The 121027-nt window shown below is 44.4% G+C and overlaps 11 protein-coding genes and 10 non-coding genes across 22 annotated transcripts; 12 read left to right on the top strand and 9 right to left on the bottom strand.

Moving 5' to 3' along the window:
- Nucleotides 1–519: 519 nt before the first annotated feature.
- Nucleotides 520–605, top strand: Trnar-ucu (transfer RNA arginine (anticodon UCU)). The gene is given in 2 exon segments: nt 520–556; nt 570–605. It is a non-coding gene; the product is annotated as a tRNA-Arg (tRNA).
- Nucleotides 606–11021: 10416 nt separating this feature from the next.
- Nucleotides 11022–11127, bottom strand: Trnal-caa (transfer RNA leucine (anticodon CAA)). Its single transcript has 2 exons — nt 11090–11127; nt 11022–11067 (listed from the first exon to the last, which is right to left on the bottom strand). It is a non-coding gene; the product is annotated as a tRNA-Leu (tRNA).
- A 6667-nt stretch (nt 11128–17794) lies between these two features.
- On the bottom strand, nt 17795–17866 carry Trnad-guc (transfer RNA aspartic acid (anticodon GUC)). The gene has a single exon. It is a non-coding gene; the product is annotated as a tRNA-Asp (tRNA).
- A 2936-nt stretch (nt 17867–20802) lies between these two features.
- Nucleotides 20803–20875, bottom strand: Trnak-uuu (transfer RNA lysine (anticodon UUU)). The gene has a single exon. It is a non-coding gene; the product is annotated as a tRNA-Lys (tRNA).
- Nucleotides 20876–21580: 705 nt separating this feature from the next.
- Trnam-cau (transfer RNA methionine (anticodon CAU)) lies at nt 21581–21652 on the bottom strand. Its single transcript has one exon. It is a non-coding gene; the product is annotated as a tRNA-Met (tRNA).
- An 11865-nt stretch (nt 21653–33517) lies between these two features.
- On the top strand, nt 33518–33611 carry Trnai-uau (transfer RNA isoleucine (anticodon UAU)). Its single transcript has 2 exons — nt 33518–33555; nt 33576–33611. It is a non-coding gene; the product is annotated as a tRNA-Ile (tRNA).
- Nucleotides 33612–46923: 13312 nt separating this feature from the next.
- Nucleotides 46924–46996, top strand: Trnaf-gaa (transfer RNA phenylalanine (anticodon GAA)). Its single transcript has one exon. It is a non-coding gene; the product is annotated as a tRNA-Phe (tRNA).
- A 792-nt stretch (nt 46997–47788) lies between these two features.
- Trnai-aau (transfer RNA isoleucine (anticodon AAU)) lies at nt 47789–47862 on the top strand. The gene has a single exon. It is a non-coding gene; the product is annotated as a tRNA-Ile (tRNA).
- Nucleotides 47863–63776: 15914 nt separating this feature from the next.
- Trnat-agu (transfer RNA threonine (anticodon AGU)) lies at nt 63777–63850 on the bottom strand. The gene has a single exon. It is a non-coding gene; the product is annotated as a tRNA-Thr (tRNA).
- Nucleotides 63851–64366: 516 nt separating this feature from the next.
- On the top strand, nt 64367–64440 carry Trnai-aau (transfer RNA isoleucine (anticodon AAU)). The gene has a single exon. It is a non-coding gene; the product is annotated as a tRNA-Ile (tRNA).
- Nucleotides 64441–67530: 3090 nt separating this feature from the next.
- LOC102903136 (histone H2B type 1-C/E/F/G/I-like) lies at nt 67531–76312 on the bottom strand. 2 transcript variants are annotated; one of them, XR_013051510.1, is made up of 2 exons: nt 73261–74276; nt 67531–69313 (listed from the first exon to the last, which is right to left on the bottom strand). XR_013051510.1 is itself a non-coding variant. In XM_042278732.2 (2 exons), the coding sequence occupies exon 1, from the start codon at nt 76255–76257 to the stop codon at nt 75877–75879; it is 381 nt and encodes a 126-aa protein (XP_042134666.1). In that variant the 5' UTR covers nt 76258–76312; the 3' UTR covers nt 67531–69313; nt 75753–75876. The 2 variants fall into 2 exon arrangements, 1 of the variants encoding a protein (XP_042134666.1); XM_042278732.2 differs by lacking the exon at nt 73261–74276 and adding an exon at nt 75753–76312.
- A 229-nt stretch (nt 76313–76541) lies between these two features.
- On the top strand, nt 76542–76995 carry LOC102903639 (histone H2A type 1-B). Its single transcript, XM_006988859.4, has one exon. It carries the CDS (start codon nt 76559–76561, stop codon nt 76949–76951), a length of 393 nt encoding a protein of 130 aa, XP_006988921.1. The 5' UTR covers nt 76542–76558; the 3' UTR covers nt 76952–76995.
- Nucleotides 76996–78137: 1142 nt separating this feature from the next.
- Nucleotides 78138–78476, top strand: LOC143273419 (histone H4). The gene has a single exon (XM_076573007.1). The coding sequence runs from the start codon at nt 78154–78156 to the stop codon at nt 78463–78465; it is 312 nt and encodes a 103-aa protein (XP_076429122.1). The 5' UTR covers nt 78138–78153; the 3' UTR covers nt 78466–78476.
- A 16673-nt stretch (nt 78477–95149) lies between these two features.
- Nucleotides 95150–95487, bottom strand: LOC102920653 (histone H4). Its single transcript, XM_076573006.1, has one exon. It carries the CDS (start codon nt 95470–95472, stop codon nt 95161–95163), a length of 312 nt encoding a protein of 103 aa, XP_076429121.1. The 5' UTR covers nt 95473–95487; the 3' UTR covers nt 95150–95160.
- A 998-nt stretch (nt 95488–96485) lies between these two features.
- On the bottom strand, nt 96486–96949 carry LOC143273417 (histone H2A type 1-B). The gene has a single exon (XM_076573004.1). The coding sequence runs from the start codon at nt 96928–96930 to the stop codon at nt 96538–96540; it is 393 nt and encodes a 130-aa protein (XP_076429119.1). The 5' UTR covers nt 96931–96949; the 3' UTR covers nt 96486–96537.
- Nucleotides 96950–97215: 266 nt separating this feature from the next.
- LOC143273418 (histone H2B type 1-C/E/F/G/I-like) lies at nt 97216–97650 on the top strand. The gene has a single exon (XM_076573005.1). The coding sequence runs from the start codon at nt 97225–97227 to the stop codon at nt 97603–97605; it is 381 nt and encodes a 126-aa protein (XP_076429120.1). The 5' UTR covers nt 97216–97224; the 3' UTR covers nt 97606–97650.
- An 8118-nt stretch (nt 97651–105768) lies between these two features.
- Nucleotides 105769–107568, bottom strand: LOC102904887 (histone H2B type 1-C/E/F/G/I). Its single transcript, XM_006988863.4, has one exon. The coding sequence runs from the start codon at nt 107566–107568 to the stop codon at nt 107188–107190; it is 381 nt and encodes a 126-aa protein (XP_006988925.1). The 3' UTR covers nt 105769–107187.
- A 299-nt stretch (nt 107569–107867) lies between these two features.
- Nucleotides 107868–108260, top strand: LOC121829666 (histone H2A type 1-B). Its single transcript, XM_042278655.2, has one exon. The coding sequence runs from the start codon at nt 107868–107870 to the stop codon at nt 108258–108260; it is 393 nt and encodes a 130-aa protein (XP_042134589.2).
- Nucleotides 108261–109400: 1140 nt separating this feature from the next.
- On the top strand, nt 109401–110948 carry LOC143273415 (histone H3). Its single transcript, XM_076573002.1, has one exon. It carries the CDS (start codon nt 109416–109418, stop codon nt 109824–109826), a length of 411 nt encoding a protein of 136 aa, XP_076429117.1. The 5' UTR covers nt 109401–109415; the 3' UTR covers nt 109827–110948.
- Nucleotides 110949–112941: 1993 nt separating this feature from the next.
- On the top strand, nt 112942–113419 carry LOC143273416 (histone H3.1). The gene has a single exon (XM_076573003.1). It carries the CDS (start codon nt 112960–112962, stop codon nt 113368–113370), a length of 411 nt encoding a protein of 136 aa, XP_076429118.1. The 5' UTR covers nt 112942–112959; the 3' UTR covers nt 113371–113419.
- A 2172-nt stretch (nt 113420–115591) lies between these two features.
- Nucleotides 115592–116597, top strand: H1-5 (H1.5 linker histone, cluster member). Its single transcript, XM_006988862.4, has one exon. It carries the CDS (start codon nt 115815–115817, stop codon nt 116484–116486), a length of 672 nt encoding a protein of 223 aa, XP_006988924.1. The 5' UTR covers nt 115592–115814; the 3' UTR covers nt 116487–116597.
- Nucleotides 116598–121027: the final 4430 nt, after the last annotated feature.

The following is a 121027-nucleotide window of genomic DNA, read 5'->3' as shown; positions in this document are numbered from 1 at the left end:
ACTCGGTGAGCCCGTGCACTAAACCCAGTAAACCGCCCTCTGTAAAAGAACTCAGACGCAACATGAGAAAATCTCGAAGGGCGCCGGCGTGAGTTAAACTACTGTGTATCTCTCTGTAGCAAAACAGATGATCGCAGCTTGGAACTAGAGCGGCCAGACTAAATGAGATAAGTGTTTTGTCTTTTAGGTGATTTTCTTTGCTTTACTTTGAGACAAGGTCTCACTAGTACAGCCCAGGATGGTCCGGAACACGAGGCCATCTTTCTGCCTCAGCCTCTCAAGTGCTGTGGTTACAAGCGTGCGCCATCAAGTCCAGAAAGTTGAGGTGGATCCCTGGTCAAACTTTTCCGGTGTTTGGGAAAGAGCAAAAAGTTGCGTCGAGGATCCTGTGTCCTTCTGTTTCTTGCCCTTTTCCGTGTGAGGTACTACAGAAATGGGAACAATGTTCTTCATAAGAAACAGTGCATTAATAACCAAGTAAATACTCAGAAGTGTTAGGAAGGGATCACAAACTATGTAGGCTCTGTGGCGCAATGGATAGCGCATTGGACTTCTAGCGTGCATGAGAGATTCAAAGGTTGCGGGTTCGAGTCCCGCCAGAGTCGGTGGTGTTTTGCCTGTGTGGCGTGTGACCATATCCGTCTGCACATGGACTGCCCTGCATTGTGTACCTGTCTCAGGAGCATTTCTCCCAAACACCTCCACTGAGTGGGAAAAATATATATAGGGCTCAAAAGGTCAAAAGTATCCCCTTGGAAAGCTGTGTGTCTGATTTTATTATGTTTTATACTTACAATTTTTCTTCTCATTTTCTTTTATTATTTGTTTACAATATCTGCTGTCTACCTGCTCAAATTCCAGACCTCCACCCCTTCAACTGTAGGAAGTGTTCCTTGGCAGCACAAAGATTTCATCTCAAAAACTTAATCAAAATTCGATTTGCTTTTATGCCTGTAATATTCTGTGATTTAAAACAAGAGTCTATGAAAGTTCTCGCATCACCCCGACTGAATAATACTTCTCTTTTCATTCTAAAACACCATTTCCTTAATTCCCTTGGCTGGTGCCCTGTTTGAAGTATTCTGTGCATCTTCCCTGAAAATTTAATAAATATGTAACATAGACTATGTTAGATAATATTTCTAGGAATATGCATTATTATATAGATATTAAGTAGACCCATACATAAACACATTGTCATCTTTTGTGTTGTGATACGGTTTGACATGTGGTCACATCTCATTCTTTATATAAATCATATAATATCCCATAGATTGGTTATACTATCCTATTATAAACACCTCGCATTTGGTTTTATGAAACAAAATTGAAATGTATTATGAAAAGATTTTGATATAGATTTAAGCACAGACATTTACGGAGAAAGGTGCTCAGAAAAAGGACAATACATTTAAGTTGGGGGGCGCTTCTTAAGAGAGTAGAATCTAAAAGTCTTAAAGAAAACTGTATATACGGTTTTGAACACATTACATTTTAAGGACAGACAGCCTGGCATTGAGGGATAATGGCCCGTCCTTTCTAAAGGATCCTCTGAAGGGACAGAAACAGGAGAAGAGTCATTTTCAGGGCTCTCCTCTCACTGGGGTTCTAGCAAGCCTCTGTGCTGCTGTGTGGCAGGAAGGGAAAACTGGCCAGTCTCCACCTTTGCTGAGCAAAAAACACCTTTCAAGACCCCTGCCCTGAGAATATTACTGCTCATTACACACTTTTCATATCCTAATCAAAATCATATGTAGTCAGAAATAGAACGTGATGGCTTCACAGGTGCTGACTATGTGTGGGAAATAAGAAAATAATGTTTGAGAGTGAAAAGAGACTTTTCAGCTCTCTGTACAATTGGGGATAGGGGACTATTTATAAATGTCTTAGTAAATAAATCATAATGTAGCCAGATGGTGGTGGCACACACCTTTAATCCCAGCACTTGGGAGGCAGAGGTGGCAGATCTCAGTGAGTTCAAGACAGCCTGGTCTACAAAGCGAGTTCCAGGACAGCCAGGACTGTTACACAGAAAAACCCTGTCTCAAAAAACAAACAAACAAACAAACAATCATAAATGTATGCATTTACATATATGTTTGGACCATTCTGAGCTTTGAATTTCATAATGTTTTGCTATCTTCGCACCAACAATGACCTCTTAATGTCTTAAGAAGGCTAATGTCACAAAAGCTGGTGTTGTAAACAGTTTGCCTTTTCCTGAGTCAAAATTCTCTTTGCTGATAAAAATCAATGTGATCCTTTTTTTGTTTCCCACTTCTGAAAGGACACAATCTTGCTTTGTCCATTTCCCAAAGTCTGTTTTTTAAGCATTATTTCATGTTTTTATCTTGTTTGTTTTTTGAGACAACATCTCACTATGCAGTGATGTTTGACTTGGGATTCACTATATAGCCCAGGTTGGCCTCAAACTTGTGATGATCTTTCTGCCTCTGCCTCCTGAGTGCTGCATTAAAAGTGTGAGTCCCAAGCAGAATTTTCATTATTAAAAAAGGGGTGGTGGTGGAGAGATTGCTCAGCTGTTAAGAACATCAGCTGCTCTCCCAAAGGACCTGTGTTCTATTTCCAGCACCCACATGGCTACTCACAACCATTTGTAACTCTAGTTCCAGAGGATCCAAAGCCCTCTCTGGGTCTCTTTGGGCACCAGGCACACGTGGTGTGCAGATACACATTCAGGCAAAACACCCAAACACATAAGAACAAAATTTCAAAAATGTACTACAGAGATTAGCAATTATTTTGGTGATTTCATAGTGCATTCATTTTTAGCTTAGCTCCAGAGATGGACTGTGTAAGGTTCTTAATTAGCCCACTTTCTTTTCTTCCTTCCTTCCTTCCTTTCTTTCTTTCTTTCTTTCTCTCTCTCTCTCTTTCTCTCTCTCTCTCTCTCTTTCTCCCTCCCTCCCTCCCTTCTTCCCTCCCTCCCTCCCTCCCTTCCTTTCTTTCTTAGTGAAGATTTAATTCTTTTATTTAATGTTTTAATTTTTTATATTTATTGGTTTAATTTATATGCATGCATGCCATAGGGGCATGTGGAGATCAAAGGACAACTTTCAGAAACCATTTCTCTCTAATGTGTGGAACTTGGAGATGGAGCTCAGATGATCAGACTCAGCAGAGTCACCCTTACCAGCTAAGCCATCTCACTGGCCTCAAGATCTCAATTCTTTTTATTTTATTTTCTATTATCAGCTTGATACAGTACAGATTCTTTTCTTAATAGTGAAATGTTTCACTGAAGCTTGCCCAGTGATTGAGTAAAACCGAAACTTATAAGCCATAGTCATCCTAGGGTCCCCCCTGCTATGTAGCCTCCCTGGATCTGTGGGTTTCAGTCTGATTGTTCTTTGCTTTATATCTAGTATCCACTTATGAGTGAGTACATACCATGTTTGTCTTTCAGGATGATTTTTTCTAGTTCCATCCATTTGCCTGCAAACCTCATGATGCCATTGTTTTTCTGTGCTGAGTAGTACTCCATTGTGTATATGTACCACATTTTCTTAATCCATTTCAGTTGACAGGCATCTAGGTTGTTTCCATGTTCTGGCTATTATGAATAATGCTGCTATGAACATAGTTGAGCATGTATCTTTGTGGTATAATTGAGCATTCCTTGGGTATATGCCCAAGAGTGGTATGGCTGGGTCTTGAAGTAGATTGATTCCCAATTTTCTGAGAAACCACCATACTGATTTCCACAGTGGTTGTACAAGTTTGCATCCCCACCAACAGTGGAGGAGTGTTCCCTTTGCTCCACATCCTCTCCAACATTGACTGTCATTAGTGTTTTTGATCATAGCCAATCTGACAGGAATAAGGTGGTATCTCAGAGTTGTTTGATTTGCATTTCTCTGATGACTAAGGATGTTGAACATTTCCTTAAATGTCTTTCAGCCATTTGAGATTCTTCTTTTGAGAATTCCCTGTTTAGCTCTTTAGCCCATTTTTTAATTGGGTTGTTCAGTATTTTGATGTCTAATTTCTTGAGTTCTTTATATACTTTGGAAGTCAGTCCTCTGTCAGATGTGGGGTTGGTGAAGGTCTTTTCCCATTCTGTAGGCTGTTTTGTCTTATTGACCGTGTCTTTTGTCCTGCAAACCTCAGTTTCAAGAGGTCTCATTTATTAATTGTTGCTCTCAGTGTCTGTGCTACTGGTGTTATATTTAGGAAGTGATCTCTGGTGCCAATGCAGTCAAGACTATTTCCTACTTTCTCTTTTATCAGGTTCAGAGTAACTGAATTTATGTTGAGGTCTTTGATCCACTTGGACTTAAGTTTTGTGCATGGTGACAGATATGGATCTATTTGTAATCTTTTACATGTTGACATCCAGTTATGCCAGCAACTTTGTTAAAGATACTTTCTTTTTTTCCAAAGTATAGTTTTGGCTTCTTTGTCAAAAATTAGGTGTTCATATGAGTGCAGATTAATGTCAGGGTCTTCAGTTCGATTCCATTGGTCCGTATGTCGGTATTTATACCAGTACCAAGCTGTTTTTATTACTATAGCTCTATAGTAGAGTTTGAGGTCAGGGATGGTGATGCCTCCAAGGGTTGCTTTATTGTATAGGATTCTTTTAGCTATCCTGGGTCTTTTGTTTTTCCATATAAGGTTGAGTATTTTTCTTTCCAAGTCTGTGAAGAATTGTGTTGGGATTTTGATGGGGATTGCATTGAATCTGTAGATTGCTTTTGGTAAGATTGCCATTTTTACTATGTTAATCCTACCTATCCATGAGCATGGGAGATCCTTCTATTTTCTGATATCTTCTTCAATTTCTTTCTTTAGAGATTTAAAGTTCTTATCAAACAGGTCCTTCACTTGTTTAGTTAGTATTATCCCAAGGTAGTTTATATTATATGTGGTATTGTAGAGGGTGATGTTTCTCTGATTTCTTTCTCAGCCCTTTTATCATTTGTGTATAGGAGGGCTACTGATTTTTTTGAGTTGATCTTGTATCCTGCCACTTTACTGAAGGAGTTTATCAGCTGTAGGTGTTCCCTGGTAGAATTTTTGGGGTCACTTATGTATACTATCATATCATCTGCAAATAGTAAAAGTTTGACTTCTTCCTTTTCATTTTGTATCTCCTTAATCTCCTTTTGTTGTCTTTTTGCTCTAGCTAGAACTTCAAGTACTATATTGAATAAATATCAAGAGAGTGGACAGCCTTGTCTTATTCCTGATTTTAGTGGAATCGCTTTGAGTTTCTCTCCATTTAATTTGATTGTGGCTGTTGGCTCGCTGTAAATTGCCTTTATTATATTTAGGAATGTTCCTTGTATTCCTGATCTCTCTAAGACCTTTATCATGAAGGGGTGTGGGATTTTGTCAAAGGCTTTTTCAGCATCTAGTGAGATGATCATGTGTTTTTTTTTTTCTTTCAGTTTGTTTATATGGTGTATTACATTGACAGATTTTCGTATGTTGAACCATCCTTGCATCCCTGGGATGAAACCTACTTGGTCATGGTAGATAATTTTTTTGATGTGTTCTTGGATTAGGTTTACCAGTATTTTATTGAGTATTTTTGCATCGATGTTCATGAGGGAGATTGGTCTGTAATTATCTTTCCTTGTTGCATCTTTGTGTGGGTTGGGTATCAGGGTAACTGTAGCCTCATAGAAAGAGTTTGGTAATCTTCCTTCTGTTTCTATTGTGTGGAACAATTTGAAGAGTATTGGAATTAGCTCTTCTTTGAAAATCTGGTAGAATTGTGCACTGTAACCACCTGGTCCTAGGCTTTTTTGTTGTTGTTGTTGTTGGGATACTTTTAATGACTGTTTCTATTTCTTTAGGGGTTATTGGTTTATTTAAACAGTTTATCTAGTCTTGATTTAACTTTGGTATGTGCTATCTATCCAGAAAATTGTCCATTTCTTTCAGATTTTCCTATTTTGTGGAGTACAGTTTTTTGAAATATGACCTGATGATTCTCTGGATTTACTCATTGTCTGTTGTTATGCCTCCCTTTTCATTTCTGATTTTGTTACTTTGGATTCTCTCTCTTTGCCTTTTGGTTAATTTGGCTAGGGGTTTGTCTATCTTGGTGATTTTTTCAAAGAACCAACTCTTTGTTTCATTGATTCTTTGTATTGTTCTCTTGGTTTCCATTTCATTGATTTCAGCCCTTAATTTGATTATTTCCTGGTGTCTATTCCTCCTGAGTGAGTTTGTTTCTTTTTGTTCTAGAGCTTTCAGTCATGCTATTAAGTCATTAGTATGAGATTTCTCCATCTTCTTTATTTGTGCATTTAGTGCTATGAATTTTCCTCTTAGCACTGCTTTCATAGTGTCCCATAAGTTTGGGTATGTTGTACTTTCATTTTCATTGAATTCTAGGAAATCTTTAATTTCTTTATTTCTTCCTTGACCCATTTGTGTTTCAGGTTGGCATTATTCAGGTTCCATGAGATTGTAGGTTTTCTGTAATTTTTGTTGTTGTTCAAATCTAACTTTAAACTATGTTGAAATCTAACTTTAAACTATGGTGGTTTGATAAGATACAGGAGGTTATTCCAATTTTTTTTTGTATTTGTTGAGATTTGCTTTGTGACCGAGTATGTGATCGATTTTGGAGAAGGTTCCATTGGGTGCTGGGAAGAAGGTATATTCTTTTGTGTTAGGGTGGAATGTTCTGTAGATACCTATTAAGTCCATTTGAGTCATAACATCTGTTAAGTCTTTTATTTCTTTGTTAAATTTCAGTCTGGTAGATCTGTCTTTTGGTGAGAGTGGTGTGTTGAAATCTCCCATTACTAGTGTGTGGGGTTTGATGTGAGATTTAAGCTTTAGTAACTTTTCTTTTATAAATGTGGGCGCCTTTGTATTTGGGGCATAAATGTTCAGAATCGAGACTTCATCTTGGTGGATTTTTCCTGTGATAAATATGTAATGTCCATTCCAATCTCTTTCAATTGATTTTAGTTTGAAGTCTATTTTATTAGATATTAGGATAGCTACACCAGCTTGCTTCTTAAGTCCATTTGATTAGAAAGTCTTTTCCCAGCCCTTTACTCTGAGGTAGTGTCTGTCTTTGAAGTTTAGCTGTGTTTCTTGTATACAGCAGAAGGATGGATCCTGTTTTTGTATCCATTCTGTTAGCCTGTGTCTTTTTACAGGTGAGTTGAGACCATTGATATTGATGGATATTAATGACCAGTGATTATTAATTCCTGTTATTTTTTGTGTGTGTGTGGTAGTGTGGTGTTTCCCTTCTTTGGTATTTGTTGGTGTGGGATTATCTATTTCCTGAGTTTTCATGGGTATGTTTAACTTCCTTAGGTTGGATTTTTCCTTCTAGTGCTTTCTGTAGGGCTGGTTTTGTGGATAGGTATTGTTTAAATCTGGTTTATCATGGAATATTTTGTTTACTCCATCTATGGTGATTGAGAGTTTTGCTGGGTATAATAGTCTGGGTTGGCATCCATGGTCTTTTAGTGTTTGCATAACATTTGACCAGAACCTTCTAGCTTTCATAGTCTCTATTGAGAAGTCTGGTGTAATTCTGATGGGTCTGCCTTTATATGTTACTTGGTCTTTTTCCTTTGTGGCTCTTAATATTTTTTTCTTTGTTCTGTATGTTTAGTGTTGTGATTATTATGTGGTGAGGGGACTTTTTTTTTTTTTTTTTGATCCATCCAGTCTATTCGATGTTCTGTAAGCTTCTTGTATCTTCATGGGTATTTCTTTCTTTAGGTTAGGAAAGTTTTCTTCTATGTTTTTGTTGACTATATTTTCTGTGCCTTTGAGTTGGTATTCTTCTCTTTTTTCTATCTCCATTATTCTTAGGTTTGGTCTTTTCATGGTGTCCCAAATTTCTTGGACATTTTGTGTTACGACTTTTTTGTCTTTAGTGTTTTCTTTGACTGACGAATCTATTTCCTCTATTGTGTCTTCAGTGTCAGAGATTCTCTGTTCCATCTCTTGCATTTGGTTGGCTATGCTTGTTTCTGTAGTTCCTGTTTGTTTAGTCAGAATTTCTATTTCCAGCATTCCCTCAGTTTATGTTTTCTTTATTGTCTCAATTTCAGTTTTCAAATTTTGAACTGTTTTCTTCATCTGTTTAATTACCTTTTCTTGGCTTTCTTTGATTTCTTCCAATTTTTTGTTTGTTTTTTCTTCCATTTCTTTAAAGGAATTTTTTATTTCCTCTTTAATGGAGTTTTTCATTTCCTCTTTAAGGGCCTCTATCATCTTCTTAAAGTCATTTTTATGATTGATTTCTTCTGCTTCTTCTGCCTTGGTATGTTCAGGTCTTGCAGGTATAGAATCGCTAGGTTCTGATGTCATATAGGTCTTTATGTTGTGGCCTGTATTTTTGCACTGGCGTCTACTCATCTCTTCCTCTGCTCCGTGCAGGCGGTGTCTGTGTCTGAGAGTGCCTCTCGTGTTCTAATTGATAGTCTTGGTCCACTAGGGGTTCTTGGTTGAGTTGGTGCTGTTGCTCTGTTTCTCCAGGAGCAGCTTAGTCCAATCAGTGTTAGTGGGTTCTGTCTCAGGGAGCAGTTGTTTGCAACTGGTGCAGGGGTGGGCTTATGGCTCCAGTGGTTGTTGGGTTCCTTTTTGGGGGGGGGGGCGGGGGAAGCAGGGGAAGGTAGCTGTCTGGTCTCTGGGGCTCCGATGGCTGCGGCCTAGGGCCTAGAGACCTGGTCTGCCGGTCTGGAGATGGGGGCTTACCTGTTCCCAGTCAGTGTAGGGTGGGCTTATGATTCTGGTGATCTGGTTGGGTGGCTGGGCAGCGCCTTCTTTTGTGTTCTCATTCATCAACTCCTCAGCTGATCTTGTTTCCTCAGACTGCAGACTGTAGGATTCTGAATCCTCTCCCGAATGGATCTCAGCTGAGCAGGTTGTTTAGTAGGGTAATCTCACCAACACCTCCAAGCTGTTGGATTTCGCAGAATCGGCAGCTGGGCCCTGGGTTGGCCTCAGGCAGAATCAAGATCTCAGTTCCGTTGTGGTGTAGTCCTTGATACAGCCTCTGCTCTCCTCAGTTCCGTATGTCTGCCTTCCTCTGTGTCTGGCTGGTAATACTCCCAGCCCATTTCTTATCTACATATTTTCCCCAGTATCATTCTTCCTCAGAAGGAATCATTATAATGTACTAAATCTTCACACACACACACACACACACACACACACACACACACACACACACCGTCTCAAACAAACTCTACCCCACCCCACCCCACCCCCAAAAAAAGGAGAAGAGGAAAGAGAAAACGTGTTCTTTCCACCTTAATTATTGACTCTTTTTTATTTTAATTAATTAATTAATTAATTAATTTGGTTTTTCAAGACAAGGTTTCTCTGTGTAACAGTCCTGGCTGTCCTGAAACTTACTTTGTAGACCAGGCTGGCCTCAAACTCACTAAGATCCGCCTAACTCTGCCTCCTAAGTGCTGGAATTAAAAAGCTTGCACCACCATGGCCCGGCTTGACTCCACTTTTAATATTTTCTCATTAATCTTGGTTTAGAGTGGTTCTCAACCTTCCTAATGCTGTGACCCTTTAATACAATTCCTCATGTTGTGGTGACCCCCAACCATAAAATTATTTTCATTGCTACTTCATAACTGTAATTTTGCTACTGTTATGAATAATAATGTAAATATTTTTGGAGGTAGAGGTTAGCCAAAGGGGTTTCGACCCATAGGTTGAGAAGCAATGGTTTATGCCATTACTTCGGTTTGTGCCATAGTAACAAGACCACAGCTCTACCTCATACATTCTGTTTGTCCACAGTGCCTCAGTACTGGCAAAAACAAAGGATGGGCCATCAACCGTTGTGCGGTACCCATTTGTAAGGTACAGTCAAGGACTGCATGCACATAACTAATGAACAATAGGACTAGGTAATGGATTTTGTAGAACTCACCTGATTTATACCAAAGAATCTTAAGAAGGCACAGGTACAAGATCAAAATGTACTGGGAGCTGAAGAAAACCATGAACTAAAGCAGATGACTTGAAGCTCAGGAAGAGTTAGACTCCTAAGTTCTCTGCAGATGTATACCGAGAGGTGCTTCTCTCCCTGCCCACTCACCCCTGCTCCCAAGAAAGAGTCTTGCAGCACAGTGTCCCAAAGGACCACAGCAGAGGTCAGCTGGAGGAGGACTGGCCCAATGGAAGACAGAATTGTGCAAGGGAAACAGAAGCGTAGCATCCAAATGATACTGTGTGGGAGGCTCTTCTCCCTCAGCTACCTCAGACCTTTGTCAGGTACTCAAGGGGCAAACTCCTGGGATTCTGACTGGCCCAAAATACAGACATAAAATTCTCAGAGTGTTCTGTGTGCAGAAATCCATGCAAATCAGGAGAAAGCCACTAGCAAAGGAGTCTGCTGAAGATCACCCACCACCCCATCAAGATTTGTTTTTTGTCCTGGGCATGGAACCCAGAGCCTCATGTATGCTAGGCAAGTGTTGTGCCCCTGAGTTACAGCCTAAACCCAGAATTTATTATAATCTAAAGGAACTCTAGAACAATCTTCACCGAAACGACACAACAACAGGAAATAAATGAGACTTAAGAAGAATAAACAGAGAGGTGGACCAATTATAAACAAGAGAACAAAACCTCAGAAAACAGCTGGGCAGCAGCCAGCCCCACCCTTCAGCCAGCCCTGCCTAAAATCAAATGGAGGTCAGCTGGAAAAATAAGACCTCCCTCCCCCAAACAAAAACAAAATGAGAGATGATGCGTTCTGTGATTGGATCGATCACGTGCAAAACAAATTGCCACTAGGAATAATCAAAGATAAACACTAGGAAACCTAAGCATAGGGGTGTAGTGGCAGAGGCAGGATCAGTTTGTGTTCAAGGGCGCGCAACATAGAATAACAAAAGAATGAGCCAAAATATCAGGGTAAAAGAAGAAAACGCAGGGTGCAAAACAGCGTGATGCTTGCTATCAAAGGAAGTCCTTCTTGCCAAGTTCAACCAACAAACTGCACGTTATGAACGTCATGGATGCTGCAAGAAACAAAAGAACTGTGTCAGAAGTGGGATTCGAACCCACGCCTCCATTCGGAGACCAGAAACCTCATCAGAGGAAGTGAACACTTGAGTCTGGCGCCTTAGACCACTCGGCCATCCTGACACACGTCCCGCCGCTGTAGAATAATCAATTGTTAACAAAACCAGCCAGCTCCTGGCTACATCCCGAGTACCGCAATGAAAGTTCTGACTTTGCTGAAAGGATTAAGCGAAAAGAAAGGAACCAGGAAGCTCCGCCCCAGGAGGCGATGGCTGTGACTCAAAGTTCGGATGCCCCTGGACCGTAGTGCCCCGCGCTAAGCCCCGCCCCACCGACCAGCTAGCTCCTCCTCAGAGTCGGCTCTACGGTGTAAGGATACTTGAATCCCAGGCAGGGGTTCTAAGGGATGGGTACTGCTGGTTGAGACCTGGGCCAGCTCCTGCAGCGCTCTCTCTGGCAATAAAATTGGCAACGCTAGTGCACCTTCTGGTTGGCGTTTCCCACCCTGACCCCGAGACTCCTTCCATTTTCTTCTACGGGTTTTGATAGCCCTCACTTTTTAATTTTTATTTTATTTTTTATTATCTGGGAAAGGGGATGTGAAGTGAAGGCCTGTGCTATATGATTTGAATGAACTAGTGAACTGAGTGAGGCGTAGTTCACAGTGTAGTAACAGTGCCCGTTTCGGTCTCCTCCCTACCCTCACCCACCTGGTCCCCGCTCCCCACTTCCTTTGCTCTCTAAGACGTTTGATCCGATGTTCCTGCTTGCTCTTCACACCAGGAGCATTGCAAAAACCAAGGGTAAATCGGCTACTGCTCTGCTCGCTACAGGCTTCTCTGAGGGCGGACAGAGGCCAAAGGAGTCTCAGTTGCTGCTCTTCTGTGTAAGTCCTGATCTAACCCTAACTTAATTGTCATTACAGCTCAAAGCAGGTTAGTATAAAGACTGAATTAAAGTCAGAGCAAGTAGGACGTGATTCACAGCTCACCCTCTTCACAGTGCCATACTCTGGGCAGGGGTGGCGAGGGTGGCTTGGACAAAGTACTGGTATGAGGAACACCAGAAGGGAAGGGGAGCCAACAGCTTAATCTGTAAAGGTGAAAGGATGTCATCCAAGGGCGGACACCGAGTGTAGTTATTTACACACAGCTGACTTGGTTCTCCTCCCGACAAGGGCTATCATATGATACTGGATCACAGTGTGTCACCCACTGTGTTCACCACGGCACAAGATAAACGGGTTAGAAACATGAAACAAAGTGGAAATCCTCACCAATGAAACAACTTTTGAGATTTTTTTAAAGTAGCATTTCCTCCCCAGCACAGGAAGCAGGCTTCCTTAAAAGATCTTTCAATGTTAACTCACGTGTGTGTGCGTGTGTGTGTGTGTGCGTGTGTGTGTGTGTGTGTGTGTGTGTGTGTGTGTGTGTGTACACGAGTGCAACAGCACACACGTGGGGATTGGAGGACTTTTGCAGGGACTGGTTTTTCCCTCCACCGTGTGAGTCCCAGAGACGGAACTCATGTTTTCAAGCTCGGTGGTAAGTACCTTTACCTACTAAGCCATCTCGAAAGTACTGAAAAAACTTCTGACAAGGTCTAACTACTAGAAGGTAGGAGACGCATAGAATGGTTCGAGCAAAATGATTTTTAAAAAGTTACATCTAGATTAATTGAAAGCGATGGTTCTTAATCTGTGGGCTGCGATCCTTTGGGTGTTGAATGACCCTTTCAAAGCGTCGCCTATCAGATAGTTATATTACGATTCATCACAGTAGACCAATTACAGTTATGAAGTAGCAACAAAAGTAATTTTATGCTTGGAGTTACCACAACATGAGGAACTGTATTAAAGAGTCGCAGCTTTAGGAGCTTCAGGAAGGTTGAGAACCACTGATTTAAAGGATATTGTTCCTTTAAGTAAGAATGTCCATAATCTATAACAAGACTTGTTGACACTTGTGAAGACCAGAGGAAGGTGAATGGATCCTATCTCAAATGCAGCCAATCAAATGAACACCAAGAAAATAGAACCAGACCCTCCCTTCCCATCTCTTTTGCTGTTGTATTGGCCCGTTACGTCTTTTGATGTATCTGTACAGGGATTGAAATGACGACTCATGCATGGATGGCTGCTGTAAAAACTAGCTTGGATTAACTAGCTGCCTCCAGTCTTCGAGTAAGTTGGAGCATGAGACTAAATGAAACAGACAAACAAACAAACAACAACAACAAAAAAAGCTCTAAAAAACATGACATCGATGTCTCTAAGTGCAGGAGAAACTCCAGGAGTGATAACAGCACCTTCTGTTCCCATCCTTCGATTCATTTCTAAACACAAGCTCCCCCTCCCCCTTCCACCTAAAGCTGGCCAGGGAGCCTGCAATTGTGATCCCAGGGGCCTCTGACCAAAATGAAGAACTCGCTTCTTCTTCGTTCAGTGGTTGTTGGAATAATCTCCACTCTTTCTTCAATCACAGATATCATATTCGGCTCAGCTATTTAACATAAGTGCAGCATGGAGGTATTGAGATAACACAGGTAGCTGAGTCAGACTTTTGTAAGATCCTGGGAGTCCCTGAAGTCAACGGGTCTTTCAGCTCTTCTCAGCAACTTAAATCATTTAAGAATCAAACCGTTTACAGGGCGAACAGAAGCATAGTTCTAGAGCCCTTGGCAGCGCAGTGAGCTTTTATCCCAAGGGTCCAAGGCTTCCTGTTCAGGCAACAAATGTAAATTTTGACTTTGGACAGACTTGATCAGAATAAATTAAGTGCCATTATAGAATTAAAACCTGATCTACCTTCACTCGGCTATACAGTTCAACTTGAATGATCTGTGGGCTCTCTGAAGTTTAGAACTGTGGTCATGAAGAGGAAAAATAAATGAAAAACCCCTTCGGTTTAATTACTTAGCATCGTGACTGTTTTTACATTCCTTTGTGTGGTATAGGAGCATTTCTTATTCTAGAGGTAAGAACAATCTGTCCCCATTGACAGACTCTTGAGAGCTGTGACGTTTGTCTTTTGATCTCAGAATTCTTCGTGTGTCATAGAACCACGCTTCAAGAAAGCCTGTTGGTGAACCCAAATCCTAACAAGTTTGATGATTGTTAGAGCATACACAAGGGCTGTGCAAACTCAATCCTGACAAAGTCTCAGGGTGGAGAATGGGAGGTGGGCGCAAAGTCCCACCCTAACCCTAAAGCTATTTGCAATTCGTACCCAAGGGAAAATCAGGTTTCTCCAATGGAGTGACACTGGGTTTATCAACAACTACAATCCAGGGCACGCCTCATGCTCAGGACTAGTTGTTAATCAACACAAAATGAACTCCATGTACACTTATTTTGTTGTTATGGTTTGTAGTTTTTTGTGGTGTGTGTGTGTGTGTGTGTGTGTGTGTGTGTGTGTGACAAAGAACATGAAGTTGAGTGGATAGGGAGATGGGGAAGATCTGGGAAGAATTGGGGGAGGGGAAGAGAATATGATCAAAATATATTGTATGAAAAATTAAATTTTTTTTTTTTTTTTTTTTTTTTTTTTTTATAAAAGGGAGTGTTTATTTGAGGTTTACAGTTTCGGAGGGTTAGAGTCCATGGTGGTCATGTCCGGGACCACGGCAACAGGCAGGAAGGCATGGTGCTGGAGTAGTTGCTGAGAGCTCACGTCTTGAGACACAACCACAAGGCAGAGAGAGACACTGGGAATGACATAAATGTCTGGAAATCTCAAAGCTGCAGTCCCCAGTGACACCTAATCCTTCCCAAATAGGTCCACCAACTGAGGCCCAGGTATTCAAACATGTGAGCTTACGGGGCCATTGTCATTCAAACCATCACTGTATTTAACCCAGGGAAGGGTACCACTCACGGTGGGTGTGTCTTTCCACTCTAATTAACACAACTGAAGCAGTCCCCAACAGACATGCCCAGAGGCAAAATCCATCTAGATAATCCCTCCTGAAGATCCTCTTCCCAGGTGAGTTTATAGTCTGTCAAGCTGTCAAAGATACCATGGTAAAACTTTTTTTTTTTTTTTTGTGATATATATTTTTTATTTTACAATACCATTCAGTTCTACATATCAGCCATGGGTTCCCCTATTCTCCCCCCTCCCACGCCCTCCCCTTACCCCCAGCCCACCCTCCATTCCCATCTCCTCCAGGACAAGTCCTCCCCCGAGGACTGTGATCGACTTGGTAGACTCAGTCCAGGGAGGTCCAGTCCCTTCCTCCCAGACTGAGCCAAGTGTCCCTGCATAAGTTCCTGGTTTCAAACAGCCAACTCATGGAATGAGCACAGGACTTGGTCCCACTGCCTAAATGCCTCCCAAACTGATCAAGCCAATCAACTGTCTCACCTATTCAGAGGGCCTGATCCAGCTGGGAGCCCCTCAGTCTTTGGTTCATAGTTCATGTGTTTCCATTCATTTGGCTATTTTTTTTTCAATAATTGAGTAAAACTGAAATTTATTATATGCCACAGTCGTCCTACGGACCTCCATGCTATATATATATAGCCTCTATGGTTCTATGGGTTGTGGTCTGATTATTCATTTTATATCTAGAATCCACCAATGAGTGAGTACATACCATAACTGTCTTTCTGGGTTTGGGTTACCTCACTCAGGATGATTTTTTTCTAGTTCCATCCATTTGCCTGCAAATTTCATGCTTTCATTGTTTTTCTCTGCTGAGTAGTACTCCATTGTGTATATGTACCGCATTTTTTTCATCCATTCTTCCGTTGATGGGCATCTAGGTTGTTTCCAGGTTCTGGCTATTACAAATAGTGCTGCTATGAACATAGCTGAGCATGTATCTTTATGGTATGTATCAGCATTCTTTGGGTATATGCCCAAGAGTGGGATGGCTGGGTCTTGAGGTAGTTCGATTCCTAATTTTCTGAGAAACCGCCATACTAATTTCCATAGTGGTTGTACAAGTTTACATTCCCACCAACAGTGGAGGAGTGTTCCCTTTGCTCCACATCCTCTCCAACATTGGTTGTCATTGGTGTTTTTGATCTTAGCCATTCTAACAGGTGTAAGGTGGTATCTCAGAGTCGTTTTGATTTGCATTTCTCTGATGATTAAGGATGTTGAGCATTTCTTTAAATGTCTTTCAGCCATTTGTAGTTCTTGTTTTGTGAATTCTCTGTTTAGCTCTTTAGCCCATTTTTTAATTGGACTGTTCAGTGCTTTGATGTCTAGTTTCTTGAGTTCTTTATATATTGTGGAGATCAATCCTCTGTCAGATGTGGGGTTGGTGAAGATCTTTTCCCAATCTGTTGGCTGTCTTTTTGTCTTATTGACTGTGTCTTTTGCCCTGCAAAAGCTTCTCAGTTTTGAGAGGTCCCATTTATTAATGGTTGTGCTCAGGGTCTGTGCTGTCGGTGTTTTATTTAGGAAATGGTCTCCAGTGCCAATGCGTTCAAGAGTGCTTCCTATCTTCTTTTCTATTAAGTTTAGTGTAACTGGATTTATGTTTAGGTCTTTGATCCACTTGGACTTGAGTTTTGTGCATGGTGACAGATATGGATCTATTTGTAATCTTTTACATATTGACATCCAGTTATGCCAGCACCATTTGTTGAAGATACTTTCTTTGTTCCATATTGTATGAAAAATTAAAATTTTTTAAAAATATAATAAATAAGAAAAAATCATGTTAGCTATTGGTTTTGTGTTTTCCTTATAATGGCATTTTCCTTATCCCATGATTTAGATAATCTATAATGAATTTTTGTTTATTTATTTATTTGTGTGTGTTTCCAGTATTATATAGACTTCTTTGAGACTTAAATGGGGTTTGGGCAGAGTCAAGTTTTTACCTGGTGGATGATGGATATTCAGATGTTACTGGGTATTCTGCAGTCAAGTCGGATGTTGTCTAAAGCCTCTCTGGAAATCACAATCTTTTCTGAATATAAACTTTAGATGGAACTGGGAGGTGTTGGCCCACACTTTTAATCTCAGCACTAGGGAGGCAGATTTATGAGTTCGAGGCCGGCCTGATCTACAAAGTGAGTTCCAGGACAGCCAAGGCTGTACTGAAAAACCGCCTCTAAAGCAAATTTTGAAAAGACAGGTTTATAATCTTAGAGCCTGGATGACGTCCGTGGAGGAGGATAATGGCCAGTTCTAGGCCAGCCTGGGCTGGTGTTGTAGCTCCGTGGTAGAGCTCTTGGCCGGCATGTGTGAGACCCTGGATTTGATCTGAAACAGAAAAAAGGAAAAGGTGGTGGGGGTGGGGAACTGGGGGTGGTAAATATAGTTTGGGGGAGCAAAATAATCAAAGTTAATTTCCAGCCAAAAGATAACCTAAAATATTGCACTTTATTGTCCCATGTATTATAATCAGCTTTCCGCTCATCTCCTTAGGAATGTTGAGGTGGAAACTACTGTCTTAAAGTCACAGGTACAAGGAGAGTGGTCGCCCAGCTTGTGAGCCGGTGGCCCTGCGCCCTGCAGACCAGCCCGGGCCACTGCTGCCTTCGGGGGACACTCGCCCATCACCCTGCAGGAGGACCGGGCTTCACCTGCTGGCGAATCCTCGTACTATTTCTGAAACAACTGGACACAGCTGAGATCCGAGGACGTTGGATGAACCTTTCTCTCGGAAGGAAGGCCATACAGGCTGTCCTAATCAGATAGTGTGTGGTGATCTTATTCAAAACAATCGCAAAAACGCAGCCCTCGATAAAGAGCTTACTTATTTGGTGACAACAGAAGCACGAAGGTCATCATCAGTGCTGTCCCAAAACAACAGACTCTACCGTCTGTTACTCCCCGTCGGGGAATCGAACCCCGGTCTCCCGCGTGACAGGCGGGGATACTCACCACTATACTAACGAGGAGGACAGTGGGCTGGGTGGCGACATAATAGAGAAGTCCAAATGAAGAGTTTTCTTCCCCTTTTCTTTCCTTTTATCTTCCTTTATTCTCTACGCCTCTTCCCCTCCCCCTTCCTCTCCCTCCTCGCCCACCCCATCTCTGCAAATACAAAGATCTTCACCTGACGGGTATGGCTAAGACATGAACCCTTGTCTCAAGAAATAAAGAATAAAAGATAAAATGTTGTGTGCATAAGTTTAATTAACAGCATCAAATAAACATTAAGAGCCTTAAAAATTGATTTTAAAAAAGTGATTGTGGGGCCCAGTGTAGTGGCTCAAGCCCGTAATCCCAGAGCTTCCGAGCCAGAGGCCTGTGAACGTCTGAGTTCCGGGCGGGTCTAGTCTGCTCAGCAAGTTCCAGGCCAGCCAGGGCTGCATCGACCCTAGCTCCAAAAGACAAAGCAAACAAGAAATGGGTTGTGAGGAGGAAGGGGCATGCGGAGGAAGTGTGCTTGTGTACAGTTAAGAAAGCGAAGAGGAGCTGAAGAGATGACTCGGTCAGCCGTTAACATCTAGGTTCACACCCCAGACATCAAGCTATTAAAGACGGGCTTGACTAAGGAAAGGACAAGAACGCGAACCCCCTCTCCTGAGAAGAGGCACTAATCAGATGACTAACGCACAGACATCACAACTTTCTAAAACGGTAACAGTAACAGGCTAGAAGACGCGCCCGGTCTAACAATGGGAGAACGATATTATCATGCTTATGAATAAGAAAAATCAATATCTCAAAGACACCATTTCGTCCCAAATTACCATATCTATTCAATATAATTCCAATTAATTTTATTTTTCTCTCTCTTTTATTTTATTTTTGTTTTCATGAAGCAGGGTCTCTCTATGTAGCCCTGGCTGTCCAGGAACTTGCTATAACCACGGCATGCACCACCACACCCAGCTATCCAATTAATTTACAAAGAATTTTTCCAAGAACTTAACAAACTGGTTGTAAATTGGTACTGCTTTATGTATTTACTGGATTATATTTTTATCATTAAAGTACATCATTCCAAGGATGAGACAAGTTTTCTGGAAGGACTTGGGAGCTGGGGGTGGCAGGGAGGAGCGGTGGGGAGGGGAGGTCCCCTCCTTTCCCTAGTGTGGTCGCCTGGAACACATCTCCGTCACAGTTCCGTTTTAACTGGCTCATTGAGAACAGGCGGCAGTACCTTACCTGGCGCAGGTTATAACCCCCAAGTTCGATAACAATAATGACCAGGAATAATGACAAAGACACATTTAAAGGACTAGAATAATGGATATAGTGAAAGTGGCAAGGACCAAATCCTTTTCTTTTCTTTCTTTCCTTCCTTCTTTCTTTCAGTCTCCTCCCTCTCCCTCTCCCCCTCCCCTCCTCTCCTCCCTCTTCCTCTCCCTCTCCCTCCCCCTCTCCCTCTCCTCCTCTCCCCCTTCCCCTCTCCTTCTCCTCCCTCTCCCCCTCCCCTCTCCCTCTCCCTCTCCCTCTCTTCCCCTCTCCCTCTCCCTCCCCTCCCTCCTCCCCCTCCCCCTTCCTCTCCCTCTCGTTTTGGTTTTTCCAGGCAGGGTTTCTCTGGGTAGCCCTGGCTGTCCTGGAACACTCATTCTTTAGACCAGATCTGCCTCTGCCTCCCGAGTGCTGGGTCATTCCTTTTCTTTTTAAAAACAGACATTCATGTTTGTAGCCCCAACTGGCCTCCAGCTTGTAATCTTCCTGCCTCAGTCTCCCCAATGCTGGGCTGACAAAGGCCTGGCTGGACCTAATTATTTCAAGTGAAAAAGAACAAGACTGAAAATGAACACAGTGAACTCGTGAATTGAGCACTTTGGTCTTTTACCGACAAGCTCAAGGTGGTGAGATACACAGTGTTGAATCCCCAGCACCTTGGTTTCTAAGTGACTTGGTCTGTCACTTTGCAAAGAGAAATATAAACTCAAAGGCCAAGATGAGTCACTAGCCAACGTGCAGATTTCAAGGCAGGGACAGAAAAGACACAGACACGGAAGGGACAGGTGACTTGAGGCCAGTCTGGACTCAGCGAGGCCCTGCCTGAGAGAAACAACAGGGGAAGCCAGGAGGAAATTTCCCAACAGCTTGGACGTCTTTCAAGCAGGTTCCAGGTCTTCCCCCTCTCCCCACCTCTTCTCAGGGAGGCACCAATTTCCAGCACCGGAAAGAGCTTGTTCTAAACTATAAGGACAGAGAAAGGCTCTGCAAATGTCTTAGATTGGAGTCACCAGCCCAGGGATAATAAATCATTTCCAATGAATATTTTGGAAACAGGTTACCACACAGCTCATGGTGGCCGGGAACTCACCGGAGTTTTAATTTATCTGTAGTAGTACATGTTAATTATACATAAAAGGTTCCCTTATGATATTTTATATATGTATATAATATTCACCCCCCATAGCCTTCTCTTATCTCCTCCTAAATGAAATGCCTCATTCCAAAACCAGGGCCATAAAACAGAGCTAAGGCTTCAAGAGACCTGCTGCCTGTGCAATTACAGAAAGCAGCCCAGTGTGTCCTGGAGCCCTCAGAGGTCAAGTAATCTGCCACCCTGCAGTTAAGAAACAAAAACTGATCCTCTTGACTCTGCTCCAGGATCCTCCCTGTCGTCCTGTGTTGGTTTGCCCTTGAGGTTTTGAGGTCCAACTGAATTTATTATATTTATTATTTCCTGCTGACATTACTCCCCCACCACCACCCTATTTACACCTTCCTCCCCCTTGCTTTCTTTAAGGAGTTTACATTATGGGACAAAGCAATTTTAAGGAGGGGATCGTCCACTAGTTTCACAACTGGATATTTTTACCTGGTACCCTTTTATATTTCCTTTCTGAGGGAGTGGTTTTTGTTTTCATGGTGGCTTTTGCTCGAAATCCCGAGTTCCTAATACAAAAGTGTAAACTTCCGCCTGAACAGGGACTTGAACCCTGGACCCTCAGATTAAAAGTCTGATGCTCTACCGACTGAGCTATCCAGGCTCCTACAGGTCCTTGATTGCCTCATAATATAAAGCTATCATTGGTCACTGAATTTTGGGAGTTAAGAATACAGAATTTTTGTGTTTTGTTCCAAAGGCGTAGTTTCCACGTCACGATAACTAAGCCTTATTTTGTCTGGAGTTCCGTTCAAAAGGTGAATTCGTTGCACAATTATCAAGTGATGTAGTATTTATGGCAAGGAGGGATGAGAAATGCTAGGGTGACATCCCCTTAGTGGAGCACTTAGGTTATGATCCACGCCTGCTCATTTCCCACTTCTGCAGGGCGCGTCGAGGGCAGGTGGTTCCAGTCCCGTCATCGCCTTCCGTGCTTTCCTAGCTCTTTCAGACTTGAAGCTTAGCGCCGAAGCGATAACCAAGCTTCGGTGTGTGTGTTACATTTTTGATCTGGTTTCGGGTTTGGTTCTGGAGACTGAGCCCAGGGCTTAAGTGCAAGCTCTGGGAATGAGCCTGAGCCATATCCTCGCCCGCCCACAGCTCTGTAATTGTTCACACAGAGTCGGTGATAGACCCATCAGTAAGGAAAATAAACACCATGGTTTACTGTTGCCCAATATGCTGTGCTTCTTTTTAAAAAATTGGAGATTTTGATAACACCTCAGTTTTGTTTCTGTGGTCGTATTTCCTATTCCTCGAGTTCTTTGGATATACAGATAGATAATGGAAAGGGAGGAAAACAACAAGCTAGCAGAGGATGGTTTCGATCCATCGACCTCTGGGTTATGGGCCCAGCACGCTTCCGCTGCGCCACTCTGCTGCACATGCTGATCTGCTCCAGTTGATAGGTATTCGGAATACTTCTCTTTGTCCTTTTCCATTCTAGCAATCTCCTGGAACCTGCATCTTTCATCTGGGGCCAGCCTCACGTTTCATTCCCAACATTGATTTAACGTGTCTTTACAATGTAGTTAAGAAAGCCGAACCTCACCCACCCCCCCTTTTGAGAACATGTGCTTCATTTGTAATGATATCACATATTGATTTGGACTGATGAATTTAAAATGTAGATGCCCAGGTTCCTGTCTCAGCCGGGTACTGGGCTTCCGGAGTGCTCTTGTTCTCTCACGCTTTCAGAAAGTCTGGTTCTTAACTTCCTCTCACTCTTACGCATTGCCTTGCTCTGGGGAGTCAGTGATTTGCAACTGCTCTCGTGAATTTTTAAAATTTTTTTCCGTTGCTCTTTTTTTCTCTTCATGTTGGAGGATTCAACTCAGGGCCAGGCAAATGCTCTACCACTGAGTTATATTCATATGTATTCATATATATGTGTACATAATTACATATATATACATACACATATCTACATATATATATACATATATGTATACACACACACACACACACACACACACACACACACACACACTGATAGTGTTTCTTGTAGCCCGGTTTGACCTGAAACTTGGTATGTAGCCAAAGACAACCTTGAACTCCGGGTCATCATGCTACAGATTACAGATGTGGGTCATCTAAAACTGCCTCAAGTTTTTGAAAAACTGGTTCTTAAAAGGACAACTGAGTGGTGGTGGTGCACGCCTTTAATCCCAGCACTTGGGCAGAGAGGCAGGTGGATTTCTGTGAGTTCAAGGCCAGCCTGGTCTACAAAGAGAGTTCTAGGACAGCCAGTGCTGTTACATAGAGAAACTCTGTCTCAAACAAAACAAAAACAAACAAAGAAAAAGCTAACCAACAGTCCTGGTTGTTTGCATTCATGCTGGATTCTTTTATCAGGGCACAGATGGGATATTTCCTGTACTCCCGGGAGTCCTTCCGAGATCCTTTAAAAAACCAAAAGGCTTCTGTCAACAGCAAACGGTGCATTGTCACACACTGTACTTACCGTCACATATTACAGTTTCCAGATCTCTACTTGATGGCTCCTTTTGGCTAGTGTTTTCTCTTCATTCTCACTATTTTCAGAGTGTTGGCTTTCATCGCTTCTAAGAACAAATAAAACAGAAATACCTATGTCCTGAGATGTGTTGAGTTCAGACTTGCATAATTTGGAATCACATTCAAGAACTACAGCACTTTGGCTGTTCTTGTCTTTACATACACCTACTTGTGGGTTCATTTTTGCTGTCACCACAACCGCTGAAGTGTCACATCACTTGTTCTATACTGCCTCTCTCCATTTTCACAACTGCAAACATATGAACTAATGATTTCATTAGAGCTTCACAATTTGGACTTGAAGGTTGTGATGCGGCTTTGTAATTTTGAGTGGTTTGAATGTGTCTGAAAAGCTGACTTCTAAAGGCTGGTGTCCTGAGCTTCTGTTCAGCTGAGAACCTTTCTCATCAATTTCTTTTTCTTCTGTTATTTCAAAGTCCTCTTCATCCAGACACTTCCAGTTCTCCTTTCTGGTTTCTGTAGGAGATACAACACTGGCCCATTTTTCCTCTCCTACATGCACATGTTGGTGGTTTTGTACTATTAGTATTTTCTCCTGAATTTCTATGGATGGAATCATCACCTCTTAAGTGTCATTATTACAGAAATTTGTTATATTTATCTAAGAAAGTAGTCTTGTGGGTTACTGAGAGGTCTGACTAGTAACTGAGCCTTCTGAATTCACAGATCTGCCATGATTTGCTTTTTATTTCCTGCTACAATCTTTATTGCATGAATTCTAAATGGTCTTATAATAAAAACCCAGGGCCAGATATTGGGGTAAATGCTGAAAGATCAGAGAGACAAAGGAACAAGACACTAGAGAAACTTCTCACCACTACCAAATCCTCAGGCCGAATGGAAGGAGAGATCCTATCTCCAAGACTCCTCTGGCTGAAAGCCTCAGAGTCCTCAGCCGAAAAGCTCTGGTTCCTGTCTCCTCACGCCTTACATGTCTTTCTCCACCCAGCCATTTCACTTCCTTCCTAGTGCTGGGATTAATGGCCTGTGTGCCTCTCAAATACTGGTAGCAAAGGCATGAGATCTCAAGTGCCGGGATTAAAGGCACGTGACTCCCAAGTACTGGGATTAAAGGTGTGTGCCACCACTGCTTGGCTCTATTTCTCTCCTAGATTGAATCAGTCTCATGTAGTCCAGGGTGACTGAACTCACAGAGATCCAGACATATCTCTGCCTCTCGTGTGTGTGCGTGGGGGGGGGGCTACCCACCACCCCCACATTTCCCCAGAGTGCTCTTGAGTAGGAACAGCAGGAAATATTAGATAGAAGGATTAGATGGGGGAGAAACAGATAGAAAATACAGGATAGCCTCGAGAGGGCCTGGAACCTATTTCATTGGGCTTTGTCTTTGCCCTAAGGTATTTATAAAAATGCCAAGGGGTGGAGCAAAAGACCTCCCCCCAGCACAGCCAAGTGCAGACCATCTCAGACACCTGCACTCAGGCCCATGGTCCATCATCCTCTCTATGCAGACCGGTAGCAGGAATCTTAACAGTTCTTATTAATAAAATCAAACCTGAGGCCAGTTATTGGGGTGAACAGTGGAAGATCAGAGAGACAGAACAAGCCACAGCTTCCTCACCTGGCCAACTTCTCAGCTGATCTTGTTTCTTCAGACTGGAAGCCTCTGTGTCCTCATATCCAAATGGCTCTCAGCTGAACTGTGCTGCTAGAAGCCTGAAAGCTTAACCAGCCAAATGCTTCTTGTTTCTGGTCCTCATGCCTTATATACCTTTCTACTTTCTACCACCACTCCCTGGGATTAAAGGTTGAGTCACCATGCCTGCTGTTTCCAATGTGGCCTTGAACTCACAGAGATCCAGAGGGATTTCTACCTCTGGAATGCTAGGATTAAAGGTGTGAGTGAGTGCCACCATTTTCTAGCCTAAGTATCTAGTGGCTGTTCTGTCTCTGACCCCAGATAAGTTTTTTAGGGTGCACAATATTTTGAGGAACACAATATCACCACACAGACCTGCTGGGTAAAGCCACCTACGAAACCTGAAAATGGTCTCCCACACTAGTGCTAGGATTAAAGCTGTGTGCCACCACTGCCTGGCATCTATATTTAATCTAGTGGCTGGCTCTGTCCTCTGATCCTCAGGCAAGCTTTGATACACAATATATCACCACAAATCTTAGTGTCTTTCTTCTGTATGTTTCTGGCTATTCTCCTAGATGCACTCCCAGACGATCACATGTCTAAGCATGCAACACAGCATCACACAGAGCCTCTGCATGCGATCTGTGGCTTGAATCTCTTTGAGATTGAGCCTTATTTCTTCTGCTTCTTATTTCTGGAGGTACTAGCCTAGAAATCCCCAAAACATGTGATTCTGCTTCAGAGACAATGGCTTCATCAACAGATTCATGGTGAGGGGTTATTTTCTGCCTTTTCCTAACACTGTAGTGAAGGGGGGGCGGTGCAGTGAGGATCTGTCTTTCCCTAGTTATTCTTATAAGAGGCTCCTGAACCTCAAACACAGAGGAACAACCAACTGCTTCTGAGATTCCATCAGCAGCCAGCTCAGTTATCTCAGGGTGAGCCTGCAGCTCTGCTTTTCCTCTTTCTAGAGAGGCCTGAGCTTCGTTTCCCAGCGACTGTGACTCAGATGTGTGTTCTCATCGGATCGTGACTCCTTCTTGCTTTCTTGATGTGTCCTAATCTAGGAGCACAGCTCTTCTACGGGAGTTTTCAGACTTGACTTGGAGCCTGGTCTAGACCTGGTGACCATGATTTCCTTTTACCGATTTAACTGTTTTCAGGTCCAAAGGAAACTCCAATTCCCCCAACCCCAAAAGACAGTCCAAATGAACAGAAATGAGCTCAGCCTGGACTAGAGGAGGATTTCTACTGGTTAGATAAAAGCCGATATTCCTCAAGACCTTGTGAAGCCGGTTCCCCTCGGCCAAAAGGAGACATTTTCCTTACCTCTGGCAGAAGGGATTTATGGCCACCTCTGGTGCCAGACTCCTTTATCATCACAAGTACCTGTTACACATTTTAAAGTCCCTGGTAGTGTCCTAGCCCTCCCTTCAAACTCTCTTCTACCCTAAACTCCCTCCAGCTCACAGGCCTTTCCGGAACCCCAGCTGCGCTTCTCATAACCCTGCATTCTTGATTTGTTTGTTCTCTCTCTCTCTCTCTCTCTCTCTCTCCCTCCCTCTCTCTCTCTTCCCCCTCTCTCTTCTCTGCTTCTCTCACTGTTGTCTCTATTCTCTGTCCCCTGCTATTCTTCTCTTTCTCACAGATCGCCATGTCCAGTCTGCTGGCTGTGTCCAGTCCACTTCTTACTTTCTCTGCTCTGGACTCTTCCAGATGCCTCTGGCTGTTCTCTCTCTCTTATCTACAATAAAAACATTCCCTTTAACCACACCATGGAGCAGTCATACCATCAGTTTATACAACTATATTCTTTGTCAGTTTGATTTTTTTTTTTTAGCATGATATCTCTACAAGAGACTAGGAGTTAGACTCTCTGGTAGGTGGACAGATAAGGAGAAGGGACATGGTTAAGTAAAAAAGGTGGAGAACTTCCAAAATGGCCAGCTTGTTTCTCAAGCTCCAGATCTAACCGGCACAGAAGCCTGGCAGCTTCAAAGTCCTTAAAGGCTGGTCTCCATCAGAGACCCCGCTGGACTGGCTCAACAAGTTCGAGGCCTGACCAGGACAGTTACACAACAGTGGTCAGCCAAACAACCTTCCAACTCTAAATTAGGGGAGGGGAACTACTGACTTTACAACTCCAGCGCTGGAGAAGAGACTGGAATTTTTGTCTTTCCTAGTGTTCTGTCCCCCTTGCCCCACTTTGTAGAGGCTCTCCCTCTCCCCTTTCTGTGTGTGTGTGTGTGTGTCTGTCTGTCTGTCTGTCTGTGTCTGTCTCTGTTTCTCTGTCTCTGTCTCTGTGTGCGTGTGTGTGTGTGTGTGTGTGTGTGTGTGTGTGTGTGTGTGTGTGTCTGTCTGTCTGTCTGTCTGTCTGTGTCTGTCTCTCTGTCTCTGTCTCTCTCTGTGCGTACGTGTGTTTCCTCACTCCCGGTAAGTGCCTTTTTCCAGCCGCTGGTTCTGCCTGTTGCTGTTTGCTGCAGTGTTTGAGATTCCCCTGCTCCTTACCTGTTGCACTCAAGCTATTCCCTACCTAATTCTTCAGTTGGCAGAGAAAATGAACTTGATCAAGACCCCTAGAATGTGTCATCTAAGGCTAGACTTGAGGTTAAGACCCCCCCTGCTTCTGCAGTGATTGTAAGTATGGACATGTTCTTTTGTTTCGTTTTGTACTAATAGTGCAATTGTAACAGGATGCTCTATTGCTCTCTACAGTTGTTGAAATTGATACATATATTTCCCCTACAAATGAGAACCTCTGAATCAATTAAAAATACTTGGGATGAGGCTGGAGAGTTGGGTCGGCAGTTAAGAGCACCTGCTGCTCTTGCAGAGACCCAGTTTCAGTTCCTAGTATTCATGTGAGGTGGCTCACAAATGCCTGTAACTCGAGCTTCAAGGATCTGATGTTCTCTTGTGACCTCTTCAGGTACTTGCACACACATGACATAAACACATACTCACACACATAAATAAAAATGAATTTTAAAAATGTTTGGGAGGGGCTGAGAGACGGGTCTGCTTCCGAGCACTGGCTGCTCTTGCAGAGGACCTGGGTTTGGTTTCTAGCACCCACCCGACAGCTCACAGTCATCAGGAACTCCTGACCCAGGGGCCTCCAACACCCTCTTCTGGCCTGTGCAGGCATCAAGTATACATGTGATACACACACATACATGCAGGCCAAATACTCATACACACAAAATAAAAATAACCACATGGATTGGGGATAGCTAACCAAAGCTATTATCCAAGAGCAGTGAAATACAGCACAAGAACCAAAGCAAGCTGCCACCCAATAGTCTTTCACTTGGTTCTTGGGGCTCAAAACAGTCAATACCTCATGAGCCTCTGGATCACATATCTCTCAGACATCTGCCACTGTAGTGATCCCTGAAATTTTCCTCACAGAGATTATAAATCTGTCCTTAGTATTCATGGAAGACTGGTACCGGGAATTCCCTCTTAACCTTTTTAACTCTAATAAAGAAGCCCTCCAATAATAGTTTTTCAATGGGTTCTTGGACAATGCAGCCTGGTTCCCACTGAGACAGTGATGAGGGACCCAAATCCACCTCTGAACCTTACTTTCTTGACCAGAGTGGTAAGAAGTGCTCCAGGATCAGGCCTACAGGAGCCTCAGGGCCTCTGCATTTATGATTTCACAGTGTAGGGACTGGAGGTAGGAGGATCAGAACTTTGAGACTAGTCTGGGCCATATGACCCCTCTCTGGACAACAACAACAACAACAAAAAAACAAAAACAAAAAAAACCCCACCAATAAACCAAAGGTGAAGACAAGGAACAGATAAAGACTATGAAATATCAATTAGGAGAAACTTCAGCATACTACACATTTTTAATAATAGGTAGACAGTTCCCCTATTCATTTCTTGGGACGTGACTTGGAAGCATAATGCGCTCATAAGCTCTTTCCAAATGGAGAAGGGATCTAACTCAGGAGATACAAAAACATCCAGTCATGCTCTGTTTAAAGAGAAGAATTTGGGCCAAGAAGATGGCTTAGAGGGTAAAGGCGTCTAAGGACCTAAATTCCATTCCCAGGACTAGTATGTTAGAAGAAAGAACCAACAAGCTGTCTCTGATCTTCACACATGTCCCCTACAAACAAACAAACAAACAAGTATACATAAAAGGCAAAAATAAAGTATATTTTTTATATTTTATTTTATATTTTATATTAAAAATAAAATATAAAAATTTTAAATTGGTGTATCTTCCAGCATTTCTACTACTGAGTATTCTTCTTTGATGCCCTATAGTAGCATACTGATAATTTTTAATGTGTTACCCCCTCCCATTTTTGAACAGTAGTGATAAAGTGGAAAAGCAAGTTTGAAATTTTATAAGCTAATTTATTAGGGACTTGTTCTCCCTTTTTGACAATAATCACAATTAAGTAGCGGCATGGGAAAGGTCCTAGAATGTAGGTGTCTCATGAAGCCTTCTAAAACACAATGGAAAAACTAAAAGTTAAAAGGTGGTGGTGTGGCGCTTACAGTTTCTGTGGTGGTTTCAATGAAAATGGCCCCCATTGGCTCATATATTTGAATGCCTGATCGCCAGTTGGTGGAATTGTTTAGGAAGGATTAGGAGGTGTGGCCTAGTTGGAGGAGGTGTGCCAGTGGAGATGGGCTTTGAGGTTTCAAAAGCTCATGTCTTTCCCAGTGAGCGCTCTCTCTCTCTCCTCTCTCTCTCTCATGCTTATGAATCAGATGTAAGCCCTTAGTTACTGTTCCAGCACCATGCCTGCCTGCTTGCTGCCATGGTCCCCACCAGGATGGTCATGGACTAATGCTCTACAATCATGATCCTCCAATTAAATATTTTCTTTTATAAGCCGCCTTAGTCATGGTGTATCATCTGACAACAGTACCACACACCAATAGGATATGCAGAAGAGATAGAGGAAGCAGGAGGCTTACAAGTTTGAGACCAGCCTGGGCTACACATTTTGCCAGGCATGGTGATGGATCTCTGAGTTCAGGGCCAGCCAGAGTACAAAGAGACTCCAAGCTTCTGGAGCTACACAGTAAGATCATCTCAAATAAGCAAGCAAATAAAAAACAACAACAAAATTTTAAAAAGGGGGGGGGGAGGAGGGAGGGGACGGCCAGGCATAAAATTTCAACACTAGAGGGGCAGAGGCAAGAGGATCAATGCGAGTTTGAGGCATTGATCTGATCTATCCTGATCTACATATCAAAGTTCCAGCCAGCCAGGGCCAGAGTGAGATCCTGGCTCAAAAAGCAGGGAGAGGGGGCTAGAAGAAGGCTGGAGATGTAATTCAGTGATAGAGTGCTTACTTAACATGTGTGTGGGACCCTCGGTTCTATCCGTAATATACACATGTATTATTATATATGTTATAATATATATTATTTAAACAACCCATGTTTCTGTATTAAATGAGTTGATGGGCAGTATTATAAAATGACTCCTGTTGGAGTCCCACTACCCTTCTGATTATGAAGTAAAAAATAAGATTTGATTAACCTTATAAAATCTATAGAATCCTGGTTTCTCACAAGCCTGGCCTCTGTCACTAAAAATATTTAGTACATGGGGAAAGGACAATTTTGTTATAAAGAAATTTAAAACGCTGTTATGTTAAAGGTTGTCTATCTTTTGAGCCGGGCAGTGGTGGCACATGCTTTTAATCCCAGCCCTTCCTTGGGAGGCAGAGGCAGGTGGATCTCTGAGTTCAGGATGGGGACAGGGCTACACAGAGAAATTCTGTCTCAAAAAACCAAAGAAGTCGTTTATTTTGTAAACAAGATTTATTTATGTATCTCATGTGAATGGGTGCTTTGTCTGCATGGACGCTGCACACCGGAAGGCATCAAACCCCACAGGACGGCAGTTAGAGCTGGCTGTGAGCAGTCATGGGGGTGCTGTGAATTGAACCTGGGTCCTCTAGAAGAGCAGCCAGTGCTCTTAACTCTTGTATAATATTAGAGGGACCAGCCTTAATATTATACATCCCAGGGGCTCAGGAGAGAGAACTACTAACGGCGAGGACTATTTTCTGGAAACAGAATCTCAGCACACCAAGCTCTATCGTCCACTTGCTTTAATTCCTCTGGCATAACATCCTGTATACACAGCTTCAGTTCTGTTCTCATGCCTAGTTCCTTTCTTGCCTGATTTCTCTCTATACTTATCTATTGCTCCCTCTAAGTTCTATCTTAATTCTCTTCTTAACTCTGCCTCATCTAGGTCCTTTTCAGCTTGTTCTTACCCAGCTAGTACTTCCTCATCTGGCTCTTCCTCATCTTCCATCTCGTTCCTCTAGTACTCTCTTTTAGCCCTTCAATCTAGCTCTTCCCCATCTCAGTTTGTTCCTTTCAAGTTCTTACCCGTCTAGTTCTTCCATACTCTTTTCTCTTCTCTGACTCTCTGTGCCCTGGAAGTCCTGGTATATAAAGCCAGGCTTCCAGGGTCAAACGGAGGGGTGATAAGAATCACATTGAGAGGCAATAACTGTTAATTATTATTTGCAACCCCAAAGGGAAGTGACCAATGGGAAAATGAATTAACTAAAGGCTAAATTCGGGTAATATCTAAGAAGAGGGAATCTTATGTGCTTAACTATAGTCTTAAACGTGATTGGTAGAAAATGTTAAGAATCTACAAGTTGCTAGGTCAATGGGAGAAAATAAAACTGTCTTTTTTTTTTCCTGTGGCTCCTATCTCTCCAAGCTCTCTGCCATTTTTCTGCAGGGTGGGGGAAAGTGTGCTCAGTCGCTAGGCAACCTGTGCACAGCTAGATGCCTCTGGTGATAGTTAAAGGGAGATCTGGAACTGGAGGTAAGGTTTGGGAAAGGAGGAAGTAAAGCTTAATTGGCACATCTGCCAGGCCTTCTCAAACAGGTAGCCTGGATGCTTAAGTCTGTTCTTAGAGAGTACAGAGGTATCGCTGATAAAGTACTTTCTTCCATCTGGGGATAGACCTGGCTGGATGCTGCCAATGATGATAATTACAGGGAGGCTTGAACTGGGGTTCTGGCTGAGCATAGCTGTCATTGCAGAAGGTTATCTAAATATTCCTAGAAGTGGTTAGGTAAGGAGTTAGTGGTCTATAAAGTTAGTAAGGCTGTAAGAAAGGAGGGTCCATGCTAAATTGTGTAAAGCTATTACTTAACGTCCACCTGACCTAGGCAGTGTCTCCTTGTGGAATTTACCTTAAATCAGGAGACTTGCATGTGGACTGTTATTACAGCTAGTCCTTGAAAGTGGCCAAGGGAGATATCTGATTCCAGAGAAAGCCTTTCCTGAGGCAGTTCTCCAAATACCTGGAATGTGTATGTCCAGAGAGTGATCAGTCCACACTGTTAGCTCTTCTTAGGGAAAAGTCAATTGGGAAAACTATGAAGGCACACATGATTTTCATAACAGAATACAGCTGATATATAACAAGCCAAGTAACACCAAAAACTCCTTGGGATTTGGCTTCCTCTGGAGGAGTTCCCTGACTCCTCCAGGTAGTGACTTTGCCATAACCAGCTGAGTTCTTATGATATTCCTGTGGCCCGCAGCACTTAACCATGGAACCATCTTCCCAGTCCCTCAAAAATAATTTTTTGCATTTATTTGCTTATTTGTGTGTGCCATGGCACACATGTGGAGGTGAGAAGACAGCCCTGGGAGTTGGTTCTTTCCTTCTCCCATGTGGTTCCCAAGGACTGAACTCACGGCAAGAGCCATCTCTCCAGCCCTGTTCTTGATTATTCTAACTTTAGGTAAAATATGCCCTTCTGTTCAGGTCGTCAGTCACAGTGTTGAGACTTGGGATGCCCGAGTCTTTGTTGTTATAATTCTTTGCATACTTCTCCCATTCTCTGGATGCCTGGGCTCAGACACTTCTCAGAATGCTGAGTCTAGTTAGTGTCTGTTATTAGCAACCCTCACTCCTCCAGGTGCCCCTTGGGCTGGAGAGTGAACTCAGAACAAGCCAGTAGCAGTGTGCATACCCTATTAGTAAGATGCCGGTGCAGACATCGTTCTACAATATGTAATACAAAAGGGCCTCTGTCCATCTCCCACACCCCATCAGAGACAGGAAGCCAGTAAGCTGGAGGCTAGCCTTGGTTCCATAGAATCCTGTTTCAAAAACTAAAGTAACAGCAACAATAATTTAAAAATTATGTAAATTAAAAAAAACCCAACACACATAAGGTTGCCCAAACAGCAATGCAATAAGTATCAGCTGTGGAAATGGCTCCTTTTTTGTTTTCTTCCTTGTGTCTGCATGAAGAAATTTGGTGACAGCTCTGTTTCTCTTGGTCCTGCTTTTCAGGTGTTAGGGGTCAGGAGTGGGCAGGCCATTCCGATGTGTGAGAAGAATCATACAAGCAAAAAAAAAAAAAAAAAAAAAAAAAAAAGAGGTGTTATGGCAGGTAGATGAGTACCTGGACAGCACGAGCAAATGAATTCGCCCTCGCTTCCCTGCTGGTCCTCGATTTCGTCGCAATTCTCCTGTTTGAGCCTCTTGAGTGCTGAGATTTACACCCAGCTAGTAAATTTAACAACTACAGTTAGGACCCCCAGAAATAAAAGAAAGCCGGCGTGCGTCAGAAGCACACTATCTGCTGATGATCCTCTAAAGAAGGTTAGGCAGGAGAAACTGCTGGTGTGCCCACAACTCCCTTCTCCGTGCGCGCTGCACAAAAGAGGAATAGTGATCCTCAGGTTTCTTTAAAGAGCGCCAGACCAGCGGGCTCTGCAACACAGAACTGGCTTTTCAGGCAAGATGATGGAGGTTTAGGCGGAAATTCGGGGATCAGGGAAGCGACCTCGGTCATTTCCAGAGACTGCGGAGGCAGGCGGGCTCTTCGACTTGTCCCAGATCTAGCAAGCAGCATCCAGCGCCTGCAGGTGCGCAGGAATGTTGTGTGTCTGTCCATTAGCTTGTGCCTTCCACGAAAACCTTTCGGGGGATGCTGGTTCCAGGTGAACCCGGGAAAGGTCACGTGGGCACTTCCAGATTCTTGGACGCACCCCAGGCAAAGGATGCTCAACACGCCACGCGCGCTCCCGCGCGTCCCTCTGTAGAGTGTGCACAGCCATCACAGAGAAAGCATGCTCCAGTGGCGCAATCGGTTAGCGCGCGGTACTTATACAGCAGTATATGTGCGGGTGATGCCGAGGTTGTGAGTTCGAGCCTCACCTGGAGCATGTTTTCTTCCCTTTCCGGCTCAAACATGTTTGAAAATGCATTTTTCCTTCCAAGAAAACAAGAAATGGTAAATATTTTCCATGGTGCAAACACACAAATTCCTATGATAAAGAGCATCCGATCCAACTCAAACGCGAGAGGAAAACCACCAGTCGATAGGTTAATTTAATTAAACCTATAAGCTAACTTCTAGACAGGCAGAAGCGCTTTCCCCTCCCCCAGCCCACGCCAGGGCAGGATTCTTCAGCTTTTGGGAACAGAGTCAGTACCTGGTAACGCTAACGCTGGTCTGGTGTTCTGCTATTTCCACAGGTCTTGAAGTGAGGCCTAAATCTACAATTGTTCTCAGTCCCGCCTCACCACCTATTTTAGAAAAGCCGTCCTGTATAAGCCCTACACCGGAGAAACAGGAGCAGGAAGACTGCGGAGAGATGAAGGCCAATCTGGGCTACATAACTGAGTTCCAGGCCAGCCTGGCCTACAGAGTGAGATAAACTTAACCATCCCAGTTCCATCCTTGTCAGCTTGGCTCATATAACATCTCCATAAAACATACTTTATCTTGTAATAAAGAAAATAACAAGACCACAATCCACCTGACATGAAAGAACTAGTCTACATACAATTGAAAATGTGCTAACCCTTGTAGACGCAGATGGCCATGCTCAGCTATTGACAATAAGATTGCTTCTGCTTCAGATCAAGCAAGGTCCCTGATGCTTCTGAGCTCAGAACCAAAATGAGTTAACCTCAACAAACTCTTATTTGAAATCTCCCTTAGGGCATCCTGAGATTGTAGAGAATGTTATTCTTTATTGAGCATGCTCAGAGTCTCAAAAGTTTGACTCCCCGGTGAGCTGTTACCTGCTTGGTGCAGATAGCCAGGCCCCAAAAGAAACAAACTGTTGCTCGAATCTTAAATCGGTCTTATAATAAAAACCCTGGAGCCAAATATTGGGATAAATGCTGAAAGATCAGAGAGACAAAGGAACAAGCCACTGCCAAGTCTCACCTCGACAGCTCCATGAATCCTCTGATTTAAATGCCTCTGGGTCCTTAGCCGAAAAGCTTCAGCCGAAAAAGCTCTAGTTCCTGTCTTCTCACGCCTTATATACCCTTCTCTGCTCAGCCACATCACTTCCTTCTCAGTCCTGGGATTAAAGGCCTGTGTGCTTCCCAAGCAAAGGCATGAGATCTCAAGTGCTGGAATTAAAGTCACATAATTCCCAAGTACTGGGATTAAAGGTATGTGCTACCACCGCCTGGCATCTATCTATGTTTAATCTAGTGGCTTGTTCTGTCCTCTGATCTTCAGACAAACTTTACTTGGGTACACAATATATCACCACAAGGAACCCATACAGGTGTCCCACGCTATGAGACCCACAACCAGGGCACCTTGATTTTGAAACACTGACGTGCCTACTGCCAATGCCTCAGTGCAAACACTTGCTTTCCTATCTTGAAGTATGTCTAATTAATTCTACTTATACCTTCTGTCTTTGGGGAATTCCCTCACAGCTTAAGCATCTGGTCAACCCTGATCCCAGCATGATCACTCTTTGCCCAGAAGAGGAAGTAAAGTACCTATATAATGTTTGTGGTTTGCCTGTATCATGTAACTTAAATTTTATGGAGTGAAGTGAACAATACTTTAAGAGTGAGAGAAAACTATTAATGTCTTGTGAGAGAGGAAAGGAAAGATATTTAATACACATGTTTACACACACAAAAGTATTCCTAGCAAAACAGGGGGAAAATGTTTATGAAAATGATAGTCTTTTTTTGTGGGGAGGGTGTTGGGTTTTTGAGACAGGGTTTCTCTACATAGCCCAGGCTGTCCTAGCACTCACTATGTAGACCAGGATGGCCTTGAACTCACAGAGATCTGCCTTCCTCTGCCTCCAAGTGCTGGGATTCAAGGTATGTGCCATCACACCTGGCACTTTTTTTTTTTAATTCTTTAACATTTTTTAAATTTATATTTTATGTTAAAGTTATATTTTATATGTAGGGTGTTTTATCTGCATGCATGTCTGTGTACCATATGCTTGCCGCGTACCCTTGCAGGCTAGAAGAGGGTGTCAGATCACCTAGAGCTGGAGTTTCAGAAATGTTGTAAGCCTCTATGTGGTTCCTGGGGATCAAAACCACGTCCTCTGGAAGAGTACAGCCAATGCTCTTAACTGCTGACATCTCTCCAATCACAGTCTTTTGTAGTAGACCGTCATATATGTGACCATAGCTGCTGTTCTTCACCTGTCCTCCTCCATTGTTCTCTGTGTCCCCTGGATTTTTACTAAATGGTCTTTCTAATAACAGTTCTTTAACTTCGTTTTCCTGATGGATCTGAGTATCAATCTTAATCACAAGGCACAGTAATACTAAGAGATAGCCCCGAGGATCTCCTGTGCTCCATACATATCCCTTTTTACCTTTCTGTGGAGTAATAGTCCAAGTTCTTTTTGGTGTCAGGGTCAATCACTCTAGTCAGACCAACTGCCTTCTTGGCCTGTTGACTCAGAGGTATGAGGAGGCCAAACTGACTGGGTGGCAGTCTTTTCTTCCAGGTCGGTGTGCTCATTATTACACCTTTTTAGGGAAGCGTGTCTCCATCAAAGCTAAGACTCCAAGCCAGAAGAACACGCAGTTGTGGGAACAGGAACCACAGCTCTGCAAGTGGGTCACTAGGAGTCACAGTGAATGGTACCACTTTTATTTTTATCTGGATCTTGAAATCCTGGTTGTGGGCAAAATAGCACTATATACCAGATGCTGATCCAGAACACACATTGCCACCTAGAAAGTCTTGTTCCAGCCCTGCAAAGCACTTACTCCCAGCTGGTGTCACCCTGTTAAACCACTGCTTCAGGATGGTAGGGAATGGATAAGGCCAGAGAATTAACAACTGTGGGCCAGTTGCCTGTAATAGGACATTTCCTGTTCCGACTGCCGGTTCCCAAATACCAGGCGTCTGCTTCCCAAATTACCACAGAGGCATATATTAATTATAAATGCTCAGCCAATAGCTCAGGCTTGTAACTAACTAGCTCTCTTACATTTTAAGTTAATTCATATTCCTTATTTATGCTCTGCCACATGGCAGTACCTTCATTAGCAAGGCATGTTCATCTCCTGCTCCCTCTGCATCTGGCTGGCAACCCAGTGACTCTGCCCTTCTCCTTCCCATCATCCTCATATTGGTCACCCTGCCTACACTTCCTGCCTGGTGACTGGCCAATCAGTGTTTTATTAAACCAATTTGAGTGGCAAATCTTCACAGTGTTCAAGAGGATTATTCCATAGCATTTCCCTTTTTTGATTAAAAAGGAAGGTTTTAACTTCAATGTAGTAAAACTATATACAACAAGAACAGTTAGTAAGTAAGAATTACAGTAACACTAATTCATTTGCACTTTGCAAAATTAGAGAAAATACTTAATTATCTATCTTATCTTGGTCAGTCTAAAGCTTTGTATCTAATTTACTTTTTATTATAACCAAGGAAAACTATAATTATATCTATTTAGTTTTCAACTCCATCAAAGACCCCAGAAGAGTGAGATGTTACATAATAACAGGGATATCAGATGGCCTGGATAGTCTCTCAAAGTTCCTCTCTAATGTCTGGGCACCCAACTCTGGCCTACAGGCCTAGCATGTCTGACAGACTTTCCTATGAAGAAGGGAATTCTGAAGGACTGTCCTACCTTGTCTTGGCAAAGTTTGGCAGTTACCTTTGTGGAGTCCTGCTGGTCCAGTTTGGACAGTAACTGTCAGCAATTGAGGCAAGGGCAATTTCTTTGCCCATATGGTTAGCTTTTGCCATAAAGAAAACAAACTCCACATGGAGTTTCTTCAATGCCCATCATCTTCCTCTTTGAAGTAATTGGTGCTGCCAGGAGCACTATCTTCTCCTGTCATGAAAAGTCTAAGTTCTTAAAACATTTTAAATCCCATATTCTGTAGGTCTTTGAAGTGTTTGAAGATTGCCTATCTATCTGAAATATCTCTGTATGACCTTGAAAACCTAACTAATATGACTATAACTTTCCTATTATAGATGACTATTCATCTAGTTACAATTTTCCTTGTTTACAAAGTCAGAAAAGAAACTCACAAAAGAGGTATAAAGTATGTAAGGTTGAAAGACCTAAAAAACTAGTTTTGGGTTGGTAATGTAAGTTAGGATAGAAAGTGAATTAGGTACAACTCTTTGGACTTACCAAGATAGGATAGGTAATGGAGTGTTTTTGCTGAATTTGTCAAATGATAATGGACTAGACATTGTTAATGTAATTATTGCCTTATATATTTATATATTGTTATTATAGTTATTGTATATAGTTTCTCTATGTTAGCTAAAACCTTTGTTTTATATTGTTGCAAGTTGTTATGGATAATGGTCAAGAAAAAAGCTAAACAAAGGAGATTTGATTCAAGAATCTTGTTCTAAAACAAAAGAGGGGTATAGAAATGATAGAATGAAAGAGTAGATTATTGAACCTACTTTAATCCAAAAACAACTATTAATCTTACAGATTTTACATTGGTATGGATTTTAGTTTATTGATAAAAATTTAAAGTTAATTTTGTTATGTGTATGTTTCTACTCTTGCTTAAGATAATATGTTTATGGGACTCATTTAAAATGTAGTGTATAATTAAGAAATACAGATTAATAGTTATCTACAATAATCAAACTCTTAGCCATGGTAGTTAGATTTTCTAGGTATACAGAGATATATTTCAATTAGATAGGCAATCTTCAAACATTTCAAAGCCCTACAGAATATAGCATTTAAAATGTTTTAAGAACTTAGACTTTTCATGACAGTGAGACATGTCTGCTCCTAGCAGCACCAATGTACTCCAGAGAAAATGATGGATATCAAAGAAACTCCATATGGAGTTTGCTTTCTTTATGGCAAAACCTAGCCATTTGGGCAAAGAAACTGCCCTTGCCTCAATTGCTGACAGTTGTTGTCCAAACTGGACCAGCAGGACACAAAAAAGGTGACTGCTGAACTTTGCCAAGACAAGGTAGGAATAGTCCTTCAAAATTCTCTTCTTCAAAGGAAAGTCTGTCAGATATGCTAGGCCTGTAGGCCAAAGATGGTTACCCCAATGTTGCAGAGAAAGTTTGGTAACTGTCCAGGTAGCCCGATGTCCCTGTTATTACATAACATTTCATCCTTCTGGAATTTTTGATGGAGTTGAAGACTAGATATTCATAGATATAATTTTTCTTATTTATGATAAAAGGAAAAATTAGATATAAAACTTTGGACTCACCATGATAGAATGGATAATTAAATGTTTTCTCTGATTTTGTCAAATACAAATAGACTGGATATTGTAACTGTAATTCTTACTCCATAACTGTTTTTGTTGTATATAATCTTACTATGTTGAAGCTGAAACCGTGCTTTTTAATTAGACAAAAAGGGGGAAATGCTGTGGAATAATCCTTTTTTCACTGTAAAGATTTATCACTTGAATTGGTCTAATAAAACATTGATTGGCCAGTATCCAGGCAGAAAGTATAGGCGGGATAACCAAACTAAGAATGATGGGAAGAAGGGCAGAGTCAGGAGTCACCAGCCAGACCCAGAGGGAACAGGAGATGAATGTGCCATGCTAATAAAGGTGCGGCCATGGGGCAGAGCATAAATAAGGAATATGGGTTAACTTAAAATGTAAAAGCTAGTTAATAATAAGCCTGAGATATTGGCCAAGCATTTATAATTCATATAAGCCTTTGTGTGTTTATTTGGGACTGGGAAGTCAGGACAGGAAACATCTGTTTACAGGCAGTCACTTTCTTTTGTGCCTGCTTGTCCAATTCGGACAACATCAGCAGCTGAGGCAAGGGCAATTTCTTGCCCAGTGGCTAATTATGCCACATTGAAAACAAACTGGAGTTTCTTTGATGCCCATCATCATTTCTGAAGTAAATTGGTGATGCCAGGAGCAGACATATCTCATTGACATGAAAGGCCCTATGTTAACAAAACATTTTAAATGCCTTATTCTGTAAGTCTTTTGAAGTGTTTGAAGACCATCTACCTATCTACAGTATATTTCTGTTTGACTTTGAAAACATACCTAACATGACTACAAGTTTGATTGTTATAAGTGACTAACTACTAACCTACATTTCTTTATTATCCCAAATAGTTTGTAATAGTAACTTTCAAGGACTAGAAATTTATATTACATTTTTTAAATGAGCTGCATAGAAACAATACCTTAAACAAGAGTGGAAACATATGTGCAGTATGTTCTAAGAAAAATAGCTTTAAATTTGTATCAATATACAAAAATCCACACCAACGTAAAATATTTGAGACTACTGGTTGTTTAAAAGTAGACTTAACAATCTACCCTTTTGTCTCATTATTTCTATACTATTTCCCCCCTTTTTTCCTTCAGAAAGAGATCCTGGAATCTAACTCTTTTGTTTAGCTTTTTTTCTGACCATGACCAATAACAACTTTTAATCAGCCTCCCCACCTCCTCCCAAATGATGGCAAACATCTACAACTCAGTGAATGGCCAAAAGCCATCCACCCCATCTCTTGGGAATGTGGGTGTTGTGTTTTCTAGACTGCTTCCTGTTGTCTAGGGGTACTAGTATCTTTAGGAGACCCTGGGAAAATTGGGAAAATGGTCAAGTCCTGGAAGAGTTAGCTGTCTTATTTGTTGTCCAGACTCTGTGCAATGGGAATGTGCAAAGCTTATCTGGCTGGAATAGTTTGTGATGCTGGACCATCTCATCAGCAGCCTTAAAGCTGTTCTGTATTCAGAACTCTGAGAAAACTGCAACAAAGGCACTCTGAGAGGCTGAATCACCTAGGCCACCATTTTCATTGGTGTCTGGTCCTCTTGCTCTGAAAACACATAAACTTTCAAAGACAACAAACATACTCATCTGCATAAACACAAGTATGGAGTGTGCGGTGTGCATAGTCAGTTAAAGATGATTTTTCTGTTTTCTGTTTGAGCAGGTAAGAGACATCTGTCTACTTTATAAGCCCATTTGGACTGTATAATCAAATTGTAATATAAATCTCTATCCTTGCCATATGAAAGAGTGCCATGTAGTAATAAGTCATGAAGACTCTATAGTCAACAAGATTTATCATGTCTCATCTCATCTCAGAGCTGTTCCCATGTCAAGTGATCAGCTTACATGTTACCTGTCTTTGTAATTTTTTTGGCTTTCTCTCCCATGTCTGTAGCCAACATACTCAGGAGGTCTCCATGGGTCAAATCTGATCTCTATTAATCTGGAAGGAATCCACAGTCTTTCTTTTTCTGTGGAAACAAAAGCATAACCTCTCCCCCAACACAACACATTGTTCAACTCCCATTTTGAAGTTAAGATATTTTAAAATATATAGGTTGGTTTTATTTAGCAGTTTTCATAATCCAATGTCTCTCAGCAGCTATTGTTTTGGTGCATTAGCATTAAAAAATTGAAAGTTAACAAGACACCATATGGGATCCAGACTCCTTGTGTATTTTCCATTCTTAAGTGACTGTTCATTCTAATATCTACCCCATACAGTGATTCTGCTAAGTTCCTACAGAGTACAGGTAAAAATGCTTTTCATCTCCCTTACATGAATAAAAACAAAGTCATCCCAATTTCCCATATACATTCATGTCTAAGTAACTTATTACAGATTAACAGAACATGAACAGACAGAAAGTATTTTTTTTCACAGCCAACTCTTTTGCTGGGAAGCTTCATACTGCTGTTACAAAGAAAGAGTCAATCATTTTACTGCTAATCTTGAAGGTTAATCTAATAAGGAATCTTAAAGGAATCACAAACCTAATTTTTTGTACATAAAAGATAAAAGATAGTCAGTCAGCTGTACTTTAGCTCTTTAGGGTGTATACCCATTTATCAATAGTTTCTTATACCAAGAGATTGAGGGCAGGAATGAGTTATAAGGAGCTAATCATCACCTTTAATCATCAACCAACCTTAACAGTTGGGCTGCTTTGTATTTTTTTCCTTCAGCTATGTGTCCTTGTGGACATTGGATTGTTTTCTCTCTCTCTCTCTCTCTCTCTCTCTCTCTCTCTCTCTCTCTCTCTCTCTCTCTCTCTCTGTGTGTGTGTGTGTGTGTGTGTGTTTTCATCTTAAAGCTATTTTCAAAACATTTGATCTAACCTGAAGTTATTACAAGGCTTTGTTTCAGCTAATAATGCACACCAAAATCTGTGACTGCGTTTCTTAGCATTAAGATGAAAGGAATTTGAGCCAGCCTGGCTCATTGTTTTTCTTAATAATTAACTTGAGCTATTCTCTAAAGGAGCTCCTTAGGTGGAATTAGGTGGAATTCATAGTTTTTTTTTTTTTTTTTAGCTGTGAAGCATATCCTTGTATTTACTTTTACTCATCAAAGCTCTGTATACACCAGCATTATTATTATTATCAATTAGATGACACAGCTTAGGGAGGAAGTCATCTTCATAATAATTTGCAGTTAAAAATGCCCAGTAGAATGGGAAGTTTCCATGAGATAAACACATCACCTTACAGGCAGTGGGAATTTCCCCACACCTAATTCAATCATGTCAGGTATCAGAGAAAGATAGCAACAGAAACAAAGGGCATTCCAGGGTCTGTGGTCTCAGGGGCCTTGCCTAACTGAGAATTATTCACCAGGAGGTTGTCTCCTGGTGGGCCAACATCCTGAACCTCAATAGCCACTTTCAATTAATATAAATGGGTTAGTTTAAATTATAAGAGCTAGTGGGAAAAGCCTAAGCCAAGGCCGAGCTTTCATAATTAATAAGTCTCCGTGTTGTTATTTGTGAGCTGGCGGCTGATAACAAAGCTTGCTACATAGCAGATCTGTAAAGTGAAGTTGATGAGAAAGGACTATTTTTGTTGTTGTTTTTCATTTTCATCACAGGCCTGAACTAGCTTGGACAGTTTGTTTTCACAGTCATAAACATAGACAAGCCTATAATCATAGCATTAGGAAAGAAGGAGGATTAGGAGTTCAGGGTCCTTCTCCACATACAAGTATTCAAGCCTAGCCCCAGGCAACTTGAGTGCCTGTCTGAAACCAAGGACACCCACAAAATGAACAACAACACAAACACAGACAGCAAAAATAGATAACACAAATCTCAGCGACAATATTGGTTAAAAATAGCCAGACACAAAGAATGCTGATTCCATTTGGGTCAATACATACAAAGTTATTAAAACAGCTACTACAGATGATGAAAAGGTTCAGGACTGTGGCTGCCTTTGGAAAGGTATGAAATGAGAGAGAGTCTGAGCTCACTGATAGTCATGCAGGGATATAAACTTGTAGAATTCAATAAGTGGTACATACATTCAAGATTATATATATATAATAACCATATATATAATATAATAACTATATATATAGTTTCTCTGTGTAGCTCTGGCTGGAACTCCATAAATCAGGCTGACCTCGAACTCAGAGTTCTGCCTGTATCTGCCTCCCAAGTGCTGGGATGAAGGGCACGGATCACGGCGACCTGATTTACTCTGTAATTTATTCTCAGTATAATAGGAAATTTAAATGAAAAAGAGATCTTTGGGGGGGGTCAATTAGATGATTTTAGATGATGTCATAAAATCTGGGAAGAGTCTCAGAGCAGCAGGAAGCTTTAAATCACGAACCATGGTTCTCTTCCTTGGGAACTATATGTAGATCTTTCCACTGTCTTTCTCCCTCCTTCTGTTGTACTTTTGAAAGTGGGTTGGTTACTACATTTTCTAACTTTTCAAGTATTTTTTTCTATCTCTTTTTAAACAACCTTAATTTTGTTGACACTATTATTTATTTATTTTATTTTTGGTTTTTCGAGACAGGGTTTCTCTGTATGACAGAGGAACTGGAACTCGCTCTGTGCTGCGCCTGCACGGCAATTGGGCTCAAAACCTGGCGTGGGAAGTCGGGATGAACACAGCACACACCAGTCAAGTTGCAAGCATCAGGACTCTCTTTATTCTTCCTTCTCCATCTTGTATACCCTTTCAGGAGGAAACAAACAAAATTGTTTATCAAGCCCCCAGGGTCAAGGAATGGTCAGCATGCTCCAGGAAGCCACAGCTGCCAAACCACGAGATGTACCAAACAGCAAAACATCCGCAGAACAGCCTGACCTCAGCGCACTCAGAACAGGGGAGGTGGGGGCAATCTTAGAGGGGTCAGAGCCATTCTGATCCCGACAGCTCTGTAGACCAGACTGGCCTCAGACTCTGAAATTAGCCTGCCTCTGTCTTCTGAGTGCTGGAATTAAAGGTGCGTGCCACCACCACCTGGTGTTAAAATTTATTTTATTTTTAATTAAAATATAATTACATCACTTTCCCCTCCCCCTCTTCCTTTCAATCTCTACTATGTCCCAGTTCCCTTTTGAATTCATGACCTCTTTAATTATTGTTTCACACACACACACACACACACACACACACACACACACACACACACACACGAATAATCATATAAATACAGTCTACGGAATCCATTGAGTGTTGTTGCTCATATGTTTTATGTTTTCAGGGCTGACAACTTTATATTGGATAATTAGGAGCCTCATCCCTGGGGAAGAGTAATTCTAGCTCTCTCTTCAGTCTTTAAATGCTTGTAGTCCTTTATCCAGGGGTAGAACTGAAAGACCCCCGCTCCATTATGAGGATATGGGGCGTTGGGCCGATGTTATGCCCCCCCCAATAACTTGGCCTTAGAAACGCCATTCTGCAGGAATCAGAAAAACAGGAGTTCACAGCCATAGCCAGCTACCCGGCCTTGACAGAGATAGCTATGGCCAGCCTTGAGAGAGATAACTGTGGTCAGCAGCCTTGGGAGTAAGACAGTTGATATTTTATGGCGGGCCCCTGGCCTTGAGGAATAAGCAGCTGGCCTGGACAAGGCCAAATCAGCCACACACATATGACCCCAAGTTCACCCTGGCCTTCTTTGAAACAACCAATAGGGACCCTGTAACTATGCTTCTCGCTTCTGTAACCGCGCCTCTGCCCCTGGGATCCCATAAAAAGTCCCCCTTGCCCTAGGAAAGCGCGCAAGTCCTCCAAGAGACTTCGCCCCAGGTACCTGGTCTAAATAAACCCTCTTGCTTTTGCATCTGATCTGTGGTTTCGGTGTGTTCCTTGGGTTTGGGGTCTCTCCCGGAGAAAGATCTCAGCCGGGGGTCTTTCAGAACCCAGTGAGATTTCCCTCATCCATGTCCGCACATCAACTGGTGTCATTGTTCAGGTCTTGTCTAGGCAGCCAGGCGTATTGCTGAGAATCAGTGGATGTAGTTTCCATCACAATCTGGATTTCAGCAGACTTCCTGGTCCTCTGCCTCTTACCATCTCTCTGCTCCCTCTCCACGATGTTCCCGTGCCTTCCGTGTAGGGCTTGTGTGCTATAAACGCATTTATTGTGGTTGGGCACCCCGCGGCCACCTGTTCTTTGCCTTTTGACCAGTTGTGGCTTGCTGTAATGGTTTCTGTCTGCTGCAAAAAGAGACTTCTTTGATGCGGGAGAGGTGAGAGTTACACTTACCGGTGGGCTTAAGTTGTTAGAATGTACTTAGGAATTACAGCGGTTTAGGAAAGTGGCGGTCGTAGGTTGTCTTCTGAGATCTATGACCTCACTAGCCGGGTTCACAGTACTAGACGAAATTTTCCAGTAGTTGAGCGGGTCTTAAGTCAGGCTGTTGGCTACTGCCTTATACAGGCACCACAGCTGGGAAGGACTCTTGATTGCTTTCTTCCCTTGCCAGCCTGGAAGCTAGTTCTAAAGAAGGAAGCTTTTGGGTCCGATCAGATAGAATCTGTCTTCAGCAACAGGGACTTATCTTCAGCCTCTGAAGGGCAACCAAGGACAACAGCAAGGGCCTATATTGTTAGATAATTTATGGCTCTTGGGAGAATCATTATCACCCCATGCGTTGTAACTTTGTAACACACACACACACACACACACACACACACGCACATGTACACACACATTGTAGGTAATTTTAGGTAAACATGAAATAATTTGATCCCCATGTTTTTTTCAAACGGTCTTAGTATTATTTATCCCTCCTTTTCCACCTTCTGAACTGACCTCCCACCCCTTCCTAACTTCCACCCCCTCCCCTGTTTTTCACACATCTCTCTCTTCACCGGTTACCTGTTTCCGGCTAGCCCCCCTTTTAGAGCTCCTTTCCACATTTATTCTTGAAGTGAGCAGATTATATTTTCAGCAAACACAATTTTTGTGATGGAACGTCCATAAAAGGAACTACAGGCAAGTAGGAAAAATTTGCTTCCAAGAGAGAAGAGAGACAGACAGAGGGATAGGGGAGAGAGAACTGGTTAGACTGGAGAGACACAGACAGGGAGAAACAAAAGTTTGATCCAGAAATGTTGGGACGCTAGACTGGAGACTGCCCGGAGGTGATGGGGTGTGGGCATTTTGCCCCTCACCTAGCCAGAATCAAGCCAGGCAAAGCTGGGTAAGGATTGGCAGGGTTTCCGGCGGGGCTGCCATTTGTCATTACCCCGGCATGTATGTGGGCAAATGTTCCAGACACTGAGATGTAAAATGTTTTTGTTTGCCATTCCAGAATGTACCTTGCTAAAGGGGAAACTGAAGTATCTTGAGCTCCCTGTGATGTGATCTAGGAGAAAACCGTCTCAAAAGGAACACTAGCCCAAGAGTTAAATCGTACAGGTTCAACGTGCTGTGGGGAAGGAGAGAACATCTGTCCAGAAAAGTTGTTTAAACCGATCACACCTGGAACCATGTTTGTTATTTTAAACTTTAAAAAATTTTGTGAGTTAGCGCAAGCTAGCTGCTTTTCATTGGCCCCTGTAATCTGCTTGCTTGCTCTTACTTGCCCAGCAACATTTGGATAAAAGACTGATGTTTTCTGCAGACGGGACACGCAATTTTTTCCTTAGTAGAAGTGCCACCCGGCCCTCAGCTAATAAGCTCTTGAGACTTTACCATCTGTCATTTCTTCTGTCCTTGAGTTTGGACTTGGTGTCCAGACCATCACACCTGTAATTCTGCTGTCTAGTGCCCTTTACTGACTCATTTTCTGCTTCTCCATTTGAGGGATTTAAAAAAAAAAACCAAAACTGTGCCGTTAATAAACTCGCAGGCTTAGGTCTTCAGACCTTGCAGTCCTCCGGGCTCCAGCTTTGGACTCTTTTCTTTCTTGGTCTTTTTATTGCTTTTTCGTTCCTGGTCTTCCTCCGGGGACCTTCTGAAGTCCTGACATGGCCAGTTAACCTCCATACAACAAGCCGAAATAGCTCAGTTGGGAGAGCGTTAGACTGAAGATCTAAAGGTCCCTGGTTCGATCCCGGGTTTCGGCAAACTGTTTTTCACAGTCTGTGCTTTCAAACACCCATTGTGTTTGACCCGTTACTTTGCTAAAGCTGAAAGACTTGACCCCATTATATGATAGCGGGTTGTGTAATTTTACTGCTATCGTGGAAAAAGGATTTTGGAAATCCTCTCGTGTCCTCGAACCTAAGTTCTTCCTCAGTTTCCAGTAATTCCCTGAAAGAAAATAAGAAAACAAACCAACCAACAAACAAAAACCCAATGCCTATTTGTGTGAAAGTAGATGATGCTATTAAATGCATGTACGTGACTCAGGAAGGGAGTGTGGCTCAGAGGTAGTGGCCCGTACACTAGGTTCTGAGTTCGGTCTCTAGCACCACCGTGTTTCCCTGGGTCTGGTTGTACCAAGATGGAAAGCCACACCCGGTTCCCAGTGCTCTGTGGGGAGCCCCAATTCCAAGCCTAGACGCTAATGTGTGCGACTCTTTATAGAGAATCCACTCCTCCACCCCACCGGTCTCTGAGTAGTTGCTTTGAACCAACTTGAAAGAAACAGGTAATGATTAACAAATGATTGAGAAGGTTACAATCTGCAGTCCAGTGACTGGCAGGCTCCGAAAAGTGAAAGAGGCATCGGGTCATGAGCGCTTTTTCAGGAAAAGCTCATCTACTGTTAAAACTTTTGGTCTGAATTTTATGCTGAAGTATTCCAGATTCCCTTGTTTAAATATGTGAATTTTTAGAAAAGGTGAGGACTTAGTTTTAATTGCACAAATGCACAACCTCCTCATGCCATTCCATTTAGGGGTTAACAACTGCTTGGCCGGTTAGCTCAGTTGGTTAGAGCGTGGTGCTAATAACGCCAAGGTCGCGGGTTCGATCCCCGTACGGGCCAGTTTTTGTTTGCCTCTCTTCACCACTGTTCCGCTACTTAAAGAAGAGCCGTGAGTGCTGGCGCACGCCCTCCATTCCAGCGCTCCGGTGGCAGAGTTAGGCTGATCTCTGGGTTCTAGAGAAGAAAAGTCATGTGGTGACTGCAGGCGTGCGTCCGCGCATTTGGGAGGCAGAGGGAGGAGGATCTCTCTTGGTTGAGTTACATTGTGAACTCCTGGTGCTAATTTTAGAGGGAATCAGGAGAAGGTACAAATTCTCTCTCTCTCTCTCTCTCTCTTTCTCTCTCTCTCTCTGTCTCTCTCTCAGTATAGAGAGGGAAGCCGACTCAGGATAGTGAGTGAGTTGGTGAGAGAGGCAATAATAGCATCAAGAAACGGTTGTTTATGTTTAATTTTTAAATTTTATTTACTTTTTTTTTTTTTTTTTAATTTTTAGGACAGGGTCTCACGTAGCTAGAACTGGTCTTGAACTGGCTGGGTATCCAAAGCAAAGTTTATCTTTGAACTCCTGATTCTTCTGCTTCAGCCTCGCAGCCGGGCTTACCTTTTTAATTTTTCTGGGGTAAATAAACACGGGGTAGATATAAAGCCCGCCTAGGTGAGGCTTCCAGGCGGCTCTCGGGAAGATCCCGGCAGCTGTGGACGTGGCCGGAGCTTTGCTGGAGGCCGGCTGGGCTGATGTGGTCTGCAGGATCCTGTGGGGTCCTCTGGGCTTCAGACTCAGCCACGCGTCTGCTTCACAAAGACTCAGCCGAGGTGCAGAATCACGGGTCCCTTGTAGCAGCAGCGCAGGACTCCCCTGTGCCCGGCTCTTTCTCTGGTGTGGTGTGGCTTGCACAGCCCCATCTAAGCAGACTCTCCAACAGTTAACCAGCGCTCTCGGCGGCCTCGTGGGGTGCGAATGGCCGCTTTTGTGTTGGATCTTAGTGCAGGACCCATTAAGTGCATCGTTCCTGAGCCCGCACAGGATCAGTGACCGGAACACGGAGCTGTCCGCAGGAGGCAGCGCTTAGCTTCCTTCGCCTAACCTCTCATACATTAGTAATCCCCAAACCCTCTGTAGGAGGGAAGACAGCAAATCCATCCCCAAACTAAGATGCTCTTGGTATAACTTCAGAAAATTCCCCCCACTTCCCAGCAACCTCAGCATCCTTCTCCACCGTGCCCGAAGCAGAAAATAAATCTTCTCACTTTAGGTGCGCACTCTGGGGCTTACTTTTCCAGCTCTCTCCTCACTCCCTCCTCTCTCCCTCCCTGGGTTGTTCTTGTGTTTTAACCTGTGCCATTCTCTGCATAAGATCGCGGAGCTGAGGGCCAAGGATGGGGACCCGCGAGGTCGACCAGGTCGGTGGCCAAACACAGTCTCGACGGCTCCGCTGCGGCCACACCGCCAGTGCCTCGCGTCCCCAAGGCCGGGCTTGTATCAACACTCCTTAGGGAGATGCCCCTTCCTTTCTGCAGTGGCCGTTTCTAGAGAATGAGCTGTGCGGGGGAAGGAGTGACCGACTCCCTAAGTGAGAACTCTTCCCGGCAGGAAAAAGTATTGATGAAGCCAGATAGGAAAGAGTTCTTTATAAAGCTTATTTGTTTGTTGAGATCGAGCCTTGAAATTAGCGATTCTTCTGCCCCCGCCTCCCGAACGTTGGCACTGCTGGCCTGCAACCCGGCCTCTCCTTTAGGGTGTTTATTTAATGTAATTTGTATTATTTTAAAGTTAGTATGCAAAGCGGTAAGTTTCCTTGTGACATTTTCATACATATATCATTACACTTTGAATACTTTGATATAATTCTCCCGCTTGCCCTCCCGGGTCCCCTCCCTTGCCGATTCTCTTCCTCTCTCCAAATTCTTTTCAGATCCTTTTTGTTACTCTCTTGCCCCCTCCTCCCCAACCCCGCGCCACACACACACACACACACACACACACACACACACACACACACACACACCTTGGACCGCCTCCTCCTGGTCTTTGTTTCCCTCTTTCTGTTTCCATGCCCCTCTTTGGTTGTAAAGCATTTCTTCTGACTCCTCGAAGTAGGAAGAGCTGGAAAGCAGAAAGAAAGGCTCTCAGAATAGGGTGCTTAACGGCTTCGGAAGTAGCGTACAGACACAGAAAATACTTCACAGATCCCGAATGCTTAGGCACTTGAATACTACGAATTGCTTCTATAGGAATTTGAACGAACGCATTCAGAACAGAAACAAACAAGCTAACAGAAGCAGCTAGAAGTCCGGTCCTGAACCTCCGGATTCGTAGTCAGAAACACTGTTCATCCCGCAACTGACCCGCACCCCAAGTGCCTTCAAGGGCCGTTCAAGGACTTTGCTGTATTGCAGCAATTAGAAAAAAACGACAGATTATATCTAGGCACTGACACAACTCAGAGCCATATCAGGGTTGAGCGGTGGGAATACAGCATGCAGCTAGGAGATCATGATTTATTTGCCTACAAATTTCCACGCAAAGTTGTTTATTGGAAGCAAGGGCCAATTTTAATTTTTAAAATTAATTTTGTTAGTTTATTCAATAATGACTTTTTAAAACACATATCATTGTACCTTGCCCATCGTTACTCTTTCTCCCTCAATGATGTCCTCCCTCCTCAGAAAGACCTTCTGCTTTGGTGCATTAACATGCACACATATGTGGAATTTACATATAAATTCTGCATATGAAAGTACATATGCCATATTTTGTATTTCCCCCTTTTTAGACCTCGTCCAACCTGGTAGAGTCCCCTTCCTATTTTTATAAAGACCACTTTTTATCTCTGAGGTATTAGTTATGCTTCAAGGAGAAGATTAATTTCTTCAGACCTGTGTTTATATCTCTTTTCTGTGACCGGTTTTGAGCTGTTTCTTTGGTTCAACCGAGTCCTGTGCCCACATTGAGTTTCCTGCTTTAGAGCTGAATGGGTACTGATCAGGCACCAGTCACCACTGGGCAATTCTATTGTCAGGAATGTAATTATTGAAAAGGTGAGGTGTCTTTCCATACATTTCAGAAGATATTGATCATAGTCTTTCCCCTGTGTCCAAACACATAAAAAGTGTCATTAATCACCATGGATACATTTATTGTAAAGTAGTATTATGACTCAAAGAAATAACTAAAGGCACTTAAATATAAAGTAGAATTGAGCTCCTGTGTGGTCCCGGCATGATTTCAGACTGTAAAGGATTTGTCAGGGTAGGGTGCTGATCCTACCACCAGGCCACTGAATATTTTGCAGAAATCAAACAGGAAAATGTAGCTGTAAGCAGAATTTGAACCTGAACCTGCATGGGGAGCCCCATTGACTCAAAGTCCAATGTCTTAACTACCCAGTCAGTCATCACCAACCTAAAGTAGGAAGACTTATTCATTTAAAAATGAACATATACCACTTGCTCTGCAGCGTGGGCTGGAGATGAGAATGAGCTCCACTTGTCGGGCACTCTACAGAGAACACTTTCTTCTACAGCAACCGCCTGACTCCACATACCTTCTACACAGCAGAACTCCTGTTCCTCAAGCCAAGGCAGCAAGGGATCTCTGAATGTGTAATCTGGTTTGTTTTTCCTGTCTGGTGTCAGGCACTCTGAAGGTGTAAGTGGTTACAAAATAGCCATGGCCCCATTTACAGTGGAATCCTGTGCTTCCTTTGTCTGGAGTTTTAGAATGCATGCTGAGTATAATCTACTGTGCTGTGGAAACCTTCTCAGAGAGCCTACAGTTACTGAACTTGTGCATCAGGATGGGCCCAACTTCAGCTGGTTGTTGAGCCTTCTTCCCAAGTGAGGATGTGAAACGACCGTGATTGTCAGTAAAGTGAACACAGCAGCGCCATCCTCATCTCCAAGTCTTTCCATGGCGCCCTCCTCACCCCTGTTAGAAACTACCGGAGAATCTCAATGTCACACAAAGAAACACATGAACAAAGTGAAAGTAGCTGGGGAAAGCCATTTCTTTTTGCAAAAAGGGTGTGCCAGAATCCAAACTAGGCTAACAAGAATACTTGGCCAATTCAGCAGAATTCTGTCTTTCACTTGTAATGTAGTTAGTGACTTCATCTCACACCGTGAGTGGGAGCTTGGCTTCACAATCTGATTGATTGCTAAACCCCACAAAGGAGAAGGGGAGGGCTCAGGGCATATGAGCCTCTGCTGAAATAACTACCTTTGATAGAAAAAAAAAAGTTTTTCATGATCTGAGCCCCATGGAAACTGTTTGAAATGCAGTCCACCCATGCAAAGGCAGTCCTGTGAGGCTGTCCTTCCCTTCCCACCTCTTCCATGCCTTGGGTTCTCATATGAAGTTGTTGTCTTCACTTTCCTTGTGTGTTGCTGGATCCTAATGGTTCCCTCCGGGGAAGGGGCGAGAAGGCGCGGTGTCAATGACACAGACACTGGGAAGGAGTCAGGTGAAGGCAGACAGCAGACTCATTTATTTGGCAATGGGGAAGGCCTTATATACCCTCCTCCTGGCACCCAGGCTGTGTCCCAATCTGGTGACATTGTATGGTGGCCCCTCATCAGCTAGGGATGATCAGAACCTCTGACAGCGCCTGTTGCTAGGCCCTCAGGCAGACTCCAAGTTGGTTCATAAGAAAGTACATTATGTGCATGCCTTGGTAACTGGTTTGAGCCAATTTCCTCTACCCTATGGGCCTGTCCTACTGCACTTGTGTCTATTATCTATCTATCTGTCTGTCTGTCTGTCTACCTACCTATGTATCTACTTCCCTCCCTCCCTTCCTATAATGTATATACCTATCTCTCCAATCCAATCAAGAACTCCTGGGAGGCATGATAGTGTCTTTTATTTTGGGGGTGGGAGGGTGAGGAGGGAGGTTAGTGGCAGTGGAAACAGAATCTCTTAACAGGCAGGTGGCATGTGTCTGCAGTTTTAGCATGGGGGCGGGGTTGGGGCAGAAGAATAATCAGGAGTTAAAGGCCAGACTTTAATACTCAGCAAGTATTAGGTCAGTCTTGTCTATATGAGACCCTGTCCCTCAAGTCCCGCAAACCTGGAATGTTGTCAGGTTGCCTATGACAGGGTGCTTACTTGGACAATACTCTCCATAGTCTAACCTTTTCTCTCACTTTATGTTGCTCTTTAATTTTTTTCTTATGCTTCCCTTTTGCTTTTAAGAGATAGCTGCTTTTTATTTCACCAGCATCCTTCTCTTCTATGGAGAAGAATTCTATTTCAGGAAATATAAGAAATCCCCTTAAAAGAGCTGTGGTCATGAAGCAGCTGAAACATTTCTGCATTGTCTAATCCCAATCTTAATGCTACACCCCTTGGATTTTATTGAGACAGGGTCTCACTATGTAGCCCTGGCTGTCCTGGAACTTACAGCAATCTGCCTGCCTCTGACTCCTGAGTGTCAGGATCAAAGGCATGCACCACCATGTCCAGTTTCCTCCTGCTTTCTCTGGAGACTTTCCAGGCTTTTTTTTTTTGGACAGGATTTCTCTGTGTAGCTTTGTGCCTTTCCTGGATCTCACGATGTAGACCAGGCTGGTCTTGAACTCACAAAGATCCTCCTGCCTCTGCCTCCCGAGTGCTGGCTTCATTTTTAACACCACCCATCAGATCCTTCCCTTTGCTTTTAGCTTGGCAGGAGGTGGTTTGCTTTCTCATTGCTGCTTCTCCCTCTTACCCTGGACTGTGGGTACCATGGATGGTCCAACCCTTTTCCTATCCTGGACTTTGGGTACCATGGATGTTCCAACCCTTTTCCTGCCCTGGACTTTGGGTACCATGGATGTTCCAACCCTTTTCCTGCCCTGGACTTTGGGTACCATGGATGTTCCAACCCTTTTCCTATCCTGGACTTTGGGTACCATGGATGTTCCAACCCTTTTCCTGCCCTGGACTTTGGGTACCATGGATGTTCCAACCCTTTTCCTGCCCTGGACTTTGGGTACCACGGGTGTTCCTACCCCTTTCCTGCCCTGGACTTTGGGTACCACGGATATTCCTACCCTTTTCCTGCCCTGGACTTTGGGTACCACGGATGTTCCTACCCTTTTCCTGCCCTGGACCTTGGGTACCACGGATGTTCCAACCCTTTTCCTGCCCTGGACCTTGGGTACCACGGATGTTCCAACCCTTTTCCTGCCCTGGACTTTGGGTACCACGGGTGTTCCTACCCTTTTCCTATCTTTTCCATTTTCTCTGACAGTTGCTTTTGGAGTTCAGGAGTTTCTGCTCTTGAGTCCTAGGAGCAGTTCTCAAACTTTTAATTTTACAGGTGTCTGTGTTGTTTGTGTCCATATTTAACTCTTTGATCTGAATATTGTCTCTCTTCTTTATCCTGCATTTTCCTTTTCTTCCCTGTTCTGTAATTATGTTAGAATTTATTATACTTTCACTGAACTATAAAATCTTAATGCTTCAATATTAAAAAATACTCACTAGCTACTCTTGAAATGAGTTTGTTTTTCACTGTGAAATATGCTAGGTTTTCTTTTTCTTTTCTCATTTTGGTTTTGCAAGACAAGGTATTTCTGTGTAGTCCTAGCTATTTTGGAGCTTTCTCTGTAGACCAGGCTGTCTTCAAACTCAGAGATCCACCTGTCTCTGCCTCCCTCTTGTTGGGACTGAAGGTGTGCACTTCTTCTGGAGAATTGTTAAGAAACTGAAATGAAAAATGTTTTTATTAAGAACAAAAAAAGAAAAGAAACTGAAATAATTGTAAAATATATTTTTAAAATTTAATTTTTATTGGATGTATTTATTTTATGTGTATGAGTATAGAAATTCACCATATGTATGCAGAGCCAACATAGGTCAGAAGAGGGTGTTGGATCCCGCGGAGCTGGAGTTATGGATGGTTTTGAGACACCATGTGGATGTTGGGAACTGAACCTGGGTCCTCTCTGTGGCTGAGCCCCCCGTTGCTCCAGTCCCAGCTGTAAAATATTTTACTGTTGCTAAGTGCAAGCTTGTTTGAATCACTTAGGATCTCCACATTTGCCACATTCCCAAATCTCCCTCCCCAACTCTCCTTCCTTTCTTCTTTTCCTTCCTTCCCTCCCTCCCTCCCTTCTTTCTTTTCTTGTTTTGTTTTTCAAGACAGGGTTTCTCTGTGTAGCTCTGGGTGTCCTGGAACTCTCTTTGCAGGCCAGACTGGCCTCGAACTCAAAGATTCACTGCTTCTATTTCCAGAGTGCTGGAATTAAAGATATGCACCACCACCACCTGACTCAAATACTCTTTCAGTCCATCTGTGAGTAACATTTTTGGGAAGCAACTCCTGTGATAAACCAGAGGCAGTATTAACACACAATGACTATATAGCCTAAGTATTTTGAAATGTCTTTTGTCTTGAAATAGGCTTTCCCCATTTCCTTCAAGGGAGCACATGTTTACGTGAGGTTGCTTTTGTTACTCTCTTCCCCATATTTTTGCCTAGGGTGTCCTGAATGGTAGGCGGGCGCTTACCATTATGCTACTTCCCCAGCCCTCTGGGGAGCCTTGGATTTAGAATTCTCCTGCCTCAGCCTCCTGAGTATTTGATATTACAGGCTTTGACGCTAGACTTGGCTTGCTTCTTCGAGTCTCTGAATTCTGTCTTTCCCTGCCTGTCTCTCCATCCTTCTAGTCTCCTCATTCATTTTCACCCTCTGACTGCCTGTGTCCCATCGAGACTCTTCCTCTCCAGGAGCCCAGAACGTCTGATTTACATGCATTGATGAAAACACTGCCTCCAGATTCTGCAGTCTGTGTGGCCTTGGGCAAGGTAGTTACCGATGCGTGATCACTCCTCAGCTACTGCAACTATAAGTCAGGAATGATGATAGGTAACAATGGCAGCAACAGTTGGTCGTTTCTTTCACTCTTTGCTCTGTACTCTTTGGGGGGCCACCACCCAGCTCCCAAATAATTATACACAGAGGCTTATTATTTCTTGTGAATTCCCGGCCTTAGCATTGCTTGTTTCTAGCCAGCTTTCCTTAACTTAAATTATCCCATCTACCTTTTGCCTTTGAGCTTTTATCTTTCTCTATTTCTGTATACCTTTCTTTTTTCTCTGTGGCTTGCTGTGTAGCTGGGTGGCTGGCCCCTGGAGTCTTCCTCTCCTCCTCTTTCTTGCTCCTCACTCTTCTCTTCCCAGATTTTCTTCCTATTTATCCCCTCTGTCTGTCATCCCTGCTTATTCTTTTTTCTGCCTTGCTATTGGCCATTCAACTCTTTATTAGACCAATCAGGTGTTTTAGACAGGCAAAGTAACACAGCTTCACAGAGTTAAACAAATACAACATAAAAGAATACAACACATCTTTGCATCATTAAAGAAATGTTTCACAGTGTAAAAAAATTATAAAACATCTCAAAATAATATTTCACAACAGGCAGTTGCCCATAAACTCACTTTGTGAGTTTATAGAAAACCACTAAATATTTTACTTAGTAGCTAGAAATAAATGATAACTATGACTCTTGTCCAGATTTGTTCTTTCCTGTCATTATTTTCTTCTTTTTTCTTTTCTTTCTTTTATTTTTTTTAAGATGGGGTCTTTCTGGGCATAGTGGCTTAGGGCTTTAATCCCAGCACTCAGGAGGCAGAAGCAGGCAGATCTCTATGAGTTTGAGGCCAGTTTAATTTGTATAGTGAGTTTTAGGTCAACAGGCCAGCCAGGGATTAGTAAGATCCTGCCCTGGTTTGTCTCTTACTTGTGCCTCAGGGTCCTCAGTGTCAGGATTACAGGTGTGTGCCATCACCCTTGGCTTCCTGTTATTTATTTCAACCTGTTATAGGAATTGCAAAGATAACGACTTGAAGAATGTGTGTCAGGAGTACACATGTGTGAATCATAACTTGTGTACCAGCTCCACATCTCTGCAAGCCTCAGAGAATGCACCGGGGTTTAGAATTATGTTCATTAAGTGCACTTAATATGTTTCAGGGAGTGCATAGCACAGAACAGAGCATCCTGGATTCATCATGCATTGACAACAGATGTTGCTTTGTCCTGATCAACCCACCTTTCAGGAGACGGATCATTTAGGTTATCACACTGATAAACATAGAGGAAGAAAGGAAAATACATGTTTCCTGTGAGGGCACAGGACTTTCATTTAGGGAATTCTCCCAAGAAATCTAAGTGCACCAAGAGAAAACTAGGCAAAGCACGGAGGTTTTTCAGAGAAATACAAAACTGTAAGTGTGATGTGCAGTGGTAGGAGAGAGGCCACTGCAGGTCCCATCTCCAGGAACAACAAACATCAAGACACAGTGTGCTGTGACTTGTGGTCAGGCTGGCCAGGTACATGGAAATGGTGTTATGGACTCGAGCCGCCATAGACTGTACAGAACATACCAGACTCTAGGGAGAAGGAGGCAGAGTCTCATTCCGTAGGTCAGGCTGGCCTGGAGTTTGTGTGATTCTCCTGCCTCTGCCTCCAAGCACTGCCTCCAAGGGTGAGTCAGAAGCCCAGCTAGTCCAGGCCATCCAAGACTGTCGTGTTTAATGATGGTTGCAGAATGTATAATAGATTTTAAAATGTAAACCTTTGGGTGCCTGGTGTGGTAGCTCTTGACTTTAATTCCAATATGTTGTTGGAGGCAGAGGCAGAATCTCTCTGAGTTTGAGCCTAGCCTGGTCTACATGGAGAGTTCTAGGCCAGCTAGGACTACTGCTATCTTGTCTCAAAAGAGAAAAACAACAACCACAAAACCCCCATCAACTTGTTTTTTGCTGCTTTTTATAACTTTGTTTCACCAGTCTTTTTTTCTTTTTCTTTTTCATTTTTGAGACAAGGTCTACTTTGTTATGTATCTCTGGCTGTCCTATAGACCAGGCTGGCTTCAAACTCACAGAGATCCACCTGCCTCTTGCCTCCCCAGTGCTAGAATGAAAGGCATGTGCTGTGGGATGGTCTTTCTGTGTGCTGTGAATATGTATTGCTACCACTGATTAATGAAGAAGCTGCTCTGGCCTATGGCAAGACAGGTTATAGCCAGGTGGGAAATCCAAGAGAGATACAGGGAGAAGAAAGGCAGAATTGGGCAGATGCCATCCAGCAGCCCAAGGAGCAAGATGTCAGCAGACCGGTAATGTCACGGCCACATGGCAAAATATAGATGAATAGAAATGGGTTAATTTGGGATGTAGGAGCTGGCTAGCAATAAGCCTCTGGCACAGAACAAACATTTTGTAATTGATATTAAGCCTCTGAGTGATTATTTTAAAAGTGACTGCTGGACTGCGGGACTGGGGCGGGACAGAGAAAAGAGTTTGGCTACAGGCATGTGCCATCACACTCCGTTTTGCCAGAATATCTTGAATCTACGGTCTGGTGTGATTCAACCTCTGAAAAGATAAATTAGGTTATCTTTAATAGGTGCGAAAGAATTTACTTTGTCGGGATCACCAGCGTTTTCTCAGATCTTTTGTGGGCAGGGGGAGGTAGGTAATTTTGGCAGAAAATGCCTAGCATAGCTCTGCATCCTGGGACCCTGTCTCTGCCACCCCTGCGGTTTCTTAGGGCAGCAATGTGAGTTGTGTTCCATACTGGAGAGAACAGTCAAGTCCACTTTCCAGCGTGTGGGTTGCAAAGTGAAAACAGCTGCTAAGGCTCGTGCCTTAGCGATCAACACTCAGCAAGGCGCCAGTCCTCTTCACTGCTTGTTTCTTAGAAGTCCTGCAAAGAGCACACATTTTAAGCTGGTTCCAGAAGTGGTCTGCCCTTTTCCACGTGGGGCAGGATGGCTTGGGTCGCCTGGGTCTGCAGAGGCTCTGCCGGGCACATCCTCCCATTCAGGGCCAGAGGTTTTCCTAGCTGACTGGAGGATTGGAGATGGTCACCAGAATAAAGGTAAAGCCGCCAGCAGTGGCAGCGGTAACTATGATCTCAACACTTCCGAGGCTGAGGCAGGAGGATTGACTCAGTGAATCTGAGGTCTGTTTGGGGTGAGACTGTTTAAAAACCAAACCAACCACCAACAACAACACAGATGGGGAAGGGTGAAAGGGACAGGCAGGGCAGATGGGGGGGGGGGAGGGTTGGCAGGGAGATTTGATTCAGGTCTGTGATTCCAGGAAAGCCAGAGTCATATCCATTGCAAGGGTCGGGTGGAGGTGGCTGGGTGTGTGGGGTCCTGACTCTCCTGGACTCATCAGCACTAACAGGATTGTATATGTACAGAGGGGGCCTGCCTCTTGGCTGGATTCCACTTTCAGTGCCCGAGGCATCATTTTGTACCGCTGGGCCCCTGACAGAGCTTAAAAGTTTGGGTGAATGTTCAAGTCCAGGACCATAACAATAATAGAAACTCAAAAGCAAACCTCAACTATTTCTGCCCAGTTTCAAACAAGGAAGCTTCCTGGAATTAGGCAAAATTGACAACTAGTACTCCACAAAAGCCATGTGGTGAGTCTCTTGCTACCTTTGATTACAGAATTGTTTCTTGATATCTTCATTAGGAAATTTTGAATTTTTCTTTTCTTCTCAGAAAAACTTGATTTTTTTTTTGTTTGTTGTTGTTGTTGGTTTTTCGAGACAGGGTTTCTCTGTATAACAGCCCTGGCTGTCTTGGAACTCTCTCTGTAGACCACGCTGGCCTCGAACTGGCAGAGACCCACCTGCCTCTGCCTCTCAAGTGCTGGGATTAAAGGCGTGCGCAACCACCACCCTGAAAACTTTCTGTTTTAATCTTGTGAATCTCCTTAATTTTTTACCCATTGACAAAAAGAAATGATATGGAGGGTGTGTGATGAACTGTCACTGGCAGAAATGCCTTCACCAAATGTGTCCATTGACGTGTGGACTGTTCAGAGCGGCTTGCCCATGGTAGTCAGAAAACTGGGAAATACCCTGGTGTCCCAGGGACAAACAATACTAGATCTGAGTCTTGAAAGAGAAAAGTTTGCTGGTTGCAGACTTGTCAGAAAAGGAATGTGTCACTAGCAAATGACTCCAACAGGAGGAACCAATAGTGTGAAGCAGGACACAGAAAGAATAGATAAGTGGGGGGGGATTTATGGACTGGATAATAAAGGACATCTAAAGAGGGGATGGTATCTTTTAATCTGAAAGTGAGGAGGCAGCCCCATTCTTCTCCCTCTCCAAAGCCCACCACTTAGAGAGTCTCCAAACCAAGGAAAGGTGCCAAAAATCCCAGTTCCACATTCTTGGTGGCTTTTCCAGCCTCCTCCCCTGAAGCTGCCAGCCACCCAGGTCCCCGCCTAAGCGCTCAGCTTTTGACTATACGTGGGCACAAACCCAGCTTGTGGTGGACACATCATTATCCTTCACCTACAACCTATAAAACGTTCACACCTCGCCTACAATCTATAAAACTTTCCTGCCGGGGCTTGGGTTCGTGACTTCTCTGGCTATGTTCTCTGAGACCAGTGAACCCGTCCAGAGGTTGCTTTGTTCTCAATAAACTTGCTGTTATACTATTTCAAGTTGGCTTGATCTGGCTTACTTCTTAGGCAGAGAAACGTATGGGGGGGGGGGGTGTGTGGAGAGCAGAAAACCTGTAGGTGGGGTTTTCCTGTCCTGTAGCTGCTCTCAAATTATCACTCAGAGACTTAATATGAATTACAAATGCTCAGGCTTGGTACTAACTAGCTCTTACAGCCTAACCCATTTCTATTAATCTATGTACTGCCCTGAGGTGGTGGCTTTTACCTCTATCTTACTTTGTGTGTCCGACTCATTCTCCATCGGGCTGGTGTTTCCTCGGACTCTGCCCTTCCTCATCCCATCATTCTCAGTTTGGCTTTCCTGCCTACTTGTATCCTGCTCAGCTATTGGCCAGTCAGCTTATTTATTAAACCAGTCATAGCAACATACATTCACACAGTCTACAGAAGGATTATTCCATAGCAAAAACCTATTGAGAACTTTTTATTTTTTATTTTTTATTTTTATTTTTAAAGTAGATTCAGGGCCTGGAGAAATGGCTCAGTGGTTAAGACCACACACTTTTCTTGCAGAGGACCTGATTTCAGTTCCTGGAACTGATGTCCAGGAGCTTGTAACTCTTATAACTCCAGCTTTGGGGATCCAACGCCCTCTTCTGACCCCCACAGATACTCATGCTCATATTCGTGCATATACCACCCACCCTATACGCACAATTAAAGGCAAAATAAGTCTTTACAAAAGTGGATGCAAAGGAAGCACGTAGGTTAAAATGAAAAATAAACATTAATTCAAAAGAGGGCAGAAGGAACAAAAGAACAAGTAAAATTCAACGAGGAACAAAGAGAAGGAAAGACCAGTAGACAAGAAATGATATAAAGATCACATGAGTAATTTCATCAAATGTAAATGGGACAAGCCATTCAACAAATCCAGAGATTGTTGGGCTGGATTATAAAATAAAACAAAAGAAGGAGTCAATTACATTTTGCTTCAGGGAGCGCCCCGAGAACCCAGATGTGGTGGTGTGATTGGGGCCCCTAAGACCCAGAGAGAAGAAAAACAGAAATAGCTGCTGCAAGCCACAGAGCTATGAAGTATCCTCCTGCAGTGGATTTCCTGTGAGCTATTGTAGCTTTCCCATGTGATTCTTTCCCCGAGAACTTCTAACAGTGTGACCGATCATTTACTGGGCACGACTTCCCTTATACTATTGGGTTATTTTGGATAACATTCCCCAGCCGTGTTTATTCTTCATCTGGCCAGGGCCATTCTCTGGACAGAAGTATTTCATCTGAGATACTTTCAAACATCCCAGGACAGACAGCAGATGGATGAGCATTAGTGAGCCCTGAGCTCATCTCACCTATAGAGAAGATAACCTCAGTAACCTTAAATCCTTAATTCCCTACCTCCACTAGTCACTCCCCTTTTGGGTTGTAAATAAAAGCTGACATTTACTGCTCTGTGTGTGGATCTTACCACCTCTCTCTATGACCCTGAAAGACTTCAAGCCTTGTGACCGTGCTTTGGCCAGAGCGTTGCTGACTGTATGTGTATGTAAACAGGAGACTTCAGAGACTGGGGGAGAACTAAGATGGAACAATGAGAGAACAGCAGAAGAAAGGAGAGGAGCTAAGCATGAGAACAGAAAAGAAGCGGTGTAAATGGAATTGACTTAGAAGAATAAAGTGAATGGATTAAAAGAGCTCAGTGTACGTAGATTCATTGATATCCCTTGGAATAGATTCCAGCTGCTTGTAGCATCTTCCCGAGGACTCTGGGAGAATTCTTCTCAGGGCAGGTACCTGGGAAGAATTCGCTAAGTAGCTACACAGGTTGAGCAGTGTCCTTGACCACACCTTTCCTTCAGCCCCTCCTCGCTTAGTTAAGTCTTTTCAGAGACCTTGAAGGAAGGACGAGGAGGCTGCCATGTGGTTTAGTCTCTGCCAAAATGCTTATGTGAGGTCTTGCTACCTGCTCCAAGCAGCCCTGCCTTCCTTTTTAGACTCCTAGTTTAAGGTTTTGAGCCAACCTATAATTTACCATATTTGGGAGACAAAGAAGCAAAAAGCAGATAAAAAGCACTGTTTTCCTGTATTCACTACCAGATTTCTTTACAAACAATAGTTCACTTGTGCATGCACATGAAAACTATCTTCCTGAAGAAGCCTTTGTGTTCTGCCTCTTGGATCAGAATCCCACGACAGTGGTGTCCATGTGGAATCCCAGTCCTTGGCAGACCGAGACAGGAAGTTCCAGGCCAGCCTAGGCTACAGAATGAGAGCTGGCAGTGTCAAGATGGAGGAGATGTGTGTGTGTGTGTGTGTGTGTGTGTGTGTGTGTGTGTGTGTGTGTGTGTTTGTGTTTGTGTGATCATGACCAAGGTGTGGGCCCCGGCAGCCTAAGACTTAACTACCTGTGTTTGATGGACACTTCTAAGATTCTGAATTCCTTATGTGGAACTGTGGCCTGGGCCTCTGTGTTAGACATAAAACACAAACGCAGACCCCAAGGACAGTGGACTGCAGCTAGTCTGGCGAGTACCCGTGTTTGGAAGCCATTTTCTGTAGGGTGGTTATTTGCAGGGAAATTAGTTACTTTAATTTTGTAGTAATGGCAATCAAACACAGGGCCCTGAGCAAGCCAGGCCAGCTTTCTGTCACTGAAGCATGTCCCCAACCTAAGCAGTCCTTTACATTGCCAGTCTCCTGGCACACTGCATAGTCTTTCATGTTCAGCCCCCCCACCCCCCCAAAAAATGAGCTACCCAGTCATTAGGCCATTAGAGGCAGGCAGGAGAGGAAGTTTCATGAAATTCAATGTTCTGCTCGTAGAATTCTGTGAACCTTATTAAAGAAGGGAGATTAGACGTTTAGAGAGGGTAACATAATCTGAAAATACATCTTAGAATATAAAAAGCAGGAAAAGAAACAGAAAATAAAACACGAATGTCTTAATTTTTCAGAGTTTGATGTCTTTGAGTTATTCTATGTAAAGTCTGCCTGAAAAGGCTTAAAGACATCAAGCTCAAAATGATTTCCCCCCCCCAACAACCTATAATCAGTTGTCAGTTGTTAAGTACTTCGGTTTTGTTACTAACCACCTTTTAAAAAACGCAGGACCTTGCTATATGTCAGAAGCTGGTCTTGAACTCCTGATCCTTTCGCTTCCTCGTCCCAAATGCTAGAACTGACTGCGGCGTGCTCATTCATTCCCAGTGGGTTTAAAGTTCATAAATTATCATAACTTCTTCTCAAACCGTGTGTAGTGACAAGGAGCAAACCTCAGCTAGTCTAGACTGATTATGCGTTTCAAATCTCGTGATCTCAAAACCAACGTTCTGACCTGTCCTCAGGAATTACTCGAAAGCTTTTCCCGAAATACTCCATTTCCCATTTCCACCTTCCAATGCAAGCAGTCATTCAGTTTCTCAGCAAAGTTTAAAAGGCTGTATGTATCCATCTCATAGGATGTGAAGAAAAACACTGCAATTCAATTGTTAAGAATACCAGGTCGGGTTGATAAAGAACCAAAGCAAAAAGGCCCCGCTGGGATTTGAACCCAGGATCTCCTGTTTACTAGACAGGCGCTTTAACCAGCTAAGCCACGGAGCCAGAACTGAAAAGAAGTGTAGTTATGTATTATTTGAATACGACCTCACACATTAGTAAGGCTCAGCAACCCTGGAAATTTAGTTTGGAAATTTAAAAAAATCAGAAATACCAGTCATAACCAAAGAAGAACTTTCTCTTAAAATGGTTGCATAGAAAATCTGGACTGAAGGAAAGACCTCCGTTGACCTTTGCTGAAGCCAGAGGAAATCTCGTCTCATTCATCGCTCGTCAAAGCCGCATCTGCGGGTGTGTGGTTGCGGGTGTGAGCAGCATCTGTAGACGCCGCGGGCGGAGCACAGGGAAGAAAGCCCGTTAGCGGGCTCGGTTCATCTGATTTAAGGGAAAATAAAAACAAAGAATCCCAAAACGTTTCTTTGGATGACGCAGCGCTCCTTGAGGCCAAATCTAGAACAAAATAAATCAGTACGATTACCTATTTTGAAACCTAAACGCCAATAAAAAGGATGCTGTTTAAGATCTTTTATAAGGAAGAAGGAAGAAGGCTTGTCTCGTTCTGGCCGGTTAGCTCAGTTGGTTAGAGCGTGGTGCTAATAACGCCAAGGTCGCGGGTTCGATCCCCGTACGGGCCAGCGGGAAATGCAGGTTTTGCATTTAGTTCTAAAATCTTCATTGAGTTCTTTGTAATTCAACTTCCTCAACGTTGTCTTTCTGTATCCTGTGACACCACCACTTTTGTGCTGGTGATCCCTGGTCCTTAGGTAACCTAGCAACTGCTCAGCCTGCTCTCTTGAGCTTTCCCAGTCATTCTTTAGCTGAAATTTCCTGCCTGATTAACTACCTATCTGTGTTTCACAGCCCTCAAGTTCTGGGCACCTTGACTTTCCTTCATTTCCGCTGGGCCTGGACATCGGAGGGTTGGTTCTTCGTGTTCTAGAATGCTCGCCTCCCTAACAGTTCCAAATCCTGAGGTCCCGGTAAGCTCCATCACCCGCCCCCTTCCTTACCTCTGCTGTCATTTTCGTTGGGTCATTCCTCATCTTTTAATAGTTGGACCCTTGGTGCTGAGCCTGACATATGGTAGGTACAGTCCCAATGCTTTTGATGAATGAAGGACACCAGACACACACTCAGGCAAAACACCCTTAGACATTAAAAACAAACAAACAAAAAGGTCGAAGTCCCGTAGGAAGTAAGACCATTCAGAGAAGAAAGGTAACTACATCCATGAAGAAATGCATGATGGAACTGAGCTCGTATATGAAATCAAGCTGTCCATTACGGTCATGTGTATTCACACAGTGGGGGGAACACAGTTTGACAGTGGGCTGCAACCGATTACTGGTTAGTTTCTATCAACTTGACACAAACTGCAATCACATGAAAAAGGAAACCTCGATGGATCCAGGAACTGCCTTCATCAGATTGGCCTGTGGGGCATTGTCATGATTTATGATTGCTGTAGGAGGGCCAAGCTCACTGGGGGCGATGTCGGCCTTGGCAGGCGGCCCTAGGCCGTGTAAGAAAGCTGGCTGAGGAGGAGGAACTGAAGCAAGCCAGAAAACAGAATTGCTCTGTGGTCTTTGCTTTAGTTCCTGCCTGCAGGTCCCTACCTTGAATTCCAGATCCGACTTCCCTCAGTCATGGGCTGTAACTCATAAGATGAGAACAAATCCTTTCTTCCCCCTAGTCACTTTGGGTCCTGGTGTTTTCTCATAGCAACAAAAGCAAACTTGAGTCTCTGAGGATAAATTTCCCTGGGAAGAAGCCGATAGGCCTGAGCCAGGGCCAGGCACTGTGCCACGGGACCAGAAGACACATGCCTGCGGTGATCGGCATCGGACACTCAGCATGATGCAGTCACTGAAGTTACCTAGAAAGTATTCAAGACATCTGCTGAGTGAGTGAAGGCACTGGATGGTACGGAAAGTTTCACGTGCAGCAGCCTCAGAAAACCTTGGCTAGGTAGCCTTTTGAAAACAGGGTAGTCAATTTCCAGCCAAGTGGTTAGGCTTTGGGAAGGGATAGACAAAGTTAGAATGGGAGCTGGAGGCCAGGAAGAGGAACATCTTCCACGATATTCCAAGGATTATATTTTCAGCCAATTGGGGAGATGTTAGGGAACTTCCTAGCAGCGGGTACCTGTGGTGATATTTTGTTCCCCCAAATATTGTGCACCCTAATAAATTTCTCTGGGGTCAGAGAACAGAACAGTCACTAGATAGACATAGAAGTCAGAAAATGGTGGCACTCACATCTTTAATCCTAGCATTCCAGAGGTAGAGATCCACCTGGATCTCTGTGAGTTCAAGGCCACACTGGAAATAGCCAGGCATGGTGACTTGAGCCTTTAATCCCAGGAAGTGATGGCAGAAAGCAGAAAGGTATATAGGGTGTAAAAACCAGGAACTAGAGCAGGTTAAGCTTTTAGTCTTTTAGCAGCAGTTCAGCTGAGACCCATTTGGATGAGGACATAGTGGCTTCCAGTCCGAGGAAACAGGATCAGCTGAGGAACTGGCAAGGTGAGGTGGCTGTGGCTTGTTCTGCTTCTCTGATCTTCCAGCATTCACCCCAATACCTGGCTGGGTTTTATTTTCATTAGTAAGAACTTTTAAGATTCGTGCTACAGGTACCTGATATAGATTTTGGAAGAAGGGCTAGCAATTTGGAGTCTGGGAGCTCAAATGAGATGATATTACACACCAGGCAGGTGGCTCAGGCCTGTAATGCCAGCTTTTGAGATGCTGGCATAGGATGAGGGCTGTGAGTTTAAGGACAGACAGCCTGGGCTACAAGAGCTCAGTTGGTAGAAGACTTGCTTAATAGGCAAGAAGTTCCACCCCCAGTACCACATAGAACCCAGCACGGTGGTGCATGCCTATAATCTCAGTACAGAGGAGGAGAAGGCTGATAATTAGAAGTTTAAGGCTGCCTGAGCTACCTGAAGGCCTGTCTCAAAAAGCAAACTGAAAAGCAAACACAAAAGGTGTGGTCATCTTTTTACAGGGTGACCATCTTCAGAGGACTTCTGCTTCCCAACCAAATTCACAGACTCCAAATGAATACACTCGAATTGAAATCGCTTTTATCTACGTGTTGACAACCCTCACTGTGGGCTGTGGGTCAGTAGGAACCTATTCCAAGTAAGGAATTCTTGAGTCCTGCCCCGGAACTACTATGACAAGACAAGAGATTTCTTTTCCTCTAAGTTTCTTCTTGGCTTATGATGCAGTTCAGCTGGCAGAGAGATGTTCCTCTGTGTGTTCTTGCCTAGCATTCCTGAGGCCATGCACATAATGCCCTTACTGAGGGGGAGGGTGAGCTGAGCGTGGTGATGCATGCCTCTAATTCCAGCACCTGGGAGGCCAAGGCAGGAGGATTGCTGAGAGTTAGAGACCAGCCTGGGTTAAAACAAAACCAAACCAAGCAAGCCTCCCCAACCAAGACAAACGGGAAGAGTGGCAAGGAAAACTGAGGAGATAAAAGAAGGGGCAACTGCTCCACTGTTGAACCATGGGAGTGTATCTCAGGTGCAAGGCTGTTTAACACCTGAACAAAATTGCCCTGCTTTCTTACTTGCTTCGTGTTAGTTAAATATTTCTCTTCCTTCTCCCTCTAGCGGCCCCCCCCCCCCCACTTTAGGGAGTGGGGAAGCAGGGGTTTGCTGTGTAGCCTTGAACTCCAGCTCAATTTCCCAAATGCTGATATAAGCCATCACTGGATTTGCTTCTTTAAAATACCTTTATTTATTTCTCTGTATATGCTTGTGTCCCTCAGTGTGTGCATTGCACCACGTGCTCACAAGAGCTCAGACAGTTCAAAGGAAACTGCGCTGACAAGCAGTTGTGTGTCACCCTGTGGGTTCTGGGAGTTAAATGTGGGTCCAAGAGCAGCAGTAGGCGTTCTTGACCATTGAGGCATGTCTCCAACTTCCTTCTTATTTTTAAATCTTGTTTTCTCTTTCAGCAAACTGCCGAAGGTTAATGTTCCACAGCTTCTGGACAGGGCGATGAGCTAGACATCCACACAGTTGGTCAAACATCTCCGTAGGTTTCCTGTGCAACTCTTCCATCCCTCCTTAGATGAGTTTAACATTTACGGGGGGAAGAAGATGGTCCTCGTGGATGGAAGTGGGCATCGTCCAAGTGACTGCAGGGCCCAAACAGCACAGAAGCAGCACCCCACTCACCCCAACACACCAGCACCCCACTCACCCCAACACACCAGCACCCCACTCACCCCAATACACACAGTAGAGGCCATGCCTTCCAACACTAACAGCTTTCGGGCGGAGACATTGTCTTGCTGTTTTTCAGTGCGAATTGAAAGGTTATCAGCTCTTGCTGCTGAGCTGCTCGGTTCCGAACTGAAAATACACCACCAACTCCAGCTTGCTAACTGTAGGTTTTGTGAGTTGCCCGTCATATGTCCATATGCATGTATTTATTTCATATTGGTTTTGTCTCTGACTAATCCGATGGTAAGGACAGGCTGGTTAGGGTGAGGAGGTGGGGGTGTGAATGGCGTTATAATTTCTATATGAGGAGGAGCCCAATTTAAATTCTCCTTTTTCTCCCATGAATGAGTTTCTCCTTGAAAAGACAATCCATGCTGGGTGTGTGTGTGGGGCGGGGACAAGCCTTTAATCCCAGAGGCTGGCAGATCTCTGTGAGTTCAAGGCCAGCCTGGTCTACAGAGAGGGTTCCAGGACAAGAAGAGGAGAAACTCCATCTGTGGTGTCCCTCCCTCTGTACCAGGAAGTCTGGGGGGATAAGGAATCACTTTTCCCCTAGTGCTGCGTGCCTGGTACTCAGACGTGTGCTGGAAAATGAGCCTTCGGCGCACTGAGAGCTGCTGTTGCCTTATGAGTTAGGAATGAGGTTGAGATCCACAATTGCATGTGCACTGTACTGAGTTATCTAAACAGTGTTTACGGCACACAGAAAACCTGCATTCACATTAATATAAACCAAAATGACCAGCTTCTGAGTAGTAAGAGGAAGTGTTGCTGCCCCTCAGGGAAGCGGAGGAACAGGGACAGAAGGTGTTTGGATGGTTGGAGGCCCTAGAGGTACTCAGCCCACACTGGGCAGCCCTTAGCAACCTGCCCTGTGCAGCCAACCAGCTGTTGGCCATAGCATTTCCATCTTTGCAGCCTGTGTGTGTGTTTCAGTGAACAAAACACTCACTAGTTTTCTGTTGTGATTGTAGAACAACATCACAGCCCAGCACATTAGAACAGTTCAGTTCTCTGTTCACAATGAATAGGAGAAGAAGTGTGGGCACCGGGTGGCTGTTCTTGCCTAGAGTGGTGATACACACCCATGACCTCGCCTCCCAGTTGTGGGCAGGATGGGAAAACTGTAGGATCTACAGGTCAGTCAGTCTCAGCCATGGTGACACTGTCTCAAACATCCAGTAAGAAATCGGCCGGATCGTTCTGAGTTCTGATGCAGCCTGGTCCACATAGTGAGTTCCAGGCCACCGGGACTACATAGTGAAACCCTGTCAAAAGAAAGAAGAGAAACTTAAGTTTAGAAATATCCGGGCCTGCTTTCCCACCTGCCTGGCAGCTAGTGCAGCAGCCCTGTGGGTGAGTGTGCGGAGGCATTTGTAGATGTAGTACTTTAAAGACACGTTCCAGTATCAAATGAAAAACAGTACTCCAGTCCTCTGACCCCTACACATGTGCTGTTGTACACTTTTGCACACATACACACAAACACATGCACACACACATTCACTAAATAAGATTTTTAAAATTTTATTAGTGTTCACTCATTTTCCCCCCACCCTTTTAATTTCTTATCTAAGAAACAACCTGAGACTTTTTAGGGCTCTCTTGCCTTCTATCTTTTGTTAGTTTGTTTTATTTTCGGTTGGCTGACTGGTTCTGGGTTGCATCACTCATCATTCTCCTTTCTCTGAAATAGCCATGATGGTCTCCTGCTTTTCAAGTCATTTGCTGATATCCTGGAGATCAGAAGAGATAGCCTGGCTCGCTCAAGCCCTGGTTTGATCAGGGCCTGCTGTGCACTCTTGTGCCAACATTAGAGCGGCAAAGGCAGGGGGAATCTCTGACTCTGAGGTCAACACTGGTGAACACAGTGTGGGGTGGCACAGTCCTCTAACCCGATCCTGTGGAGCGGGAGGCTCCCTGGCCCTCCCCTACGACAGTGGCTTTTCTTTGCAAACCACGGAAAAGAATGAAGATTTCTCTAGAATGTTAGAGGTGATCATGAAGAGTAATTCCTTAAAGCAGGGAGAGAAACTGCGCAGTCGTGATCATCCTATTCCAAGAGTCTACAAAACAAACGATTCACACAGGTGTACGGATTCTAATAGAGAGCTATCTTCCACTACAGCGCACTGTGGATCTGTTCGGCAGATGCCTCTGTGGGTTTGAACCCTACAGCAACTAGTAGTGGTTACTGTGTGCTTGTTTTCCCCTTAGCAATTTTGAAGCATAATTACATACCCAGTCGATAAGTAAGAGTGTCATTTTGAGTTTTTTGTTTTTGTTTTTTTCTACTTGTTTTGTAACAAGCCCTGGTAGCTCGGACCGGCCTCCCTTCCGATTCAGCTCATCTGCAGCTCCCAAGCTCTGGACATATCCGCTCCGTCTTCACGTTTCTCCACAGTCCTCTGTGCATGGTTTTCAAATACATTCCTCTTAGGTTTCCACCATGAGGGAAACCTCTCCACCATTATTGGTTTGCCTGAGTTTTTAATATTCTAAGGGACTTAGCCGAACCTTGGCACTCTTTGTCTTTACAGAAATAAGGTCTGGTTCTCCGCAGTTTGCAGACCCAGAATTCCCTGGATAAAGAAAAGGCCAGGTCCCCCGATGGGCTCTTGCTAAAATACCTAATGAAGGTTTTACAGTTGGCCTTTCTTCCATCCTTCCTCGGAGAGACCCATATCCCTGCACTAGGGTAACTGTATATAGCGGGCAAATCGTACTTTCTAGGGTTATTGGATACTGTTCTGAATTGACACTAGTCCATGGGGGCCACCGTGAAGCATGCGGCTTCAGTTAAGTAGGCACTCGGGGAGGTCAGTTGGTTAATAGAGCTTTGGCTGAAGTCCAGCTTCCAGCATGTTCCTCAGCATTTGAACAGCTTTGCTCCGAGATGCTGAGGGGGTGTGGACGCCGGTCTAGCATCAGTGGCTTGGGCAGACATTTGATGGTCTGGATTTAGGGATGGCCAGGCCTCCCAGGTCACTGAGGCAAGCGCAGAGCACCTCCCCACCTCTAGTGGATAACGCGCTCCATCTAGTGCCACCACCTCAGCAAACCACGACAAACTGAGATCAGTTAGGCTCCTTCTTCGATTTCCTCCAAGGCAACTGTTAATCCCTGCTAGACTCAAAGGAAAAGGTCCTTAGGGAAAAAAAAAAAAAAGGTGGGTGGGTTTCAGACTCACACGGGAAAAGCTCTGTGGCCTTCCTTGGACATAACCAGCCAGATGGGAACACCCCGGTTCAATCTATTTTCCAAATCAATCAATCAATCAATCAATCAATCAATCAATCAATCAATCTCCTTGGTGATGTGGGATAGGTGACCAAAACCGGTGGATCTGGCGCCTGGGACCTCGGCAGAGGCTCTGGGACCAGCAGAGCTTGTTCTCCTGTGGTCTCCAGCACCAGCCTGACTCCTGCTGAGAGCACACAGTGACCCTCTCTGACAGGAAGAGGAAGGGCCAGTTCAGAGGCTCTGTCTCTCTGCAGAAACAGGTGCCCTCAGCCCACACCCTTGCTGTGACTGTGTGCTCCACAAACAAAACAAAACATAACAATCCTCCCGGCCCAAACCTTCACTTTAACCACAGATGGCTGTTAGTATCTTTGAGAGGCTTGGCTTCTGTCAGGGCAGAGTCTTCTACAGCCAAGAGTAGACTTCCAAGAAGGTGCCCAAGAATGGCGGTTGGGGTGGGGGTCGGGCTTCGGTGACCGAGAGGAACCTTTCTTGTCCCGGGTGAGTTGTTAATCAAAGTTAGGAAAGTACAGGTCCACAGTTCCACCTTTGACATAGTCATGGTGGAAACTCATCTCCAGGGAGACCTTGCCAGCTTTGGGCCGAGATGGATAACCAAAGATAACGTGTTCTGTGAGTGGATGTGACTTGGGTGAAGGCAAGAGTTACAGGAAACTGGGAACAAAGAACAGAATGACGTTCAAGCAAACAGCGTAAGCGGTCCTAGGTTCCTGGGTGATCAAAGCTGATTAGACAAAAGCTTATACAACTGAGGTGGTTTTCAGCTCCTCCTGCGAGCTGCTCACGGAAAGACTGGAGCTCAGAACAAGACAGTCCTGGCCTTCTTAGAACAGGCTGTCTGGCCTAGGAAGGAGAGTTTCAGAGGGAAGACAGAATTTGACAGTGTGGAAGGGGACGTGGATGGGGTGCTCAAGCCCAGATAAAGGGAAACTGGTGCAGAAGCCAGTGAGAAATTCTGGAAGGTCAGAGTTAATGTTTGAGGAATGCATGGAGATGTCGATGAGAACAAGGATTAAAACACACGCAGGGAAACCATCGGCCGGGTCAAACCTTTGACATTGTACCAGGATGCTGCAGCCTACAGAGTCCTCTCTAGGGAACTATGCAGTCCTGCAATAGGCTGAGGAAAAAAATCAGAGATGGTTCAATGTTTTGAGTAAGTTTGTGAGTTTATGTTGTGGCGATTTTCAGCTGCAGGGGCCTTACCTAATTGAAATCCAAGAAACAGCCCGAGGAACCTACAGCTGTGACTGGACGCAGGGGCCTGACCACCAACTGCTGGTCCACGCGCTCCTTACAGCAGAGTCTGAGAGGAGAGCGCATCTCTTTCTCAAGGTGGATTGCCTTCTCCTTAGACATTTATCACTACTCAGATCCTGTTATCCAGTCCTAGGATACATAACGTGACCATTCTTTCTAAAACGGGGGGGGGGGGGGGGGGGGGCATAGGCATTCTTAAAAATGCACACATGTATTCTTTCCCAGGAATAAGGAGACACCAGGAATCTGCCCTTCCTCACCCACACCAGAGCATGGGTCCTGGCAACTGAAGAGACTTCCTGCAGTATTATTTCTGACTGTGTGCCTGCTTGGACATGTAAGCTCACATTTCTGAGGACTGAGAACAGGCGCTGCTTGTGAAAGTGTGTGTTAGGCCAGACTGCGTGTGTGTGTGTGTGTGTGTGTGTGTGTGTGTGTGTGTGTGTGGTGGTGAATCCTAGGAGACATTTTCAGTGGAGCTCTACTGCCCCCTCGAGGCATGTTTTGACAATACATGGATGTTTTGCCTCTCAGGAGCATAAAATTGACTTTGCAAGGCCAGAGGCTAAAGTCCTGAAGGGCCAAGACAGTTAGTTCTGCCACATGGAAAGATCCAGAGGCCCTCCCAGATCTGGTGAACGTTTTGTCAGGTTTTCTGGGCATCCTGTCCGGCAGTGAAATCCTTGCTCACCTGTGCCCTTCTCCTGAAGCATCCTCTCAAATGCAGTGCAGGACCTATTATGACTGTTTCTTTTATTCTGAAATGAAGGTTCACAGCTTCACACTGGATGTCCTGGAGGACTCATTTTCCTCATCTTGAGCTATCACACAGCGACTCTGACTCTCTGCAAGAGGTCACCATAGTGGTGGGTTGTCTGTCTGTCTGAGAGTCCCAGCACACTGTCAACATCAGTTGTCAGGTATGTGTGGACAGGTGGGATGTGAACTCAAGCCAATTTCCAGCTGAGTCTGCAAATCTCACAGATTCCAGTTGTGTTCTGTCCTAATCACTGACCTCAGAATCCAGGATTATGATACGAACTCATCCGGGATTGTGATACATGCTGGATTTATGTCACCAAGTTTTGGATTGACTTGTAATGGAATAGTAACCAGTGTCCTGAAACACTCTGTAGACGAGGCTGGCCTCAAATCACAGAGATTCGCCTGCTTCTGCCTCTCCATTGCTGGGATTAAAGGTGTGCACCACCACTACCCTGCTACATATTTTCAAAAACTGTGCATTTCTAAGAGATAGAATTTCAGGGTATGAAGGATACATACATACCTAACTCCAACAGATATTACTAAATTTTCTTTCAAAGTTTTGTCAACTTACAGGCCACCAGTAATGACTGAGAGTAACGGTCAGAGAGGGTTACTCATGATCTTCCTACCAAGCTTATTTGCTATGGGCAACAGGAAAATATAAGAACTCAGCTGGTTATGGCAAAGTCACTACCTGGAGGCATCAGGGAATTCCTCCAGAGGAAGCCAAAGTCCAAGGAGCTTTTAGTGTTATTTGGCTTGTTATATATCAGCTGTCTTCTGTTATGAAGATCATGCGTGCCTTCATAGTTTTCCCAATTGACTTTTCCCTAAGAAGGGCTAACAATGTGGACTGATCACTCTCTGGACATACACATTCAAGATATTTGGAGAACAGCCCCAGGAAAGGCTTCCTCCCCCCCAGCCCATCCATTTCTCCCCTTTCAGCACTGGAATCAGATATCTCCCTTAGCTACATTCTAGAACAGAAATAACAGTCCAAACCACCACATAAGTCTTCAGATTCAAGGTAAATTTCACAAGGAGACACCGCCTAGGTCAGGTGGACCTTAAGTAATAGCTTTGCACAATTTAGCTCGGACCCTCCTTTCTTACAGCCTTACTAACTTTATAGACCCGTAACTTCTTACCTAACCACTCCTAGGAATATAGATTGAGCACATGAATTCCCTTTTTGATATAAACTTGATATTAGCTCTCAGCTGACCTCCTCCCTTAACCACTCCATTTTCAGGTCATAAAAGAAAGCCTGACAATCACTGCCTGGGGAAACTCTTACCTGCCTTCATGACCTTGCAGGAATTCAGGCCTGGTGACCTGGCTGGAGGGGAGGATTGTGATTGTTTGGGTATATAACTGTAAAGCTAGAAACTGAAGGAGGAATTAGTGAATGGACTAAAGAGCTCGGTGTGCTCAGATTCTATTTTCCCGAAAATACTCCTCGCCGTCCGTAGTTTCTCTCCTGAGGCCCTGGGCTGTATAATATTAAGGCTGGTCCTCCAATATTATACAAGACTTATTAGGTGAAAGTAGGTATTGAAAGCAATTATAGCAAATGGTCTAAGAAATAGGGGTGGCTTTGGCGGCAACAAGAAAAACATTAAAATACATGCTTTAGTATCTTGAAAAACCGTTAAGTGGGAGAAAGTGGGAATGTTAACTTATTGGTCGTTTTGGGAAACAAAACAAAACCGGTGATGCATTCTACTCTTTGCGGGTGTGTGAGGTGCTAACAGTGTATCTATTCTACTGAGGATTACCCAGTGGGTAAAAGAGCTAGGGCCTAAGGCTAGTAGTCTCTTCCCTTTCCTAGACCAACCTAGGTTGTAAGCTTCCTTTTCAGTCCTTACACCTGCATCTTGCTAGGTAACAAGTGAAAATGCATCTCGATGAATCTCTTTCTCGATTAAAATATTTACACTTGAGCCTACACCAAGCATCTTCTCTTATCCTGGAAATATAGACATCAACGCAGGGGCCACTCGCCTACAATACTCCCTGGTCGAGTCCTAGAACAAATTAAACCGGATACACGGAGTAAATCGCTGTCGACAAGGCTCGAAGCCCAAAGGCCCTCCCTGGGCAGGAGCACGGACTGACCCTTCAAGTCAGTATTTGCTTAGTGCCCGCGTTGTCAACCTTGGATTTCACTGCCAACAGCATCCCCTTTAAGGAAAATAACGGCAGTTGCCTTACCCGCCGACCACCCTTTGGTTTTGCCAAGTTTTCAGCTTGGTCCAGTAACGAAACGGAAGAACAGGAACTTACCTGCTGCTCACAACGCAGCCCTGGTTTCCCCCACTTGGAGAGGCAGAGGAGGCTGAGCGTCGCGGGGGGAACCCTTGGGGACACCAGTACTGGAAAAATCTGGACAGGGGTTCACAGGAGGCTTACCGAAGGCTAAAAAGTTGACCAAACGTCCAGGTTCCCAAACCTGATGCCGTGTGCGAACAGCCTTTTCCGCTGAAAGTGTGGGTGGCTCTGAAAAGAGCCTTTGGGTTGCGGTGCGGTCCGCCGCTCACTTGGAGCTGGTGTACTTGGTGACGGCCTTGGTGCCCTCGGACACGGCGTGCTTGGCCAGCTCCCCGGGCAGCAGCAGGCGCACGGCCGTCTGGATCTCCCGGGACGTGATGGTCGAGCGCTTGTTGTAGTGCGCCAGGCGCGACGCCTCGCCCGCGATGCGCTCGAAGATGTCGTTGACGAACGAGTTCATGATGCCCATGGCCTTGGACGAGATGCCCGTGTCGGGGTGCACCTGCTTCAGCACCTTGTACACGTACACCGAGTAGCTCTCCTTGCGGCTGCGCTTGCGCTTCTTGCCGTCCTTCTTCTGCGCCTTGGTCACGGCCTTCTTGGAGCCCTTCTTCGGGGCGGGAGCGGACTTCACCGGCTCAGGCATGGTGAGGCAGCAACTACAGGAACTGTGGCACCGAGTCGGCCGGGATCTTCCCTTTTTATAAGGCGTTATTCAAATGAGGCTTGGAGAAGAACACTTCTGATTGAGTGCTATTTCGATGATGTCATCCGGAGGCTTGCCCAATCGAAGTGTGCATGCCGGCACCAACGCTTCTCATTGGTGTAAATGAAAGGCAGAAGTCAGCCAATCGCACGGGTTCTTTTTCGCGCCCAGAGAAGACTATAAGGCCCAAGCTCTAGCAGTCCCGGTTCACCCAGTTGCTAACGGCTGCTGAGACTTCACCATGTCTGGACGCGGCAAGCAGGGCGGCAAGGCTCGCGCCAAGGCCAAGACCCGCTCGTCCCGGGCCGGCCTGCAGTTCCCCGTGGGCCGCGTGCACCGGCTGCTCCGCAAGGGCAACTACTCGGAGCGGGTGGGCGCCGGCGCCCCGGTCTACCTGGCGGCCGTGCTGGAGTACCTGACGGCCGAGATCCTGGAGCTGGCTGGCAACGCGGCCCGCGACAACAAGAAGACGCGCATCATCCCGCGCCACCTGCAGCTGGCCATCCGCAACGACGAGGAGCTCAACAAGCTGCTGGGCCGCGTCACCATCGCGCAGGGCGGCGTCCTGCCCAACATCCAGGCGGTGCTGCTGCCCAAGAAGACCGAGAGCCACCACAAGGCCAAGGGGAAATGAGTCACTGAAAACAAACTAATAGCTAAGCCAAAGGCTCTTTTCAGAGCCATCCACAGTGTCTTTTAAAGCGCTGGACACTTGCACAAGACAGTGGCATTTTCCTTACAACTAAAGTGCTCCTAACCCAACCTTTGATTTATGTCCCGGTCGAGTGTTGAGTCGTATATGGACCTGTGTTTAGAAACAAGTTTTGAGCCATCTAGGTTTTTTTCCCTGAAAGCTTTATTTTAGCACCAGTCATTACACAAGAAAATTACATCTATAACTGCGGGGTTATTAATGACAATCTCCTGGTAGTCACTCAGATGGACACTTTCATTTTCAAATTCACGAGCTGGACTTCCTCTATTTTGTCTTCCGAGCAGGTTTCAGTGTGTAGCCCTGGCTGTCCTAAAGACATCCTCCTGCCTCAGCCCCTGGAGTGCCGGCCACCGCGCCTGCAGATCCGGTTTCTCTGTAGCCAGGGCTGAGACCAAACTGGCCCGGTTCTGCCTCGCAGGTCCGGGATCACAGGTGTGCGCCGCAGCCCTGCTGTGTAGTCCAAATACATACATGCGTACATACAAACATATATATATACATTTCTGGCATTAAATTATTCCGTCCTTAAATTTATATCTTTAGCCGGGCGGGTGTAGCGCACGCTTTTAATCCCAGCACTCGGGAAGCAGAGCCAGGGGGATCTCTGTGAGTTCGAGGCCAGCCTGGGCTACCAAGTGAGCTCCAGGAAAGGCGCAAAGCTACACAGAGAAACCCTGTCTCGAAAAACCTGGAAAAAAAAAAGTATATCTTTGAAGTTAAAAGGCATGGTCTTGCCCAAATAGTGGAAAGAACATGAATGTAAGTGCTACAATGTTTCCCTCTGTATATTCTCTAATACATTTTGTTTTATGAGGACACGGTAGGGATCACATTAAAGGAAAACGGTAACAAGCTCTTTAAAAACTCTCAGACGCTGCGAGTGCTCACCTGACTCTTCAAGCAGTACTAAAGGAAAACGTTAAGTGTGGGGAGATGAGGAAATTAGACGGAATTTCCATGTACAATCCGTAGCGTTCGAATTGCGCGGAGGGCCCCTCCCCCTAGCCACCAGCAGTTCCCGCCACTGCGCTTCCTGTTTTCACTCCGGTCCGCGAGTTCCCTATAAGACAGAACTGCTGCTCCGGCTATGGCATCAGTCGGATTCCTTTCCCTCTGTAGTTATGTCTGGTCGCGGCAAAGGCGGGAAGGGCCTGGGCAAGGGCGGCGCCAAGCGCCACCGCAAAGTCCTGCGCGACAACATCCAGGGCATCACCAAGCCCGCCATCCGCCGCCTGGCCCGGCGCGGCGGCGTCAAGCGCATCTCCGGCCTCATCTACGAGGAGACCCGCGGGGTGCTGAAGGTCTTCCTGGAGAACGTGATCCGCGACGCCGTCACCTACACGGAGCACGCCAAGCGCAAGACCGTCACGGCCATGGACGTGGTCTACGCGCTCAAGCGCCAGGGACGCACGCTCTACGGCTTCGGCGGCTGAGCTGCTCCGCCTCCCGCTTCTTTCTCTAACGGCCCTTTTCAGGGCCACCCACTTCATCTTCTAAAGACTGCAACATTGCTTTCTAAGCTCCCGACGTCAGGCTTTTGTGCGGCACGCGGCTCTGTCGCCTGCGGACTGCATCCCTCGTTCAGCGCCTCCCGTGCTCGGGTGTGCGGTTTGCATCTCCCGTCTTTAGTGAAGTTCAATGTCAAGGTGCCCGGGACAGTTAGGCCTGGGAGTGGTGGGTGCTCTGCCCGCTCGGGGTACAAATGCACTTTCTCTACTGTTGGTTCTGTCTGCTGCTGTCTGAAATAGCTGAGCTTTTCCGCTGCTCCCTGGCAAATCTTTCCTGCTTTGGAATTCTTTAGTTGGCAGAGGAAACGAGCCCACCCAGACCGTTCGGCATGGCTGCGTAGTTGGAGAGATTCTATGTTGGGGTCGAACAGCTCGCCTCACTTTGTCCGTGTGTGGGGGATGGAAAGGGAGGTCTGTGCAGTGCTCAAGCTGGTGACGTCGCCTTACGCTACACTAGACGCCAAGGTCTGTGCCTTTGGCATTTCCTCCTTCACTGGCTCCCATGTTCACCATGCAGCCACATTCCTGTGCTTCCCTGCAGTGGTGTCATGGGTAACACATCTGAGATCATAACTTATTTGTTCTTCCTGTGGTGCCTGGTTTACATTGGTATTTTATTCTGATTTTGGTTTGTTGTAAAGTCTTATTTCCTTCTTAGATGAAAGTGTAATCTTGTATATAGTAAGTGCCACATTTTAAAGAAATCCATTTATCCTAGTAATAGATTGACTTCATGGGAGCTTTTAACCTTAAATTACTATGTAAATGAGTAAATACTATTACTCATTTTTATGCTTAGCATAAAAAGGATTCCTTCCTGGTGATGAGTGTCTTCGGTGCTTAGTGGAAAAGGAGGAATTACTGTAACATGGATGAGATACAGCTAAAGGACAAAGTCTGTAGTCATGGGATGCAGATGTATTTATTTGGACAGAAAACTGTGGTATAGCCAGATTTTGCTCGCTTAAAGATCAAATTTTGGTTTTTGTATGTAGGGGCTCTGGAGACTAAATCCAGGTTCATGTAGACAACAGTCTCACATCATCTTTTTGAGACCGGGTTTGTTTGCCCAGGCTGGCCCTGAACTTGTGATATACTGCCGCTGTCTCTGTAGGGAATGGGATTGCAGACACGTCTTATCAGGTCAGGTTCCAGAGCTGGCTGATTATTTCCATCCAGCAGTTAGATCAGAAGCTCTGGGTGGCCCATTCCAGATACAACTTGTTAGCATTTTACACCGATTGCTGGTCTGTCCTTGGGGCCTTTTCGGATTCAGAGACGTCTTCTTAGCACTGTTAGTGTTTCCTGAGTTCTAAAACTCAATACCTATGGAACCCTTAGACTCCAGACTCTGTTTGAATTCAATCCCTTGGAGATCTCATCCACTTGGTGCTGGGTCCCTAAACAGCATCTGTCATTAATGACTTCTAACTTTCTATCTCTTCTTTTTCTTTCTTTCTTTTCTCTTTCTCTTCTTGTTTTGTTTTGTTTTTCAAGATTGGTTTTACTGTGTAACAGCCCTAGCTGTCCTGGAACTTGCTCTGTAGACCAGACTGGCCTCAAACTCAGAGATCTGCCTGCCTCTGCCTCCCAAGGGATTAAATGTGTGGGCCTTGACCACCCAGCTTAATTTTATATCTCTAGTTGAAGTGTTCTTCCATAACTTCTGAAATGCACAACTCCCTCCTCTTCACAAACACTGTTTTAAGGGTTTTTTTTTTTTTTTTTTTTTTTTTTTTTGGTTCTATTCTTTAAAAAGACAGGTTCTCTTATATATCCTTGGCTCTCCTTGAACTCATTTTGATTTTGAGAATGGGTTTGAACTAGGATCCAGCTGCCTCCTTCCTTCACCTCCAGAATGCTGGGATTGTAGGTATGTGTAATCCCAATCATGCAGCGGTTGGAACTAAATCCAGGCCTTCTTGCATTCTAGGCAAACACTTTACCGACTATACCAACTGAGACACAACCTCAGACCCATAAATGTTTAATGAACAAGTCAGGCTAACACATCAAATATACAAACACTAATATTTTCTCAGTAGTTTATTGTTGGTTCAGACAGGGTTGCTATTGCTGTGATTGAGAAGCCCAGGCCCTTACCCAGACGCCTGTCTTGGCTAATCCCACTGCCATGACAGGCTGCAGAAAAAAAACCCTCACTCAGCAGGATGTGCCTTTGAGGCCCTGACCTGAGCTTGGCCCTAGTTATTAAAAAAACCAAAAACAAAAGCAAAAAACAAAACAAAAAACCCCACTAGGTGTCCCTACATGGTAAAGAACCAATTAAAAGTTAAACTTAGCAGGCTCTGGACTCGCTTTCAATGATAAAGACGGAATACTGTAACCCCAGCGACTGCTGCAGGATGTAGCTACTTTGCTGCAACTGTAACCACTTAGCCAGGGCCGGGCACCTCCAGCCTGAAGGTGCGCCAATCCTGAGTCCGTTCCTGTGCAGCTGGGGCCCCTTAGACCCGCCCTTGCTTTACCCTTTAACAACCCTGTCACACTGTTACTCTGGGTCACACTGTTACTCTGGGTCACACTGTTACTCTGGATCACACTGTTACTCTGGGTCACACTGTTACTCTGGGTCACACGTTACTCCTGGTCACACTGTTACTCTGGGTCACACTGTTACTCCTGGTCACACTGTTACTCCGGGTCACACTGTTACTCCGGGTCACACTGTTACTCTGGGTCTCACTGTTACTCCGGGTCTCTTCCCTCTTTGCTGCATCAGAGGGACGAGGACCCAGGTTCCTTACTCAAAATTAAAAGACTATGCTTTTGCATCTGACCTGGTTTCCTGGTGGACTTCGGGGGTCTGGACTCTGGGCACAACATGATGAGCACCATGACCAAAGCAGCTTGGGGAAGAAAGGACTTATTTGGCTCACACATCCACAAACTCCAGGGCCACACGCTTAATGGCTTTGGGGGCTTAGGTAGTCGGTTTTTTTTTTTTTTTTTTTTTCCTATTTCTTCTCGTCTATGAAGGCCCTTGTCAGGGCCACCACATCTTTCAAAAAGAGTCACTGTGACCCATATACGTTGCTCTGTGTAGTGAATGGCCATGGTGTTGTATTATTTTTGCCTTGTTACTAATTGGAATTCTCGGGCACTAGTCTATTGTACAATAGCCAATTATTTCTATTATGCCTTAGTCCCTCACTTGCCTTAGGCTGGGTTCAAAAGGGTAACGTGCATATAAAAAAGTTTATACTTTCTATCTCATGTTTCAAATAAATACTAACCCAGTATAAACTTTCATTTTCTTGTAATCCCAGCACAGAGAGGCAGGTGGATCTGAGCCTGGTCTATAGAGCGAATTCCAGGACAACCAGGGATATGCACAGAAACCGTCTTTGAAAAACAAAATAAAACACACACCTACACAGAACTTTATTTTCATCGGTGGTGTTATGTGTGGTGATATATTGTGTACCCTAATAAAGCTTACCTGAGGATCAGAGAACAGAACAAGTCACTAGCTTAAACATAGAGGTCAGGCAGTGGTGGCACACACCTTTAATCCTAGCACTCTGGAGGCAGAGATCCATCTGTATCTCTGTGAGTTCAAAGCCACCCTGGGCTACATGAGATTGATTCAGTCTAGAAGAGAAACAGAGCCAGGCAGTGGTGGCACACACCTTCAATCCCAGCACTTGAGATCTCACACCTTTAATCCCAGCACTTGAGATCTCATGCCTTTACTTGGAAAGCACATATGCATTTAATGCCAGGAAGTAATATAGCAGGGTAAAAAAAAGGTATATAAGACATGAGGAAACAGGAACTAGAGGCTTTTTCTGGCTGAGTCTTTCAGGTGAGGACTCAGAGGCTTTCAGAGTCGGCTGAGGAGTTGGTGAGGTGAGGTCGGCTGTGGCTTGTTCTGCTTCTCTGATCCTCAGGCAAGCACCTTTTTTAGGGAACACAATATATCACCACAGTTATGGGGCAGAATTCAAACTTCCCAAGGTTTTGAGTCCAGTCTTTTCTTCTTCAGTTCTAATTCCAGGGAAACCCAGTGAACTGTGGGACACTTTTCAAGCATGGGCTACATAATTTAAATGCCACTTTAATATTTAAGAAGGTAAGCTTAGGCTGGACATGGCCCATACCTTTAATCCCATCATTCCAGTAGCAGGTAGATTCCTTGAGTTCCAGCCTAGCTTTGTCTACATGGTGAATTTCAAGCCAGTGAGGGATGCATAGGAAGACTTTGTCTCCAAAAATAAACTGTAGACAAATTTCTAAAAGCCAAATGCAGGGGTGAAAGCTGTAGAGATCAGAGAAATAGTGAGAGCCACCAACTAACCTTAGGTCACCACACTGCCATAGCTTCCCAAGAGAACTAACTTTTTCCTGTCTAACCTGCGCCTTTATTGCCTTGCCTTCTCATTGGCTCTAAGCCCAGCCACCTCACTTCCTCATCACTGCCTGTCTGTACAGACCTCCAGGTCTTTATGGTTGTTACTGGGATTAAAGGCATGTGTCACCATACTTGGCTGTGTCCTTGAACTCACAGACTCTGTCTGGTAAGTGATCATATTAAAGGCATGTGCTACCACTGCCTGATTTTTGTATATGGCTGGCTATGATCTCTAATCTCCAGATTTTATTTATTAATAAGTTTTATTTATTAATAAATTTTATTTATTAACATACAAATAAAATATCACCACAATAAACAAATCCAATCAACCCCCCCCCCCCAACAACAACCTCTGCACTCAGGAGGCAGAGGCAGGTGGATCTATGGGTTCAAGGCCAGCCTGGTCTACATATCAAGTTCCAGCACAGCTGGAGTTAAGTAACAATAAAATACCCTGTCTTAAGACAAAAGAAAGAAAAGGAATCTAGAGCTTCCTTATGCTTATTTTCTGATGTAATAAAACATTAAACTGATATAACTAAAGAAAATGTAAGATTATTTTATTTTCTGTTAGCTGGGCCTGGTGGTGCACCTCTTTAATGTCGTTAACATCAGCACTCAGAAGGCCCAGCAGGCAGATCTCCGAATGAGAGGTCTAGGAGTGAGTGTCAGGATAGCCAAGACAAAGTAGAGTCCCTGTCTCAACACAGACTTCTTTTTATTCAAGTGTATCTACACACAGGTGTCCATGGAGACGAGACAGGGGTGTCAGACCCCTGAAGGCTGGAGTTGCAGGAGGTCATGAGCACCTGACAGGGGCCCTGGGAACTGCTCCGGTATTAGTGAGTGCTCTTAACACTGAGCCAGCTCTCCAGGCCCCTAATAGAACAACATTATTTTTTTCACCTTTTCCAATTCAAAGACCACATTTTGAGTGCTGGGCAGTGGTGGCGCAAGCCTTTAACCCCAGCACTCGGGAGGCAGAGCCAGGCAGATCTCTGTGAGTTCGAGGCCAGCCTGGTTTCCATAGCGAGTTCCAGGAAAGGCGCAAAGCTACACAGAGAAACCCTGACTCGAAAAATAAAACAAAAAACAAAACAAGACAAGACCACATTTTGAAATAATGGAACTATTAAAGTATTAGTTATATCTCATAGGTCAGGCCAGCATCCTGAACCCCAGGAAAGAGTACCCCCCACCCTGCCCATGCTCAACATGCGTCACCCCAACCACCCCCTCTCCCTGTCACCGTATCCTGGCAAACTACTCTGGCAGAAGCCTCCTATCCAACCAGAGCCTGGCCGCCTCCCTGAAAACCAGGAAAGTCAACCAGACAGAACTCTACCCATTAATCTGGTCAGGAACCCCCTGCTGGATCAGAGGCCATCCAGGCCATCAGAAGTCCAGTCTCCAACTCTGGTGGAGACCATCTACGCAACCGCAGGCCACTGCAGGCACAAGACCAGAGAGGAAACAGAAATGAAGGAAGAAAACACATGTCCAACAAAGACAAATCCAGAAACCAGCACCTTGACCTGTAATCGCCCCAAATCCAGATGCCTAGATGCCGATGTAAGAACACAATCAACATCAGCCAGGGCAATCTGTCACTACCACAGCCCAGCTAGCCTAATCCAGCAACCCTTGAATATTCCAATGCAGCAAAAGCACAAGAAAACAACCTTAAAACCAACATTATGAAGCTGATAGAGGTCCTTAAAGAAGACATGAATAAATCCCTTAAAGAAACCGAGGAAAAGACAATAAAAGATCAAAGTGAATCAATAAATTCCTTAAAGAATGTCAAGAAAAATCAGTTAAAGAAAATGAGTGGCCGGTGGCGGTGGTGCACGCCTTTAATCCCAGCACTTGGGAGGCAGAGGCAGGTGGATCTCTGTGGGTTCGAGGCCAGCCTGGGCTACAGAGCAAGATCCAGGAAAGGCGCAAAGCTACACAGAGAAACCCTGTCTTGAAAAACCACCACCACCACCACCACCACCACCACCACCAACAACAACAACATTTGAAAAAAAGAAAAAAAAAGAAAGAGAGAAAGAAAAGAAAATGAGCAAAACTGTTCAAGACCTAAAAATGGAAATAGAAGCAATAAAGAAAACACAAATTGAGAGAATTCTGGAAATGGAAACTCTAGGTAAGTAAAACAGGAACTACAGACCCAAATATCACCAATACAATACAAGAGATGGAATAGAGAATCTCAGACACTGAAGACAAGATAGAAAAAATAGATACACCAGTCAGAGTAAATGTTAAATCTAAAAAATTCCTAACATAAAATATCCAGGAAACCTGGGATGCTATGAAAAGACAAAACCTAAGAATAATAGGAATAGAAGGAGAAGATTCCCAGCTCAAAGGCCCAGAAAACATTTTTAACAAAATTATAGAAGAAAAATTTCCTAGCATAAAGGCCATGCCTATAAAGGTACAAGAAACACACAGAATGCCAAATAGACTGGACCAGAAAACAAGGTCCCCTCACCACGTAATAATCAAAACACTAAACACAGAACAAAGAAAGAATATCAAAAGTTGCAAGAGAAAAAGGCCAAGTAACATATAAAGGCAGACCTATTAGAATTACAACTGGCATCTCAATGGAGACTAAAAGCCAGAAGGACTGAAGCGATGTGCTGCAGACTCCAAGAGACTACAGATGCCATTCCAGACTATTATACCTAGCAAAACTTTCAATCACAGTAGATAGAGAAAATAAGATATTCCATGATAAAGTTGAATTTTAGCAATGTCTGTCCATAAATCCAGCCATATAGAAGGAAGGGCTCCAACCCAAGGAAATTAACTACACCCAGGAAAAAAACGCATACAATGGATAATCTCACACTAGCAAAACACACACACACACACACACACACACACAGAGCCATCACCAATTACAACAAAATAGCAGGAATTAACAGTCATTGGTCATTGATACCTCTCAATATCAATGGACTCAATTCCCCATTAAAAAGACACACATGAACAGAATGGATGGGAAAACAAGATCCATCCTACTGCTGCATACAAGAACCATACCTCACTGGGTAGTGGTGCCATGTGCCTTTAATCTCAGCACTCAGGGAGATGGAGGCAGGCAGATCTCTGTGAGTTGGAGGCCAGCTTGGTCTACAGAATGAGTTCCAAACAGCCAGAGATACACAGAGAAACCCTGTATCAAAAAAAAAAAAAAAAAAAAAAAAAAAAAAAAAAATGAGCTGGAGCAGTTAAGAGCACTGGCTGCTCTTCCAAAGGTCCTGAGTTCAATTCCCAGCAACCACATGGTGGCTTACAACCATCTATAATGAGATCTGGTGCTCTCTTCTGGCCTGCAGGCATCCATGCAGGCAGAACACTGTATACATAATAAATAAATAAATAAATAAATAAATAAATAAATAAATAAATAAATAGATCTTTAAAAAAAGAAAGGAAGGAAGGAAGAGAGAATGAAAGAAGAAAAAAAGAGGAAGAAACATACTTCAACATCAAACATAGACATTTATACTTCAGAGTATAAAGTTAGAAAAAGATTTTCTAAGCAAATGGCCCCAAGAAGCAATCTGGTGTAGCTATTCTAACAGCTAACAAAATAGACTTCAAACCAAAATTAATCAAAAGAGATGGGAAAAGATGCTTCACCCTCATCGAAGATGACATTTCAATTCTCAACATCTATGCCCCAAATGCAAAGGCACCCACATTTGTAAAAAGAAACACTACTAAAGCTTAAATCACAATCAACTCTCACACATTAATATTGGAGACTTCAATATCCTATTCTCACCAATGGACAGGTCACCCAGACATAAACCAAACAGAGAAATACTAGAGTTAGCAGGTGTTGTGAACCAAATGGACCTAATACAAAAATTTTATACAAAAGAATATACCTTCTTCTCAGCACCTCATGGAACATTCTCCAAAACTGACCACATACTTGGTCACAGATAAAACAAAACAAAACAAAACAAAACAAAACAAAACAAAACAAAACAAAACAAAACAAAACAAAACAAAAAAACTGAAACACCCGCTGCATCCTATCAGACCACCACAGGTTAAAGCTGGATTTTAACAACAACAGAAACAACAGAAAGTCTACACACCCATGGAAACTGAACTATTCTATAATAAATGACTGTTGGATCAAGGCAGAAATAAAGAAGTAAATTACAGACTTCCTAGGAAAAAATGACAAGGAATGTACAACATACCCAAATTTATGGGACACAATGAAGGCTGAACTATGAGGAAAGTTCGTAGCACTAAGTGCCTTCATAAAGAAATTGGAGAAATCTTAGGCTAGCAACCTAACAGCACTTCTGAAAGCTCTGGAACAAAAAGAAGCAAACACATCCAAGAGGAATAGATGATAGAAAATGAACAAACTGAGGACTGAAATCAATAAAATATAACAAGAGAGAACAATGTGAAGAATTAATGAAACAAAGAGCTGATTCTTTGAGGAAATCAACAAGATAGACAAATCCTTATCCAAACTAACCAAAAGGCAGAGAGAGAATGTCCAAATTAACAAAGTCAGAAACAAAAAAGGGGATGTAACAACAGACACTGAGGAAATAATTCCATAGAATCATTAGGTCATACTTCAAAAACCTATACTCCACAAAATTGGAAATCTAAAAAGAAGTGTATGTGTGAGGGCTTTCTTGATACCACTTACTAAAGATAAATCAAGATCAGATAAACAATTTAAATAGATCTACAACTCCTTAGCAGTTTAAGATTTTGCTCATTCAGACAGAAAAGGCTAGAGATGCACAGTAAAGCAGGTTCAGACTGAAAAAAAAAATCTCTGGACAGGTTACAGTATTTTTTAAAAATATGCATAGGCTTTAGAAAAATGGATATAGACAATCATAGAAAATAGTAAATAGTTTATAAATAATTTAAAAAGAATAAGCCATGTAGAGATGGGAAATACACATCCTGTATGTTATTTCATTGATTTTGAATTTTTTTAATGCTGATGAGCAAGAGACAGCTGCTGAGAGACATGGGGTTGTGAAAGAGATTGGTGAATTAAACCAGCCTATAGACTTTTGACATGCTTTAACTTTAGAACGGAAGTCAAAAACTATATTGCTTTGGAGAAGAGGTCATGCTTTTGTTTTCACAGGAAACAAAACAAAGGGCTATGGGTTCATTCAAGATTGACAGAGATCAGGTTTGATCAGTGAGGAACCCCTGAAAATCCTGGCTACAGGTATAAAGAAATAAACCTAGAAAAATCACAACACAGGTGACATATATTTTACCTGCTCAAACATAAAACAAAAAATTATCTTTGGCTGGCTTGTGTATAATGCACATTCCATATTGTGTTAATGCAAATACGCATGCTATCTTTGAAAGTTTATGTGTTTTCAGAGCAAGGGGACCAGATACCATTGAAAATGGGTGGCCCAGGTGATCCAGACTCTTGGAGTGCCTCTATTGCAATTTACTCAGAGTTCTGCATACAGAACAACTTCAAGACCGCTGACTGAGATGGTCCAGCCTCACCGGCTATTCTAGCAAGGACTGCAGATAAACCCTGTGCTTTCCCATTTCACTGAGACTGGACAACAAATGTTATAACTGGTTTTCCCAGGACTCGATCATTATCTTTTTTTTTTTTTTTTTTTTTTTTTTTTTTTTGGTTTTTCGAGACAGGGTTTCTCTGTGTAGCTTTGCGCCTTTCCTGGAACTCACTTGGTAGCCCAGGCTTCGATCATTATCTTAATTTTCTCAGGTTCTCTAAAAAAAATGCCATCATCCATAGACAACACAAAGTAGTCTAGAGAATATTCCAAAGAGGTGGGTTAGGTGGTTTTTTCAGTCATTTGGTGGGTTATGGATGTTTAGTGAGGACGTAGGAATATAGGATAAAAGGACAACTATTCATCTCAAATATTGTACATTGGTATATGCTGGGAGCCATAAAATTATGAAGTAAGATTTCAGCTGATTATGACAAGCTAATACCTGGAAGAAGCCAAGGGCCTTCTAGAGGTAAAGCCAAGGCTCAAGGAGTGTTGGTTATATTAGGTCTTAGATATTAACTTTTCCTGCAATGAATTTCTTATTTGCTATTGTAGCTTTTCAATTCAATTCTCTTTCCAAAGAACAGTGTGTTTTGATCATTCATTGGGCACAATTTCCCCTCCAATAAGGGAATATTTAGATAACCTTCTGTGCTGACAGCAATAACACAGTCAGAACCTCAGTTTCAAGCCTCCCTGTAATTATCATCATTAGCAACATCTGGACAGAACTATCTCCAGACGAAAATATCTTATCTGAGAAACTTCCCAGACATTTTAAGAACAAACCTTTCAGAAATTATTGGGAGAGGAGCTAAGATGGGAAAGGACTAGATGGATGAGAACTGGATGAGTCAGAACTAGAGGAAAGAGTTAAGATAGCACATAGAGGGAAGAGCAGGAACATGTAGAGAGAAATCACGTGAGAAAGGAGCTAGACAAAAGAGCAGAATAGAAGCTATGCAGAGAGAGAACTGACTCAGAAGAATAAAGTGAATGGACTAAGAGTTTCGTGTACATAAATTTATTAGAGTATCCCTCGGATTAATTAATCTGCCACTGGTAGTATCTCTTCTGGAACTCTGGGAGAAGGCTATTAAGGGGCTGGACCCCAATACTCTTCATTAGATATGAACTTTGGTATATTGACACAAATTTAAAGTTACTTTTGTTATATTGTGTGTTTCTACTATTGTTTGGGACATTGTGCTTATGCAGCTCATTTAAAAATGTAATGCATAACTAAGAAATGTAGTTTGGTAGTTAGTCATGTATAATAATCCGACTTGTAGTCATATTAGAAGTCAGGCAATGTTTAATAGCATACACCTTTAATCCTAGCATTCAGGAGGCACAGATCCATCCGGATCTCTGTGAGTTTAAGGCCACACTGGGACCAGAGCCATATATGGTGGCTCATGCCTTTAATCTCAGCAGTAACTATGGATATCTGGAGGTCTGTCCAGATAGACAGACAGGAAGTGATGTATGTAGCTAGGCGGAGAGAGGAAGTAAGAGGGCAGGGACAGAAAAGCATACAGGTGTGGGTGTACAGGAAGTAGCTCTCTCTTTTTGGCTGAGGATTTCTAGTGGTAAGAACGTGGCTGGCTTCTTTCTGCTTCCCTGATCTCTCAATTTTTACCCTAATATCTGGCTCCAGGTATTTTATTAGTAAGACGATTTAGAAATTTGTCTTATAGGAAAGAAAGATTAAAAAGCCCCAAGGCAAAAAAAAAAAAAAAAAAGCCCAAAGGCAAATGCCAGAAATGAGCCCGAGCTGGGCTGAGCATTCAAAACTAATAATAAGTCTCCATGTCATGATTTGGGAACTGGTTGGTGGCCCCACTGGAAAAGCCTGCTATGGAGAGTTGGGGCACAAATGAGAGTTAGGAGGAGGGAGACACTGGGAGGAGAGGAGGGAGGGGAATCTATCTATGGTCAGGATGTAAATAATAATAGTAAAATTATTAAAATAAAAAGGGGGGATTGATGACAAAAGTCAATATTTTTGAATAAGGTTAAGAAGTCTGGTAGATATTTCTCTTAATGTGCAGTGCACTCCACACAATATAAAAGCTTAGACACACACACACACACACACACACACACACACACACACAAAGTTTATCCACTTTTAAAATGGATTAAATAGTGCTATTGATTCATTCATTCATTAAAAACATCCCAGGCTATTGATGAATTGATAAGCAGCCAACGTAACAAAAATTCGACTTTTTCTTCTATTTTTATGTGTGGGGTGGTGGTGCAAGTGCCTATGGCTGGTAGAGCGACTGGCTCCCCTGATCAGGACTACAGTTATAGGCAGTTGTGAGATTCCTCTCCTCTCCATGGCTGCTGGGAATCTAACCTAGGCCCTCTGCAAGAACAGTACATGTTCTTAACCACTAGAGGCCACAACCTTAGTCTTGATCCCCCTGCCTCCACCTTCAGGGTGCTGGGATTACAGCTGTGTGCCACCTCAGGGCTTCGTGCATGCTGGGCAAACACTCTTCCACCCAAGCTACAACCAGAGCCTGATAACAATCCTTGTATTCGTAACATGGAGCGATATGAAAATGCCAGCAGGTTAATTCTGTGCGTTTGGTTGTTGTTTGTTTGTTGTGTTTTCCTTCTGTCTTTGCAATGGCTTTGGGAATCTGTCAGAAGTCTTGGGAAGGTTGTCACCGTCCCCACTGCTGGTCCTGTATCACCTATATAGAGAGCACTGCTCTTCTTCATAACGATAATGTCCACTCACATAGGAAATTAACCAGACAAATTCTGTTCTGTCATCAACAAATGAATCTTCTTTTCCATATATATCAAAAGGCCCACCTATCCCACAAAGTTCTTACCTGTAATTTAGTTTTCCTGAGAATCAAAATGAGAGTATAAGAGATGCTCGTCACACTCAACCTTTGAGGTAGTTTTAGTTTTGTAGGTCATAATGGAGACAGTGCTTCCCCCAAGATCAGCCCAAGAATGTCTGTTTGATCAGGAATGAGCTGACCCCTCATCACTAAGCTCGCCATGCTGATGCAGGCCTCCTGGACCAACATACATCAGGTTGCTTTCATTTTCAAATTGTCCTCTCCAGCTTTAGAAAAACATCCTGTGAAGTTTCGTCCGACATGTCTGGGATTTAAGAACAATGACTTTGGCTGGGAGTGATGCTGCATGCCTTTAATCCCAGCACCTGGGAGGCAGAGACAGGTGGACTTCTCTGAGTTCGAGGCCAGCCTGATCTACAAAGTAAATTCAAGGCCAGCCAAGGCTACATAGTGAGAAACCCATTCTAAAAGGAAAAAAAAAAAAGACAGGAAGAAAGGAAGGTATTGTGGGGTATTCCCCAAAGAAGACCGCTCAGACATGGGTTTAAGCCAATGAAAAGTCTTCATTACCTAGCCAACTAATACACTGGTTGTTCAGGATCCCAATGTAGCTCCAAGACTTTCTCAGGGTGAGCTTTTAAGCATAAAAACCATGTTCTGGGTTGACATGCTTCAGTTAACGAGAACAGTTAGCCAGAAGCAGAACTACAGAAGCCAAAAGGTAAGGTTAGCACATTTAGAGACTTTCCCAGAACTGTGGACTGTGATGGACTAGGCCCTTGTTTTAGTCTCGGCAGGCGGTGCTATCTGTGTGCCGAGCTCTAGAGTCTGAATGGTTCTTCCACCATGGAGTCAGCTCTGCTGAGGTCTCAGGGCCTGCCAAGGTCCGGGCCCTGTTACAGAAGGAAAAGAAAGAAAGAGCAATGACTGTGTAGGGAATCTGTGATTTGGGGGACGGAGAAACAGCTCAGTGAGGGGGTTAAGAGCACTGACTGCTCCTCCAGGGAATCCCAAGCTTAGTTCTCAGAGACCCACATGGCAGCTCTCAAGCCTCTGTGAGTCTAGGTCCAGGGTCTGACACCCTCTCTGGCCCCACAAAACACCAGGCACATGTGGTGTACACACATACATTCACATAAAACATTCGTCCATATAAAGCACTGTGGTGATTTTTTTTTTTTTTTTTTTTTTTTTTTTTTTTTTTTGGTTTTTCGAGACAGGGTTTCTCTGCGTAGCTTTGCGCCTTTCCTGGAGCTCACTTGGTAGTCCAGGCTGGCCTCTAACTCACAAGATCCGCCTGGCTCTGCCTCCCGAGTGCTGGGATTAAAGGCGTGCGCCACCACCGCCCGGCTTATTGTGGTGATATTTTAATTGTGCTGAAATGTGATTTTATTTGTATGTTAATAAATAAAGTTTGCCTGGAGATCAGGGGTCACATAGCCAGAAACAGGAATCAGGCGGTGGTAGCACATGTCCTTAATCTGATCACATGGCAGGCAGAGTCGCTGTGTGGTCAAGGACACAGCCAAGCATGGTGACAGGAGCCTTTAATCCCAGTACCAACCATAGAGACCTGGAGGTCTATATAGACAGGCAGGAAGTCATGTGGCTGGGCTTAGAGCCAATAAGAAGGCAGAATAGAAAAGCAATAAAAACACAAGTCAGACAGGAAGCTCTCATGTGGGAAACCACGGCTTGGTGATAAACTAAAGGGTAGTCAGTGGCTCTTCGCTAATTCTCTGATCTCTTCGGCTATTACCCCTGTATTTGGCTCTGTGTTTCTTATTTACTAACACTGTTTAGAATTTCATCTACAAAGCACAATAAACTTTTTTTTAAATTAAGAAAATATATGATTTATATCACTGGCCCTGTCCACATAGTAACAGAATGGCAGTGAGTGGACTTCACACAAAGGGTTTTGTTAAGTACCATTACTTATGAATTTGTTCCCATGGATTAGAATGAATGAATGAATCATTCATTAGAACAAGCAAGTGCTAGGCAGGCCAAATGACTGGATGGTGAGAGTACTTGCTCCAGTTCTGCATAGTGGCACACATCTTTAATCTTCCAGCAGTTGGGAACCTGAGGCAGGTGGATCGCTGTGAGTCCATCCTGGTTTGCTTTGTGAGTTCCACGACACTAGAGCTACATAGTGAGACCCTATGTCTCAAACAACAACAACAACAACAACAACAACAACAAAGGCAAAGCACTTACTACACACCCATGTTGACGTGAGTTCAGCCCCTGACACCCACAGAAAAGTGGAGGGAGAGAAAGTGGCTCCTTAAGGTTGATTTCCCCTAGCTCAGCATACATATCTTGCACACACAATAATAAAACATTTTAAAACAATCAAGTTCTTTATTGTTTGACAACCCTATCATTAAAATAGAATAGAGCAAAAGATTAGACTACTGTACCATACTGTTATGCATCTGTTCCAGGATTGTATCATATTTGGAACAATTCATGGTCTTGGTTTCCTGACATTTGAAAATACACCTTCCTGGTACTATTTGAAATCCTGTAGTTCTGTTACTGAGAAACAAATGTGATAGGTAAAAAAAAAATGTTCTAAAATGTGCCAGGCATAGATAAGGAGTAAGTCGTGCATGGTGATATTTACCAAAAGATCAGCATTCATAAGACACACATGAAATATCAGGATCTAAACATGCATGAGATGTAGGGAATACTCAATATTCATTGTCTTAGTCACTTTTCTTTTGCTGTGAAGAGACATCATGACCAAGGCAATTTATTAAAAAAAAAATGTTTATTGGGATTAATGGCTCCAGAGGGTTTGAGTTCACGGTCATCATGGGAGCAAGCAGGCGGGCAGGCACTAGAGTGGTAGCTTAGAGCTTACATCTGATCCACAGGTAGGAGGCAGAGGCAACTGTAACGGAGAATGGCTTGGGCTTTTGAAATGTCAAAGCCTGATGGTCAGTGGTGGCACACAGCTTTGACCTCAGCACTTGGGAGGCAGAGGCAGGCAGAGCGCTGTGAGTTCAAGGCCAGTGTGGTCTACAAAGTGAGGGCCAGAAGAGCCAGAGCTGTTAGATAGAAAAATCCTATCTCCAATCAAAACAAAAACCAAAACCAACCAACCAACCAAAACAAAACCTCAACGTCTACCCCCAGTACCCACCTCTCCAGGGCCACACTTCCTCAAGCTTTTCAAACAGTTCCTCCAGCTGCAGAACAAGCACAGGAATGTGGCTGCATGGTGAACATGGGAGCCAGTGAAGGAGGAAATGCCAAAGGCACAAGACCTTGGCGTCTAGTGTAGCGTAAGGCGACGTCACCAGCTTGAGCACTGCACAGACCTCCCTTCCCATCCCCCACACACGGACAAAGTGAGGCGAGCTGTTCGACCCCAACATAGAATCTCTCCCAACCACGCAGCCATGCCGACACAGGCCGAACGGTCTGGGTGGGCTCGTTTTCTCTGCCAACTAAAGAATTCCAAGGCAGGAGAAATTTGCCAGTGAGCAGCGGAAAAGCTCAGCTATTTCAGACAGCAGCAGACAGAACCAACAGTAGAGAAAGTGAAGTGCATTTGTACCCAGAGCGGGCAGAGCACCCACCACTCCCAGGCTTAACTGTCCCGAGCCCGTCTGACATTGAACTTCACTAAAGACGGGAGATACAAACCGCACACCCGAGCACGGGAGGCGCTGAACGAGGGATGCAGTCCGCAGGCGACAGAGCCGCGTGCCGCACAAAGGCCTGACGTCGGGAGCTTAGAAAGCAATGTTGCAGTCTTTAGAAGATGAAGTGGGTGGCCCTGAAAAGGGCCGTTAGAGAAAGAAGCGGGAGGCGGAGCAGCTCAGCCGCCGAAGCCGTAGAGCGTGCGTCCCTGGCGCTTGAGCGCGTAGACCACGTCCATGGCCGTGACGGTCTTGCGCTTGGCGTGCTCCGTGTAGGTGACGGCGTCGCGGATCACGTTCTCCAGGAAGACCTTCAGCACCCCGCGGGTCTCCTCGTAGATGAGGCCGGAGATGCGCTTGACGCCGCCGCGCCGGGCCAGGCGGCGGATGGCGGGCTTGGTGATGCCCTGGATGTTGTCGCGCAGGACTTTGCGGTGGCGCTTGGCGCCGCCCTTGCCCAGGCCCTTCCCGCCTTTGCCGCGACCTGACATGACTACAGAGGGAGAGGAATCCGACTGATGCCATAGCCGGAGCAGCAGTTCGCTCTTATAGGGAACGCGCGGACCGGAGTGAAAACAGGAAGCGCAGTGGCGGGAACTGCTGGTGGCTAGGGGGAGGGGCCCTCCGCGCAATTCGAACGCTACGGATTGAAATGGAAATTCCGTCTAACTTCCTCATCTCCCCACACTTAACGTTTTCCTTTAGTACTGCATGAAGAGTCAGGTGAGCACTCGCAGCGTCTGAGAGTTTTTAAAGAGCTTTTTACCATTTTCCTTTAATGTGATCCCTACGGTGTCCTCATAAAACAAAATGTATTCGAGAATATACAGAGGGAAACATTGTAGCACTTACATTCATGTTCTTTCCACTATTTGGGCATAACCATGCCTTTTAACTTCAAAGATATAAATCTAAGGACGCAATAATTTAATGCTAGAAATGTATATATGTATGTATGTATGTATGTATGTGTGCATGTATTTGGACTACACAGCAGGGCGGCGGTGGCGCACGCCTGTGATCCCGGACCTCAGAGGCAGAACCGGGCCAGTTTGGTCTCAGCCCTGGCTACAGAGAAACCGGATCTGCAGGTGCGGTGGCCGGCACTCCAGGGGCTGAGGCAGGAGGATGTCTTTAGGACAGCCAGGGCTACACACTGAAACCTGGTCGAAAGACAAATTAGAGGAAGTCCAGCTCGTGAATTTGAAAATGAAAGTGTCCATCTGAGTGACTACCAGGAGACTGTCATTAATAACCCCGCAGTTATAGATGTAATTTTCTTGTGTAATGACTGGTGCTAAAATAAAGCTTTCAGGGAAAAAAACCTAGATGGCTCAAAACTTGTTTTTAAACACAGGTCCATATACGCCACAACACTCGACCGGGACATAAATCAAAGGTTGGGTTAGGACTTTGGTTGCAAGGAAAATGTCTCACTAGTATAAACTGCACAAAATGCCACAGTCTTGTGCAAGTGTCCAGCGCTTTAAAAGACACCGTGGATGGCTCTGAAAAGAGCCTTTGGTGTGACTTTTAGGTGGCTTGGGTCAAATGACTTATTTCCCCTTGGCCTTGTGGTGGCTCTCGGTCTTCTTGGGCAGCAGCACCGCCTGGATGTTGGGCAGGACGCCGCCCTGCGCGATGGTGACGCGGCCCAGCAGCTTGTTGAGCTCCTCGTCGTTGCGGATGGCCAGCTGCAGGTGGCGCGGGATGATGCGCGTCTTCTTGTTGTCGCGGGCCGCGTTGCCAGCCAGCTCCAGGATCTCGGCCGTCAGGTACTCCAGCACGGCCGCCAGGTAGACCGGGGCGCCGGCGCCCACCCGCTCCGAGTAGTTGCCCTTGCGGAGCAGCCGGTGCACGCGGCCCACGGGGAACTGCAGGCCGGCCCGGGACGAGCGGGTCTTGGCCTTGGCGCGAGCCTTGCCGCCCTGCTTGCCGCGTCCAGACATGATGAAATCTCAGTAGCCGTTAGCAACTGGGTGAACCGGGACTGCAAGAGCTTGGGCCTTATAGTCTTCTCTGGGCGCGAAAAAGAACCCGTGCGATTGGCTGACTTCTGCCTTTCATTTACACCAATGAGAAACGTTGGTGTCGATCTGTATTTCAATTGGACAAACTCCAGTTGACGTCACCGAAATATCATTCAATCAAACGTGTGCTTTTTCATGCCTCATTTAAATAACACCCTTATAAAAGGGCAAAGCCCAAAGGATTCAGTGTTGAGTTTCTGTTCCTCTCGCATCATGCCTGAGCCGGTGAAGTCCGCTCCCGCCCCGAAGAAGGGCTCCAAGAAGGCCGTGACCAAGGCGCAGAAGAAGGACGGCAAGAAGCGCAAGCGCAGCCGCAAGGAGAGCTACTCGGTGTACGTGTACAAGGTGCTGAAGCAGGTGCACCCCGACACGGGCATCTCGTCCAAGGCCATGGGCATCATGAACTCGTTCGTCAACGACATCTTCGAGCGCATCGCGGGCGAGGCGTCGCGCCTGGCGCACTACAACAAGCGCTCGACCATCACGTCCCGGGAGATCCAGACGGCCGTGCGCCTGCTGCTGCCCGGGGAGCTGGCCAAGCACGCCGTGTCCGAGGGCACCAAGGCCGTCACCAAGTACACCAGCTCCAAGTGAGCGGCGGACCTCACCGCAACCCAAAGGCTCTTTTCAGAGCCACCCACACTTTCAGCGGAAAAGGCTGTTCGCACACGGCATCAGGTTTGGGAACCTGGACGTTTGGCAAACTTTAGTCTTTGGTAAGCCTCCTGTGATACCCTGCCCAGGTTTTCCCGGTACTGGGGTCCCCAAGGGTCCCCGCGCGACCCTCAACCTCGTCTGCCTCTCCAAGTGGGGGAAACGAGGACTGCGTTGGAAGCAGCAGGTAAGTCCCTACTCTGAAGTTTCGTTTCTGGACCAAGCTGAAAACTTTGCAAAGCAAAGGGTGGTCGGCGGGTAAGGCAACTGCGTTCCTTTTCCTTAAAGGGGATGCTGTTGGCAGTGAGATCCAAAATTGACAACGCAGGCACTAAGCAAATACTGACTTGAAGGGTCAGTCCGTGCTCCTGCCCAGGAAGGGCCTTTGGGCTTCGAGCCTTGTCGACAGCGATTTACCTTCCGTGTATCCGGTTTAATTTGTTCTAGGACTCGACCAGGGAGTATTGCAGGCGAGTGGCCCCCTGCGTTGATGTCTATATTTCCAGGATAAGAGGATGCTTGGTGTAGGCTCACAAGTGTAAATATCTTAATCGAGAAAGATATTCATCGAGATGCTTTTTCACTTGTTACCTAGCAAGATGCAGGTGTAAGAACTGAAAAAGGAAGCTTACAACCTAGGTTGGCCTAGGAATGGGAAGAGACTACTCTTAGGCCCTAGCTCTATTACCCACTGGGTAATCCTCAGTGGAATAGATACACAGCACCTCACACACCCGCAAAGAATAGAAGGCATCACCGGTTTTGTTTTGCTTCCCCAAACGTCCAATAAGTCTCACTTTCTCCCACTTAACCATTTTTCAAGATACTAAAGCACATCTTTTAATGTTTTTCTTGTTGCCGCCAAAGCCGACCTTTTCACAAGGTCCCTGCTTCGGTTCCCAGCACCCACGTCAGGTGTCTTTGAATCACCTGTAACTCCAGCTGCTTCGGGGCACCCAACACCCACTTCTCACCTAGGGCACCCACACACGTGGCATACATTCACACAGATAGATATAAATAAAAATGAAAGATCCAATAATCAAATGTACCAAGTAGGCTTTAATCAGGATGCTTGTATCTGAGGACTATAAGGGAAATTCTAAAACCTAAAAAATTATAATGAAAAGGGCTGATTACTAAGGATCATTATCCTAGTTTTGTAATCTGATTATAACTTGGCTCAGCAATAGCCAAATACACTGCAATTCTCTATTTCCCAAATACACTGCAGTTCTCGATTTCTTTATAAAAATTTGAGGATCTAAGTATGCCAACTACAATCATGTACTTGTATCTGCAATTAACCTTGTTGGAATTTCTACTATATGTCCTTTTAATTTTGGAATCATGGTTAGAGGCTAGAAAGAGTTAAAATAATATGTATATTTTATTTCCACAATATTGCAACCAAATTCTATCTCTTTGCTCTTTAATTCTGAAGGGGGGGAATTAAATTTAAATTTAAAAGCAAAAACACATTTGAGGGCATATAACATTGAATTCCACAATGCTATTCTCTACAATTCACTCAGAGAGAACTTGGAAATTTTAACACAGTTCAGGTTGTCAAGGATTCTGACCCAGGATCTCAGTGTTTGGATGGACATAAAATATGACCTTATGATTTGTAATAGAAGACTTTCACGTGTGTAGGAACTGTCACCGGAAGAGAAGAGAAAGAAGAAAATCCTCAGGCATGACTAAGCAGATGCATCTATCCCTCCAAAATGTGGCCCTCATATCTTCCTCTGCCTCTACAAAATGAGGCCAAAGTCACAACTTTTAGGCCATTTGTGACTTAGGGAAAACGTCTGACTCAAGGCCACAGGGGTAGTTGCAGAAGTCCACAGGGAAATGTCACTTTGACACTGTAGTTATGGACCTCGTTACTTTAGCTGCAGTTAAGGGTGAAAACCATGCTGTTTGCAGGGAGCTTTATAATCAAAGAAGCCAATTCTACAGCAGAAAAAATAAGTAAATATTACATGGAGTTTCCCTGTGTCCCGTTATAGAATATTCACTCAGAGGCTTATATTAATTATGAACTGTATGGCCTATGGCAGGCTTCTTGCTGGCTAGCTCTTTCATTTTCAATTAACCCATACCTATTAATCTATGTATCGCCCCGCATTCTGTGGCTTTACCTGTGTACCATTACATGTTGCTCCTGGGGCAGTGGCTGGTGTCTCCCTTACTCTCCTGTCTCCTTTCACTATCTCTCTTGGATTTTCCTGCCTGGCTCCATCCTGCCCTGCCACAGGCCAATGCAGCTTTATTTATCAAGCAAGTGGAACAGCACATATTCACAGTGTACAGAAAGACATCCCACAGCAATTACTCATTAAGGCAAAGTGGGTCTTACAGAAAAGAACGAAATTGGAGCTGCCCCCCTACAGAGGGAATGATGCTCCTACCAGAAGCCATACTTGTCTAAAAATAAAAGACCTAGTGCCAGACGTGGGATACCTCTACTTGAGTTGTTGGGCAGAGGTATACTGCAGACACCCCCCCCCCAAAAAAAAAAAGTACAGTTATTGCTATTGCTTTTGGTTGCCCATCACAACTTGATGGTAAGAACCGACTTGTACAGCGAGATATACCCAGGGCACAACTAGTATGGGGAAAACCAACCATTTTCTTATTGGATTTGGCTCATGAGCCCTCACCCTAAGGAGGTATGAGCCATTGATAGCTTCTGGGAGAGGGAGACATTTTTCTTTAAGGGTGTGTACCCTGGTAGATTGACCACACTCCAAAGGATGGCCCCACACCCAGGAGCACATGGGTGGTAGACATTGGGCTCCATGGGTTAGATTTTAAAGTGGGCACACAAAATTTCAGGAGTATGGAGGTGGAAGTGGATTTGTAAAAAGTTATGGGGAGTGGGAAGAAGTAAATGTGATCAAAATGTATTGTATGAAATGCTCATAAGATTAATAAAATTATTTTTAAAAATAATGGTTTTTTAAAAATAATACTACACGATGTGTATTGACATGTTCTTAGTTCAAATTATACTCATATGCTTAATTTTTAAAAATATTTTTCACATTGCATTCTACTCTTGCAGACCCAGAGTCAACAATATTGAAACAGGCATCATTTGGGGAGATATGTGACAAATTGTTAAGTAATCCCAGCAGGGGTCTGCAGCCACAGAAGGTCGCTGATCCATGGTGGGGAAGAAGAAGAGCAGGGTATGTGGGTGTGGGTGTGTGTCTGTGTGTAGAGCAGTACCACTAGGCAACACACAGTGAATATTTAGATAAAATTCCTGTTTGGGGATTTCTTCTGGTTACTATTCCATTACATGTCAATCCAAAACTTGGTGACATAAAACCAGCATGTCTCATAATCCCGGATGAATTTGTATCATAATCCTGGATTCTGAGGTCAGTGATTAGGACAGAACACAACTGGAATCTGTGAGATTTGCAGACTCAACTGGAAAGTGGCTTGAGTTCACATCCCACCTGTCCACACATACCTGACAACTGATGTTGACAGTGTGCTGGGACTCTCAGACAGACAGACAACCCACCACTATGGTGACCTCCTACAGAGAGTCAGAGTCGCTGTGTGATAGCTCAAGATGGGGAAAATGAGTCCTCCAGGACACCAGTGTGAAGCTCTGAACCTTCATTTCAGAATAAACGAAAAAGTCATAATAGGTCCTGCACTGCATTTGAGAGGATGCTTCAGGAGAAGGGCACAGGTGAGCAAGGATTTCACTGCCAGACAGGATGCCCAGAAAACCTGACAAAATGTTCACCAGATCTGGGAGGGCCTCTGGATCTTTCCATGTGGCAGAACTGTCCTGGCTCTTCAGGACTTTAGCCTCTGACCTTGCAAAGTCAATTTTATGCTCCTGAGAGGCAAAACATCCATGTATTGTCAACACATGCCTCGAGGGGGCAGTAGAGCTCCACTGAAAATGTCTCCTAGGATTCACCACCACACACACACACACACACACACACACACACACACACACACACACACACACACACACACCCGCAGTCTGGCCTAACACACACCTTCACAAGCAGCGCCTGTTCTCAGTCCTCAGAAATGTGAGCTTACATGTCCAAGCAGGCACACGGTCAGAAATAATACTGCAGGAAGTCTCTTCAGTTGCTAGGACCCATGCTCTGGTGTGGGTGAGGAAGGGCAGATTCCTGGTGTCTCCTTATTCCTGGGAAAGAATACATGTGTGCATTTTTAAGAATGCCAATTTCCCCCTGTTTGAGAAAGAATGGTCACGTTATGTGTCCTAGGACTGGATAACAGGATCTGAGTAGTGATAAATGTCTAAGGAGAAGGCAATCCACCTTAAGAAAGAGATGCGCTCTCCTCTCAGACTGCTGTAAGGAGCGCGTGGACCAGCAGTTGGTGGTCAGGCCTCTGTGTCCAGTCACAGCTGTAGGTTCCTCAAGCTGTTTCTCGGATTTCAGTTAGGTAAGGCCCCTGCAGCTGAAAATCGCCGGGAGTGTGTCACAACATAAACTCACAAACTTACTCAAAACATTGAACTGTCTCTGATTTTTTCCTCAGCCTATTGCAGGACTGAATAGTTCCCTAGTGGGCACTGAAGCACTTTCCCTTCGCCTTGGGTATTTTTATTTACTCTCTACTACAGTTTAGCCAGTTAATTTCCGTACCTTCAAAGCACCCTAAAAGGAGCTCCCAGAGACCAAATGCCAAGTGCAAGTTACTTCATTTCTCAGGTACCAAGGTTTTCAGGGTTTCCTGGACCAAGTTTTGCATAGGCCTTTGATCCTTGGGGAACTCTCTGATCCTTGACTCTCAGATAAGATTCACATAGGGTGAGAGGAGAAACAAAAGGAAAGAGAAACAAAAGGTGTGGTTAAACAAAGGAAGGATTAGGGCTAGGTGCTGCTCTCAGGAACCAGGCCAGGAGCTCAGCAGGAGTGCCCTACACCCATCTACACATCTATATACATATATACTGCTTACAAAACCAGTGGAGTTCAGAACAGGGTCTGGGATGTGGAGAAGATGCCCAACCATGGTGATTGCAGGAGGGAGCTGCTGGAGTCAGGTTTGAGGGCAAAGCTGCCGAATTAGGCTTTGAACTGACAGACTTAACCAGGTCAGGAGCAGGAAACAGTGCCAGGTTCAGGTCCAGAGTAGTGAACAGGTCGACCACGTTGACCTCCACACTGAGGCACTGAGCAGAATCTCAGAGGCAGTAGATGATGGGTGGATTGGGGCCATGTCCTCTCACCATTAGGTCTGCATTGCTCTGTGGTGTCCAGGCAAGGGAGTTAACCCATTTCTTCATCCATGTGTTGACTGAGTTCTTGAGCATGGTTTCCTAGGCATGATTTCAATACACCCCTGTGCCTCCATTGTTTCCATTTTTTCCCCATGAAATCTATCGTGTTTCCAGGGGTAAGTCATCGTTCAGTGTGCGGGATGCGCAGGGCCTGCCCAGTGGTGTTGTTTCTGGGTCTACACAGGGTCTCCATCATCTTTTTCTCTCCAGATGGAGTCCGAAGCTGATTGTAAAGTGAAGTTTACCGTGGTAAGGCACAACTTGAAAGAACACTATTTTATACATTATGAAGTTGTTAACCCCACAGATCGAGAATAAGACCACTACCACAGTTTAAAACTAAATTTGAAATAACCTTTAATTAAATACTAGCCAGGTGGATGGCCTCTGGCCAAGTCTATCTCTGAGTTTCCAGAAAATGGCCCCTGACTCAGGGTGTACAGTGACATCAGTATTTCTCATCTGATGTAATCAGGGCCACGTATATGTCCTGTCATACCTCCCACCGACATCCAATCAGAAGTATTTCCTGCCTGTGAACCTCCCGCCCACATGTGATCAAGCACATCAGTGCAGATGGGGCAAACAAACGTGTTTAGGGGAGTGAGAACATGTGGCTTGTGATCTCCCATAAACAACAGCCTCCAGCATTTCAGGAACATGTGGTTTGTAATCTCCCATAAACAACAGCCTCCAGCATTTCAGGAACATGTGGCTTGTGATCTCCCATAAACAACAGCCTCCAGCATTTCAGGAACTATCTGTTCTTAGGCAAGGGGCTTGCAGATCAGAGACATGTTTGTTTCATAGGTTCCTTAAGGTACAGTAATTAAAGCTTACAAATGTAACTTTGGTGCTCACAAAGTAACTAAAATAGGACATAGCCTAACTTCAACACATATAGCTATATTTACTGTTTTATATGTGATCTGAGAGTCAATATCAGCAGTTAAGATTAGAACTTAAATCATGTGTGTTAACTTCAACCAAGTTACCAGGGAAAAGTAGGAATATTTAGAAAATGCTGAGAGACACAACAAGATACACAGCTCTCAAGACAGAAGTCCACACCCATGCATTTGGGGTGTTTCATTCTTTTTCCAAGCTCCTGTTTTCTTAATCCTACTACCACTACTGTAAAGAAAAAAGAAGAAAGAGACAGGGTTTCTCTGGGCAGCCCTGGCTGTCCTGGAGCTCACTCTCTAGACCAAGCTGGCCTCGAACTCACAGAGATCTGCTGCCTCTGCCTCCTGAGTGCTGGGATTAAAGGCGTGTACACCACCGCCTGGTTTAAGTAGTTTTTTTTCTTTTTCTAATAACCCTCATCTTATTCAATGGTGGCTTACAATTTTGAAAGAAAAAATTTTTTTTTCTATCAAAAGTAACTAGCTTACCAAGGACCTCCAGTCCACTAAATGTCTTCTTCCTTTAATGTTTCCCACCTTATAAAACTTTACACAAATCTTTTAATCTCTCTTATAAGGAAAAAATACTCTTTGTTTACACAATATTCCCAGAACTTGATGGTTGGGAGCAAGAAGGCTTCCTCTTTCTTTCTGTTCCTTTGCACCAACTCCCTTTAAACTAGCCGATCTCAGAGACTGTGAGGTAGGATCCGAGCCAGGACAGAAGACACTCACCACTTACGTTATAATAACAACCAAGAGCTTCCTGTACCTTCCTGCTAGTTAGCCCGGGTCTGATCCGCCTGCTCTCTTTCCTCTCCTCTCTCTTCCTCCTCTCTCCTCTCTCATACATGGAAGGCTCATTAACTATAGCACTTGCTGGCCTGGAGCTCTTTATGGAGACTACAGCAGCTTACACTCTTATGTGCTATGATTCAATCCTCTAGCACTGCCTGGTGAACTCTTTCAAAAAATAAAAAATTAAAAAAAAATTGCCTTAAAGAGATGTGTCCCCTTTGGCCTCATGCTCGTTCCTTTGTGGGACATCGAGATTATTCTTTTCTGTGTCAAAGCCAAGGACCTGGTAGCACCTGAGCTGGGGCTCTCTAAAGACTAAGGGAACTTCTTATGCTGTGAGTCCCGAGGAGAGTGAGGTGTGTTTCTTTTCAAGGGGCCCCTGAGACTAACAGTATGTGCCCAAATGGAAGTGTTTGTCTTTTCATATACATACATGAAGTAAAGGAATTTGCTTAACGCTACCCCAAATTATGCCCTTTGTATTGCAAACTGAGGGCATTTGAGAAACAGCAAATTCAGGGAGGGACTTGATTTGAATTTCCCTTAAATGACCAATGACAAATGTCCAGACCTGACTGCAAAATGACTGTCTTCCAGAAACATCTCAAGTAGAGACTGTGTCAGAAGAGACTTGAAGGTCAACGTCCTGCTCAAATAGACTTGTTGCAAGTGGCTGTCCCCAGGACAGTCCCCAGATCACCTACTTCCCACTAGTTCATCTCCATCCTACCTAGGAAGGAATGCGAACTTCTTAAGTTCAGAGTAGTCATTTTTCTTCCATGTAATACATGTACACACTTTTCTTTGGTTTATCTGGTTACCATTATCTACTTAATCATGGAACACTCAGAAGTAGAGAAGGAAAGTTTACCCTCCTTCTCAGGAATTCAGTCGGAAATTCTTCTAACTCCAAACTGTAGCTGGTGGACATGACTAGATGAAGAAGGAGGTTTCTCCTTCATCCTTGCTACAGAGCAAGACCTGGTCTCTCTCACACGTACACAAAATTCAAAACCCAAACCAAACAACCATCCCCAGAAAACCCAAACCCAAATGAAGAAACAAATGAAGAGACTGTATTACATTCTGGGATAATTTAAAACGTTCATTTTATAATGTAGTAAGTAGTCCTTTTGCAGGATCATATTTTGGAGGGTATTTCACAGTTCGAGCTCACCTCACACAAGACTGGATTTAGACTGCAGCTTCAATTGCATCATTTTAATTTTTTCAACTTTCAAGGAAGGAAGACAATTTGCTCCTCAAGATACTATAGAGATTAATGGAGATGAATAGGGAAAATGGTGAGGCTTTTATTAAGATCTCGTTAGTTATACCACAGCTAACAATTCTTCCAGCTGTGGTGTGCTAGCATTTCATTGATATTCAACTACCTTTAAGCTGTTCAAATTCACACTTAAATCAACACCGTATTTGCATTTACTAGCCTAAAGGACTACAGAAATAAAAATATGTTTGAATTAATCTTTATCTAGTATTTTATGCTCTGAAAAACTCAAACACAATTGCAAACTAAGTCACATTAAGAACCTCTTTAGTTTTTTCTTCTTCCAAAATCTATTTTCAACCATCACACCAGTAGAATATCGATGTTAAGTATATCCTTTTTTTCTTTTCCGGAGCTGAGGACCGAACCCAGGGCCTTGTGCTTGCTAGGCAAGTGCTCTACCACTGACCTAAATCCCCAACCCCTAAGTATATATTTATACACACACACACACACACACACACACACACACACACGCTTACAATCAAGTAATAAGCAGACAATGAAGGTGAAACAGAAAACAATTATGAAGATAACAAACCACTTAAGAATTCTTAACGGAAAAAAAGTTTTTCTATTTCCCTGAGTGCTTAGCTGGAGACTTTTAAGACCAAGTCTGATTGTATAGGCCTGTAATTCCAATACTCATGATGTTGAGGCAGTGAGATGCAGGTAGTTCAAGAACAGACAGCTAAATGGGTAAATCTGTTGTCAAAACACTCAATCCAAACAAAACCGAGAAAATAGAACTCAATCAGGTTAAGCTGCGTCTGACTACATCTCTAAATTTTCATCAAGCATCATTATCCTCTAAGATGCAGAGTTCTGGGCTCTAAGACATGATTCTCGACTTTCAGACCTATGGCCAAGCCCTAGCTCTAAAAGGACAACTGAGGTGACTTACTGAACAGAACCCATTCTAACAGCTTCAGCAGTTAAGATTTAAAATACCGCACCACAACAATCACTGACAAGACAAGGTAAGTCTCCATCAGACTGTGGACCCTGGAATACCAAGATAAAAGTAATGTTAACGCCGGGAGTGGGTGCAACACTTTTAACACCAGTAGTCAGGAGGCACAGGCAAAAAGGAGCTCCTGCATTCCCGGGCCTAAACAAGGACAGTTACAGTTGACAGTCATTGCTTGTGGGTGCAAACAAGCTCTGTTCTGAAAATGTGCATGGCTCTGAAAAGAGCCTTTGGGTTGCGGTGAGGTCCGTGCGCGCGCTCACTTGGAGCTGGTGTACTTGGTGACGGCCTTGGTGCCCTCGGACACGGCGTGCTTGGCCAGCTCCCCGGGCAGCAGCAGGCGCACGGCCGTCTGGATCTCCCGGGACGTGATGGTCGAGCGCTTGTTGTAGTGCGCCAGGCGCGACGCCTCGCCCGCGATGCGCTCGAAGATGTCGTTGACGAACGAGTTCATGATGCCCATGGCCTTGGACGAGATGCCCGTGTCGGGGTGCACCTGCTTCAGCACCTTGTACACGTACACCGAGTAGCTCTCCTTGCGGCTGCGCTTGCGCTTCTTGCCGTCCTTCTTCTGGGCCTTGGTCACGGCCTTCTTGGAGCCCTTCTTCGGGGCGGGAGCGGACTTCGCAGGCTCAGGCATGGTGACAGAGGAACAACAGGAACTCAACACTGAGTCCTCTGGGCTTTGCCCTTTTATAAGGGTGTTATTTAAATGAGGCAAGAAAAAGCACACTTTTGATTGATTGATATTTCGGTGACGTCAACTGGAGTTTGTCCAATTGAAATACAGATCGACACCAACGCTTCTCATTGGTCTAAATGTGAGGCAGAAGTCAGCCAATCGCACGGGTTCTTTTTCGCGCCCAGAGAAGACTATAAGGCCCAAGCTCTGGCATTCCTGGTCCACCCAGTTGCTAACGGCTACTGAGACTGTTCACCATGTCTGGACGCGGCAAGCAGGGCGGCAAGGCTCGCGCCAAGGCCAAGACCCGCTCGTCCCGGGCCGGCCTGCAGTTCCCCGTGGGCCGCGTGCACCGGCTGCTCCGCAAGGGCAACTACTCGGAGCGGGTGGGCGCCGGCGCCCCGGTCTACCTGGCGGCCGTGCTGGAGTACCTGACGGCCGAGATCCTGGAGCTGGCTGGCAACGCGGCCCGCGACAACAAGAAGACGCGCATCATCCCGCGCCACCTGCAGCTGGCCATCCGCAACGACGAGGAGCTCAACAAGCTGCTGGGCCGCGTCACCATCGCGCAGGGCGGCGTCCTGCCCAACATCCAGGCGGTGCTGCTGCCCAAGAAGACCGAGAGCCACCACAAGGCCAAGGGGAAATAAGTCATTGAAAAGAAAACCTAGTAAAAAGGCTCTTTTCAGAGCCACCCACACTGTCTTTAAAGAACTGAACATTTTTTAGCTGTGTATTCCTCTAGCCAAGTGTTAAGCCTTACTGTGGGTGATAGATGGTTTTCCCCCTTGTAAGTCATTGAATAGAATCAGTTTGACAGTTAACCCATAGCTTTCCACACCAGAATCAGTCCTTTTGTGTGTACTGGGTTGGAAGAAACCACTGAGTGGGAGAATCGATTTGCCAATTTGAACGTCTTTGTTTAGTTTTCCTCCCAAACTTCATAATCCCTCCATAAGTTTGAAAAATTTCAAATACTGTAGTTTTTGCTTTAAGTTTTGAAATTGTTCTTTTAAATCTCATTTAAGTCAAATTTTGATTACAATCTTAAGGCCATTCCTTTGCATTTAAAATGTTTGACAATAGGGTTTTTTGGTGGGAAACTAGTTAGACGCTTAAATTGCTCCTTGAATTCCTCACAAATTTTTGTCGATGAAAAATTTGGAATACATTTTGAGGGTTGAAATATGCATGGACACTGGTGGTGGCCATTAGCAAATATTTTCCTTCTGGTGATTTGGAATTTCAGTACACCAAAAATTGACATACACAATGTATTGAATTTTGAAGGACCAAAATAAAAGTAAAGTATTTGAGAGCATACTACTTACCAGCGGTAATAGCGTGGGCACATTACGCGCCATATTATTTACCCTGCTTTAGTGTACTTTTTAGGAAAAACTGCCACTAGCACTTATGTCTATCGGAAAAAGCTCGCAGGAAACAACCTATACCTGAGAAATAAAGAAACAGCCCGTAGATCACCAAGTATCAAAGGATGTGCAAACAGTTTTTTGAGACAAGGCCTGTCACTATATAATTCAGGTTGGTGTTCATTTAGTAGCTATTTTCCTGCCTCAGTTTCCCGAGTGCCGGGGGCACTGGGTGAAGATTTTAAAACCTACATTTCAGACCTAAGTGCAGGATTGCCGGGGTTGGGGGGGGCGGGGGGGGTACGCGCGTGCGCAATGGACCAATCCCTTTATAGGGGAGTAGGCCAGTGGACTCTCGTCCAATCAGCTTCAGCTTCTGATTATAAATAAGCCTTCAGTCGGGCCCTTTCCACTGCGTTTAGTTTTGAGGTCATGGCTCGCACCAAGCAGACCGCCCGCAAGTCCACCGGCGGCAAGGCCCCGCGCAAGCAGCTGGCCACCAAGGCTGCCCGCAAGAGCGCCCCGGCCACCGGCGGCGTGAAGAAGCCGCACCGCTACCGGCCCGGCACCGTGGCGCTGCGCGAGATCCGGCGCTACCAGAAGTCGACCGAGCTGCTGATCCGCAAGCTGCCGTTCCAGCGCCTGGTGCGCGAGATCGCGCAGGACTTCAAGACCGACCTGCGCTTCCAGAGCTCGGCCGTGATGGCGCTGCAGGAGGCCAGCGAGGCCTACCTGGTGGGTCTGTTCGAGGACACCAACCTGTGCGCCATCCACGCCAAGCGGGTGACCATCATGCCCAAGGACATCCAGCTGGCCCGCCGCATCCGCGGGGAGAGGGCGTAAGGTTTTCTCGGCGTGTGCTTTCCCCAAAGGCTCTTTTCAGAGCCACCACCTCCTCACTTGAGAGGCTGTTTTCACGAAGTGTCAAAATTTTCAAGGACTCAACCTATTCTCAGACAACCCAGCATAAATACTAGCTAGGCGTTCAATTAATTTGTCTTAAGATTTACCCCAAGCTTTTTAGTGGCAGGTCCCAGCAGTTGTGAGCCTAACTGCATCCTTCTATTGCTAACAATGACATTGTAGCACTGAACCGTTTGTAACTTGCAGGGTATCTGAAGCCATCTTAGGGCATCCAAGGGCACCATTGTGTACGTGGTGCACAAGAGGTACACAGGCAGGCAACTGACGATTATGATTTAAGCTCTCGAGGAAAGTACCCATTTGTGTTTTAAATGCATGATAATGGAATAGACCGCAAACTGGAGATGCAACTCTGCAGCTTTTGACCTAAAGTTTTAGCGCAGAGGGAAATTCCAGCAATGCCTGTTGTTCCAGGTTCTTGACCTGTGTTCAGCAGTCTTCTCACCGGTGTGGAATGAGGCTCTGTAAAGGAGAAAGAATGAACTTTCACATTAATGTCTTGCTTTGGAGGACTGCAAATCTAGTTTCTATTTCCTGGTTTGTTGAGGAATTCTGGTTCCAGTAACGAGGTTTGGGAGGAAAGGATACAGGAGGGTGGGAGAACGCTAGACATTTCTTTCTCAAGCCTTCAAGTCAGTATTGAACTCTGAGCCTCAGCAAGAATAGTACCAAGATTTAAGTCACGGTCAATGCAACAACCAAACAAACCCACCACCACCACCACCACCGCAGCTACTGGGTGGAATACTTCCTAGGCCAAGTTTCCCTTTTTATTTATTGTATTTTATGTTCATTGGGGTTTTCCCTGCATGTACCACTCAGCCATCTCTCCAGCTCCTAAGTAGTCTGTCACATACCTGATCACAACACTCAGGGAGGATTCTCATTAGGTTACCTTTTCCCGTTATTAGTTTCCTCCTGTAATTATCTTAACTCCCCAGACCCTTAGAATAGCTGATAAGCTGCATGGTTGACTTTTCTGGTTTTGCTGAAAAGCTCTTCTCTGTATATATCATGATATTAAATATTTTCCCCTGTCAATGTAGACAAGCTCACTCTTAAGATTAAATGTGACATTCCTTCCAAAAGTAGTAAAAATGTCGCCCCATTTTAAAGGTAAATACCACTGACATTGAACGTGAGAGAAGAAGGCAGGTGGGGGAAGTCTCGGTTGCTCTGAAAGACAGGACACGGCCAAACAGCTGGAGTCTGGGGAACCGAGCAGGGCTGGCCTTCAGTTTTTCCTGGGACGAAGCCATTTTGAGTCTCTGCATTCTGCCTCTTTTTTGTAAACGTAAAGGAGAGGATGTCTGGGTGCTTCCCCGGGCAGAAAAAGGGGAGCGGGGCAAGGATGAACAGCACTTTCATCTCCATTCACTGCAAAGAAACACAGAGCAGGAGCACTGCTTCGTGGGTGTTTTGGGGAGGAAGAAAACATTCATCACTTCTCACCGGAAATGTGGCAAGTCTGAGAGAAGCAAAGGGGTCGAAAGCAGTCCACGACTGGGGTTTGAATCCCTCTTCCCCAATCATTTATACAAAGAACAAAGACAAAGAACGACATTTGGCAATTGGGGGCGACCCACATCTAAGCGTCTGTTACACTGCACCAGCTGCCGCCCTCTGCTTCTCAGGCTGTTCAGCTTCTCTTACAAAGAAAGCTCTTTGCACACCCACATTATCAGAAATAGCTCACATGAGCCCTCTTAAACTGAGAGTCTCATACCCACCAACCACAAAGACCAGTGTGTCCCTGCTGTGAACAAAGGGAGGCCAAGGCGCCTGACTGCCATGCTGGGGTGGCCCATTAGCGGTGGGTAGTTCCAAATGTGAGGTGGGGAGAGATATTTCCCAATAGACCTCTTTAGAATCTGGAGTTCCCGCACAGTCCTCTTCCTTTTTCTGAAAATCCTGATAAGGTTCTCTGGTAAAACATTGAGTAAATAGTGGTGGCACAAAGTGTTCCCTATCAGGTAAAAAACCTGCTCATAGCCGGGCAGTGGTGGCACACGCCTTTAATCCCAGCATTTGGGAGGCAGAGGCAAGTGGATCTCTGTGAGTTCAAGGCCAGCCTGGACTACAGAGCGAGATCCAGGACAGGCACCAAAACTACACAGGGAACCTGCCTCAAAAACAAAACAAAACAAAACCTGTTCACAAAACCACGCCCCTAGAGTCTGACCTTATTGTCTTTTGTGTCTGGCAAATCTGACTACACTGAAGATGAGAAGGGTCTGGGCAAAGGCTGTGCTAAGCGCCTCTGCAAAGTCCTGCACAACACAGAATTATCACCAAGCCTGCCACCTGCCTCCTGGCACAGCCTGGCCGCATCAAAAGCATCATTGGCTCAGGTATTCCAGAGGCTGCCTTAGGCTTCCAGGGCTGTATGCAATTTTCTGTACCGGCTGCTGTTTCTGTGAATAATTCCGGGGTTCCCTTCGAACCTTGAATTGTGTAACTTTGTAACTTGTAAATGAGTGCCACTCACCAGACATGTCCCTTTCAGTGATAGTGTAACATAGTAGTCAAATCTCAATGCCGTGTGGGTTTGTAAACACAGGAAGTTGCTGGTTCACACATTTTGAATTTTTTCCCGCCAAAACCGCAAAAGTTGAGAGAAAAGCAGTCAGAACTGCAATTTCTAAAGCGGTTTCCTGTGATGGAACTGTTGGAGCCATTCTTGGGTGCAATCAAGTGTGGGAAGTGCTGATGATGCCAGGAATTTCTTTGTCAATTTCCCTTTCAGGTTGTTTATTAAGTTTGTGCCCCAAATGACTCCTTTGTCTAAATAATGAAAAGATCCTTTGATCTTCAAAGTCAACATTTCCTGGGATATGGTAGAGTAATTTTTACGTAAAAAATGAAATTTGTATATTTTAAAGAAGAGGTAGGAACGAATACTTCCTTTTTTACTGGGTTTAAACGCGGACCAATCCCATGTCTGGATCTATGATGTCAGCAATTTACTGTCCAATCCAGCAGGGAGGGTCGTTATATAAATGTAAGCTTTGCCCCAGCATTGTCCACAGAAGTTCCCGGTTCTGTGTCTGAAATGGCTCGCACCAAGCAGACCGCTCGCAAGTCCACCGGCGGCAAGGCCCCGCGCAAGCAGCTGGCCACCAAGGCCGCCCGCAAGAGCGCCCCGGCCACCGGCGGCGTGAAGAAGCCGCACCGCTACCGGCCCGGCACCGTGGCGCTGCGCGAGATCCGGCGCTACCAGAAGTCGACCGAGCTGCTGATCCGCAAGCTGCCGTTCCAGCGCCTGGTGCGCGAGATCGCGCAGGACTTCAAGACCGACCTGCGCTTCCAGAGCTCTGCCGTGATGGCGCTGCAGGAGGCCTGCGAGGCCTACCTGGTGGGTCTGTTCGAGGACACCAACCTGTGCGCCATCCACGCCAAGCGGGTGACCATCATGCCCAAGGACATCCAGCTGGCCCGCCGCATCCGCGGGGAGAGGGCATAATGTCCACAGGCGTCTATTCTGCAAAAGGCTCTTTTAAGAGCCCCTCCTTTGTCACCAAAAGCAAGCTGTTCCCTTGGTTTCCAAATTTATATTTCCATATCTAAGAAACTATTCTAAAAATTTAGCCCCTCAATCAGTTTGCATTTGCCTATTAGAGTTTTTAGTGTAGTAAAGCACTTAGTTCTTTTCAGCTTGATTTATAAATAACCGGCCCTTTGTATTGTATAGAGAAGTCCTTTGTACATTATTTCAGATCTGACACCAGCATTTAAATTATAGGCATATGTTTTTCCGGTCTCAACTTTGGGATGTAAAAGTATTGAAACTTCATAGCATACACTTAATACCCCAGGACTTTATTAGTAGTTCAAGTACCTGCTCTCCTTCCCATTTGGTGCAGTGGAGTGTTCCCTCAGTGGAACTTGTGTGAATAGTGGAGATTGCTTGGTTACATCACTGGTTTTTGTTTTTTAAGGCAAGGCTTCACTGTGTAGGTGGATTTTGGCAATCCTGAACCCCCTCAAAATAGTCTTTTTTGTGTGTGTTTAATTAGCCTGTGGTAGGCGAGCAATAGTCTTAAGTTTTCTAAGTTACATCTTTGACATGTCTTTTAACCATGTTTTATATGGTTTAAAAATTTCCTATGTTGGGAGTCACAGTTTACTATATGGGTTTGGCTATTTTGTATACCATTTCTAGATCACCAGTAGCAAACGTGTGTTAGCCTCTAGTCTAGGTCCTTGTCTTGGTCTGTATTGCTAAGACAGTTTTTTTTATTTCTTTGTACTTTTTGAGGTAAGGTTTCAAGTAGCTCATTGTGCACCTGGATACGTAGCCATGAATGACCTTGTCCTGCTAGTCTTGCCTCTACTCTAGTCTTGGTAATTGGTAGGATCATGGGCGTGCCCCACCCAGTAAACCTGCATCCTGATTGTCATTGTCAAATGAAACTGCATTTTAATTGTAAAGTCAAACTGCATCCTTTGTGACTTATTTTACATATGAATCAATATGGTGATGTCCTTTACTAATGCAGAGTTCTGTGCATCTTTCCCCACCTTGGGAAGTCTCAGCTCTCACCATAGCAAACTTCTTTTTCCCCTACAGCAAACTTCACCACGCTCCTTCTTTTTACCTTGTTTTAGTTTTCTCAGATCTTTGAAACTCTTTTGGCTCCTTAATAATATTCTAAAATATTCACCTGCTTGGCATCTCAACATGCAAAAAATACGTGTATTGGCTTTCACTATTTACTTAAGAGCATGCCTAATTTTGCTGCTTGCTAAATGTTTTGAAATGCTCACTGGTCATCTCAACCAACCACATTTGAGGGCCATAGCGTCACCCTAATAATTTTCTGAATGTTTTAGCAGTTTTCTAATGTAAATTATCTTTAGTATTTTTGATCTTCAAATATGACTAGGAAATGTGACAAAAGCCCATCAACCAGAGACATATTTAACTTATTTTGACTTAGAATTAAGTTGATTAGCCTCTGAAGTTAGTGATTTCTTTTTAAATATTTGAGTTACTTTAAAAATCTTTATTTGAATGAGGTTTTGCCTACTTGTATATATGTGCACCACTTACATGCCCGAGATCGGGAGAATCTAGAAAAAAGCCCAAGAGTCCCTGAGACTGGAGTTACATACAGACATTTGCAAGCTGCCCTGTGGTTCTGGGAAAGAAACGCAGATGTGCAAGAGCAGTAAATGCTCTTCACTGCCATTTCAACAGCTCCTGAAGTCAATGGTTTCTACTCTTCCTACTTCAAAGAAGAAACCTACACAATGGAAAAATTGCATTCTCCGTTATAGATAGCAACGTCTGGAAAATACTAGGAGCCTGAGCCATTTTAAAAAGAAATATCTGAAATGGTTAATTTCAGCCTGGAGCCAACCGGACACTCTTACCTGTGTTATTTGCTACAGTCAGAAACAAAGTTTGTGCCCAAACCAAAAACATTGTTAATTTTACTCTTATAAAAATTAAAGGCGGGACTTGGGTACAAATCCTTTTAAGTAATGTTCATTGCATAATTCGTATAAGTTTATGGAAACATGCAAGTAAATATCAGGATGCCCTCTGCTTGCTGGATTCTTCGTAAACACTGGTGGGATTTTTATAAATATCTTTGGTCAATTGAATGCGATTCAAAAAAGCACACACAGACATGTGAAACCGAAGGCTCTTCTTCTTTGGAACTCCAAACTGTCAATTTCTGTGCCATTATTTTCAGCAGTAAGTAAAAATTTGGGGACTAACAAACACAGTTTGGGATTCTAACCTTGAGTCGCCGTGGCCAGAGGGCGGTGGATTGGACGCTCCACCAATCACAGCCCAGCTCTGGCTTATATAAACCCGGGGCCTGAGCAAAGGAGCATTGCAAAATTTGCTCTTTGAGTTAGCTTCTCTTTACTTTTCTAGCAGCTTATATTCTGGCCATGTCCGAAACTGCTCCCGCCGAGACTGCTGCTCCGGCTCCCGTTGAGAAGTCTCCCGCCAAGAAGAAGACCGCAAAGAAGGCTGGCGCCGCAAAGCGCAAGGCGTCCGGACCCCCGGTGTCCGAGCTTATCACCAAGGCTGTGTCAGCCTCCAAGGAGCGCAGCGGCGTGTCCCTGGCCGCGCTCAAGAAGGCTTTGGCTGCTGGTGGCTACGATGTGGAGAAGAACAACAGCCGCATCAAGCTGGGGCTCAAGAGCCTGGTGAGCAAGGGCACCCTGGTGCAGACCAAGGGCACCGGCGCCTCCGGCTCCTTCAAGCTCAACAAGAAGGCGGCTTCCGGCGAGGCCAAGCCCAAAGCCAAGAAGGCAGGCGCGGCCAAGGCTAAGAAGCCTGCAGGTTCCACCCCGAAAAAGCCTAAGAAGGCTGCGGGGGCAAAGAAGACCGTGAAGAAAACTCCGAAGAAAGCAAAGAAGCCTGCGGCGGCTGGTGTAAAGAAAGTGGCCAAGAGCCCCAAGAAGGCTAAGGCTGCAGCCAAGCCTAAAAAGGCAGCTAAGAGCCCGGCAAAGCCCAAGGCTGTGAAGCCCAAGGCAGCCAAGCCTAAGGTTGCCAAGCCTAAGACGGCTAAGCCTAAAGCTGCTAAGGCCAAGAAGGCTGTTTCCAAAAAGAAGTAGGTTTGCTTCTGACCGCAACGAAGCCCCAAAGGCTCTTTTCAGAGCCACCCAAAGAGCTCCGTGAATGTAGCTGTACACACTGACCTAATCATTTCAAAAGGTCCCTCCTGTGTTCCCCTTTGGCCAACCAACCGAACACAGCCATGCGGGCTCCTCTGAAAGGTAAGGCTGGCCGAGTTTAATCAATGCTTGAAATAGAAATTCTACTGTCCCTGATAATGTAGCATAGTCTCCATGTTACCCAGGACACGGGCGCTAACCCTTTTTGAACCTTACCCTCCTTCCCAATCTGGATTCCCCACCCCCCATCCCCGGTGGCTCAAGTTCCCCGGTCTCCCGCTTCCAGCTCGTCTAGACCTCTGCGCGCGCACTACCATCCATGCTGAGAAGACACGGTGAGTCCACTTAGCCTACCCTGAGCCTTTCCCACCGTAGAAGTTAACGCAGGGCGCGAAAAGGGAGCGAATCCATTGGTTGCACATAATCCAATCCCCTAGCCCAATGCTTTCATGGTTTTGTCCTAGCCTTACCTTGATTGGACAGTTGGTTGGTGACGTCTGAGGGTCCACGTTACTCATTGCCACAACTTACAATTGCAGCCTACACCCTACGTTTAAACCTTTCCATTTGTTCTGCAGTTTTGCCCGTGAAGTCCGAGCCCGACCGGGATTTCTCTATGAAGGCGATGACCAAATCTTTGAAGGACCGCTAGAAGCGCAATCGCCGCCAGAGACTTATTTCCTGTTCGTGTACAGGCGCTGTAGCTGCTACAACCCAGCACGGGCATCTCTTCCAGTGCCAGATCCCAAGCACCCCGTGTCTATACCAAGGCTGTGTATTTCAAGTCATTGACACTTTTTGGTGTTTTTTCAAGACAGGGTTTAAAATGTGTAACAGCCTTGACTAGTGGGAGTCTGTAGACCAGGCTGGCCTCCAACTCATAGATCCACCTGCGCCTGCTTCCTGAGTACCAGGATCAAAGGCGTGGGCCACCACCATCCGGCTCATTTACACTTAGGGAGCATTTGCTTGGTTCTTGCATTGGTAGCACACAGATAGTGAAGTTCCTGGATAACAGTCCTTTTGTTGCTTTAAAGGTTTATTAATGTAATTGGTGTGACATCCCAAACAGGATTTTTACCGTATTTATTTAACATTTGGTGGGATTTAAGCGTTAAAGATTGTGTATCGTTTTCACTTTTAAGGTTAGATTGTTGCCAACATTAATCATCCTTTGTCAACTGTTTCAGGCATCGCAGCTGGGCAGTCAGAAATAAGTAAATACTCTTTAAGAAACATTCAAGTCACGTTTTCTTTAGCAGTATAAATTTTGGGAAGGTGGTTTCTTGCTCATTCACTGCAGGCTTAATTTGTGTGAAATGCCTGAATGTTATCGAAGAAGTTAAGTTACAATGAGTTAAGGCACCCCACAGGCTTAATTTGAGTCAGAATTGGTTTCTAGTGTAAACACTGTGCTGGCAGTTTGCAGTTTTCTGCCAATTTGTGTATCTGATCTAGACAGAGCAAAGTAGCCATACTTGTTTTTGTCGCCATATTTTTCTATGAAGTTCCTACAATGAAATTGCTAGCTTCATTTTGATGCCTGTGTTTTATTTGCCTTTTAACATCTTGCCCCTCTAAAAGATGATTTTTTCGATTACTTATTTTTAAGGACTGGTCACAGTCCAGACTGACCTCCAACTGAAAGCAGCTCTTACTGAGGCTCAGCGCTGGGATAGCATGCGTTAGGATGCTTGTGCCATCCTGCCGAGCTGCCATTAATTCCACAGGGTTAGAATTTTCCTTCGTCCACAATTTAGATGACTCTTAAAATTAGCTGTATGTTCCATTTAGCTACATTTTTTTTCTCGTCTGCAATGTGGGGGAGAAATTCTAAGCAACAGAGCAGTATTTCTGAATGTGGTGCCTTGCTAAAGTTTAAGCAAAGACTCAAAGTGTCCTGTACCCCCATCTAAAGACCTCATTCTGGAGAGATGTTAAGTGACCAGCTTGAGTATGTTGCAAATTAAACACCTTAGGTTGTCAACATGTTTTCAACAAATAGAAAATAATATATCCGTGACTAATTGGTAGGATGTGAAGGGGCCCCAAAATAGCTTGCCCACACAGCAGCCATAACAGGCTTAGGGGCCTAGAAACAGCTTCTGTGACAGGCTTACTGGCAGGCAACACCCAGATCCTCGAAAAGCCTTAAGCTGACACCACCCAGGGATCCACCCAGGGGTGGGGAAGTACCTGACATCCCAAACATTCCAACCATTAGATAAGGTGACCAGACTCTGGGACATCTGGCCACTTTAACTAATGGTTGGAATGTTTGGGATGTCAGGTACTATTTTGTTTTACAGATACCCCTAGACAATTGTCAGGCAATCAGGGTTCTGGACCCTGGAAATCCCCTCACCCCAACCTCTGCTATGATAAAAACTCTGCCCCACCTGAGCTCAGGGCTCTGCTTTCACCATTGTGTCAGACAGACAGACAGAGGGACCAAGCTCTGGAGCTTGAAATAAAGGCTCTTTGCTTTTTCATGCTGGATTCGGTCTCTGTGGTGATCTTTTGGGTGTCCCCTCGATCTGGGCATAACAAGGAGAGAGTATATTTTTGAACTTGAGTAACAAAGGTATTTCAATAGTTTGCTAGAGAGACAAGAGACAAATGTATGTTGCTTCATCTTTGCCTCTGAATTTTTTGTATTGATATATCTCTTCATAGGAATGTTACTTTATTTATTTGGTAGCTTAAAAGGGAACTTTGGAAAGTATTTTTTTGTTTGTTTGTTTGTTTTGTTTTGTTTTTTCGAGACAAGGTTTCTCTTGGTGCCTGTCTTGGATCTCTCTCTGTAGACCAGGCTGGCCTTGAATTCAGTTCCACCTGGCTCTGCCTCCGGAGTGCTGGGATTAAAGGCGTGCCCCACCACCTTCCCTCAAGTTTCGTGACTTTTATCCATAAACATTTTACTGCTTTGACTTTGTTATCACTTTAAATCTTTAAATTTTTAATCTTATATAGATTCATTTGCAAAATTGAAGTACACTTTGCAGGGAAGTTTTCCTCCACTTTGGGATCCTGGCAGTAAGTCTCTAGCAATGATGAAGGGCAACACAGAGGGCTTCTGATTGTTTTTTTTTTTTAATTTTTGAGACAGGGTTTCTCCATGTAATTTTGGTGCCTGTCCTGGGTCTTGGTCTGTAGACCAGGCTGGCCTCGAGCTCACAGAGATCCGCCTGGTTCTGCTTTCTGAGTGCTGGGATTAAAGGCGTATGCCATAACCGCCCGGCTTTGATTGTTTTGAAATATTTTGGCTACACTAGGCCTAAGCCAACACAGAGACCTAGAGAGGAGGATAGAATACACTGTTGATGAAAATCTTGCCATTCTTGTTAATAATTGCATTTATTTATAGTTGAAGAAATGGAAACCAATAAGGTTAAATGGTAAATGGTTATATCAGGACCCCTGGCTCTGGGAAACTTTTCTTCTCTCTCTCTCTCTCTCTCTCTCTCTCTCTCTCTCTCTCTCTCTCTCTCTCTCTGTCTCTCTCTGTGTGCTGCCCTGGCACTTACTGATTGTGGGGCTGGCTCAGTGAAGCAGGCTTGGTGCATCCTGTCCCTCTGTCCCTGCTGGCAGGGGCACCAGTGATTGTCTTCTGTTCCTGGCCCTCCCAGAAACTGCTTGCTCAAGTCTCAGGAAACTGAAATTGAGGCCTGATCTCTGAGAGAAGACTGAGCAGCCTGTTATGGCAGCTGCTTGGTCCTTTCAGTATGATCCGCACAAAGTATGTTAATAGTGGCACATGGGGACATGCTGGGTTGCATTGTGGGAGACACTGCAGCTGGGTTACCTGAGGACCCTTTGTTCCAGAGGGAGGAGATCTAGTGATGTAGCACACTGTGAGGTCCACTGAGGCTCAGCTTGGAGAGGACAGACGGCAAGACAGGGACAGTAAGTCAGAGGACAGCAGTGAAACAGGAAAAGGGGACAGGGAAACCCCAAGGAGAGGGCAGAGGGAAGGGCAGAGTCTGGGACGCAAAGGAAATGGAGCAGTTCAGGGTTCCCAGCTGGCTCAGGAGATCCCTGCCTCTGAAACCTGTCGGGATGAAGGCCAGAGCTAGGATGCCTGCCGTGTGGCCTGGCACTCTCCTCTTTGAGCTCAGCGATTCTGAGCCCTTGGAGTTCTCAGCTGTACAAAGACTTGTTACGATAGAACATGCGCCCTTCTGCTTCTTTGGGGACTAAATGCACAGCAGGAGTTGTTCTTGAGGATGGACTTGTACCAACCCATGTCTCAGCATTTCTTTGAAGCGTGTGAAATTGAGGTAAGCTGAATTTGGTACCTCTGGGGCTCTGGACAGAGGACTTAAGACCATGCCAAGATCAGGATTCAGGGAGGGACACATGACATTAAGAACCCAGACTGAATTATTCTGCAAGGATTGAGAAAAATCCAGACACATTCTCTGACTAGAATGTTTTGGCCATCATATTTGCCCTCACACTTCAGACAGCATTTAAAATGT

The sequence above is a fragment of the Peromyscus maniculatus genome, chromosome 5 (assembly GCF_049852395.1).
Source record: "Peromyscus maniculatus bairdii isolate BWxNUB_F1_BW_parent chromosome 5, HU_Pman_BW_mat_3.1, whole genome shotgun sequence".
NCBI lineage: Eukaryota > Metazoa > Chordata > Mammalia > Rodentia > Cricetidae > Peromyscus > Peromyscus maniculatus.
The sequence above is the reverse complement of the archived record's forward strand: the minus strand, read 5'-3'. Positions and strand labels throughout refer to the sequence as shown.

Bases quoted from the DNA above. Each gene is read 5' to 3' on its own strand.
- LOC102903136 (XM_042278732.2), bottom strand. From the start codon at position 76,257: ATGCCTGAGCCGGTGAAGTCCGCTCCCGCCCCGAAGAAGGGCTCCAAG.
- LOC102903639 (XM_006988859.4), top strand. From the start codon at position 76,559: ATGTCTGGACGCGGCAAGCAGGGCGGCAAGGCTCGCGCCAAGGCCAAG.
- LOC143273419 (XM_076573007.1), top strand. From the start codon at position 78,154: ATGTCTGGTCGCGGCAAAGGCGGGAAGGGCCTGGGCAAGGGCGGCGCC.
- LOC102920653 (XM_076573006.1), bottom strand. From the start codon at position 95,472: ATGTCAGGTCGCGGCAAAGGCGGGAAGGGCCTGGGCAAGGGCGGCGCC.
- LOC143273417 (XM_076573004.1), bottom strand. From the start codon at position 96,930: ATGTCTGGACGCGGCAAGCAGGGCGGCAAGGCTCGCGCCAAGGCCAAG.
- LOC143273418 (XM_076573005.1), top strand. From the start codon at position 97,225: ATGCCTGAGCCGGTGAAGTCCGCTCCCGCCCCGAAGAAGGGCTCCAAG.
- LOC102904887 (XM_006988863.4), bottom strand. From the start codon at position 107,568: ATGCCTGAGCCTGCGAAGTCCGCTCCCGCCCCGAAGAAGGGCTCCAAG.
- LOC121829666 (XM_042278655.2), top strand. From the start codon at position 107,868: ATGTCTGGACGCGGCAAGCAGGGCGGCAAGGCTCGCGCCAAGGCCAAG.
- LOC143273415 (XM_076573002.1), top strand. From the start codon at position 109,416: ATGGCTCGCACCAAGCAGACCGCCCGCAAGTCCACCGGCGGCAAGGCC.
- LOC143273416 (XM_076573003.1), top strand. From the start codon at position 112,960: ATGGCTCGCACCAAGCAGACCGCTCGCAAGTCCACCGGCGGCAAGGCC.
- H1-5 (XM_006988862.4), top strand. From the start codon at position 115,815: ATGTCCGAAACTGCTCCCGCCGAGACTGCTGCTCCGGCTCCCGTTGAG.